This window comes from Sus scrofa, chromosome X (genome assembly GCF_000003025.6).
Source record: "Sus scrofa isolate TJ Tabasco breed Duroc chromosome X, Sscrofa11.1, whole genome shotgun sequence".
Taxonomy (NCBI): domain Eukaryota; kingdom Metazoa; phylum Chordata; class Mammalia; order Artiodactyla; family Suidae; genus Sus; species Sus scrofa.
In genome coordinates this window covers 635,039-778,248 of record NC_010461.5, presented here as the reverse complement: position 1 = coordinate 778,248, position 143,210 = coordinate 635,039, and the positions used below count along the sequence as shown (strand labels likewise).

The following is a 143,210-nucleotide window of genomic DNA, read 5'->3' as shown; positions in this document are numbered from 1 at the left end:
GCTCCCCAGCCTCTTCTCTTTTCTTTAAAAAAACATTTTTTTAATCAAGGTATCGTGGATGTACACTATCATATATGTTTCAGATATATAGGATAGGGATTCACAAGTTTTACAGATTATATTCCATTTATAGTTAGTATAAAATCCTGGCTGTATTCCCTCTGCTGGACACCATATCTTTGTTATTGATTTCCTTTTCTTTTCTTTTCTTTTAAAGGCCACCCCCCCGGGGCCTATGGAAGTTCGCAGGCCAGGGGGTTGACTCAGAGCTGCAGCAGCCAGCTTACACCACAGCCACAGCCATGCAGGATCTGAGCCACCACTGCGACCTACACCACAGCTCACGGCAACACCAGATCCTTAACCCACTGAGCGAGGCCAGGGATCGAACCCACAACCTCATGAATACGAGTTGGGTTCATAGCCTGCTGAGCCACAACTGGGACTCTTACTGATTTTATGCATAATAATTTGAACTTCCTAACCCCCTAACCTCTCTCTCTCCCCCCTCCCTTCCCTCTCCCCACTGGTCCCCATAGCTCGTTCTCTAGATCTGTGACTCTGCTTCGTTTTTTTTATATTCACTAGTTCATTGTCCTTTGGGGGTCTGGCATATAAATGATGACATACAGGATGTGGCTTTCTCTGACTCATTGCTCTTAGCATAATGCCCTCCAAGTCCATCCACGTTGCTGCCTCCTTTGCATGGTTTTCAAGGGCCTGTGAGAAGGCCAGTCTGTTTTGTTCCGAATACCTCAGCACTATTCCACCCAGAGACCCTCATGAGCTGTTTGTCCAGCTGGATTCGTTCTCCTGGTTTATGGTTTTGGAGACCCTCTGTGCGCTATAATAATTACCTTTTGATCAGTAGTTGACTAAACACTTTCACTTACATCGTTTAAGCCTCAAAACATTTCTGCCAAAGACATCTCATGCCTAATGCTTTTTTTTTTTTTTTTTTTTTTGCTTTTTAGGGCCACACCCCCAGCATATGGAAGTTCCCAGGCTAGAGGTTGAATGAATCAGTGCTGCAGCTGCCAGCCTAGGTCACAACCACAGCAACGCGGGATCCGAGCTGCGTCTGTGACCTACACCACAGCTCATAGCAACGTTGGATCCTTAACCCACGGAGCAAGCCCAGGGATCGAACCCACATCCTCCTGGATCCTAGTTGGATTCGTTTCTGCTGAGCCACGATGGGTGCTCCCCGCCTAAGCCTTTAAGCAGGAAGCAGTACACACTGGTGAGCTTGGATTATGTAATTCTGGGTTTTCCCACTGAGGATCTTCAGGATCCAACTGGACTCACAAGCAATAATATTTATTATTTAATCATGAAAGAAGATTGAACTGAGTCTTCCCTTCTCGTTGTGGCAAACACACCTCATCGGTCCCGTGTCACGGCTCTTCTTAGAGATTTAAACACACCGTGTAAAAAAAAAAGATTGTGTTTAGGACTCACGGAACAGAAAAAGACTCCAAGGTTTAGAAGCCAAACTCATGGCCACCAAAGGGGAAACGTGGGGTGGTGGAAGGGCAAATTAGCTGTTTGGGATGATCAATGGATACCACCACCGATCACATAGATACATAGCGAGGACCCACTGCAGAGCACAGGGGAATATTGTTATTCAATATATTGAATATTGTTATTGAATATTATATGTATATGTTCATGGATAACTTGTGTGGGAACAGAATCTGAAAAAAATGGATATATGTCTATGTATCACTGATTCACTGTGCTGCACCCCTGAAATAAACACAGCATGGTAGGTCGCTCTACGTCCATAAACTTCAAAAGAAAAGAAAGAGAATCTAATAAAGGGTACCTAAAGTAAAACAAAGTAAAACAAAACCTTCCTTTCTTTTTTTCAAACCACAGTAACAGCAGTATAGTTACAATGCCAACACACACCACACACACACACACACACTTTTCTGTGCAAAGACTGTGCTCCCATTAGCTGGAAAACTTCTGGTGATATATAATTATAGAGGAATTAGGCGTGTAATGGCGTTTTTATTGTGCACTGGATTAGATGGTTAGCCTAATTATAGCAATCGTTTCACTCTCTGTGAAGATCATGTAATTGCTGTGGGGCTGGGTGACACACAACAGAGCTGACAGTCCCCGGAAAACAGAGATGCTAAATCAATCCGCCCGCCCACCGAGAGCTATGTCAAACACGGTCGTTTCAGAAAAAGCAAGGTTTTAAAAAAGCAGCAAGGGCATTCCCATGTTGGCTCCATGGATCATGAACCCAACACAGTGTCCTTGAGGAGGCGGGTTCCATCCCTGGCCCTGCTCAGTGGGTTAAGGATCCAGCATTGCTGCACCTTGCCGTGCCAGTCGCAGACACATCTCAGATCTGATGTGGCCGTGACTGTGGTATAGGCTGGCAGCTGTAGCTCCAATCCCACCCCTAGCCTGGGAACTTCTATATGGCGCAGGTGTGGCCCTAAAAATAATAATAATATAATCATAATGCCGTGTGCAGCAACATGGATGGACCTAGAGAGTCTCATACTAAGTGAAGTGAGTCAGACAGAGAAAGTCAAACACCTTATGAGATCACTTCTGTGTGCAATCTAAAATATGGCACAAATGAATCTCTCTATAGAACAGAAACAGACTCACAGACAGAACAGACTGTGGTTGCCAAGGGGAGGAGGAGGGAGTGGGATGGACGGGGAGTTTGGGGTCCGTAGATGCCAACTAGGGCAGGGAGATCCTGCTGTCCATGAGGTCCTGCTGTCCAGCACAGGGAACTCGATCCAGTCTCTTGGGACAGAACATGATGGAAGATAAGGTGATAAAAAGAACTACACACACACACACACACACACACACACACACACACCGTGTATGCCCGTGTCACGTTGCTGTACAGCAGAAATTGGCCCGACACTGTAAATCAACTCTAATAATAAAAAGACTTGGTGTGGGGATCCCCCCGCGCCCCTCCCACACACCACGCACACGTCTTGGAAGCGGCGCTGGAATGATTTTCCCAGCAAAGGAGATGGTCTTACCCCACGGTGTGGGGTTTGACATGTTGCCAGCCGAGGGCAAAGCAGCGTAAACAGATGACCAGGGTTATCAATGCGCTGCCTTGTTGGCCTGGTCCTCCTTATGCCCATTCTCTGCCAGAAAAGCAGGACCCGCCAGGTGTCCACTGCCCCCTCTGGGCTCCAGCGTGAAGACGCAGGGAGGAAGGCAGGCGCCCACCAGAAATGGGGACTCCAAGCATCTCCGTTATGATCAAGGGTCTGATTTTTCCAGACCCTCTGGGGTTGTCCTCATTCTCTGGAGCAATGATTCACAACCAGGCTGATGTTGCCCCCCAGGGACACTCACCAACACCCAGACATTGTGGCTGTGACAGTCATGGGGGGGAGGAGGTGCCCCTGGCGGGTGGAGGGGTGGAGACCAGGGAGCTGCTCACCCTGCCCCTCAGTGCACAGGACGCCCCATTAGCGTCCTCCAGCCCCCACGTTACTGGTGCTGAGGTGGAGAGACTCTGACTTAGTGCGAGAGAGTCTTCTGTCTGTGTATCTGTCTATTATCTATGTATCTATGTATCTATCATCGTCTCTATCATCTATGTATCTATCATCTGTCTCTATCATCTATGTATCTATCATCTGTCTCTATCATCTATGTATCTATGTGTCTAGCATCTATCTCTATCATCTTTCTATCTATGTATCTATCATCCGTCTCTATCATCTTTGTATCTATGTATCTATCATCTGTCTCTATCATCTATGTATCTACCTACAGCTATCGTCTGCCTACCTATTATCTATCATTTATCTCTCAATCATCTATCACCTATCTTTTTATCTTTCTATAATCTCTCTCTCTCACTATCATTTGTCTATCATCTATCATCCATTTATCTATCATCTATCTACATCATCTGTCTATCATCTATGTCTATCTATCATCTATTTATCTATCATCTATGTCTGTCTGTCTGTCCGTATGTCTGTCTTTCCACCACTCGACCTATGGCACTTCTTTGCAACCCAGGACACTTTCACCACCCAGGACAATTTCATTTATCCATGTCTGGGGACATTATTTGCTGTCCCAACTTGGAGGAAGAGGGATACTGGCCCATGGGGGGTGGACACGACCACGGCGGCAGCTCAACCCTCACAGTGCCCAGGACACCCCCACCCCACCCTGTCTCCCCCTCCAGAGTCCTCCAGCCCCAGTGTCAGTCGTGCTGACGTTACAAGGCAGTGACTTTACACACAGTCGAGTGAGTGTCATTTGTGGGAGAACGACCCCGTGCAATTTCCTAGCACTCACTAAGCGCTCTGTTTTAGATCTTCCCGTCCAGACAGAAAATGTTGAGCCTTTTCTCTCTCATGTGCCAGATAACAAAGACCGAGTTGGACCTGTATGTAAAACGCCTTTCCAACGACCCTACAAATACACTTAAGTTTCATTCTTAAGGATGTACATGCAGACTTTTTTTTTTTTTTTTTTTTGCTTGATTGGTTTGAAGCATTTTATTCCACTCCAGTACCCAAAGTGTATTTTAGGAAATGCATTGGGGTTTGCAAATGTGTTTTTGTAATACAGGTTAGTGCATTTGGAGAGGAGCTCATGACTGTTTTCCTCTATAGGGGATACAAATTGAAGTTCCTAGTTCTTGGTAGAGTCAGAGGATGTTTCAGAAATGACAGAGTGACTGCACCAGCCCCAGAAATCTCGGGAAAATTGAGAGGACGCAGGCCCCACTTGGGGTGAAAATGATAAGTTTCAATCCCTCTTCTTAAATCAAGGAAGGTGTATGCATTTTAGCTGCTGATGCTACGTGTAGAAAAACGCCCACCACACCCGCCCGTGTCTTCATAAAAGTCACTTTAAACACTCCAGATGTAATGATACATTGTTTTTTATTTCAAACGCCTTCTATTGTCATAATCAGCGCAATAACTTCAAAGACATCTCCCCCCCCCTTCTTTGTCTTTTTAGGGCTGCACCTGCAGCACATGGAGGTTCCCAGGCTAGGGGACGAAACGGAGCTGTGGCTGCCTGCCTACGCCAGAGCCACAGCCACACCAGATCCAAGCTGCAGCTGTGACCTACACCACAGCTCACAGCAACGCCGGATCCTTAACCCACCAAGGCCTTGGATCGAACCCGCATCCTCATGGATCCTAGTCGGTGCGGTACCACTGAGCCATGACGGGAACTCCCTGTTTTATACGTTTAATGTCCTTTGTTACAAGTGTCACGATAATAACTTTGAAGACATCTTCTTCCTTTTAAAAACTATGTGTGAAGGAAGATTCAGTGAGTACAAGCAGCCACGTGTCTTTGTCACAGAGCTTGGGGATGCCTTTGCCTTTTTTTTTTTTTTTTTTTTTTTTGTCTGTGTGTTAAAAAGTCATCCAGGTCCATACAAGACGGATAGGTGGGACCCCTGACCCTGGATTTCCCCTCTGAGTCACTCTGAGATAAACAATGACATTAGGAACAGTGAGGGCTGCCGACAGAAACCCTGCCAGGAACTGCACAGGCTCCCCCTGGAAAGTCTCGTTGGACAGACACGATCGGAAGCCCATGGTTGGAGGTGATTGCTTCCCGTCTAAATCTCAGTTGCTCAATGCAAAACAAACACACCAGAACGAAAGAATATACACATCCACAGATGCCCTGAGGGCCATCAGCTCAAACGTTTAAAAGGTTAACCCTAGAAAGTTCCCGCCTTGGCTCAGTGGTAACGAGACTGACTAGTATCCATAAGGATGTGGGTTTGATCCCTGGCCGCTCTCAGTGGGTTAAGGATCCAGCGTTGCCATGAGCTGTGGGGTAGGTCACGCGGGGCTCGGATCCCACGTCGCTGTGGCTGTGGCATAGGCTGGCAGCTGCAGCTCCGATTCGACCCCTAACCTGGGAACCTCCATATGCCGTGGGTGTGCCCCCCCACACAAATAAATGAATAAGTAAAATAAAAATGTCAAGCCTAAAATTTCAGCATCAGAGTCTCAAGATTTTAAAGCATAATCATTCCCTGGCTTCTACCTAATGTGCAGCTGCTCATTTACCCAAAGTAATTTTACCACTGAGACAAAATTTATCTGGAGGGTGTCATTATGCTGCAAAGAGGGCTTTTGAGATTACGTCGCCGCCGAATCCAGAGAAAAGCTGCATTTGGCGATGGCTTCGCAACGATGCCTTCTCCCTTCTGCTCTGGACCGCTGATGTTCTAGGGCATTAATGAAATGAGCTCGAGAGAGCTTCAGAGACAGCAAGCTAATGCATCTTCGTCTTCTCTGAGAAAGCTTTGCAAATGCAAAGCACCTCTCCCATATGTGCGATGGGGGGACAGAGTGAAAGTCAGTGCAAACAAAAGTAGGTCTTAAAAAAACAGCAAAACTCGTTATGCTCATGGAGCCTTTACAACTTAAAACATACAAACACGGTCATTTATTTGTTTGTGTCTTTTTTTTTTTTTTTGCTGGGGGCCGCACCTGCGGCATATGGACGTTCCCAGGGGAGGGCTCAAATAGGAGCTTCAGCTGCCAGCCTACACCCCAGCTCATGGCAACACCTGATCCTTAACCCACTGAGCGAGGCCAGGGGTGGAACCCGAGGCCTCATGGATACTAGTTTGGTTCATGACTGCTGAGCCCCAATGGGATCTCCTGTTTTCCTTATTTATTGGGGTCACCATGATTTTTGCCTTGGATTTCTGACTGCATGATTTTTCGATACAAATAACATTTTGGCCTCTCTGCATGGAGTGTCTCTCCAAGGCGAGCATTTCACCGAGCATGCGGGTTTTAGCTTTCTCTCACACACTGTCACTATGAACTGCTGAGTTGCTTAATTGAGCATGACTGTCAGAGGCCGGGTACCCGGATGCTAGCTAAGTTTGTAGGATGACTATTTCTTTTAAGACTAAATGGAGACCTGGAGTTCTCGCTGTCTCGTGCCGTCGCTTAAGAATCCAGCTGTAGTGGTTCACATTGCTCTGGACGGGCGGGTTCGATCCCTGGCCAGGTGCAGTGGGTTAAAGGAGCCGGTGTTGCCACAGCTGTGGCTCAGTTTCCATCTCTGGCCTGGGAATTCCCATATGCCACGAGTGCCGTCATCCAAACAAAAGGGGATGGGGTCAGTAACATGTACCTGTTTCGGCAATCGTGGAGCACAAACGTTGGATGATTCGAAAGAATTTTCCAGCATTTCATAATCCTGCTTCCTACTCCTTACTGGACATCTAGCCCACGTTCTGAACCCCTGCTTTAGGGATTTTGGCCAGTTGTTCTTTCTGCTTACAATTTCCCTCCTCCGCAGAGCGGCTCATTAATCTTTGCTATTTTTTATTTTTACGGCTGCATGTGCAGCATGTGGACATTCTCAGGCTAGGGGTCAAATTGGAGCTGCCGTGGCCACACTGGATCTGTGACCTATGCCAAAGATTGAGGCAATGCTGGATCCTTACCCCACGGAGTGAGGCCAGGCATGGAACCCACATCTTCATAGATACGAGTTGGTCCTTAACCCACTGAGCCACAATGGGAACTCACTCCTTTTTTTTTTTTTTTAACAGCAGCGTAAAAACTGGAAACACCTCTCCTGAACCCCTCCAACCTCCGAGCATGTGTAGTTTACACACTGGGATTGACTGCAAGATTCTGATGGGTTTTGACGGCACCCTGAAGCAGGAAGTGTGAGGGCGGGGCTGGCCGGCAGAGGCCCCAGGGGTTTTAGACGTCAGGAAGGGTATTAAGAAAAGGCTATCCAGCGAACTTTCGTGCCTCCAGGAATATGCCTGGCGCATACTGGAAGTTCCCAGGCTAGAGATCGAATCGGAGCTGCACCTGCCAGCCTGCGCCACAGTCACAGCAATGCAGGATCCGAGACGCATCTGTAACCTACACTACAGCTCACGGCAATGCTAGATCCTGAACCCACTGAGCAAGGCCAGTCGGGTTGGTTACCGATGAGCCAAGACGGAACTCCACAGGCATTTTAAAGGGGGTACAGCTGAGGGCCATGCTCCAGAGGGGACCTGGCCTCTGCCACCCACATCTTGTCCTGCCAGTCCTCCAAGACCTGGAGGCTCAATGCCTCCCCTGGCCTTGAAGATAAACATCCTACATCCCACAGGACTTGATGCACTAAGGTTCTCAGAACAACGTGCCAGTGACTGATGCATTTCTTGTCTCTGGTCCCGGAGGCTGGAATTGGAGATCCAGGTCTCAGTCTGAGCCGCAGCAGGAACTCCGGGGTAGACAGGCTTTGACCCCGAGATGCTTGCTTGTGCTTCCTCAGGTCACTAAAAGGTTATGAAGGTGAAAGCCTGAACCCACACACAGCAACTGCCATTGCACTGGAGAACTTAAATCTGTGAGCCACTGGCCTTAGGGCTCTAGGACCTGGCTCTGAATTCCAGCTTCCACATGGGTTTCTGTTCCCTTGGGGCTGGAACAAAGGACCACAGATGAGGGTGGGGGAGCGGTGGGTGTTAAACAACAGACATGAATTTCTCCATCCTGGAGGCTGGCGCCTGAGCCCCAGGGCGGGCAGGGTGGGTCCCTCCCGAGGCCTCTCCCTGGGCATGTAGGCGGCTGTCTCCTCCCCGTGTCCTCACAGAGTCGTCCCTCTGTGTGTGTCTGTGTCCTGACGTCCTCTTTGTCTAAGGAGCCCCGTCCTGGGGGATCAGGACCCCCACCCCCTCGTGACCTCATGAATCTCCATCCCCTCTTGAAAGACCCCGTCTCCAAACCCAGCCCCATCCGGAGGTGCTGGGGGTCAGGGCTTCTACAAAAGAATTTTTTTTTTGAAGTTTTATTTTTTTTAATTTTATTGGAGGGTACTTGGTTGACAGTGTTGTATTAGCATCTGGTGTTCAGCAGAGCGAATCAGTTATACACATATCCATGCTTTTTTTTTCCCATATAGGTTATTATGGAACATTCAGTAGGTTTCCCTGTGCCGTAGAGCGCATCCTGGGTAGTTCCCTCTTTTATACAGGAGAGAGAGAGAGAGAGAGAGTGTGTGTGTGTGTGTGTGTGTGTGTGTTAATACCCTCCTCCTCCCTCCCCGCTCCCCTTTGTTAACTGTATCTTTGATTTCCAAACCGGTGACTTTGTTTCTGTTTTATAAATACGTTCTTTTGTATCCTTCTTTATTCGATGCCACACCTACCTGTTAACACCTGATATTTGTCTTCCTCTGTCTGACTTCACTGAGGAGAATCCTCTCTCTTTCCATCCATGTTGCTGCAAATGAATTTTTTTTTTTCCTTTTTAGGGCCACACCTGCGGCACATGGAGGTTCCCAGGTGAGGGGTCCAATCAGAGCTGTAGCCGCTGGCCTACACCACAGCCAGGGAAACACGCGATCCAAGCCACGTCTGTAACCTACACCACAGCTCACGGCAATGCCGGATTCTTAACCCACTGAGCGAGGCCAGGGATCGAACCTGTGTCCTCATGGAGCCTAGTCAGGTTTGTTACTGCTGAGCTATGGCGGGAACTCCAGGACTTCATTCCTCTAAATACAAGACCAACCTCATCATACTTCCTGCCACACATTAACCTGAAAACCAGGAAGATAGAGGGCAGATCCCTTTCCATTCCTTATGGGTGAGAAGAAACCCAGTTACAGTCCGGAATAACTGCATTCGACTCTCCTAGATTCAATGTTCCAGCAGCCTTTATTTTCATTTTCACAAGCTGGCACTGCACAGGGTATAGCCTGGAGACAGAGGCTCCCTCTGGCCCCACACAGCCCTGATGCAGGCGCTGCCTGCAAGCACCCCAGCAGACACCACGGAAGCTCAGAAGCATAAACACCCCACCAGGTAACCACAAAGCTGGGCAGCCTCCTAACACCCCCACCTCAGGAAGTAAGAACACGCCCCTATCAGTGAACACGAAACACCAGGACAAGGATGCTGCTTGTCACCTCTCCGTCTCATCTCAGGGCTCACTGCAGACACAATTCTAGGAAGCTCTTTTTCTCTCTTTTTATGGCTGCACCTGCGGTTATGGAAATTCCCAGGCTGGGGGTGGAATCAGAGCTGCAGCTGCCAGTCTACACCATAGCCACAGCAACGCCAGATCCAAGCTGCATCTGCCACCTACACCACAGCTCACGGCAACACCAGATCCTTAACCCATTGATCGAGGCCAGGGGTCAAACCTGCGTCTTCATGGATACTAGTCGGGGTCATTAACTGCTGAGCCATGATGGAAACTCCTAAATTTCAAAGTTTTAATTGAAGTACATTTGCTAAAATTAATGAGGTACATATAGTGATTCACAATTTTTAAGGGTTTTCCTCCGTGTATAGTTGTTATAAAATAGTGGCTATATTTCCTGTCTTGTACAGTATATCCATGTAGCTTACTTTATACCTAATAGCTTGTACCACTTAAAACCCCCTTCCCTGTCCCCACTGGTCACCAGTAGTTCGTTCTCTGTATCTATGAGTCTACTGATTTTTTTGTTCCATTCCCTAGTTTGTTGTCTTCCTTGATTCCATCAATGAGTGCGACCGTGCAGTATCTGTCTTTCTCTGTCTGACTTACTTCACTTAGTGTGAGAATCTCTAGGTCCATCCCTGTGGCTGCACATGGCATGCTTGCATTCTTTTTTATGGCTCAGTAATATTCCACTGTGCATATGGACCACATCTTCTTTATCCCTTCATCTGCTGATGGACCCTTTGTTGCTTCCATGTCTTGGCTACTGTGAACAGTGCTGCTATGAACATAGGGGTGCATGGATCGTTTCACCTGAGAGTTTTGTCTGGAGAGGTGCCCAGGAGCGGGATTGAGGGATCCTATGGTTATTCTCTATTTAGTTTTCCAAGAGCCTCCATCCTGTTCCCACAGTGATTGCATCAATCTCCATTCCTACCAACAGTGTAGGAGGGTTCCCTTTCCTCCACACCCGCTCCAGCTGAAGCCGTCCTTGTGTGGCAGGTGCATGCTTTATCTTAGGTAGGCAGGACCCTGGCCCATGCCTGCCCCATCAGTCTGAGCTGTGACCCTTTTGCAGATCCCCGGGGGCCCCAACCTTGTCCTGTTGCAAAGAGGAAAGCCCACTGCCTGCTGGCTGGAGGTAGACAGATTTGCATTGGTTTTTAGAGATTTTGTGGAAAAGATTTGTTCCATGCCCTTGGGGCGACAGCTAGGACTGTCTTCCCCCAAACCGCCCAGCTCTAGCCCTTGCACACTCTGCTGTGACTCTTTGGGGAAACAGAAACGCTTTCCCCTGTCTCTGGACAAGCCCACATCGACTTGTCATGGCTCCCGTTTAATAGCGAAAGCCCTGTGCCTGGTGTGCAGGGAACTCCGCTTCTGGGCATGTCTGCACATGTTGAAGAGCAGATGACATTCCTTTCTAAATTGTGGTTAGTCCTGGATCCTTCCCAGATGTCCCAACACAGAAGGTCACCACCACAAAGGTCTTTTCCCCCTCGTGTGCAACCTCAAGCATATCTGTAACCTCAGGTCATCTTGTCCTCATCTTTTTCCTAGCAGCCATGAATTCAGCAAGACCCCAAACAAGAGATACCAATCCCTCATTTCATCACAGCATTCCCCAGCTCATGAGGCAAACGCATTGTTTTATTGTTGGTGGTGGCGGCAGTAACAACCATGATGGCCCCAGAGACAGCAGGTGGGTGCCTGGCGAACACGTCCTCTTGTATGTCTTATCCTGCAGGCAGATCTTTGAGGAGAAGTCCAGGCGTGAGGGCGTGGTGGCAGGCTTATGCAACCTCTTCTCCTTCAAGATGTGGGATGGGACGATTCAGGGCTCCTTGTGGACACCCCAGTCTTGCCTGTTTTCATTCGCGTCTACCCACGCTTTCTAGGACCGTCCCGAATGGCCCTTGTGCCGAGTGGGCGAGCGAGCCCTTCCCCGATACTGAATCGCAGCATCTTCGTGGTCAGCCACCTGTTCGCAGGTTTCCCACAAAACAAACAAACCAAACCCTGTGCCCTTCTCTACTTGGTATCATCTCCCCCAAGAATACGCTGCCCCTTCAGAGGAGAGTGGCATTTTGTTTTTTTGTTTTTGTAAAATTTTATTACTATAGTTGATTTACACGGTTCTGTCAAATTCTACTGTACAGCAAAGGGACCCAGTCACACATGCATATACATTCTTTTTCTCACCTTCTCCCCCATCCTCTTGCCTCCCAAGTGACTAGGTAGAGCTCCCTGTGCTGTACACCAGGACCTCATGGCTCATCCACTCCAGATGCAGGAGTTTGCATCTCCTAATGCCAAACTCCTGGTCCAAGAGACTGATATTTTCGTCACAGGCATATCTTCCAGGATGCGTTTCAGTCTCACTCTTCCATGGGGTCTCTGTCTAGAGCCATAGGATGTGCTGCCACCTCACCCACGGGGGAGCTGTGCAGTGGGAAGGCTGCCCCACTGGGTCGGAGTTTTCCTGCTCTTCTGTATCATCTGTCTATTGGACTCAGAAACAGCTCCTACATTCGAAACACCTTGCAGGTGGCTCTTCACCTGCCCTCCTTCGGGGCTGTGCTTCCTTTTTTATGACACCAGGTTATTGAATAGAGTTCCCTGTGCTCTTCAGTAGGACCCTGTTGTTTATCCACCTGTAGGTTAGGATCTGCTAATCCCAAACTCCGCATCCATCCCACTCCCCCTTGGCAGCCACCAGTCTGTTCTCTGGGTCTGTGGGTCCGTTTCTGTTCTGTAGATCGGTGCATTTGTGCCCTATTTTAGATTCCACATAGAAGTGAGACCCTATGGTATTTGTCTTTCTCTTTCTGGCTGATTTCACTTAGTATGAATATCTCTAGTTGCATCCATATTGTTGCAAATGGTGTTACATATGCCATTCTTTTTTATGGCTGTGTAGTACTCCATTGCGTATATGTATCATGTCTTCTTTATCCGTTCATCTGTCAATGGACATTTAGGTTGCTTCCATGTCTTGGCTATGGTAAATAGTGTTGCAATGAACATGGGGTGCGTGCATCTTCTTCAATTATAGTTTTGTTTGGATAGATGCCCAGGAGTTGATTTACAATATGTTGTGTCAATTTCGGCTTTACAGCAAAGTGACTCAGTCATACATATATATCCATTCCCTTTCTTATTATTCTCTTCCATCCTGGTCTATCCTAAGAGACTGGATAGAGTTCCCTGTGCTGGACAGCAGGACCTCACGGCTGATCCATTCTCAATGTCACGGTTTCCATCTGCTAATTCCAACCTCCCCCTCTACCCCTCTCCTCCCTACTTTCTTTACCTCTCTCGCCCCAAATTCAGATCCCAGAAAAGCTCAGGCTAGATCCTGTGCTCTCTTTCCCAAGAGCAGAGCTGGGTATTATCTTAAAAACCAGCTAGTCTAGTCCTAAGGAAGATACTCACTTAAAAACCAGCTAGTCTAGTCCTAAGGAAGATACTCACTTAAAAACCAGCTAGTCTAGTCCTAAGGAAGATACTCACTGCATTGTTTATTTTTTTTCTCTGTGTGTATTTTCTTTCTCTCCCATATCTCAAGCCATCTTATAAAGACAACGGCGCTTATAAATTCAAAAATAAATACACCGTAATTAGTGGCTTGAGTTACACTCAGCCCATCATTTTGGGTCTCACGTGGGTTGGTTTAATCATATGTGAGAAGCCATAAAACATTAGAGCGGGGAGATGGTTAACTCCAACAAACACGGATGCTTTGGTGGTCTACTGTCTTTGAGTGTCTTTGGTTTGGTGTGGTTTGGTTTGGCCCCATCTTCTTCATGAATATTGGCTGACTTGTAGGAATGACCAAAATTCTCCTGGTGTGCATAGGTGTAATTAATCTGTACTCTCCATTTTTTTTTTTTTAATGAGGATGCTTGGTGAGCTCTGTTAGGCATTCAACATAATATTATCTCCCTGTGTGTAGGAAATAGACCTGCACCCATCATCAGTAAAGAACGCCCCTTGAATTGTTTTTCTGTGGACAGTGGCATGTCTCCTCTTGCGTCCCCTTGCTGGGGCCTTGCTAACTTTACGACCCTCAGCATGTCTTGGGCATTTCAGGAGAGTGGACTTTGAGGGCCCAACACAGAAGCCCCAACACAGAAGCCCCGCCCCTGGCAGCTCACCCAATTCACTGATGCTAAGACCTATGACCCAATAACATCTGGTAGGGAACAGAAACCACGTGAAGAGGGTGAGATGAAGAGGAAGGTGCCAGCTGCGCCATTGAATGCCCACCACCTCGAATCAACGTCCCTCTTCACGGGAAAGACGTGTTTGGGGGACTCAGGCAGGGTTTTATTTTTATGTTTCCTTTTTTAGGGCCTCACCTACCGCAGATGGTACTTCCCAGGCTGGGGGTCTAATTGGAGCTGCAGGTGCAGGTCTATACCACAGACAAGGCAACACTGGATCCAAGCCACCTCTGTGACCTACATGGCAGCTTGTGGCAACGGGGATCCTTGACCCACTGAGCGAGCTCAGAGATGGAACCCACCTCCTCACAGACACTGTGTGGGCTTCCTAACCCAGGGAGCCACAACTGGAGTGCCAGAATATTCCATGACTATAGAGACATCTGCTCTTTTACACGACACAGCTAGTTCTTATGATATAACTTGTCTCTTATTCATATTTGTTGGAGATTTTCCCAACAAATACGCCCATAGAGACCATTCTCATTTATTTTTTCAAATGAGTACAGCACAGTCTGGTGTAAAGCCATGCATTGGTTTATTTTTACTTTTTTTTTTTTTTTTTTTTTGGTTTACCATATCGTATTAGTTTCAGGTGTACTGCAAAGTGTTTGCTTATATGTATAGATACACGAACACATATATGTATGCATATATACACCGTTTTTAAAGATTCTTTTCCATCGTAGGTTATTATAGGATATTGACTTCAGTTCCGGTGCTGGACAGCACGGCCTTGTGGTCGATCTGCTTTGTGTATAGTAGGTGTCTGCTAATCCTAAATTCCCAATGTATCCCTCCCTTCTTTGCCCTTTGGTAACCGGTACCTTTGTGTGTGGGTGTTGGGTCCCACCCTGCTCATCTCTGCTTTATTCCAACACCCACATCTCGCGGTCGGCAAAGGCACTCCCCCAGCACCCGCGCAGCGACAGACTGCAGCCCGCTGGTGCAAAGCTGGAAGCGACCCTCTACCGCAGACAAGCTCGCCGCACCTGCTGCGCGCACCTGGGCGCGAGTCCCGAGCCCCGCCCCCGCCCGGAGCGAGCGCGCACCCGGGGAGGTTTTCACAGTCGTTTCCCAGGTGGTCCATGAAGCCGCAGCCCTGGATGCCTGGTTGGGTGGGGTCGCCAGTGCCTGCCGTCCCCCCAAGGCCAGGCCCTCAGGGTGCCCCTCCAGGGAGAACAGGTGAGGGGCGTCCCCGCCCTGGTGAGGGGCGGAGTCTTTCTCAGGTGTGTCCGCACAGATGCTGCAGGCTCGCGGCCACACCTGAGGACCTGCGGGGCCACACATCGAGGCCCTGGCGTCCCCTTTCTCAGCATCAGTGGTGACACCACCAGGTCCCGGCTGCTGTCCAGAGGGAGGGAGGCGAGGCAGAAATGGACCACAGCCCGCGAGAGACCCAGCAGGAGGTTTGCGGGCCTGGGGCGCCAAGGATTTTCCTTTTTACGCTTGCCTTTAAAATGAGCGTAAATGAAGCTTATGTCAGGGAATTATGCAGACAGAAGAACAAATATATATATGTATCTGTATATACATAGAGACATATACACACGTGTAACATGTACCCATATGCATTACATATACATAATACATATATATGCATATACACATGCTTATATACTCATGTATGAAAGTTTATATACATTTGTCTGCTATATATGCTCTATATACATGTATCTATGAGACATTATTAATTGCATTGTATATATTCTTTATATATCTGTATACACATGCATGTACAAGTCCACGTAAAAACATATGTATATTTTTCCTAGGCAATATAAGCACAGATATGTCTTTATTGTGGTTTGTTGGAAAACCATCCCTATTCCAACATTATATACTTATGTATAGATGGTAATGTTTCATATATCAATTTTGATATATAATATGTATAAATTATATAGTATATGTAGTATAAAGTACATAAATTATATTAAATTATATGTAGTATAAATTTTATACATATAATTATGTAGTATAATTGTATACATATATCACATCTATACATTTTATAAATTATTATACATATAAATATATTATTTTATTACACATATAAATTATTTTCTATACATTATAATAGAAATCACATATTATGTAATAGTATATTGTATATTATATATAATACTTATATAAATTATACATTATATAAATTACATATATTATAAGGCATATGATTATAACCATTATATAAAATAAATGACATATTTTATATTAATTACATCAAAGTTGTTATAAATTATGTATTTTACATATAAAACATGCATTACATGGGGTCTACAAATATTATTATCACTCTCGTACTGTAAAAGTCCGCATTCTCATCCAGGATGCCACGGTTTTGTTTTACATGTGCCTTTTGAAACCGGAAGATTTTATTTTGGCGTCAGTGTTCAGAGGCCGTCCTGCTGGGTTTCCATTTAAGTTGTCCTGCAGTTTTCCGAGTAGCACGTCCTGGGTGAGCCTGTTAAAAGGGCAGGTGCTTCTCCCAATGTCCTTCCTCTCCAGTCCCGAACTCTTTCCTTTTTTCTTTTTTTCTTTTTATTATTTTGCTTTTCAGGACCACACCTACGGCACATGGACGATCCCAGGATAGGGGTCTCATCAGAGCTACAGCTGCCGGTCTACACCATGGCCACAGCCACAGCCACACAAGATCCGAGCCGCATCTGTGACCTGCACCACGGCTCAGGGCAACGCCAGATCCTTAACCCACTGAGCAAGGCCAGGGATCAAACCCACGTCCTCAAGGATGTCATCAGGTTCATTTCCACTGCACCACCTCGGGAACTCCCTGAAAACTTTGGAAAAATCCTGGCTTTCTCCTGAGAACAGCTAGTGCCCACCCCATGACCAGTACGATTTGTCTGGATTTCAGAGCCCAGCTCTGCCCTGTGTCCTTCCAGATACACTGTAACGTGACACTGCCAGGTTCCAGCCGCCTTGGGGGGGGCGGTGGGAGAACGAATGGCCACATCATCGCTGGAGGAAGAGTAGACCCAGCAGACGCCACCTCCAAGGTCGAGGCACGTGTTGCATCATTGTCACAGCTTCTGTACGGCCTTCAGCGTCCTCAGACTTTCCTCCTGGTACCAGTCAGTACCGGTGACTAACGCCAAACATCTCTGTCTCGGATAAGAATTGATACATGTTTTCTCACGTCTGTCTTGGAAGTTAAGATTAACTACAGAACCGCAAGGTCTAAGATAACTCTAATCTAATCCATCACCTTCTACAAAACAAAACAAAACAAACCCCAAACCCCCAGATTTCCTCACTCAATCTCTGGTGAAATCTTTCTGTTTGTTTCTTTCTTTTTGTAAGAATGCTGTCCTCAGTGAAGAAATGAGTTTCTTTCTTTCTTTTTCTTTTCAGGGCTACACTGGCGGCATATGGAAATTCCCAGGCAAGGGGTCGAATGGGAGCTACAGCTGCCAGCCTACACCACAGCCACAGCCACACTGGATCTGAGTCACGTCTTCAGCCTCCACCACAGCTCACGGCAACGCTGGAGCCATAACCCACCGAGCGAGGCCAGGGATCGAACCCGCGTCCTCATGGACACTAACTAGTGGGGTTCGTTTCCACGGAGCCACAATGGGAACTCCCATTCCTATATTTTTGGATATTGAAAGCATCTCTGTTTATTTCTGCATAATTAAAACTGCCTTAAATCGTGGGTGTCATTGTCGGGCAGGGTCACTACCACACAGTATCACAGACTTGGGAACTTAAACAGTAGAAATTAATGTCCTCCAGGCCTGGAGCCTGGAGTCTGAGCCCCAGGGGCGGGCAGGGCGGGTCCCTCCCGAGGCCTCTCTCCTGAGCAGGTCAGTGGCCGTCTCCTTCCTGTGTGCTCACAGGGTCGATCCTCTGTCCATGTCTGTGTCCTGACCTCCTCTCCGTCAGAGGACCCCGTCTTGGGAGGGGTCAGGATCCCCCCTTGTGACTTCATTTACCTGCACCCCCTCTTGAAAGACCCGTCTCCTAAGACAGACCCATCCTGAGGTCCTGGGATTTGCACATGTGAATTTGGGGAGCCCAGAAACCCATTTCCGTTCATAACCATGGGCAACTCTGAACACAAAGCTTTTGATAGTCTCCCAAATTTATTCTTTTTTTTTTTCTTTTTTTGTCTTTTGTCTTTTGTTGTTGTTGTTGTTGTTGTTGTTGCTATTTCTTGGGCCGCTCCCGAGGCATATGGAGGTTCCCAGGCTAGGGGTCTTCAGAGCTGTAGCCACCGGCCTACGCCAGAGCCACAGCAAGGCGGGATCCGAGCCGCGTCTGCAACCTCCACCACAGCTCACGGCAACGCCGGATCGTTAACCCACTGAGCAAGGGCAGGGACCGAACCCGCAACCTCATGGTTCCTAGTCGGATTCGTTAACCACTGCGCCACTACGGGAACTCCCCAAATTTAATTCTGAAAAAGAAATTTCTACCTGTAGCGTTACAGGACACCCTGACGTGACAAGGAAAAGTCAGCTGATGGAAGTCTCTCCGCAGCAAGGAACACTGCATCTTTATGACGTCAAGGCGACTGAAAAAAACTGAAAAGCAGGAGGAGTTCCCATTGTGGCTCGGTTGTTAACGCACCCAACTAGGATCTGTGAGGATGGGGGTTCGATCCCTGGCCTCGCTCAGTGGGTTAAGGATCTGGTGCTGCTGTGGTTGTGGTGCAGGCCTGCATCTGCAGCTCCAATTCAGTCCCTGGCCCGGGAACTTCTATATGCTGCAGGCGTGACCTTAAAAAAGAAATGACATTTTTTAATACAATTTTTAAAGGCTACCTACGCTCCATTTATAGTTAGTCCAAAGTATTGGCTCAATTCCCCGTGTTGTGTGATACATCCTTGAGCCTCTCCTATGATTTCTCCCTCCTTCTTTATTTTTTATTTTATTTTATTTTGTCTTTTTGCTATTTCTTTGGGCCGCTCCCGCGGCATATGGAGGTTCCCACGCTAGGGGTCCCATCGGAGCTGCAGCCGCCAGCCTACGCCAGAGCCACAGCAACGTGGGATCCGAGCCGCATCTGCGACCTACACCACAGCTCACGGCAACGCCGGATCGTTAACCCACTGAGCAAGGGCAGGGACCGAACCCGCAACCTCATGGTTCCTAGTCGGATTCGTTAACTACTGCGCCACGGCGGGAACTCCCCCCCTCCTTCTTTAAATCCAGTCCTTGTGAAAGGCAGTTTTCTTTCATGGCAACGCCTTTGTGGTACGTTGTACTAACACTGAAGCCATCTGAACTAGGTCACTGCTGCTGGAAATTAAGATAACTCTGGCTCAGGTCGTCAGTGTTGGAAAGTGAGACACCTGGACAAGGACAAATCTCGACAAGGCTTTTGACTTCTGCAGAAGGGTGTGGGTGCTCCAAAAAGCTCTCGCCGGGAACAAAGGACCCTCCCGTATTTATCCCTAACGCAGGTGATGGACCTGTCCCCTTCCCATGGGTCAGGTCAGGGCGCACACTCTTCCCAGTTGGCTCATTTGAAACAAATTGTTACTGGGAGAAGAGCGGAAACAGGAAGGGGGCGGGGGTGGCAGGTGTGTTTCAGGCTGAAACCAGAGCAAAATGGAGTCACCAAGATTTCCTTTGAGAGAAGAGATATCATGTTGCTTTCCTCACAGTGGATATCTCCATGGCGAAAACTGCACTTCCCCCAGCACAGAGGGCCTCTCCAGGTCCGCCTTTGGCCGGGTGAACGTATATCTTGGGTCAAAGACTTGAACCGCGAGTGAACTTGAAGCTGTTTGACAATGTATGACTGGGTCTCTTTGCTGTGCAGCAGAAACTGACAAAACATCGTAAATCAACTCTAATTTAAAAATTTTTTTAAAAAGAAAAAAAAAAAAGAAGAGGGGTCTGTTTTGCAGGAAATACCTCTAGGGAGCCAGATGTGGGGTGGCCTGCAGCCAGCTTGTGCATGGCAGGGATCCAGCTGGGCACCGGCGGGGCAGCCCCCGGAGTCCTGTGGGTGTACGTATCATAATCATCAAACGAGTGGCACCATCGTTGATTCGTTGTGATGGGCCTGGCTCCACCTGGGGAGGCACAAGGACCCCGGGATTGGAATAGAACGTAGCCAACTCACTAAATTATTGTGATTTCCTCACCCAGCACGAATCCATCACAGGGCCAACCCGACAAGGAAGAAGGAAGCAGAGATGGCCCAGCCACCAACGGTAAGCGCCTCCAAGTACAAGAATCATTCCTGGCCAGGAAGACGGTCCCTGGTGATGAATGACAGCACCCAGGCTGCCACCTGTGGCCTTGCAACAGTGCATCTGAGAAATGGGAACAAAGGTACTGAGCCCAGGATATAATCTAGCACAGCCTCAGTACACAGTGACTTCATCTGAATGACGGTAAAATCAGAAACCGTGTCCTGTAACCAAAGACTGCTCTGTGTTAGACTCCATCCTAAAATACATCAGAATGCATGAGGGTCATGGAGAAATACAGCATCAAAGCATCGTTTTTTCTTAGGGACAGGTTCCACAAGAAGAGGAGTGAATGGGATTTGCCGTAGAGCCGACTTCAGCGCGCTACTGGAAATCAATGATATGTTAACCTAAAAAATAGGTTTAGGGAGTTCCCGTCGTGGCCCAGTGGTTAACGAATCTGACTAGGAACCATGAGGTGGCGGGTTCGGTCCCTGCCCTTGCTCAGTGGGTTAACGAACGATCCGGCGTTGCCGTGACCTGTGGTGTAGGTTGCAGACGCGGCTCGGATCCCGCGTTGCTTCGGTTCTGGCATAGGCCAGTGGCTACAGCTCTGATTGGACCCCTAGCCTGGGAACCTCCATATGCCGCAGGAGCGGCCCAAAGAAATAGCAAAAAGACAAAAAAAAAAAAGATTTATTTTAGGAGTTCTTGTTGTGGCGCAGTGGAAACGAATCTCACAAGCATCCATGAGGACGCATGTTCGATCCCTGGCCTCACTCAGTGGGTTAAAAATCCAATAGCTGTGGTGTGGTGTAGGTCGCAGAGGCGGCTTGGATCTGGTGTTGCTATGGCTCTGGCGTAGGCCAGCAGCTACAGCTCTGATTGGACCCCTGGCCTGGGAACCTCCATATGCTGCAGGTGCGGCCCTCAAAAAACAAAAGACAAAAAACAAACAAAAAACCAAAAAAAGCAAATGTACCTGCGAGAATACACTGGAATACAATGAATCATATAACATAGGTAATATCAAATGTAATCTATAAATTGTAGCATCTGAAGGCAGCTGAACATTTCTTTTGGAATATATATTGGAACACATAGTAAAACATACTAGAATATAGATCTGAGACTAGAATGTATGTGACATAAATAATATCTAATATATATAAAAATGTAGTCTGTGAAGGCAGTTGAACACTTGTTTTGGAATATATATAATAGAACATCCAATAAAACATTTTAGAATATATATCAAGGGATAAGTTGGAATATAATACATGATACATATTATCTAATATACATATATAAATTGTGGGAGTTCCCGTCGTGGTGCAGTGGTTAACGAGTCCGACTGGGAACCATGAGGTTGCGGGTTCGGTCCCTGCCCTTGCTCAGTGGGTTAACGATCCGGCGTTGCGTGAACCGTGGTGTAGGTGCAGACGCGGCTCGGATCCACGTGCTGTGGTCTGGCGTAGGCTGGTGGCTACGCTCCGATGGACCCTAGCTGGGAACTCATATGCGGGAGCGGCCCAAAGAAATAGCAAAAAGACAAAAAAAATAAATAAATAAAATAAAAAAAAATAAATTGTGAAGTCAGTGCAGGCAGGTAAACTCTTAGTTTAGAATGTATGTTAGAACATACTGGAGGAGTTCCTGTTGCGGCTCACTGGAAGTGAATCTGACTAGTATCCATGAGGACGCAGGCGTGCACTGAGCTGTGGTGTAGGTCACAGATGCAGCTGGGCTCTTGCTTTGCTGTGGCTGTGCCCTAGACCTGCAGCTCCGGTTCGACCCCTAGCCAGGGAACTTACAAAGGCTACAAGTACGGCGCAATAGGGAAAAAGAAAAAAGAAAAAAAAAGGGATTAGAGTTCATTATTACCTCACCTCCCCACAACCTCATCTGCATCATAAAGGCGCGGTAATGACCCTATCACGCCTCGCTGGCGGGAATTTTTCCCTTTTTGCCCTGCAAATAGTATGCTGTGGTTTCTCAAGCATTTTTATGATCCTTCCAGAGGAAAGCTGCTTTGTTCCTCTCGGGTTGCGAAACCGCCCGGGATATTTATAGGAACAGGTAGGTAGGTATGTGATGGAGCCCAGGGCGAGAGAGGGTCAGGTGGCCTGTGGAACCCAGAGCTTAACTCTGAAAGTTTCTCTGCTGCCTTTGCCTCGCTGTCTGCCTGCCATCGAAAAAGGCGTGCCTTTCATTGGGTGTGAAACCCCAGCCGTGACCACCGACCCGCGCGCCCGCAGTCACTAGGTCGAATCCCCGGGGAGAGGGCGCGCCCTCCTCCGGGGAGACACCCACTTGCCCCTGGGGACCGTCCTGTCGCCCCGAGCCCCTTGGCCAGGCAGGGCCTGGTGGCCTGATCGCACGGGACTAGCCCGTGTCTAATCAGCTGCTGGGGCGCACGCGGCCGGCTCTCTGAGCGCATTTTTCGCATTCCAACTCAAGATTTGGCGACCAGCAGCGAGCAGGCGTCACGCCCGGGGGAAAACACCACCCACAGCGTGCAGAGGGGGGCTGGGGCGAGGCTGGCAGCCGGGGGCCTGAAAGCCACACCCAGAACCACTTCTGATTTCCTGTCACCCCCTTCCAGTTGGCCAAGCGTGGCAGCCATGGCCTGGTCCCTGTAAAAGGCGTCCCTTCTAAAGTTGGTCCAAGCTGACCTCACGGGTTCTAGCCTCTGCGACAGACCCCCCCCTCCCACCCGGACCTGAGGACTCAGGGGCTGGACACTCCTATGCAAGGGCGGGATCGCTGGAATCTTGTTACACGAGAGGACAGGCAATGTGCCCTCTTGCTGCTCAAACTGTGGTCCGCGGCCCGGCGGCCCGGATGGCCCGGAGGCCCTGGGCACGGCTCAGAAAGGCCGCTTCCAGGCGTTCCTTGCCCGGCTGGCTCAGGTCCAAGGCGCATTTTAACCAGATCCCCGGAGAAACAGGGGCCGGATAAAATACAGGACATCTGCCTACATTTGAATTTCAGATACGCCCACGACACTCTGGTATAATTGTAATCAAATAGGGCCTGGGGCACACACTAGAGAAAAACCGAAACGACCGTGTGCCAGAAATTTCGACGTATCGGATCGTCCCGGGTTTCTTTGTCCACGTTGTCCCTGGCGTGTTTAAACCAGCGTTCCGTCATGCGGCAAGGCACTGCATGTGGTTGTTCTCTAATCATCTGGCTCTTAGTATTTTTTTTTTCTCAAATAGTTGTTTAGAAGTAATTGTAGATTTGTCGGAAGCTGCCCAGACACGCACCGGGAGGTCCCGCGCAGCGCCGCGCCTCGCTCGGTGCACATCTTACATCACTGTAGCCCAACAAGCCAGGGCTGGAAGCCGCCTTGGTCCGGGGGCTGATCGTGAGCGCAGCGCAGTCTGCTGAGCGCCGGGTCCCTACGGAACTCCTGTTTTATTTTTTTAACTTTACTTTTCTTTGAACCACGCCCTCTCGCTCCCCAGCCGTTCCCTCCTCCCCACCTTCCGGGCTGGGGCTCAGAGAGCGCCGGGGCACGCCCGCGCGTCCCCCGGAGGAGTTTGGCCGGGACCCTACTTTCGGGCGCTCCGAGGCGCGGAGGGCGCGTGGGTAACTCCACCGCCCCGCTGGGGCGGGAGCAGGCCCCGCGGGCCCCGAGCTGGGGCGCGGGCCACGCCCCAGCCGGGCCACGCCCCAGCCGGGCGGGCCACGCCCCCAGCCGGGCGGGCCGCCGCCGGGCGGCGCGGGGCGGCGGAGGGCGCGCGCGGCCCCGCCCAGGCCGCTTCCGCCCGGCCCCCCAGCAGCGCGCCCACAGCGCCGGCGCGGGTGGCGGCGGGCGCGGGACACGAGGAATGAACAAGCAGCCGGGCGCCCGCGGCCGGGACCCCACCTCGTCCCAGCCAGTCCGGGCCGCGCCCCCAGCCGAGGCCGCGCCGCCGCCCCAGCCGCCGCCCGCCCCGCCGCGCCCGCCCCCCGAGGCCGCCGGCTACTCCCATCAGCTGCTGCTGCTGCTGCTGCACTGAGCGCCGCCCCGCGCCCCGCCATTGTCCCCGCCGCGCCGCCAGCTGCGCCCGGCCGCCGAGCGGGAGGCGGGGGCCGCGCATGGGTGGGCGCCGCTGATGCCGCCGCCGCCGCCGCGCCGCCCTCCGAGGCTGCGTCCCGGGAAGCCCGGCCCTCCGCGCCCCCTGGCCCGGCCCGGCGCCCCGGCCCTGAGCGCGCCCCCATGGAGGCGCCCGGGCTGGCCAAGGCGGCCGCGGCGGACGCCGACCCGCGAGGGAGCCCGCAGGAGACCCCCGACGGAGCGCCCGCGCACGTCCCCGGCCCCGAGGCGCCGGAGCCGGAGCCTCCCGCCTACCGCCTGCAGGACTTCGACACGCTGGCCACAGTGGGTGAGTGCGACGCGCGGGGACCCGGCCCCCAGGGGCGCGCGGCGCCGCCCGGGACGCCGGCGTCAGACAAAGGGGTAGTGTGCAGCCGCCCGGCCGCCTGCGGGGGGGGCCCTGCCGGGTCCCGCCTGCTCGGGGTCCCCAGGCCGGGCTGCCCCTGCTCGCAGGGTCCCCCGGGCGCCCCGAGACTTGGACGGTTTCCCCTCGGCCCCCCTCGAGTCCCCCATCTACGGGCGCTCTGCCCTGCGTCTCCAGAGGCTCCGTGTCTAGATCTCCCTGCCCGCCCGCCCCCCACCACCGACCTGGGTGTCTGGGAACCCAGGGAGGGGTGAGGATCTCCCCTCAGATTGGAGACCTCGCGCCCCCTCCCAGGCAGGGACTTCCCGGGACAGAGGTGGTGGCCCTGAAGACACCTGCAGACACCATCTTGGCCAGCCTCCCCCTTGCCCAGCGGTACGATACTCCCTTTTTAGCCCCTTTCTGGAGTTTGGGGCGTCCGGTGTTCCGTGGCATTTTGGGGGTGCGGGATGCTCCCGCGGGGACTTTTAGACCCTCTCCGGGGTTTGAGGTGCCGGCGTCCCGTGGCAGTTTGGGGGTGTAGGGCGACGTTGGGGCGGATTACACGTTTCTCCACACCCCGGAGTTTTTGTCTGTGCATCTCAAACTTGGCATTTTTTTATCAGAGCTTGTTTCCTTTTATCATCCACCTTTGAACCTGGCTGCTCCTAAGTAGCTGGAAGTGTAAGTTTCCAGTTCCCTGGGCGCCTGGTTCCCGTGCTGGTTTATGGGGTTCTCCCCCCACCCCCCCAGAGCCGTTAGAATGTCAGGGGCCCCACCAGGACCTGCATTCACGCTGTGGGCTCCTCCAGCCTGTGGCTTCTTAGCAACTCTTTGTTGCTAAGGGGACTGTGCTGCCCTGCTGCTTGTCAGGAGGGAAAAATGAAGGGGGAAAGGGCTGTGCCCTCTGTGACTGTGGGGCAGGTGTCCAGGTACTTTCTGGGGTCCTCTCCCCCTCTTTTTTTTGGAAGCATTGGCCTCAAGGTCATGGCTTGGGCTCAGTAAGACCGAGGGGCACAGCGCTGAGACTTTCTCTTTTCCTTCAGGAACCTCTTCCCGTGTGCAGCGAGTTGTGAGGAAGGAAGGTCCCCAGGAAGCCTGGTTTGGGGGGAGGAAATCTGATTTGAGACTGAGAGGGTATAGAAGGCACCCTCTCTCTCTCCTGCTACTCTCCCTCCCTCGGAACCCTCGCCCCCTGCTCCTCCTCCATCTCTGTCCTGTCTCTCTCCATCTTCCATCTCTCTCCCTTTCTCTTTTTTCTCTAATCCCTCCCTCTGTCTCCCTCCCTCCCTCTGGGACCCCCTTCTGGGCTGATTTAAAAGCTAATAGCCCTGTTTTGCAAGGCCGCAGGATAGGACAGAAAGCCTGACCACTGCAGGCACACTGGGTAGGTGGAAACACAGGTCCACAGTGGAAAGTTGGTGCAGGACCCACTACTGGCCTTTGGCACACAGCTCCAGCCATCCTATCTGTTTGGGGCCCTTGCTCGAGTCTGTTGTGAAAGGTGCCTGTGCGACGGGCGGGGCACCAGGAGGTGGGTGGGCTGTAGACATGGTGACACCTGCTGTCTGCAGTCCTGTGGGGGCCCTGTGGGTGTTGCCAAGTCGGCATAGGGTGCCTGGCCTCATCGTGTCCTTAAACATAGAATGTCCCTTAAACATAGAATGTCACTGCCTCTGGGGACCGGGCAGTGCCGGGTGGGGGGAGGGGCGAAATGAACTCTCCAGTTGTCTTTTCTTAATGAAGATGATGCTTGTTTCTCAAGATAACTTCCTGTGGGCTCCAAGGGTGTGAAGGGAGAGCCAGGTGGCCCATGTTTAGGATTTTGGTCTGGGACCTGGGGGGGTGTGTGTGTGTGGTGTGTGTGGTGTGTGTTGCTTGGCAGCTTTGATGGCTTTTTTTTAAAGTCACCTTCCCCTCCCCCTGTCCAAAACCTCTTTCTTTAATATTAAAGCTTAATCTGAGATGATTTATCGAAGAGGCAGGATAAGATTTAAAAAACCCCAAAGCCTTCAGAGCTTACTGTCACAGTGTCCAGCAACTTGAGATGGTGATGGGTAAAGGACACAGGCGGGGGAATATCTTGAGCTCTTTACCGGCAGTGAGAGCCCCGTTGGGTCTGGCATGATGTCTTTTCATCCTCAGCTTCTGGCTCAGAAAGTCAGTTGCCTTTTCTCTGCCCTTGGTCCTTATTGCTAATGGCCCCCATCAGAGACAGGCGCCCTCAGGGGCTTGGAGTTGTGCGAGGGTGACTATACACAGTTTCCCAGCAGAGCAAGGCTATTTTCCGTGATGGGAAACTAACCCACGCACAAAACAGACAAGTAAACAAAAAACCTCCCAAGCGTCTCGACCTTTTTTGCCTTATCACAGTTCCATCCTTTGGAACCTTCCAGAGTGAGTCAGGGTTGGAATGACCATGTCGCTGGCTGGGCGTGTCCTCCACCCCGAAAGATGTTGGAAATCCTGGCCACACACACTTGTGTGTTTTCATCTGCTGTGGTCTCCACCCTTGTGGGGGAGCTCTGTTTTTTCTCACCAGCTTGTGTTTTTTTTTTGTTTCGTTTGTTTTCATCCTTTCCTTTTGCCCGTGAGCTGGGCCCCAGGGGGAGGTGCTCTGGGGACAGACGTGCTGACTCATAGTCCCCCAAGGACACTTCTGATGACGTAGACATCACAGCGCAGGTCGCATGCTGCAGGTGGACCCAGGTGTGCCTCTGCCTGATTTAGCAAAACCCACAGCGGCCCAGCCGGTGGTGGGTCCCCTGGGCGAGGTGTGTGGAGTTCAAAATCCAGCCAAGTTCATGGCCACGACCCCTAGGAGGTGGAATAAAGAGGAAAGGCAGTGACGGGTAAGGTTGTAGATGCCTTTATTCGGTGCTCCCGGAGAAACGTTCTCTGGGAAATTGTCAGTGTTACAGACTGACCGCTTCTACACACAGTCAGACAGCCTGGGAGAGAGAGCGCTCAGCTCTTGCTGAATGGGCATTTTTAAGAGTTCGGCAGGAACTTTGGGGCCGCTGTTGGCTAAACTGTGAAATGGTTTGCACCTCCCCGGCCTCATTCCCCATCTGTGGCTTGACGGACGGCTCGCCGTGAGCACGAACCGCAGCCCTGTTATTAAAAAGACGCTTTTGACAACGTGTTAGATGCACAGGGGATTCCTGAATCCTCGCTGACAGTCGTGTGCGCCCGTCACGAGGCTCTCAAACCACCATGTCAGCGTGGGTTCCGTCCTGCGACTTTTCCAAGAAAAGCCCTTTTGGGGTTTGTGAGTAGGGGGCAGGTGTGGTGTGTAGTGTGGTGCAGTTTTATCCCATGCGTCCATCTGGGCAGCCGCCACCGCTGAAATCAAGGTGCAAAACTCATTCGCTGGAGTTGCCTTTGTGGCTCAGTGGGTGAAGAACCCGACACAGTGTCCATGGAGATGAAGGTTCGATCCCTGGCCCCACTCAAGGGGTTAAGGATCTGGCGTGGCCACAACTGTGGCGTAGGTCAAAGATGCTGCTGAGATTTGGCGTGGCCGTGGCGTATGCAGGCTGGCAGCTGTAGCTCCATTTGACCCCAAGCCTGGGAATGTTCATATGCTGCAGGTGCAGCCTTAAAAAGAAAGAAAGAAACTCATTCCCTCACCCCAGACAGCAGACAGCATTCTCATGCCTGTCACTGTCTCTGTATTTACTACCCCAGGTCACGCTGCCAGGAAGTTGTGTTTTCTTGGATTCTAGGAGACCTTCCACAATGCAGAATGAAACCTCCTCGTTCTGTCTCACCCCCGGGTCCCTCCCTGCTGCAGGGCTCCCAGCATCAGCCCTAGTTGTGTGGTCCCCAGCTGCCCTGTCACGTTCTCTATCACACAGGCACGCCCTCCGGGGCAGCCGGAACCCGGGTGGGGAGCCTGTGCCAAGAATGAGCTTCCGTGGGGGCGGCACTGTCAGGACCAACGGGGGTGGAAGGTTGCTTCTTGCTTCACGATACTCAGAAAGTTGCGTGGCCGTCTCCTCTTAGTCACCTGGCGTGGGTGCCTTAGAGGACCTTGGTTGAACACCTGTGAATGGCAGGTGCTACTTCAGAGCATTTCGGTCGCTTTGAAAATGTGGTAAAATACTAGGAAAACACTGTCCCAAGCACAGAAGCCCTGCAGGCTGTTCCTCCTGGTGTGCAAAAATTGAAGTGAAATCTGCGTGATGTAAAAGGAAGCATTTAAAGCGACCATCCAGGGGCCTTCCGCACACGCACCAAGGAGCACCCCCAGCAGACTCTGTCTGGTTTCGGAGCATTTTCATCACCTGCACAGGAGACCCCCCCACCCCGACCTGTGAGCCGTCCCTCCGCGTGTCCTGCTCCTCCAGCCCCTGGGGAAGCTCCATCAGCTCTCTGTCTCCGTGCATCTGCCTGTTCTGTGTTTCTCTTCTTGTCACACCCTCTGCGTCCTCTCCATCACCAAGGGGCTGGAGGTTTGGGACGACAAACTGAGGAGATGCACAGCCAGTAGTTCCTGCTCCAGGAGAGAAAAGAAAAAGGGGCCTTGGGAGAGGAACTGGGGCTGGGAAACACCAGAGGAAGACAAAGCTGGGGTAGAAGGGTCCCGTCCCAGAGAGACAGGCTGTACAGACACGGCACAGGTGCAGGAGATCGGCTATCCTGGGCATGATAGAGACCCAGCCACCCCCAATCTGTGTCTCCCAGACCCTCAGAACCGGATCTTATCTGAAAACAGGGTCTTTGCAGATAGGATGAAGTGCAGGGTCTGAGAGGAGGTCCTCCTGGATGAGGGGGGCCCTCCCTCCAAGGACAGTGTCCTCCCAAGAGACAGAAGAGGAGACCCAGACACAGAGGAGAAGCCACGGGAAGACGGAGGCAGAGACGGGAGGGAGGCGGCCACCAGCACGGGGCCTCCTGGAGCCCCCAGAATGTGGAAGAGGCAGGAAGGACCCTGCCCTGGAGCCTCAGGAGGGAGCATGGCCCTGGGACCCCTTGACCTCAGACGTCTGGTCTCCAGAAAGGGGAGAGAACGTAGCTGTCTGTGGTTTTAAGCCACCACGTTGTGGGAGCTCTAGGAGAGTAATACACCTGCCACCGAGAATTGCAGAGTCCACTTCCGTGGCTTGAGAGCTTGGTCCACCAAGTGGTGTCTCCCAGATCCTTGGAGGTGAAGGACGTCACGTCACGTCACGTCACGTCGTCACGTCCCCTTACGTCACCACATCTGCCGGTGCGTCCCAGGTGCCCCCTCATCCACGCAGCCTGGGGTCTGGTGGCAGCAGAAAAGGCAGACGCCATTGCCGAGGACGAGGCATCCTAGGTCACTGCTGGACAGAGGGACCCCCCTCAACACGACACAGCAGAGTTAGAGCCAATTTCCCACAGGGCCGGGCCTTGTCTTGACTCGGTCCCCACTGGGGCGTCTTGGCGGGCGCGGGCTGCGGTAACAAAACACCGTCCACCGGGCGCCTTCTGCACAGCATGGGGTGGTTTCCCACGGTTCTGGGGGCTGGGAGTTCGAGGTCAGGGTGCCAGGGTGGTGGGCTTGGGGCGAGCGCTGCCCCAAGACACAACGTTGTCTTGTGGCTGCGTCCTCGGGTGGCGGAGAGCGCAAAGGCGAAGCCAGCCGGTAGAAAGATGCTCTCCCCGCACTGGAAACACCCCCCTCGTGATCTCATTTAATCCTAATCGCCTCCCAGAGACCCGCCCCCAAGCCCCGTCTCCCTGGGGGAGTGTGGGTCAGGGCTTCCACCGAGGATTTTTTTGGGGGGGGCAGACATCCCGTCGGGCACCCTCTCTTGCATGTTGTGCTGCCTGCCCTGTCCAGAAGGCCTGCCCGTCGGGGGGGACCCCAGAGCACCCTCACCTGGTCACACTCTGAAATTCCTACAGGAGGACACCTCAGTCCCGGGGGCTTGGGGGCCACCCTCCTTGGCCCGACTCGGGTGACCAAGGTGGATGGCGCCATGGTGCCCTGATGCTGGCATCTGACCTGCTTCTGGGATGGGTCCCTCCACATTTGAGGTCCTCCTGGGAGGCCCCCTCTGTCACTTGCAGAAAAAGGCACCAGCAGCACGGGACACAGACCAGAGCGTCCCCTCCCTGGGCTTGGTCGCAGCGTGTAGCCTCCGTGTTCTTCCTGGGGAAAAGCGTGATCGCTTTCTCGGTACGCCTTGATCGGTCCCTCTGGGAACGGCCCGTGGGGCTTTCTTGGTATTTTCCCCACTTTTTTTTCCCCCCCCAACATGCAAGCATCACCTCCTTCCCTGCCATTAAAAAGCATTTCCCTGGAGTTCCTGCTGTGGCTCAGTGGGTTCATAACTGGACTAGGATCATGAGGATGCAGGTGCCATCCCTGGCCTCGCTCTGTGGGTTAAAGATCCGGTGTTGCCGCCAGCTGCTGTGTAGGTTGCAAGGCGTGACTTGGATCTGGCATGGCCGTGGCTGTGGTGTAGACTGGCAGCTGCAGCTCTGCTTTGACCCCTAGCCTGGAGACTTCCATATGCTGCAGGTGCGGCCCTAAAAGGAAGCACACATGTCCTTTTTCCTCTTGTCTTGGAAGCTGTCCACATGCTCTTTCTTGCTGGAAGAACCGTGAAGTCCTGGGAAGCTTCCTTCACATTTGCTTCCTTCCCGGGTCACATTTGCAGCTCATACAACCTGTTCTGGGTGGAGCCCAGTCACCTCCCATGATTTTCAGGGGGTCTCTGGCGGGGAAGGGCTGACCCTTCCAAGGGGGTTTGCTCCCCACACGTGTGCTCAGGGTGCTGGCTGGGTGGGTTTCTGGTCACAGCGCCTGGCTCCTGGCGGGCGGGTGGCCGTCTTCTTCTGCGTCCTCGTGTGTCCTTCCTGGGGGGGGTGTGTTTGGGGACAGAGCTGGGCAAGGGATGGGGGATGGTCGTGGCTGCGAAGGAGGGGCCGCTCCCCTCTGCCCCCTCTTTGCCTCCTTAGGGGTTTGTCTCCAAAGGCAGTCACCCCGGGAGTGGGCGCTGCCCCCGGGCTTCGTGGGGAGACTCGCCCAGGGGTTCCTGACGGTGTTGGAGACAGAGTCAGGGCAAAGTCCCCGGTTTGGGGGCTGTCATCGGAAGGCCGGTGCTGCCGTTCGGGGACATGGGCGGAGGGCGTCCGGGATGGAACAGCCTTTGGGGGAAAAGACCAAGAGTCCTGTCCGGGGCGTGTGAAGTTTGCTGTGTCTGTGCGACAGCTCTGTGGTCCCAGCCTCATCACCACAGCCTTCATCAGCACCTCTCCTCGCCGGTGGCCACGTGCCCGCATCTCCCTGTCTTTATCCTCATGCCTCTGCCATCATCCCCATCTTCACTTCTTTTCTTTGTTGTTTTAGGGCAGCACCTGCGGCACATGGAGGTGCCCAGGCTAGGGGTCGAATCGACCTACAGCTGTGGGCCTGTGCCACAGCCGCAGCCACTCGGGATCTGACCCGCGTCTGCGACCTACACCACAGCGCACGGCAATGTTGGGTCCTTAACCCACTGAGCGAGGCCGGGGATCGAACCTGCATCCTCCTGGTTTCTAGTCGGATTTGTTTCCACTGTGATACAACAGGAACTCCCTGGATGGACTCTGTTGCAGGAGTTTGCTTGGAGAAGCCATGTACCACAGACCTGGGAGCTTAAACAACAGACATTCTTTCCCCATCCTAGAGGCTGGAGTCTCAGCCCCTGGGATGGGCAGGGCGGGTCCCTCCCGAGGCCTCTCTCCTTGGCGTGTCAATGGCTGTCTCCTCCCTGTGCCCTCACAGGGCCGTCCCTCTGTGCGTGTCTGTGTCCTGACCTCCTCTTCTTCTAAGGACCCCCGTCCTGGGGCATCAGGACCCCCCTCGTGACCTCATGTATCTCATCTCCACTTGAAAGACCCGTCTCCTATCATAGCCCCATCCTGAGGTCCTGGGGGTTAAGATTTCAACATGAAATTCTTTGGTGAGGGGTCACTGTCCAGCCCATAATCCCGTGAACCTGTTAATGCATCACATGGTACTGCAGTGCCTTTGGAGTTTCCCATGATGCATAGTTGGCCATCACTCCAGGTAGACTGGGCTGATCAGAAGCAAGACAAGCATCACCCTCCCCCCACCCGCACCCCCACCCCCATCATGGTCATCTTTTCCAATCACAGGCTCATCTCATCTTTAGGGCCGGATGGCGCTGGTCTTTGCATGGAGTTGGCGCTTGCTCCTTGCAGCCGACCTGGTGCGTCCACACCTCATGCACAGAGTGCCTCCTTGTGACGCCACCCAAACCGCCTGGAAGGAATTTGCATGGTGCCTGCGCACGAGACAGGCTCAGAACACGAGGCACACATTGCGAGGAGCTGGTGGAGGTCGTGCATTTGAGCAGGGACTCCCATTACACATTAGCCCACCCTCAGTGGCGTAAAACAGCGTGCATTCATCAGCCTGCAGTTCCCAGGGTTAGGAATCTGAAAAGCAGGTGTCACGCGGTGAAAACTCCAGGTGCGGGCAGGACCTTCCGCCTTTGGGAGGCTCCAGGACAGAATCTGTTTTCTGGCCTTTTCCAGCTTCTGGAAGCCGCCCGAATGCCTGGGCTTCTCAAGGAAGAGGGCACTGTTGAATCGTATCCTTCTTTTTTTTTTTTTTCCTTTTTTTCTCTTTCCTTCTTTTTTTTTTGGCCACTGCACAGCACATGGAAGTTCCTGGACCAGGGATCAGATCTGAGCTTCAGCTGCCACGGTGCTGGATCTTTACCCCACCATGCCAGGCGGGGGATCCAACCTGCATCTGACGCTGCCCCGACGCCACCCATCCCATGGAGGCACAGTGGGAACTCTGGGCCGTGTTGCTCTCATGCTGCTGTTTCTCCATCTCCTGTCTCTTTCTTACTCTTCTAAGGATCCTGGTGATTCCACTGGACTCCCAGAATCCTCTTGCACTTCCACCTGTTTAAGGATGAACTGATGAGCATCAGTAATGAGCCCCGGAAACCCAGCTTGCCCTGTGCCCTGTGAACAAAAGTGTCCCCACGTTCTGGGGAGGAGGACCAGGACATCTTATCCTGTGTGCCACCTGCTTCTTCTAGGGGACTGTGGATGCCTCTTCTGGGTCATGAAGGCTCTTGGGAGATCGTGCTGGCTGGACAGCTGCTCCCAGCCTGGCCTTGATGATGCGGCAGCATGGCTGTCTGTAAAGGGAGAAGCCACGGTGATGATAAAAAGCTTGTCTGTTGGTTTCTAGGAGAAGAGCTGGATCCAAGGACCAGCGGATGGATGGGGCTGGAGGGGTGTGTGTATCTATGTGTGTGTGTGCATGCACGCACGCTGGGGTGGACAGATGAGTTAATTGAGGCTTTCTTGGATGTGCCCTCTCCTGTGGGACTGGACCTGTGTCCCCCTCTCATGGTCCCTCCCCTGGTCCCTCCCCTGTGCTGGTCCAGCAGAACTGGTTCTGATGTCACAGCAGACAGGATTGCTCCGAGGTGAGGTGACAAAGCCTGACCTCAAGAGTGTCTGGAACCTTGAGGCACGCAGCTCTGACCCCAGGGGACAGCAGGCTGGGCAGGCATGTTGGGCGGGTGGCCATGCCCACATGGGATCCCAGAAGCCAACACGCAGGCGCGTGGAGGAGGGAGATGAAGGTGACAGAGGGAGGATTGTCCTCAAGGAGTCTTGAGCAAGTTGACTAACTTGACAACACAGGTATGTTCTTACGTAAACAGGCAGGTTCTTTTTGCCCAGGCGACCCTTGCCGGAATGATAAAACCGACACTCTGGAGGCTTCTGCCACACCAATCCCAGGAGCGTCCCCTTCCCCCCACTTCACAGGTGGGATCTCCGTTCTGTGCGGGGTTGGGGGGTCACGGTGCCACATGGGCTGCTCCATCCTTAAGGCACAGAGGCGGAAGTCCCTTGGGTACCTGGCTTACGTTCTTATAGGACAGAGGGCATGAACAGACACCTGGTGCTTTTGTTTTTGCTTTTTGGGTTTTTTCCCCTCATGCAGTCCCTTTATTTTTTAAATTACTTAATGCATTTTATTACATTTATTGGTGTACAGCAGTCATCACAACCACATTTTACAGCATTTCCATCAGACACCCCCAGTGCATCCCCCCACCCCCAACCTCTCTCCTTTGGAAACTATAAGTTTTTCAAAGTCTGTGAGTCCGTATCTGTTCTGCAAAGAAGTTCCCTGGGTCCTTTTTTCAGATTCTACATGTCAGTGATAGCATTTGGTTTTGGTGTCTCACTGTCTGACTGACTTTACTTAGCATGATAATTTCCAGGTCCATCCATGTGGCTACCAGTGCTGTTATTTCTTTCCTTTTCATGGCTGACTAATATTCCATTGTGTCTATGGACCACATCTTCTTGATCCACTCGTCTGTCGATGGACATTTATTTAGGTGGTTTCCATGTCTTGGCTATTGCAGATACTGCTGCAATGAACATCAGAGTACATGTGTCTTTGTGAGTCATGGTTTTCTCTGGATAGATGCCCAGGAGTGGGGTTGCTGGATCAAATGGGAGTTCTAGTTTTAGTTTTCTGAGGCATCTCCATACTGTTTTCCACAGTGGTCGCACCAATTTACAATCCTACCAACAGTGAAATAGGGTTCTTTTCTCTCCACACCCTCTCTAGCACTTATTGTTTGTGGACTTTTGGATGATGGCCATTCTGGCTGGTGTAAGGTGGTACCTCATCGTGGTTTTGATTTGCATTGTCCTAATCATGAGTGATGTTGAACATCTTTTCATGTGTTTTTTGGCCATCCGTATGTCTTCTTTGGAGAATCATCTCTTTAGATCTTCTGTCCGTTTTTTGATGGGGTTGTTTGTTTTTTTGGTATGGAGCGGGAGGAGGTGCTTATAAATTGTGGAGATGAATCCCTTGTCCAGTCGATTCCTTTGCAAAGATTTTCTCCCATTCTGTGGGTTGTCTTTTCGTGTTGTTTAGGGTTTCCTCTGCTGTGCAGCAACATTTAACGAAGTCCATTTGTTTATTTTTGTTTCTATTGTCATTACTCTTAAGAGGTGGATCTGAGAAGATGTTGCTGTCTTTATGTCGGAGAGTGTTTGGCCGGTGTTTCTCCTCTAAGAGTTTTATAGTATCTGGTCTTATATGTAGGTCTTATCCATTGGGAGTTTATTTTCGTGTCTGGTGTTAGGAAGGGTTCTCATTTCTTTCGTGGACAGTGGCCGTCCAGTTTTCCCGGCACCCTGTATGGAAGGGGCTGTCTTTTCTCCACTGTACATTCTTGCCTCTGGCACCTGGTGCTTTTGAAGTTGTCCCCCGGCTCCTGTGTTCAAGCCACCCCAGCGTCCCCAAGACTCGCCCCGTCGGATGCGCCTCATCCGCCATGACCGCGGATGGAGCGAAGGCGTGGGGGGGTGGACCGGGGCACGGGAGATTCTTCTTGTGGGCGGTTCCTGCCCGCCCTGTGCGTCAGCCTTGTCCCCACGTGGGAGCTCCCTGTCAGACACCGCTGGGTGCTCCTTCCAGCCTTTCATCTCCAGCCAGGCGCCTCCAGCACCCTCCCCAACCCCTGCTTGACCCGTCCCGTCGCAGTGAGTCCAGGAGGGCTGTCCAGGCTGGACCCTGGGCGTCGGAGGTGCCCGCCCACTGGTTCATTGCGCTTCTGAGCAGAAGCTCCACTTCTGGCACCTTGCACACTGCTTTATCCCACGTCCCCCGAGCAGAGTCCCACAGGGTTTTTGAGCAGGTAATAGAAAGCAGGCAAGCCGTCTGCCACCGTCCGGGTTCCCGTGCATGACTTCCTGCACACCCTCGCCTCCTGAGCCCGGCTCATGTGCAGGTGCCCCAGGTGGTTTGTTTTGGCGGATCGGTGATGACAGGCTGCGAGTCAGGGAGGTTTGGCAGGCAGAGCCCCCCAGGGGGCAGCCCGCCCCCCCCAGGGTTCTCGCAAGCGCTTGACCTTTAATTCGGTGGATGATTTTACCCGGCGGGATCCTTACCTCAGGAGCCCCTTCACCTCACAAAGGGCGGTGTAGATCTGAGGCTGGGTGAGGCTGGCGGGGCTCAGGCTCTGCTGAAAGAAAGCCTTTGTGAGGCCGAGGGCGCCTGGGATCGGCATCTTGGGGTGTGGGGGGGGGGCAGACACGTGGGGCTCTGTGTGCTGAGGCAGAGCCGGAGCTCACGCCCGGGGCTCGCAGGGAGGGGCGAGAGGTGGGTCCTCGGCCACCTTCTGTTTGGGGTCGATTCCAAAGATGACCATTCGGCAGAGGGCAGAGATGGAGAACGCTGGCCTTGGAAGGACCTCCCCAAATCGGAAAGGCCATCACCAAGGCAAACTCTCTCTAGAGTTTTCCTCTTTTGGAAATTCTGCCTGGGCAATAGGTGCCATTTATCTATCCTGACACCTTCAGAAAACAACTTACCTGGAAAAAAGAAAAGCAGTGAGTCAGAGACTCACCTGTCTCCTTGCACATGAGTAGTTCTTGTTGGGGGAGGTTTTACTGCCGAAGCCTGTGATCTAGCTCATCCTTGAACGGGTGAGTTCGCCTTTCATTTGGGTGACAGATTCTGCTGCCGCAGGGGTTGCCTTGCTTTTGGTCAGAGCCCTTGCTTCTGGTCACCGTGGTGATGACGGTATTGAGTTTGTCTTTCGAGGGCGGCACCTGCAGCAGATGGAGGTTCCCAGGCTAGGGGTCCAGTCGGAGCTGCAGCTGCAGGTCGACCCCACAGCCACAGCCCATGCCAGATCTGAGCCACGCCTGCAAGCTACACCACAGCTCACGGCAACGCCGGATCCTTAACCCACGGAGCAAGGCCAGGGATCGAACCCGCATCCTCAAGGTTCCTAGTTGGATTCGTTAACCACTGCGCCACGATGGGAATTCCATTGTTGTTACTATCTGTGTGGATTTCTGCTTTTCACCTTCATTGATTTCTGCTCAAATCTGTGTTAGGTCTTCTGCTTGCTTTGGGTTTGTGTTCCTCTTTTTTATGTAGTTTTCTTTTTCTTTTTTTTCCTTTCCTTTTCTCTTCTTCGCCCCCCTTTTATTTTCTTTCTTTCTTTCTTTTTCTTTTCTTTTCTTTTTTTTTTTGGTCTTTATTTGCTTTGGCTGGTATTAAAGTGCTTTATTTTGATGGAGCTTCTGGACTGCGGCCCTGAGTGTCTCAGACAACCATGGAAGAAATGGAACCTTCAGCGCTCCCATTGTGCCTCAGCGGGTTAAGGATCTGACATAGTGTCCGTGAGGTTTCAGGTTCGGCCCCTGGCCTCAAGCCCCGGATGAAGGACCCGGCATTGCCACAAGCTGTGGTGTAGGTCGAGGATGTGGCTCAGATCCCGCATTGCTGTGGCTGTGGTGTAGGCCGGCCGCTGCAGCTCTAATTTGACCCCTAGCCTGGGACCCTCCATATGCTGATGGTGCAGCCCTAAAAAAAAAAACAAACCTGTGACCCAGGAGACCTGCTAAGCCGGGGGCATCTTTGCCTGCCGCCGTCCTGGGCAGCCCAGCTCCTCCAGGTCACTGGCCAATCCGCTGTGCTCTGTGTGCTGGGGCTGGGTGACCCTCCTCGGCAGCTGTGCCTTCCTGTGGGTTGACGGGTCCCTCTTCCAGCCTGTGCTCGTTCCTCTCCCTCCTCCTTGTGTGAAAAGCCCCAGCTGCTTCCCCTGGGGACCAAGCTGCAGACATAAGCGCGGAGAAAATGAGGCATTGGCCACCTGCTCCAGAAGCCGGGCCCGCATGTGCAGGGCGTTTCAGGGCAGCTGCTTGTCTTCCTGAAAAGCCAGAGTCACGTGAGGGCACAGCCCGTCAGGTCGAACTGCTTGCAAGTGTGTGGTCTTGACGTCGAGAACTCCTGTCTAGTCTAGACCTTGGGATGCTCTTGACAGATGGCTCGGTGGGCAGGTCGGGTGCCTGCGGTATCAGCGGGCTCTGCCTTTGCAAAACGGAAAACCTGCATCTTTATGTAGTTGGCTGGTGATTTTGTGGTGTGCGTTCCTGTCTACGTTGAGCGGTACGTGTGCGCCCGCGATGGTTCCCGGAGCAGACATAGGTGCGCACACCCACGGGCACTGGTGGCTGATGGGGTGGCAGTCTGGCGCACTGTGGAAAACGCTATGGGTCTTTGGACTTGGACAATTACTCTGCTGAAACCAGAGCACCGCCGCCTCGTCCAAGCTCGCGGCCCCGGCTGTCCCCTTGGGTCAGCAGGGCAGGTAGTTCCCAGGTAGATAGACCCCAGTTCGGCCCCCAGAGGGGGCGTGTGAATTCTTCCTTTAGAAGGGAGCCACGGTACGTGGGACGGTAGGGTTCCAGGCTGCTTCCTTCTGCCCCCAGAAAAGACACCCAGGAATCGTGACACACATCGCATAGTGATCGGAACGTTCATAGCAGCATTATTATAAGGTGGGGGGGACCGAGTCCAGCCCAGGAATCACTCAGTTGCACAAAGAGCAGGACTCTTGGGTGTGGGTGCTTGAAAGAAGGCATTTAAAAAAATTTTGTTGTTGTTGGCGTCCAGTTAACTTTCACGTCGTGTTGGTTTCAGGTTCCTGCAAAGTCTGTCTTTTATATATATATATATATATATATACACACACACACATATCCATTTGTTTTTGGATTCTTTTCCCATAGAGGTTATTACGCAGTGTTGATTCATTATCCTGTGCTACACAGTAGGTCCTTGTTACCTATTTATTTTACTATAGTCGCACATGTGTGCCAATCCCAACCCCCTAATTTATTCCGTCCATGCCGTTTCGACTCTGGTCACCATGACTTTGGTTCAAAATCTTTGAGTCTGTTTCCGTTTTGGAAGTTCTTTTGTATCATTTTTCATTAGCGTCCACGTATTAGTGATCTCCTGTGACCCCTGTCTTTCTGTCTGATTTCACTTCGTATGATAATTTCTAAGTCCATCCGGGTTGCTGCAAAGGGCATGATTTCATTCTTTTTGATGGCTGACTAGTATTCCATTGTATTTCTGGGCCGCATCTTCCTCATCCATTTAGGCTGTTTCCATGTCTTGGCTCTTGCGAATAGGGCTGCTGTAAACATAGGGGTGATTGGATGTTTTTGATGATGGTTTTCTTTGAATAGATGCCTGGACAGGGGACGGCTGGATCCTATGGTGGTTCTATGACTAGTTTTCTGAGGAATCGCCCTGCTGGTTTCCATAGTGGTTGTGCCAGTTTGCATTCCCACCCACAGTGTAGGAGGGTTCCCTGTTTCTCCACACCCTCTCCAGCTTTTATTGTTTGTAGACTTTTGGATGATGGCCATTCTGATCAGAGTGAGGTGACACCTCATTGTAGTTTTGATTGGCTCATTTCACTTCGTAGCATAATTTCCAGATCCATCCGTGTGGCTGCAGATGGACATTATTTTATTACTTTTTTATGGCTGAGTAATATTCCATGGTGTATATACCACAATTTCTTTTTCTGTTTTTTTTTTTTAATTAAAGTATGGTGGATTTATAGTATTTGGCCTATTTCTGCTGTACAGTAAAGTGCCCCAGTCATGCATATACACACATTCCCTTTCTTATAGTATCTTCCATCAAGTTCTTTCCCAAGAGACTGGATAGAGTTCCCTGTTGTGTAGACAGGTTCATTCGTGTCATTTAAAAAAATTTTTTTTAAGATTTTTTTTTTTTAATTTTAGTTGAGTTACAGTGTTCCTTCGAGTTCTGCTGTACAGCAGCGTGGCCCATACATGGTCACACATAGATAGACATTTTTTTTCTCATATTGTCTTCCGTCATTTTCTAGGGAAGGCACAGTTTACTGGAGGGCCTTCAGGATGGGGTGAGTAGCTTTCATCAAGATTCTTGAGCAACTGAGACACTGCCTTTCGGTTGATTTTATTGGCTGCCGGTGTTGTGCCTCACCTCCCGAGTGGCTGGTGTGGCGTCGCCCTTTGGAGCAGGGCTGTGGCATGCCCGCCGTGCCCAGGGCTGTGGCATGCCCGCCGTGCCCAGGCTTGAAGGACAACATGCCTTGGGCTGGGAACGCGTCCCCTGGCTCCGGCCGGGCAGGAGTCAGGCACGGGCACTGGAAGACAGGCTCGCTTTTGTTTTCTAAGCAGACGTTAAGCTCCCCGTGCTTGCCCAGGACACGGTTCACCTGCAGCACACAGTGATGGGTGCTCACCCAGCGTAGGGCCGGGGGGCTTTTAAGACACCCTCAGGTCTCCCTCCCGAACCCCACTGGGGGACGATGTGGCTTCTTAGTCCTTGGTCTGGGAGACAGGGTTTTGTGGGTGGCATTGGATATGTGGGGAGCTCGAGGCAGTCCCAGAGGAAGACGGTTGATGGGAAGGAAGCATGTTTTTGTCTCAAATGACGCCTTTGATCTTGAACAGGTGCTGTTTTCTTTTTTGTTTTTGTTTTTTGTCTTTTTAGGGCCGCACCCGGTGCGTATGGAAGTTTCCAGGCTAGGAGTCCATCGGAGCAGCAGCTGCCAGTCTACACCACAGCCCCAGCAACGCGGGTTCCCAGACGCATCTGTGACCTACAGCGCAGCTCACAGCAGCACTGGATCCTTAACCACAGAGCGAGGCCAGGGATCGAACCCGCATCCTCATAGATCCTCGGGTTCGTTAACCTTGGAGCCATGACGAGAACTCCACGGATGGTGCGTTGAAGAGGGAACCTTCAGAAAGGCTTCGGAGACGTGGGTTCGATCCCCGGCTGGACAGAGTGGGTTAAGGATCTGGCGTTGCTGCTGTAGCAGCAGATCTCACAGACTCGACTTGGATTCCACCCCTGGCCTGGGAACTGCCACATGCCTTGTGAGTGTGGCCGTTACGAAAAAAGAGGCAGGATTGCACGTCACATTTTCAAGCAGCTTATACATAGAAATTCATATCAGGGAAGGGCAGACATTGTGAGGCGTGGAATCGGGGCCGACAAGCAGGCGAGGCGTTCACAGCGCAGGTGTGGCGGTGGCCGGGATCGGGGCAGGTGTGATTGGAGGGGAGACGCACGGAGCCCCGAGCTCGTGGGGGCGTTGGGGTTGAGCTGTGTGAGTAGGAGAAGGCTGGATCTCGACATAGGTAAGATGCAAATAATGGGCATCTTTACTGCCAGGCGAAAAGTTTGTAGGTGTTTCTAAATACAGGGGGACCATATCATCCAGCAGTCCCCCTCCTGGGACTTCAGTTCCAAAAGACACAGGCACCCCAATCAGTGTTCATAGCAGCACTCTTCACAAGAGCCGAGACATGGAAGCCAGTTACGTGTCCATTGACAGAGGCATGGATGAGGACGTGGCATGTGTGTGGGGTGTGTGTAGATACATAGATGCTTTTTAGGGCCTCACGTGGGGCATATGGAAGTTCCCAGGCCAGGGGCAGAATGGAAGCGACAGCTGCCGGCCTGCACCACAGCGACGTCAGATCTAAGCTGCATCTGTGACCTACACTGCAGCTCACGGCAACGCTGGGTCCTTCACCCACGGAGCGAGGCCAGGGATTGAACCTGCATCCTCACGGAGGCATGTTGGGTTCCTAACCTGCCGAGCCACCACGGGAACTCGGACCTTACACAGTTTTAGTACTACTGTCTGTGACCAAGAATGAGTTTTGAGCTGAATCCTGGCCTTCTCCTATCATGAATTATAAGGATCATTGTAGCTCTGGAGCCATCTGGTGGCCTCAGCCCTGACTGTTATGCAGACAAGACAGGCTCCTGAGTAGACTCAGCAGGACTAGTTGAGCCTGACCGGTTCACCAGGTTGGTATGACTAGTTCCAGACTCACCCGTCTCTCCTAGACGGTAGGGTAGCAGACTTCTTGGTTTCCTTCTAGCAGCGCGTCCGACACGCCTTGGTGCCCTGAAGATGGTGTGTGCGGAGTCAGTGTTGCTATGGCAACCCCCAGATACCCCCAACTTCTTTTTTTTTTAATTTATTTTATTGAAGTAGAGTTGACATACAGTGTTGAGTTGGTTTCAGGCATACAGCAAAGGGACTCATTTATACATAGGTATTCTTTTTCGTGTTCTTTTCCGTAATGCTTGATCACAGGTGAATAGGCTGCCCTGTGCTGTGCACTAGGACTTGGTTGCTGTCCTCTGTGTCCTCGGGTGCATCTACGAACCCCAAACTCCCCCTCCATCCCGCTCCCCCCCCCCCTGCCCTTGACAACCACACTCTGTTCTCCTGGTCTGAGTCTGTTTCTGTTCTATAGTTAGGCTCCTCCGTGCCGTAGTTTTGATGCCATGTGTAAGTGAGATCATACGCTTTTTGTCTTTTGCTATCTGACGGACTTCATGTTGTATAAGAATCTCTAGTTGAACCCGTGTGGCTGCACGTGGCATGATTCCATTCCTTTTTTATGGCTGAGTAATATTCCATGGTGTACATGCACCACATCTTCTTTATCCGTTCCTCTGTCTGTGGATGTTTAAGTTGCTTCTGTGTCTTGGCTGTGGTGAAGAGTGCTTCAGTGAACATAGGGGTGCGTGGATCTTTTCTAATTAGGTTATCTTTGGATAGACAGATGCCCAGGAGTGAGATGGCGGGATCATCCCTGTCTTCTTTCTTTGATTCAAGCTCACGTCTTTTGACTTTAAAGAGCCCTAGGGGTTTGCCTTCCATCTTTCAGAACCTTGACAATCACATACGTAAACAAAATCAGACATCAGAATTCTATCCTCCTGGGGGGGCCTGCACCTCAGGATCTTTTTAATTTTTTTTTTAGGGCCACACGCATGCCATATGGACGTTCCCAGACCAGGGGTGGAATCGGAGCTGCAGCTGCCGATCTACGGCACAGACACAGCGACGTGGGGTCCAGCCTTGTCTGCGACCCACACCATAGCTCACGGCAACGCCAGATCATTCACCCACTCCGTGAGACCAGGGATGGAACCCGCATTCTCATGGAGACAGTGTTGGGTTCTTAACCCACTGAGCCACACGGGGAACTCCCGAAACAGCTTTTGAATAATATTCTTGGCTCTCCCCCAATTCATTTGACACCTGAGATACACGACACACCCAAAAGACCTTTCCCTAATCGCACTGAAAGTCCAGAGATATAACGGGTGTTTTCTGAAAGCCATTAAAACCAGCTCCTATTTTCTAAGCATCGCTGGTGCCTGATCCTGCACGGAGCCCTCTTAGTGTCTCTGCTGTTTCTGTACGGTCCGAAGGAAAGGTGACGTGAGGATTTCAAAGCAAAACATCTTCCTCACCGAGGGGTCGATTGAGTTCGCCAAGGGACCAGCGGGCTTTCTTGAGAACTTGTCGGAGACTCATGGTTTACTCCCTAGAGAACAGGTATGCAGGTGGAGCATGCCTGCCTGCGCTTTGCTGCTAATTGCATTTTTCTGTGATGGAGGGTTTGTGGTAACCCTCCGTGAGCAAGCCTGTCGGGGCCGTTTTTCCAACAGCGTCTGTCCGCTGCGTGGCTCTGGGTCCCATTCCTGTAATTCTCGCCGTATTTCAAATGTGTCCGTATTTGTGATCCGGGAGCTTTCACGTAACTATGACAACAACACACTGAAGGCTCAGGATGGGTAGCATGTGTTATTTATTGATTCATTTGTTTTTCTTTTTACGGACGCCCCTGTGACATCTGGAAGTTCCCAGATGGAGTCCCAGCAGAGCAGCCGCTGCAAGTCTATACCACAGCCACAGCCACAGCGGATCTGAGATGCATCTGCAACCTCAACAGCATAGCTCGCAGCAATGTTGGGTGCTTAACCCATGGAACAAGGCCAGGGATTGAACCTGCATCCTCACAGACACTATGTCGGATTCTTAACCCACTGAGCCGCAGCGGGAGTTCCAGTTCACATATTTTAGCAAGACAGCCTTTTAAAATGAAGGTCTCTGCCTTGTCTTTTAGACATAAAGTGTTGTACACTTAGTAGACTACAGGGGAGAGTGGACATCAGTTTTTTTTTTTTTTTTTTGGCCACACTTGGAGTATGCAGAAGCTCCTAGCCAGAGATCAAACCTGAGCCACAGCAGTGACAATGCTGGGTCCTTAACCCCCTGAGCCAACAGGGACTCCCTCAGCATCACTTTCACAGGCACTGGGAAATCAAAAAAATCTCTCTGGCGCGTTTTATTGTGACGGTTGATTTATTGCAGTGGTCTGGAACTGAACCTGAAATATCTCCGAGATCTGTCACTGTGTGTGTGTGTGTGTGTGTGTGTGTGTGTGTGTGTGTATTATTCCTAGTCTCTCACCATCGTGAATACGGTCGGAGACTTTCATGTGTCAGTCTGCCTGCACACAGTTGTCTACCTGCACACCCTGCACACGGGAACACACAGAATTACACACACCCACAAACACAGAAACACACACAGAGAAATATACACTGCACAAACACAGAAGTACACAAGCACACAGAAATACACTTGCACACACAGAAACTCACATAGAGAAATACACATACACACAGAAATATACCTACACAAAGGCAGAAATAGAAATACACACAAAAACACACACAGAAACACAGACACACAAACACAGAAACTCACACAGAAATACACACACACACACAAACATACACACAGAGAAATACACACAAACACAGAAACACACACAGAAACAGAAAAGTATAAACACACACACACACACGCACACACACGCTCACAGTCTACCTTTTCCAAGGTTGCGTTAAACTGATACCACAGTGCATTTCCAGGGACACAGGAATAACGTAGGTGTAGACACCCAGCAAGAAGGAACTGCACGGGTTGAGGCTCAAAGGGAACTTCTCTGGCGACTACCACGTCCCCCTGTTGTGAACACAGTGCCCAGGGAACCATCCGCACCGTTGGAAGTTTTCTCTGTCCAGAAATGCAAGGCAGGAGTGCTTGCTGTGGCTCAGCAGAAACGAATCCAACTAGTACCCATGAGGATGCAGGTTCGATCCCTGGCCTCGTTCAGTGGGTGAAGGATCTGACGTTGCCGTGAGCTGTGATGTAGCTGGCAGACGAGGCTCGGATCCTGCATTGCTGTGGCTGTGGTGTAGACTGGCAGCTGCAGCTCCAGTTGGACCCCTAGCCTGGGAACCTCCCTATGCTGCAGGTGCAGCCCTAAGAAGACCAAAAACAAAACAAAACAAACAAACAAAAAAAGCAAGGCAGCAAGAACTGGCTGTTCTTTCAAAGCCAAGCATCCCAACCTCACTCACACACGAAAACTTGAGTGGTCCTCCAGAGACTCATTCTTTCTTTTTTTCTTCTCTTTAATGTCTTTTGTTGAAGTGGAGTTGACAGACAGCGCTGTTTTAATTTCTGCTGTACAGCTGCGTGACTCAGTTACACACATAGATATTTTGCCGTATTCTTTTCCATGATGGTTGATCACAGGATATTGAATATAATTCCCTGTGCTCTGCAGGAGGACTTGGTGGGTTATCCATCCAACAGACAATAGTTTGCATCTGTCAACCGCAAACTCCCAATGTATCCCTTCCCCTTCCCCCTCCCCCTTGGCAACCACATGTGTGTTCTCCATGTCTGTGAGTCTGTTTCTGTTCTGTAGATAGTGCCGTATTTTAGATGCCACATAGAAGTGATCTCGTATGCTCTTTGTCGTTCTCAGTTTGACTTACTTCACTTCGTGTGATCATCTCTAGGTCCATCCATGTTGCTGCAAGTGGCATTATTGTGTTCTTTTTCATGGCCGAGTAATATTCCACGGTATGCACAGACCACGTCTTCGTTATGCACTGTTCTGTCAATGGACATACAGGTTATTTCCATGTCTCGGCTGTTGTACCTAGTACTGCAAGGAGCATTGGGTGCATGGATCTTTTCAGAGGATTGTTTTCTCCAGAGAGATGCCCAGGCGTGGGGTTGTTGGATCCTACAGTCATTCTCTGTTTAGTTTTCTGAGCAGCCTCTCGACTGTCCTCCATCGTGGTGGAACCAATTTCCGTTCCCACCCTAACCCTCCTCTCCACACCCTCTCCAGCATTTACTGTTTATGGTCTTAATAGGAAAAGACCATCAGCCTTGTCTTGATCAGTAGGTTCCTCTGTCCGAGACATCAAGACGGCAAAAGACCCAAGATTCCAGAAAAAGCACATAATTCGTGGAACCCGAGAGACCATTAAAACAAAAAGGGAACATAAGGTTTTTTTTTTTTTTTTTAAGTTTTCCTTTGAGTCATAATTTCGGAGAAGTGTGACAAGATTCTGTCTCCATCAACAAAAATAGGATGTTCCGGTGAAGGAGCAACAGGAAGAGTTTCTCGCAGGACGGCTGGACGTTTCAAGGAGGGATTTTTCAAAGTCCAAAGGGGGAACTTGCCCATCCTTGTGACGTTAGCTGTCGTCCTGCAGCTGGTGGCTCCCAAAGGCGTGGCTCTCAGCTACACCTTTGTTTGGGTGCTGGCGGCCACTGCCTTTGGGGGTGTCTGTCTGCCCTGATATCGACGGGGTCCCTTGTGTTAACTTCCTGAGGCTGTTGTCACAAGCCGTGAGAAGCCAGGTGGCCTAAAACGACAGATCTCCACCCTCTGCCCAGCCCTGGAGACCACATGTTTTGAGGTCAAGGTGTCACAGGGCTGGGTTCCCTTGAGAAGCTCCAGGAGAGGGTCCTTCCTGCCTCTTCCAGCTCCTGGGGGCTCCAGGCGGCCCTGGGCTGGTGGCCGCCTCCCTCCCATCTCTGCCTCCATCTTCCCGTGGCTTCTCCTCTGTGTCTGGGTCTCCTCTTGTGTCTCTCAGGAGGCCCTGTCCTTGGAGGGAGGGACCCCTCATCCAGGAGGACCTCCTCTCAGACCCTTCCCTTCCTCACACCTGCAAAGACCCTGTTTCCAGATAAGATCTGGTTCTTCCCAGAACAGACTTCCATCCAGATAAGCAGACTAGGGGCTTAAACCCACAGGCACCCACGCTCCCCCATCCTGGAGACCAGGTGTCTGAGGTCAAGGGGTCCCATGGCTGAGCTCCCTCTAGAGGCTCCAGTGGAGGGTCCTTCCTACCTCTTCCAGCTTCTGGAGGCTCTGTCTCTTTGTCCGTCCGTCCGTCCGTCCGTCCATCCATCCATCCATCCATCCATCCATCCTCCTTTAGTTTTCTCTTTCCTTCCGTGTATGTGTCCGTCTCCTATCTGTGTAATCTGTCATCCATCTCATCCGTTTTTCTCTCTCTGTTTCTCTGTCATCTCTGTGTCATCTGTCATCTCTCTTCTCCGTTATGTATGTATCTATATCTGTCGTCTGTCTGTCTGTCATCTCACTACTGTATCTCTCTGTCGTCATTGTTACTTGTCTCCCACTGACCTATTATCTTTTATCCATCCATCCGTCCAGCCACCACCTGTTTATTCTCTCATCTGTCTCAATCATCTGTGTCATCCATTTACATCTGTCTGTATTTCTCTGTCATCTCTGTATCACTCTGTGTTTATTATGGATGTATGTGTGTATGCGTATAAAGCATCTTTGTATCTGTGCATGCATCTACCTAATATTATTTTTATTTCTTCCACCTGTCTCTCATCTGTCTTTTATCCATGCATCCATCCATCCTTTTCCCATGTTCTGGAGCAGTTGTTTTGCAGCCGAGGGCATTGCTGTTTTCTCTGGACACTTTGGAGACATCGTGATTGTCACACAGCAGAAAGGGGGCAGCTGCTGGCCTGCAGTGGGTCAACTCCCCCCCCCCTCCGCCCCAGTGCCCTGGACACCCCCAGCACACAGGATCCTCTAACCCAGACTGTCCATCATGCTGAGGTGGAGAAACCTGCTGATGCACGGTTGGTCATTGGAGCTGGGGGGCTGTTTCTGTGACTTAATCACCTCCCCCTGGGGGCAGTTTAGGGCTGCTGCTCTCACTTGGCCGGCTTTGCGCAGTGAACATACAAAGACCAAGCACATCTGCTGAGAGAAAGCGAAGGCGGGGCCGGGAATTCCAGGCATTTCCTGGTGTGGCCTTTGTCCGTGTTGGGGCTGGAGCTGGCACGGTTGGTATTCTGTGATTCTACATTTCGTATCCTTGCCATCAGGGAGTAGCACTCAGTAAGTCATCTGTCAGTGCAAGAATTGTGGTTCTATCAGCTCTGTTGTTATCTTTTAAAGCAGGACACGGTGAAATGGAATGTTGGCCTCAGCAGCATTTGGGAGCAGTTACTTGGTGGTTTTTTTCGCGCTGTCTAGACGCGTGATCTCACAAAGCCCACTCCTCCCCCCAGCGCTCAGCGGAACTGATCTTTGAAGTTCAGGCTCCAGGCTTAGTTAAAAAGCCTTCATAACTTTATCCAAAACAAACATCATTTGGGATAAATTTTGCTTATTACGATATGATACGCAAGCCATAAAATTCACTCTTTCAGAGTGTCTAGTTCTTGGTTTTAAGTTGAATCAGACTTAGCACACATTCTTTTTTTTTTTTTTTTTTTGTCTTTTTAGGGCTGCACCTGTGGCATATGGAAGTTCCCAGGCTAGGGGTCGAATTGGAGCTGTAGCCACTGGTCTACACCACAGCCGCAGCGACGCCAAATCCGAGCTGCGTCTGCAACCTACACTGCAGTTCACGGCAACATCAGATCCTTAACCCACTGAGCGAGGCCAGGGATCGAACCTGCATCCTCACGGATGCTAGTAGGGCTTCTAACTGCTGAGCTCTCACGGGAACTCCCAGCACAGTTCTTTAAAACACCTTCTAAAGGTTCCTCCCTACCCCCGATAAAACAGAAGTTTGTCTAAACTTGTTTGCAGCCGTAAATTCCAGAATCCAACTTTTGAAAGAAGTACCCACGTTACCCACTTACGATGTCCTGTAATGTAGTTTACAATCGTTTCTTTAAAAAAAATTTTTTTTGGGGTGCAATGATGTCATGTAATGTAGTTTATTATCTTTTCTTTCTTTCTGAGATTTTTATTTGGCTGCGTCTTTTGGCATGTGGAAGCTCCCAAGCCAGAGATGGAATGCACGCCACAGCAGTGACAGTGATGGATCCTTAACCCACTGCGCCACCAGGAAACTCCTATAATCCTTAAGGCAAAGAGATAGGTTTGACAGCAGTACATTCTTTCATCAAGGCATCGTAATTATTTTGGCATCCTTGTCTAATGTGTGCGTATTAAATTGATCAGGTAACATATATTTAGCTATTGTGTACGTAAGACATTTCTATAGTTCAGAAATAAAAAAATTTAAAAAAATTTGGAGTTCCCTTTGTGGCTCAGCAGGAACGAGCCCAACAGTAGTATCCGTGAGAATGAGGGTTTGATCCCTGGCTTTGCCCAGGGGGTTGAGGATCTGGCGTTGCCTGAGTGGTGGTGTAGGTTGCAGCTGTGGTTCAGATCTCATGTTGCTGTAGCTGTGGTGTAGACTGGCAACTGCAGCTCCAATTTGACAGCTGGCCTGGGAACTTCCATATGCTGCAGGTACGGCCCTAGGAAAAAAAGAAAATTGTTCAGGCAAAGGCACCCCTGTTTTTGGCCCCCATCTGCCCTCATCCCCTCACTCCAGGCCTGCAGCTCAGTGTCTTGTTCTTTTTGCAAACACCTTTTCAACAGACAGAAGCAAAAATCACCATCAAGAGGGGCATTTTATTAAGATGCGGCCTCCTTTCAGTCTCCTTAGAAGTTATATATCCTTTTTCTTTTTAAATTCTTTGAAACATTCCTGAACGAGTTTCACCAGTCTAAATGTTGAAAGAGATAAAACCTTAGCGTCCTGGAGTTCCCGTCATGGCACAGTGGTTAACGAACCCGACTAGGAACCATGAGGTTGCAGGTTCGATCCCTGCCCTTGCTCAGTGGGTTAACGATCCGGCGTTGCCGTGAGCTGTGGTGTAGGTTGCAGATGCGGCTTGGATCCTGCGTTGCTGTGGCTCTGGCATAGGCTGGCGGCTACAGCTTCGATTCGACCCCTAGCCTGGGAACCTCCATATGCCGCGGAAGCGGCCCAAGAAATGGCAAAAAAAAAAAAAAGACCAAACAAACAAACAAACAAAAACCTTAGCGTCCCTTGAATGGAGGGGAGCTTGCAGCCAGTGTTGCAGGTACAGGGAGGTGACGGCCGACACTGGGCCGTGTGGGTTCCACTGATGATGGGAGGGCTTTGGAAGGGACCCTCAGAGCCCACCCACCAGGGACCAGCCTCCCCTGAGGTGTCTGGGAATTTCTTCCTAGCTCCAGGAGCACCTGGCGAGTTAGGGGTGAATGAGACCTGCCCTGGAGTCCCCATCTTGCAGAATTGCTGCATCGGGGGGTGGCGGCGGGGGCAGGGGGGGGGCTCAGATCCTCAGGCACCCTTGGGGCTGAAGCGCAGTCAGGATCTGTCAGACGTGTCCCAGTGGTGATCTCAGCACAAACGTCCTGGGGTGACCTTGGTATCTTCATCCCTCCCGCGCAGGAGGAAGGGTGAGGACAAAGAGTGTTCCCTGGAAACCCAGGGGCTGGCCGGGTTGTAGAGTGGGGGAGGGGAGCCCTGCTCCCTGGGGGTGAGGGGGTGGAACCTGTGTTGAAATGCTCCCAGGCTCTCAGAGCCCCGTGGACAGGAGCCGCTGTCCCTGCTGGACTCTCTGCGCCTGTGGCGGTGTTCCGCCCTGGCTGGCCTGTTGCCTGAACTTCCGCCTGCCTTTCGGGCAAGGTTGGGCTTCTCCATCCCCACACTGAGCCCTTGACTGTGCCTGGCTCTGCTTTGGTAGCATCAGGGATGCTCGTGGGCAAGGCACAGGGGGCCTTGACGCTTCAAGTGAGAATGACGGAAGACGGAAGACAGTGGAGGAAGGATGGGGTGGCTGGGAGACAAGTTAGGGGGTTGCGTTTAACAGATACCCAGTCTCGTATGTAAAACAGACAGAGAACAAGGACCTACCGGGCAGCGCAGGGAACTATACTCAATGTATCGTCATCACCTAGGAGGGAAGAGAATCTGCAGAGGAATCGATATGTGTGTGTATAACGGAGTCGCTTTGTGCACGCCTGAAACAAGGGCAACGTGTAATTCAACTATCCTTCCATATAAAGGTCCAAAAATATCTTTTTTCCCCCTTCTGTTTATAGCTGCACCTGCAGCATATGGAAATTCCCAGGCGAGGGGTCAAATTGGAGTGGCCGCTGCCAGCCTACACCACAGCCACGGCGACCAGATCCGAGCTGCATCCGAGACCTACACCACAGCTCACGGCAACGCTGGATCCTTAACCCACGGAGTGAGGCCAGGCATCAAACCCTCATCGCCCGGTGGATACGGTGTCAGGGCCTTAACCTGCTGAGCCACAATGGGAACTCCTCCGCCAAATCTTTAACTTAGGGCAGCTGCTTTTCAAAGCCCGTCTTCGCCCCCCATGGAGTTTCGAATTTCCATAGTTGAGACGAGGAAGAGCAAAACCATACATCGTACTTTGTGCACATGTGTGGGTGTGGCCGCGTGTCATTTGGGGAGAGTATTTTCTAATGCAAAAGGACACACGCACTTAGCCTCTCATACTGAGTGACGTCAGTCAGACAGATACTGTAAGATATCACTTCCATGTGGATCTAAAATAGGGCACCAATGAACCTGTCTGCCGAACAGAAACAGACCCCCAGCCACAGAGATCAGACGTGGGGTTGCCGGGGGGGACGGGGAGTTTGGGGTCCGTAGGTGCAAATCCGGACCCTGAGAACGGAGAAGCCATGAGGTCCTGCTGTGCAGCGCAGGGAACTCTGTGCAGTGTCCTGGGATAGATGGAAGATCGCGTGAGAAAGGGCATGTGTGTCTGCAAATGCCTGGCTCCCTGTGCTGTGGGGCAGAAATGGACACAACATTGCAAATCAACTGTACATTCATTTCAAAAAGTATCAAGAAAAGTGTTACTTGCGGGACAGGGATGAGAGGCGAGGTGAGTTTAGTAGCGTCCAGATCCTGGGCATCTTCACCTGTGAGGGTGCGGATGCCAGAAGCCAGGTGATGGCTGTGTTTAATCTCTTTTTTTAGGGAGGGAGGATTGCCTATAGAGATTCAATTTATTTTTTTTAATGATTTTTATTTTTTTCCATCATAGCTGGTTTACAGTGTTCTGTCAATTTTCTCCTGTACAGCAAGGTGACCCAGTCACACATGCATATATATATATATATATATATATATATATACACACACGTTCTTTTTTCTCACATTATCCTCCATCGTGCATGACTAGATAGAGCACAGCAGGAAGCTTGACAGGTCTTAAGGAGGAGTTGGGGCCGTCCTGATGATGTGTGGGCTGTGATTAAGTCCAGGCAGGGATTCTGGGTTGTTGTCAGGTGGGTCGTGATGTGGTTTTAGCTCCTCTTTGGGAAATAGGCTGACGGAGCCGTCTGTGCTGATTGTGTCTCTCCATCCAGCGCTGCTTCTGTCTGTCTGTGTATCTGTCCATCCTTCCCTTCCTCCTTATGTATGGGGGCGGGGATACAGGTAAGAGAAGACAGGTGGAAGGGGGGTGTTTCCTGCCACTGGACTGCCAGGTAAACAGACGGGAGAGGTGGGTGAGCAGGAGGGGACCGTCTTTACGGATGCCCTTAGCAAATGTCTCCAGTCCAGTCTGGAATCTGGTGGTGTCCACGTGGCACAGCAGCTTAAGGATCCCTGGTTTCCGCAGGTTGCAGTGGCAGCGTGGGGTTCGATTCCTGGCCCCAGAACTTACACATGCCATGGGTGCAGCCAGTTTTTTTAAAAAAATGGGGACTCTGTGGATGTAAGAGACGGGGCGTCCTCAAAGATTATCCTGAGGTTCGTAGTACTCGTCAGGGTACCAGATAGAGTTGATTTGTTTTTTTTTTTTTTTTTTGGCTCCATATGGAGCCACAGGCCTGGGATCAGATCCAAGCTGCAGCTGCAGCAACGCTGGATCTTTAACCCACTGTCCCAGGCCAGGGGTCGAACCTACATCCCAGCACTTCCCAAGACCCATTGCTCCACAGTGGGAGCTCCAGAGTGTTTTTTTTTTTTTTTTTTTTTTTTTAAAAGAATCTTTTATAGGCATTCCTATGGTGGCTCAGTGGGTTAAGAACTCTGCTAGGATCCATGAGGACACGGGCTCGATCCCTGGCCTTGCTCAGTGGGTTAAGGATCCGACGTTGCTGTGAGCTCTGGTGTAAGTTGCAGATGCATCTCAGATCCGGCGTTGCTGTGGCTGTGGTGTAGACCTGCAGCTAGCTGCAGCTCCAGTTGGACCCCTAGCCTGGGAACTTCCATATGCCGCAGGTGCAGTCTTTAAAAAAAAAAAAAATTACTTTTATAAGCTCCTACCAGCCCCTCACTGTGAGGACGAGATCTCATCCGAGGTAGAGCAAACCCTTCACAGTGGGAGCTCAGGTCTTTTTAGGGAACCATGACTTATTTCTGAATCTCTGAAACGGGAAGAACATATCAGGTGATTTCTTGTTAGGTGCAATGAGCGGTTCAATTCCTTAATATTTAGGCGCATACGGGAAATAGTTTTTTTTTTTCTCCCCTCCCCCGCTGGGGCCAGGGATTGCATCCAGTTGCGGCTGCAACCTGTGCCACCGGTGTGGCAACACCAGATTCTTGAACCCCCTGTGCAGGGCTGGGACCCGAGCTGTTGTCGTCGGATTCTTAACCCCTGGAGGAACACGGGAACGCCTCTCTGAATGCTGATCCACACGTCGTGCCGGGGTGGTGGTATTTCAGGTTGCCCCGTCCGTGGTTGGGAAAGTCATGGATCTTAAACATGCCCTCAAATGGTGTGTTTCTACCCCTTTCATCCTCACAGCGTGGATACGTGCTTTGTTACGGGGCCTTTTCCCTTCGAACCCAAGAAGAAAGTGTGTCAGACACTGTTACTTGACGGTCTCGGCCGTATAAAGCAGTGAAAGTGCAGTGTTTCTGAGAAGTCCCCAGTGTTGGGGTATCTAGGAAAGATAAGGGGATAGGAGTTCCTTGTGGCTCAGTGGTTAATGAAGCTGACTAGGATCCATGAGGATATGGGTTTGACCTTGGTCTTGCTCCGTGGGTGAAGGATCTGGTGTTGCCGTGAGCTGTGGTGTAGGTCGCAGATGCGGCTCAGATCCTGTGTTGCTGTGGCTGTGGGGTAGACCGGCAGCTGCAGCTCCGATTCGACCCCTAGCCTGGGAACCTCCATATGCCGAGGGTGCGGCCCTAAAATAGCGAGGGATAAAGGGATATTGCATATCTTATTTGATATTTCTGCAATCCCAAGATTAAAAAAAAAAATAGGTCTTGGCAAAGAAGCAAGACTTTCATGTCATAACTGTTCATGTAATTACCTCCACGTTTAGGGCAGGACGTTATGCATGTATACACATTGACAAAGTGAAAATGCAGTTCCTAAAAGGGAATGTGGGAATTCCCATCATGGCTCAGCGGGAAATGAATCCAAATAGGATCCATGAGGACGTGGGTTCGATCCTTGGTCTCGCTCCTCAGGTGAAGGATCCAGCGTTGCTGTGAGTGGTGGTGTAGGTCGCAGATGTGGCTGGATCCCGTGTGACTGTGGCTGTGGTGTAGACTGGCAGCTGCAGCTCTGATTCGACCCAGGATCTAGAACCCTCCATCTGCTGCAGCCCTAACAAAACAAAAAAAAAAAAAAAAAAAAAAAAATCAAGGAATGTGGAATCAGGCTGCCTTCTCAGTGAAACTTCCTCTTGTCAAGTCGCCTGGAGAAATTCCCCTTTTCTGGCGGGGGCGTCTCCCGGCCAAGGACCGGGGGACTTACCCACCCACCGGGTGGAAACCCAGCACTGCTTCCTTTGCCCAGCAAATGTTGCTATTCTTAACCATCTCTTATCCTCTCTGGGAACAGACTCACAGTTTGCAGGCTTCTTTTGATAACGCTTTTGGAAAGTTCATCACTCTTCTAGAACAGATGGGCTTTTCTTTCTGGGAATGCTCCTGGTTTTTCTGGGAGTTTCTGCTCGTCAGCACCCTGCAGAATGACCGCGCATTGTTTGGGGGTGTCTTCCGCACTGGCCTGCAAATTTCCCCACATTTCCCAAACCGCATCAGTGTATCAAAGCCGGGAACGGAACCCTGGGGCTCTTGGAAACCTGTCAATTTTGATTTCCAAACGTGTCCTCAAAAAAGAAGGGGGATAGCAAGGAAAACGCCTGTTGGGTTCTGCCTGCAAAACCGTGAACAAATAACTGCCACACTGGGAAGCTTAAAACAGCAGGACTCCACCCCCCACCCTGGAGACCAGACATCTGAAGTCAAGGGGTCCCGGGGTCCTGCTCCCTCCAGAGGCTCCAGGGGAGGGTCCTTCCTGCCTCTTCCAGCTCCTGGGGGCTCCAGGCGGCCCTGGGCTGTGGCCGCCTCCCTCCCATCTCTGCCTTCGTCTTCCCGTGGCTTCTCCTCTGTGTCTGGGTCTCCTCTCTGTCTCTTAGGGGGACACTGTCCTTGGAGGGAGGGCCCCCCTCATCCAGGAGGACCTCTCTCAGACCCCTCACTTCCTCACACTGCAAAGACCTTTTGTCCAAACAAACTCCCTTTCCCAGGTACCGGGGTTAGGAATTGAACCATTGTCTTGGGGGACACACTTCGACCCTCCAGAGGGGGAGGATTAGAATGACCATGTGCAGGTGACCCAACAGGACCAGGCTCGCTGTGGGGTCCCCTCCCAGCACAGGGGCCGGGATGGGTGGTGGTGGCTTTCTGGTGTTTGGTTCCTTGATGGGTTTTCCTTAGAAGGTGCTGTGGGGGATGGGAGGAGAGCAGAGGGGGATGCAGGGTCCTGCCTGTTTGGCTGAAATCGGAGCAGGTGGCCTCCCTGTTAGGTCTGTCATCACCCCCTCTGACCCCCGGACCTGAAATGAAGACCAGAATTGTGTCTTTTGTCCTTGGCATGGCAGCCTACCCCTGCTGTTCTCATTCTCTGTGGATTTTTTCCCAAGTGATTTCAGTTCCAGGTAACTTAAAACAACCGTCTTCCCGCGGCTTCTCCACCAGCTTCAACCAATTTAAAGCAACGCACAGCAGGTTAAGCCAACTTAGAGCCACCCTTAGTGGCTTAAACCCACTTGGAACAACCCCCACCAACTTAAACCAACTTAAAGCAACCCATACCAGCTTAAACCAACTTAAAACAACCACCACCAACTTAAAGCAACTTAAAACAACCTGCACCAGCTTAAACCAACTCAAAACAGCCCCAACACTTAAACCCACTTAAAAAAGCCCCCACCAACCGGGACAAACTTTAAACAACCCCCACCAACGTAAACCAACTTAAAACAACCCACACCCACTTAAACCAATTGCAGACAATGCACGCTAGCTTAAGCCAGCTGAAAACAACCTGTGCCAACTTAAACCAACTGAAAGCGGTCCCCACCAACTTAAACCAACTTAAAACAGCCCCCACAAGTGAAAACAACCCTCAGCAGCTTAAACCAACTGAAAACAGCCCCCATCAGCTTAAACCAATTGAAAACAGCCCCCACCAGCCACAACAGGAGTTTGCTGTCACACGTGCTTCCCTTTGTGGGTTTTCAGAGATCAACTGGCGGTGGGGGGCGCTCTTCCACGTGGCGTCTGAAGGGCCCAGGCTTTGCCTGGGGTCCCTCTGTGACCTTCCTGCCCTTGGGACCGTTTGTGGGTTCGGGGCGGAGGGAGAGCAGAGGTCCTTCCCCACTGATGAGAGGAAGGCGTTTTTTTCCGCCTTTGCCACGCCTCCCCCGGGGCGGTTTCTTCCACCCTCTGCTGTGACCTCGGGGGCGGAGATGCCTTTTCATTCCCTGTGAGCACAAGGCCGTCCCTGTAAGAGGGGAGCTGTGCTTGGCTGTCGAAACCTCCAGGCGAAGGTGCCCGGTTTGTGCTGTCATGGGGTGTGTGTGTGTGAGTGTGAGAGAGACAGACAGACAGAGGGAGACGGAGGCTCGGCGTGCGCTGTTTGCAGGGACCTTGGAGCGCGCAAATGGGTTGTGTCGCCTGGGCTCCGCTTGCATCCCGCTGCTGACGTCGCCGTCCTCAGGTCTTATTTCTCCCGCTCCCCAGATGCAAGACCCACATGACGTGGGGTGTGTCGGAGTTTTCGGGGTGTGTGGGGCGGGGGACGGGAGGCGGGTGGGGTGGTGGAGAAATGCCAACAGCCTGGAGAAGGTGGCGGAGGCTTGGGAAGGATGGAGGATTCTCCAGAGAACTGGGAGCCCTTTCCCTGTTCTCTGCTGGCGCTGAAAGATGTGAACCGCGGGGAGGGGGAGGGAGTGGGCTGGACGCAGAGTTTGGGGGTCCGTAGATGCAAACTACGGACAAGCCATGAAGGCCTGCTGTGCAGCACAGGGAACTCTGTCCAGTCTCTTGGGACGGACCAGGATGGACAATAGTAAGAGAAAAAGAATGTAAATCTGTGTAGGACGGGGTCACTCTGCTGTATGGCAGACATGGACACAACACTGCACATAACTGGACTTTAATAAAGCACAGAGAAAGATGAGACAGGTGAGTATGTTGGGGAAGACGAGACAGACTTGGGCAGGCAGAGGTCCCCCTCGCATGCGTCATGCAGTGTCATCGCCTTGCCTGCAGACACGGGTACGAGCATCAGCCAGGCATCCCACAGAGGAATAAGAGGTATGACCCGCCGTCCATGTATGGCCACGCCGCCCTAGACCTGAAGCATTCGAGGGACCCCCTGCGGGAGTCATACTCCTCAGCCTGACCTTTTTGAAATCAGAATCACAGAGATGGAGCCAAAAGGGCCAAGGGGAAAAAAAGGACATCTTGAGAGAGACCATGAGATCAGAAAAGGGCTGTGTTTACAGGTACGACTGGGTCACCTGGCTGTACAGCAGACACTGGCACAACGTTGTGAATCAACTCTAATTTTTTAAAAAAAGACACAGAATGGCCCAAAAATCGAAGCCACCTGCCTTATCTGGAAACAAAAGCCTCTTTTTTTTCTTTTGTTTCTTTATTTTTAGTTTATGGATTGATTGGTTGATTTTGTCTTTTTAGGGCTGCTCCCTGTGGCATATGGAGGTTCCCAGGCTAGGGGCTGAATCGGAGCTACAGCCACAGCCACGCCAGATCCAAGCCGCGTCTGCGACCTACACCACAGCTCACAGCCATGCCGGATCCTTAACCCACTGAGCGGGATTAGGGCTTGAACTTGCGTCCTCCTGGATGCTCGTCAGATTCGTTTCAGCTGAGCCATGATGTGTTGTTGGAGGAAAAGCCGGTGCATTAGACCAACCAGGAAAAGGACCTTCCCCCTTCCGTGTGCTCCAGCCTTCCTAAGACAACGTAGTTCTGAGCCTCAGAAAGCCAAGGGCCAGCTGTGTCTTGGAGTTGGGCATTTTTCAGAATCTGGAAGGATCACCGTGGCCAGGTGCCGGTTATTTGATGAGCCCCTTGATGGCGGTTGGGCATTTCAGGCTGTTAGGAACACAGACACGTGATTTTAGGAACACGTAACTATTTCTCCAGCGAAATGAATGAATAGTCACCCAGAGATGGGAATCAAGACCCAAGAGCTTCCTGCATTTTATTTTATTGACATATAGTTGGCATACAAGGTTGTGTTAATTTCTGCTGTACAGCAAACAACTCAGTTTTGTGTGTGTGTGTGTGTGTTTTCCTTTTCACGCCTGCACCTGCGGCACATAGATTAGAATTTCCCAGGCTAGGGGTCTCAGCGGAGCTGTGGCTGCACGTCTACACCACAGCCACAGCCACACGGGATCCGAGCTACATGTGTGACCTACACCGCAGCTTGAGGGCACGCCGGATCCTTAACCCACTGAGTGAGACCAGGGATCCAGCCCGCGTCCGCACAAGACGCTGTGTCGCGTTCTTAACCTGCGGAGCCACCGTGAGGACGCTGGCCTTCTCCGTCACCCTCTTTTCTGTGATGCTCTGTCACAGGAGAGGAACGCAGCTCCCGGACCTCCTCCCTTGGACCTTGCTCATCCCTCATATAGACATAGCTTTGCATCTGCCCGAGCTCCCAAACCAGGCTTTTGTAGCTGGCGGAATCAATGAAGACACTTTCAGACGTAGGAGCTGTGTGTGTAAAGGGCTGAGGACCCTGTGGTTGGTTTTCCCCTGAGAGTTTTAAGGGTAGGAAGAGCCACTGAGTGTAGTTTGTCCCCGCGTGAATCTCTTTTGCTTTATTCCATGGTGAGCCAGAGCGGAAGAGACGAAATGTTTTCCTGAAAGCTCTCTCTCATCAGGGAGGAAAACCTTGGCCTCGAAACACTTCAAAGACTTCTTTAAAAGTGCTGCCCCGTTAGATGGAGACGCATTGGACAGAGAGCGTTGGCTATATGCGTTGCAGGTGTGGGAGACCACAGAGGAATCTTTGCATAGAGGGCGGAAGGATCCCCATTGGCCTCGGTGACACCCGTCGCCTCCCCTAGTTACGGATTTTTTTCTTGTGCTGAGAACTGTTCTCTGAGCCACTTTCAAGCGTCTCATGCAGTCTGATGCATTGTAGTCTCTCTGAGGTGCACTGTATCCCCATGACTTTATTTCGTAACTTTGTTATTAACTTCTTTATTATTTATGGTTGTATTTATTTATTTTGTAACCTTGTAACCCCTCACTCCATACCCCCCACCTCTGGGGACCACAGAGTCCTCTGTATGTATGAATTGGCCTGTGTTTTGAGATTCCTCATGTATGTTTGTCTTTCTCCGTCTGATTTATGTCACTGAGCATAAGATCCCCACGTCTCTCCATGTCATCCCAGATGACAGAATTTCCTTTTTTTTTTTTTTTTAATGGCTGAGTAATATTCCATTGTGGTGATGTGGTACAAATACATGGTGGAATATTACTCACCCATAAAAAATAATGAAAGCATGCCATTTGCAGCCACCTGGGTGGACCTAGAGATGACCATACTAAGGGAAGTAAGTCAGACAGAGAAAGACAAACATCACACGAGATCACTCAGATGTGGACTCTAATAAAAGATACACAAGAACGTCATTTGCAAAAACAGACTTGAAGATTTTTGAAACCAAACTTATGGTTACCAGAGGAGAGATGCTGGGGGAGGGACACATGGGTTGGGATTGGCATATATACACTACTGTATACAAAATATAGTGTGTATACACCATTGTATGAAAATCGATGGGACCTACTTCTAGCTGGGGGGAAATCTCATCAATAGTCCCTGAGAGCCTCTGTGGGAAAGAATCTGATAAGCTGTGGATGTGAGGATATGTACAGCTCATTCACTCTGCTGCACACCTGAACTGACACAATACCGAAAGCTACCTATACGCCAGTAAAATTTATTCTTAAAAAACAGACCCTGTGGAGCACCCCCAAGCCCTGGAAAAAATACATATACCCCTGTATCATTTATTGGAAGCCTTAACAACAGAACATGAATTCTATTTTCTGTCTTTTTTTGCAGAGGTAGGTCCCATGGCCACCCTTACATGCAGCAAAGCTAAAAGATGGACGCTTCCACTTTTTTTGTTTTGTTTTTTTTCTTTCTAGGGTTCGATCCCTGGCCTCGCTCAGTGGGTTAAGGATCCAACGTTGCCGTGAGCTGTGATGTTGGTCGCAGATGCAGTTCGGTTCCTGCTGCCTTGCTGTGGCTGGGGCTGTGGTGTAGGCTGGCAGCTACAGCTCTGATGGGACCCCTTGCCTGGGAACTTCCCTGTGTTGCAGGTGCAGCTCTAAAAAGATAAAAAAAACCCAAAACCCCGAAAACGCTCTCCCTCCATGCCTCTCTGTGTTGATCTAATTCCACAGACTTTTGTCAACATGATGTTGCCGAAGTGTCATAAAATTCTATTTTTACTTCCGAATTATCTTTTGATGAGACTATACTTAAAATATTTATTAGGGCTCTTCATTCCTGGCTTCTGACAGAGCAGTTTCTTTTCTTCGTGTTTGTACATCACTTTCTACTTCTGCATTGATAAAATATTCATGATTGGAAACTTCCTTCCAAAGCCAAGGTGACTTGTTGGCGTTCCTCTCCCCGGCTGCATTGGCAGGGAGGTGTATTTATTTATGTTACAGCTTGGGAATTTTAATGTATAGAACATGCTCCCCTTCCCCCCAAGGTATGGCTTAACGTTAACTGTGTTTTCTTTTTCATGTTAGCATGTGCCAGAAGGGGCATTCGCACCTCTCTAATAAAAGAAGCAGAGGTGGTTGTGTCATTGTGTTGGAGGTCCCTCTCCTCGAGCCACCCTTGAATTCCGCTTTCCTGGTTTGTCATCAGATCGACCCCTATTTTTCCAGCCAGGGAGCCCAGTGCCTCCCCAGTTTCCCACGCCTTCTTCCTCAGGGAGACGCCTTCCTTGACAGTATTTCTTTCATGAACAGGGGCGGAAAAGACAGCCCACCTGTCTTATATAAGCGTGCAGAGCATCAGGCACCCAGAGGCTCCCACATACAGATTTGAGTGTTTTTGTCCCTGACTTTACCTCTTCGCTGGGTGTCGATAAAATTCCTTTGGATCTTTGATCTCTTTGATTGCCAGGTGGATGAGGAGTAGAAGGCGGATCTGATCCCCTCACCGTGAGGCTCAGAGGATACGGAGGGGCTGGAGGGAGAGAGAGGAAGAGGAAAAGGGGAAGGAGCAGGAGTGGGAGGGAAGGGGTTGGAAATGTCACACCAGGAGTTCCCGTCGTGGCGCAGTGGTTAACGAATCCGACTACGAACCATGAGGTGGCGGGTTCGGTCCCTGCCCTTGCTCAGTGGGTTAAGGATCCGGCGTTGCCGTGAGCTGTGGTGTAGGTCGCAGACACGGCTCGGATCCCGCGTTGCTGTGGCTCTGGCGTAGGCTGGCGGCTGCAGCTCCGATTCGACCCCTGGCCTGGGGACCTCCATATGCCGCAGGAGTGGCCCAAGAAATGGCAAAAAGACAAAAAAAAAAAAAAGAAAAAAAAAAGAAAATGTCACACCAGGGTACAAAAGAGGGTGTGACTTCCCCTTGTGTGTATTTGACTGATGTCCTTTTGTATTTATAGGGGTGGCAGTTTTTTATTGAGTCTTAGCCGTGGCAGTTTTTCAGATGGACGTACGTGCGTTTAGCTGGCATAAATGTATAAAAGAAAGAACCTTGCGAGGAGGGCAGTGTGATCCTTGTCTGTCTTTTTCTGAACAGGACCGTGACAGTTACCGACATGTAGCAATAAACTTTATTATTTATTTATTAGCACTCTCCTGTAGTGGGATATGTAGGAACTGGGCAGGAATGTGCCACATTTTTCATGGGAAGAATTATCTTACTGATACTATGTTTTCCAGTTCATTTTTTTTTTTATTGACGTCGTGTTGAGTTTGCCGTGTGTTAGTTTCAGGTGTGTGGCTGAGTGATTCCGTTATGTACACACATATATAGATGCTTTTTCTCCTTCTTTTCCATGATAGGTTATTACAAGATAAGGAGCAGAGTCCCCTCTGCGATGTAACAGGTCCTTGTTGTTTATCTCTTTTATATACAGTAGTGTGTCTCTTTTAATCCCCGACTCTTCATGAATCCCTCCACCACCCCCGTTTCCCCTTTAGGAACTGTAAGTTTGCTTTCTAGGTCTTGGGTTGCTCCTGTCTTGAGGTGGAAAACCTGAAGAGATAAGGATGCAAGGAGAGGGTGCATTTACCAGGCTTTTCGAGGCTCCCTCTCTCCCTGTGAGTGTGTGTTTTCTGGGATGGCTCCCTTGCAGAAATGATGGCCCGTCACAATTGGGGGTTGTGTGATCTGCGAGTGGGGGATTTCCATCGTCCAGCCCTGGCACCCGACATATCACACGGGATTCAGCTGTTCGAGCCGCCAGGCCCTCTTGCGGTTGGGATGCGGGTCTCGGGTCCCGGGTACCCGCGAGCGCTGACTTCGCCTCTCCCTCTGCAGGCACAGGGACGTTCGGCCGCGTGCAGCTGGTCCGGGAGAAGAAGGCCAAGCATTTCTTCGCCCTGAAGGTGATGAGCATCCCGGAGGTCATCCGCCTGAAGCAGGAGCAGCACGTGCACAACGAGAAGTCCGTGCTGAAGGAAGTCAGCCACCCCTTCCTGGTCAAGCTGTGAGTCCTCTCCCCCGGCCCCCACCCTCCCGGGCCGAGGCGGGATGGAGAAGCCCTGGTGTGGGACTCGCCTGCAGGGGGGTCAGGCTTCGTAGACGTCTCAGCTCCTGATCTCACAGATGTGAAGCTGCGAGGACCACTGACCCTCCCGCGGGCTGCGTCTGCAGAGGCGGGTGCTGTTTCCAGGGTTGCCTGCCCCTAGTGCCACCCTGCCCTCCGTAGCCCCCATCCCCAGCTCTCTGGAGAACCCCTCTGGTCGGCTTTTCTGGAACCTCCGTCCCCCGCTCAGCTTTACCCACGCTGATCCTTTCTCGGGCTCCTGGTTGACTTTTATTTTTCGATGCAGCGCAGAACCTTCCTCCAGTTCCCGGAGCTCCCCCCGGACCAGATCGGTCCCTCTCTCTCCCACACTGTTTCCTAGCCGAGGCGAAGGCTGTTTCCCACCCGGGGGCCAGAGACGTGGGTCCACAGAGGGCTCCCTCCCCCTCCCCGGGGTCTTCCACCCGGTTCCCAGCTCTCTGCTCAGGCCCCTTCCCAGCCCGCGCCCCTCCCGCAGCCCAGCCTGACCTGGGTGCCCCCCGCCCCCTGCTCCCTCCCCGACTAGGCTTCTGCAGGCTCCTTCCCTCTCCTCGCTCACCCCTCTGGCGATCTGCTTACAAATCCCGAGGGGCTTAGTGGCCCCAGCGACTTGGCTTCCTAGAAAGGGTCGTCACGGGCTCTCGGGCTATGTCTCTCTTCCAGTGTTCTTCCCTCCACGGTCCCGTCTCGGAAAGTGACCAGCAGTCGAAGGCCATCCCCGTTGTCACCCCAGGGCCACCCGTCCCCCACAGCGCCGCCTCCTTCCTCTGCCTCCCCTCCCCTCGCCCCCCGCCCACCTCCTCAGCACCTGTCTTTCCTGTGCGATGCACCTGCCTTGCGCCAAGCCAGCTGCCCCCCGCCATGATCTTGATGCACCTTGCCTGTCCCCCAGGGCAGGGAGATACACCTGTCCCCCGAACGCCACCAGAGCCATGTCCCCAGGGCCCGAAACTGCGTCTTCCTTGGAGTAGGGACGTGTGACATGTTGAATGAGTGACAGAAGGTGGGCAGCTGACTTCTGGTCTGACTCTCCTTTGACGGAGCTAAAAGGCAGTCTTGAGCGGACGTGGAGGGGTCAGTAGAGTCTCATGCTGCTTGAGTCATGAAAACAAAAGGCGCTGGGACATCAGCGTCAGCACTCCTCACTGGTTGGGTCTGAGCGTCCGCTCGGCTGGTGGTCAGAAAACTCAATCCACATAGACCCTCTTCTGGGATGAAGCAAAGCTTTTACGGATGGTGTCTCTTCTGTGAGCTGAAAGAAGTGATTCTGAGAAAGGATTGCTGTCAGTTCGCCAGGGTTTTCAATTAATGTTTTGTAAAGGGGAGGAGGCTCCTTTGCTGCCAAGTCATCCTCACCTGCTTAGGACATGACAGTGGTCTCGGGCTTCTACCAAATACAGGAAGTCTTAGACCACAACCCCAGGGTGTGTCCCAGAGGGTGCTCGGTGGTTGACTTCTCCCAGGAAAATGGTGCACCCTGTGGCTGGATTCTGGTTTGTTCTGGAAACCAAGTAGTGTGATCTGTTACGTGTCTGCCGTGAAATGAGGAGAGCACAGAAGAGAAGCAGACGGAGTGGACGGGGAGAAGAAAAAGGCTCAGACGTTATTGAGGAGGCACGAGTTTGGAGAAGAGGGAAGAAGCCAGTGGGCGACGTGCTTTCCAGGGCTGAGAGTGGGCGCGGGGATGCTTCGGAGCGGCTGGCGGGGGTCTTGCTGCGTGGCTGGTGGGACTGCTGAGTTCACCTTGTTGCATCTTTTCTGGGGTCGGGCTCACCCCCCTGGAAGCATAACGGTCATGCTACAGGAAATCTAGGGTGAGGCTTCCATTTCTGAAAATTCCACCTTGTTGTGAGTTGAATTCTGTCCCCCCCCTACCCCCACAAAAAAAATTTGTGTTGAAGTCCTGCCCCCACTCTCTGTGAACGTGTCCTTATTGGGGAATTGGATCTTGGCAGGCGTAATGAAGATGTAAGTTGAGGTCTTTCGGGAATAAGCCCCAAGAAACTAACACCCCATCCCCTCCTGGAGTGGGTGGGGACCAGCCTGGGTGATGCGTTTCCAGGAGAGAATCCTTGAGCTTTGGGTGGTTACAAAGGAGCAGGGAGATAGAGGAACTTGCAAAACAGAGCTTGCGTCAGATGCCTGTGCTTTCTTTACCAAGGGCAGCTGAACCGAGGGTTTCATTCTCCTGTGTGGTAACTTCTCGCATCCAGAGGGACACCGATTCTGTATTCGGATGTTCCCCGCTTTCAGAAAAGTACCCAACTGGTTTCTGTCACAAACTAGGCTGCTTTCAGTGGGATGGAGTTTGACCCTAGGTTATCTTCTGCTCTGTAAGGTGTGTGATTGCTCTGGACTGTGCTGGCTCCGTAATCTGACAGCTTCTATGCAGCATCGCTGTTCCTGCGGCTCATGCAGCTCATGCAGCTCACTGGGGGCAGGACGCACTTGAATGCAGCCTTTTCCTACGTCAGGTCCAGTTAGGAGCGTGGCCGAGAGGCAGGAATTTTTCCTGGTCAGGTAGTTGACAGGGTTGTCCCTCTGGGTCCTTGTGTCCTGATCTGTTCTTCTAAGGACCCCAGTCAGCTTGGATCGGGACTCACCCTAATGACCTCATTGCATCCTCGTCCCCTCTTTAAAGACCCCATCTTCACACACCCCATGCTGAGGTCCTGGGGTTAATTCAAGATTTGGGGGGAACACAGCTCCGCCCGGAACACCTGCTTGGCCACTTAAAAGTAGACTTTTGAACGCATGAGGGTCTCAGGATAAGGGACGGGTAGCATCTGGATATGTTCTGTATGTTACACTCGGTGCTTGAAAACTGAATTAAAATTCATCTAGTGGGAGTTCCTGTTGTGGCTCAGCAGGTTAAGAACCTGAATACTATCCATGAGGCTGCGGGTTCGATCCTTGGCCTCGCTCAGTGGGTTAAGGATCTGGTGTTGCCTTGCAGACGTGGCTGGGATTTGGCGTTGCCGTGGCTGTGGTGTAGGCTGGCAGATAGAGCTCTGATTCACCCCCTCGCCTGGGAACCTCCATATGCTGCAGGTGCAGCTGTAAAAAGAAAAAAAAATTTTTTTGATCTAGTGTAAGGAGGCTCCTGAAACGCCCCATACGTGGCACGGGAGAGTGTGCTTTATCTGTCCAGCCCTGCGTACCAGGGAAGGGGGGTGCCCGTGGCCATGGGGAGATGCTCACAATTTAGGGGGAGGGGACCATGGGTGAGGCAGGTAGTCCATCCACCCCGCTGTGCCCTTTCTCTTGATGCGAATTGGGTCACCCAGCGTCTGTGTCCCACGCTGTCCACAGATGTTGACCGGCTTTTGCTTGCGTTTCAGTGAAGCCGTGTTGAAATACTCATGACCCTGAGCAAAGACTTGGAAGTTCCCCTCGGATGAGTTGGCACGTCTGCCCCCGGTGTTATCAGTGCTCGGTATGTGAAGTGCTCCTGGTTGTATTGTTGAAAGGGAGCCAGGGCATTCGTCACATACCCGCGGAAGGTGGCATTCTGCTCTGCGATAAAGCCGTTCCCAACGCCAGCTCAGCCAGCGTAGAGATAATTTCAGAAGCCCGGAGTCAGTCCCCGTCCAGGGTGCAGAGGAAGCGTGAGACAGTCAGGACTGCCCAGGGAGCCGTCTGGCTTTGTGTCCTGCCCCGAGACCATGACCCCAAGGTCTGCTCCTTGCCCTTTCGGTGTGTCGACATTGCTGGCATCTTAGAGCTGTTGGGATCTGGGACAGTGTTCACAGCTTCGTAGCGCTGACCCCGGGGACTGGAGATTCTTTGTGGTGGGGGCTCTTCTGTGTCCCATAGAATGGATAACAGCATCCCTGGTCTCTGCCCACTCAGTGCCGGTAGTGCTGCCCCGACACAATGGCAAAAAAAAAATGTCTCTAGACCTTGACAGAAAGTGTCCTAGGGAGGCAAATGGTCCTGATTACAGAGCACTCCCGGAGATGAGATAGATGATAGCTAGCTGGCTAGTTGGATGACAAATACATTGGATGGTTGAGTACATGGATAGGTAGATGATGGATGGATAGATAGATATAAATAATAGATGATAGACATATACACACACACATAAGATAGATATATGGATAGATAGGTAGATGTAGATAGATAAATAGATGGATGGATACATAAGTAGATGGATAGATGGATGGATAGATAGATGATAAATAGATGTGTGGATGGATGGATAGAGAGATACAGAAATAGATAAATACATTGGTGGGTAGATAGAGTGTTATTAGGATGGATGGATGGATGGAAGAAAGGAAAGCGGGATGGATAGATAGGTTGATGATGTAAAAATAACATAGATGATATAGATAGATAGATGCTATAGAAAAAGGTAGATAAATAGATTGATGGATAGGTATTTGGATGGGGGGATGGATGGATGGATACCTGAGCTAGGGAAGTGACACAGCCTGCAGGGTAGTCATCTCGTGCCAGCGTCCGGCTTCCTCCTGCCCCACCGTCACAGCTCCCCACGCTCGCCCATGCTGCTCCGCCTGACCCTTTTCCTGGCCCATCCCAATGCTTCCTTCTAGACCTTGCTACGTCTAGATGCCAAACCAATCCCAGAGCTTCCATGTAGCTCAGCTGTTTGCTCTGCAGAGAAACGAGAAACTACCAGCCAGACAGGGGCTGAGGCAAGCACCCGCCCTACTGGATGCCTCTCATTCCCCCACTCGGTACCCGCAGAAGCAATAATCTGGAACGTAGAATTCTAATGAAATCATTAATTCAGAGAAGTCATGCTGAGCCAGGGAATAGCTTGAAAAAGATTTTAACTTGATGGCAGTCACAGATCATGTGAGAAATACATATTGCCTCGTTGTTACATGTTGCTGTTGGGTGGCAGGCTAACTCCTTTCATACATATGTGATCAAGAAGGAACTGACTCATGTGATTTTAGGGGTCAGTGAGTCTGCAATCTGTGGCTAGTAATTCAAGTTAAGAGTTGATGTTGCAATCTTGAGTCTGAATTCTGCAGAAAAGCCCAGGAAGCTGAATTTCTATAAGACAGTTTAATCTAGATGCCAGATTCCTTCTTCCTTGGGAACCCTTGCTTCCTGGCTCTTGAGGCCTTCACCTGATTGGATGAGGCCCACCCTTATGATGGCAGGTCATCTGCTTCCCTTAAAGTCACCTAACGGTAGGATGCTAATCACATCAAGATGTGTAGAATTCTGCCAAAAAGTCCAGGAAGCTGGGCACTGGGGCAGAATTTCTCCATCACAGTTCCCTCTAGATGCCGAATTCCTTCTTCCTTGGGAAGCTGTGCGTCTTGTCTCTCGAGGCCTTCAACTGATTGGATGCGGCCCACCCATGTGGCAGAGGGTTCTCATCTGCTTCTCTTGAAGTCAACGAATGGTAGCTCTTGACATCAGCACAGGTTTCTTCCCAGTGCCATCTAGATGTATGTTTGACTGCATGTGGCCTAATCAAGGTGAGGCCGAAGATAATGAGCCATCACAGTGGGCCGTAGCCATCGAGCTTGAGAAAGAGACCAGAGCCGTTCTGTCCCTGTGACAGTGGAAGTGCCCGGTGCGGTGGTCTCTGTCGCCAGGCGAGTTGATGAAGCAGTTGTCTCGAGGGGAACCTGAGAGTCCAAAATCTGAGCCACGGCTAGAAATGCCATTGGGCTCCTGGCTACAGGCTTCGAGAAAAGCTTTCCTAGGCGTGTTCTGGCGGTAGTGTCCCATGCCGGGTGCATTTTCTTCTCCTTGCTTCTCTGGGGTGTTCCTGTTTCCTTCCTCTGGGTGCCACCTTTCACGCTCTCTTCAATTTCCCTTTGATGGACAAGAGGTAATCCCTTTGTCACCTTCTAATTGGTAACATGTTCTCGGTTTCGGGTTTTGCCTGAGTTGGCTGTTGCCTTTTTTTTTTTTTAGGGCTGCACCTATGGCACGTGGAATTCCCAGGCTAAGGGTTGATTTGGAGCTGCAGTTGCTGGCTTACACCACAGCGACACTAGATCCTTTCACCCGCTGGTGACGCCAGGGATCGAACCCGCATCCTCGTGGATAGCAGTCGAATTCTTAACCTGCCGAGCCACAACGGGACCTCTGCTGCTGTTCTTATAAAGGAAACTTCTGAGCTGCGGGCTGGCTAGGTCCCAGTGACCTTGAATGTGGCCGCAGAAGGTAACAGACAAGAGAGCAGAGGTGAAGGCTTCTGAATGAGACTAGGCTCATCCGTCCTGAGAACGTTCCTGTTACGGATGAAGCATGTCACCTGCCACAGCGGTGAACAAAGGATGTCGCAACTCTTGCCCTCAGCCGCTGCCGCTGCCCTGGACTGTGTGTGCCGAGGACTCAGGATGGGAAAGGGCAGGACCACCCCGGCCCTTGATGGCCAAGGCGCGTATCACGGCAGCGACGGCCACGAGCCCAGACGCGTCCATCGTCCCACCCAGAGAAAAATGCTCAGTGTTTTCACGTGAGAACTCTGGTTTTCTTTACGAGGAATCTTGGATGTTTTGACTACCTGGTTTTTGTTGGTTGGTTGTTTTTTTTTTTTTTTTTTGCAAAAATGCATATATTCTGGCTGGTCCCTCGCCTCTGTGGAACAGACCCTCAGAACTGTCTGAGAGGCTGCCTCCTGGGCTTACGTCCTGGGCAAGGCTGCCGACTAACACCTCATTCTCTGCTTTTCAGGTGGGGTATTTTTTTTCTCTTGACGCTCTGTCTTCTTCCACTTTCCCTGCCGCCTCCTGTATCATCCGACTCCGCTTCTGCTTCTCACTCCCCCCATTCCTCTTTCATTTCTGATTTGGGCTCATGATGCCGGGTGTTTGTTTGTTTGTTTTTCCCTCGGTAGGAGAACGTGCCTAATCGCTTGATCATCCTTGTGGATGGTAGCCCTTGTAAATGATCGAGCGTCACTTTGCTTTATCAGTGACATCGTGTCTTAAATGTAGGAGTTTGTGTTGATGAACTTTGGAGACCGAGCTGGGAGACCTTTGTCCAACCCGTGCTTTGGGGAGCAGGTGAGAGGGCTTCCTTCATGGAGACGTTGCTTCCAACCAGGGGTCCCCACGTGGTCGCCATTCTCGGGGGAGCGCGTTGAAAATATTCAGTTTTGCTTCCCTCGTGTCATCCACAGGGCCGCCCGCGGTGTGACCCGTTAATGAGACTGTGTCTTGGCCAGATCGGGGGTGGGGTGGGGAGGAGAAGGGAGCAGGGTCGAGGGATGAAGTCGGACTGCTGAAACCGGTCGCCTTGGGGCCATTGCTGGACGTGCTTCTCTGGAAAGGTCACAGTTCTGCCTTCCTTGGGGTGGAGTCGCCTTTCCGACACAGACCTCAACCATCACGGTGCGGGATTTTCTCTCGCAGGGCGGAGGGCAGACCCACAGTCTCGGTTCCTCACTGGACATCTCCATCCGTCTCTGCCTCTTCCTGCCCTCGCGGCTCTTGGCCTTTGACTCTGCAGAAGGTACACCTTCAGGCTTCCTCAGCCTCTCGACCCTGGGGTTTGGATGCCTGTCTGGAGGGGGGCGTCCTGTGCACTGGTCTCATGGTGAACCTGACTCCTGGCCCCTCCGTCCACCAGAGGCCAGTCGCCGTGACCCTTTCCCAGTGTCACCAGGCCGAGCGTCGTCTGTGGGAGCAGAACGACCCCGGTTGATAACGGCTGCGATGGGGGCGCAGGCAGAGGCACGTGGGCGGGGGCTCCGTCCGCCCTCACTTGTCTTGCTCCCGTGCCGGGAGCTCCGTCCTCAGTCTTGATGATGAGTCCGGGCCTTCCCCGCGCTCCCAAGAGCCATCGCGCCCCGAGTCCCGTGAAGCCCCCGCTGGCGGGCTGGGTTGCTGCCCGTGTCCTGCCCACATCTGGGAAGCAAGATCTCAGAAGCCTGTCACCCACGGCACCCATCGGTCCCATACCCGGTGCGGTGAGCGCTTGATCTGCGCTTGGAGGAACTCGGGAGCAGACGAGCACCGAGCCTGAAGGAGCCGCTTCATCCCTGCCCCAGCCTTGCGTCTGCTCTGCGTCTCGTTGGCCCGTGGCGTGGGGCCAGGGCGCTTTGCTTTTCTGAGTGTGAGGGAGGGAAGAAAGCCCAGTCTGACTTCCTCTGCCCGCTCTGCGCTTGAATGCGAAAAGCAACAGTGTAAAAATAGCTCTCCTTCTGCTCTTCCTCACTGCCTGCAAGGGGCCCACGTGACACAAGGAACACAGCCGCCTCCCCATGCCTTGTTCCTGGGCTTTATCCCCAAACACTGGGAGGTATGGGGGGCATGGTGGATGCCAAGAAAAGGGAGCTTTGAATTCCCCGGGTGTCGAGTGAACCGGGAACTTCCCTGTGGGGCTCTGGTCCATACGGGCGGCCTGGGCCCCGAGGGAACCACCAGACCCCGGGGCCGGCTGTGCGGGGGCAGGGCCATGTGGCTGCTTCAGCAGAATCTCGCAGAAGGAGAAGGGGGGGACCCACGGGGACAGCAGCAGCAGAGAGACCGTAGGAAGGAGGGCAGTGAAACCAACAGTCCAGGTGCCCTTGAGGCTGGGGACTGTGGAGCCGGCTGGGAAACGGCAATGAACTTTCTAGAACTTCATATTGCACAGGGCAGTGGGGCGCAAGGGGATACGATGACGCAGTTGGGTTTTCGTTTTTCTTCTTTTAATGGCAGGAGTTTGACTTTCCTGCTGCATCTGGAGAGATGAGGACAGTTTGAAGTTAGGTGTCTCCAAATGAATGGGGTTGACTTTGAGTTTGTTAGGACGCCGGAGGGTGGGTGCTGGCTGCGTGTAGGTTGCAGATGCGGCTCGGATCCTGCGTTGGCTGTGGCTGTGGTGTAGGCTGGCAGCTGCAGCTCCAGTTCAACTCCTAGCCTGGGAACTTCATATGCCGCGGGTGTGGCCCTAAAAAGAAAAGAAAGCGAAAGAGAGAAAGTCCTTCTTGGAGCTCAGAGCTTAGGTTTGTGCCGGTGTGTGTGCTCCTAGCTGTTGTAAATAACAGCCGTGTTTGGCTGTTCGAAACATCGTAGGTGAATACCTACGCTTGCCTACAAACATTTTTCAGTTTCAGTTTTTGATTGTGGTGAAACCTCCCACGATTGACCATCGTTGCCGTTTTTTAAGTGTGTAGCCCAGTGGCCTGAAGTACATCCACGCTGTTGTGCAACCACCACCATCACCACCACCGTCTCCAGAACCTTTTCATCTTGCAAAAGTGAAACTCTGTCCCCATGAAACACTGACTCGTCACTTCCCCTCCTCAGCCCCTGGCCCCACCGTCTACTTTCTGTTTCTGTGGATGTGACAATTCTAGGGACCTCCTCTAAGTGGAATCCCACACTGTGTGTCCTTCTGGGTCTAGCTTCTCTCCCTGAGCATCATGTGGTCAAGGTTCATCCGTGTGGTAGCCTGTGTCAGAGTCTCACTCCTTTTCATGGCTGTGTAATATTCCATCACATGGATGGACTCCATGCTGTGTATCCATCTGTCCATCCGTTCATCTGCCCACCCACTCATTCATCATCCATCTGTTCTTCCATCGTCTACCCATCCATCCATCATCCATCCATCTATTCTTCTATCATCTACCCATCCATCTGGCCATCCGTTCATCATCCATCTATTCTTCCATCGCCTACCCATCCATCCGTCATCCATCCGTCATCCATTCATCATCCATCCATCTATCCATCATCCATCCATCCATCCCTTATCCATCCATCCTCCATCTGTTCATCCATCATCTACCCATCCATCATCATCCATCCATCCATGGACATTAAGGTTGCCTCTCCTTCTTGGGTGCTATAATGAAATACCTGTGTTCACATGGGTGTACAAAGTCTGACTACTTTCGAGTCTGAGTAGGGCATTTTCAATGTCTAACTCTCTTTCCTGCTTGTGGAGATACTTAAGCAGTTTCTCTTGTTTGTGTTTCTTCTTCTTCTTTTCCAATTTGCCTCTTTGCCTTCTTTTCTTCTTTCTGTCCTCCATCCTCATCAGGCCATCATGTGGGCAGCCTCTGTCCTTTTTTCTGTGCTCAAAGAGCTCTGCATGCGTGCACGCGACAGTCAGGCATCCTGCAGCATGTTATACAGGCTTTTTTGCCTCTCGCAGTTGTTAACTCAGCTTCATGATGGTCCTCCCTGGATGTTCTTGGGTGGACTTGTTCCAGGATACAGGGTGGGGGTGAGAGAGCACTCTCAGGCTTTCCGCGGAGAGCACCTGGGCAGGCAGGCTGGAGGCGAGAGGACCAGAGAGTGGACATGGATGTCGGGGACGGATGGGTGTGCATTTGGGCACGTGCTCCCCACCCCCAAACCATGCACCCTGATCACGCTCACTCTGTATCTGAGTCTCCTCCAAGCTCTGCTCCCTCTCCGCTTGGCTTGCCCATCCAGCTGGCTCCTGGTCCTTCTGCCCCAGTGCCCCACAGGTGCATCAGATCCCCAAGTCCAAATGTGAATTCTTGACCTTTCTGCGTGCCCCCTCCTTCCAACCAGCTCCTGGGGCCCAGCAGGTGCCGTTTTTCATTCCCTTTTTCCTCTGTATTCACTCTAACCAAGGCTCCTGCCCTTTTCTTTCTTTTCTTCCATTCTTTGAACTGTAGTTGATGTGTAAGGTTGTGTCAGTTTCAGGTGTGCAGCAAAGCAAATCAGGTATAATATACCTTTATTCTCATCCATCCTGGTCTGTCCCAGGAGACCGGATAGAGTTCCCTGTGCTGGACAGCAGGACCGCATGGCTTATCCATTCTCAGTGTCATAGTTTGCATCTACGAACCCCAGACTCCCCGTCCGTCTCATTCCCTCCCCCTCCCCCTTGGCAACCGCAGGTCTGCTCTCCATGTCCACGAGTCTTCTTCTGTTCTGTAGAGAGGTTCATTTGTGCCAGATTTTAGATTAAGCCAGAGAAGAGCATGGCATCACGCCATTTGCAGCCACAGGGATGGACCAAGAGAGTCTCATGCGAAGCGAAGTCAGTCAGACAGAGACAGACGATACCATAGGCTGTCATTTCTACATAAAGGTGTCTTTTCTTAGGTTCATGAGGTGACTTTTGGAAAGCCCCCCGGTCCCCTCAGGATGGGGCTGATGGCCAGGGGAACCAGCCCCTGGAGGGTTGACACTGTCAGCCCAGCCCTGACCTTGGGAAGGGGACAGGGGCCGCAGGTTGAGTTTAGTCCCCAAGGACCCAGGCGGTCATCAGGTCTATGTAATGCAGCCTCTCGCAAAATCCCAAAAAGCTAGGGTCCAGAGCTTCCGGGTTGGTGAACGCGCGGAGAGAGGGGGAGCGTGGCCCCCAGAGTGGGTGTGGGAGCGCCCCCCTTCTTCATAGCTTGCCGTCCGCACCTCTCCCGTCTGGCCCTCCCTGAGCTGTATCCTTTTATAATAAACAGGTGATCTAGTGCATGAATGGCTGCCGAGTTGTGTGAGCCGTGCCAGCCAGTTCATTGAAACACCCGGTGAGGGGGTCGTTACCTTCCACCTGGAGCCCGTCGGTCCCAGGACTTGCCGTGGCGTCTGACGCGGGGGACAGTCCTAAGAGGCCGGCCCTTACCCCGTGGGGTCTGATGCAAACTCCGGGTGGGTGGCGTCAGCGCCGAGGTAGTGCTGTGGCAGGAAACCCAGCTGGTGGCCGAGCGTGGCGGGTCAGGCGTGGGAGGGACCATCCCACCCCCTGCAGTTGAGCGCTGATTACACATGCTCAAGCCTGCCTCTTTCCTCCGTGGGTCAGCCTGCCCGGGGATGGCATTGCAGTCCCGCCGGCAGCCAGGTGACCGAAACAGACTCTGACCCAAGGCTCTCCTGCCCGCATCACCTGGTCTCCACCCGCGCTGTGTTTAGGGACGCACATTCCACGTGCTTGCTTAACCCTGGTTTCTCTCACTCCTCGGTGGTGCCCTAATGTCCCTCGTGGTGAATTATCTGATGCCCCTGAGGGGTGAAGGGACTGGCTTTGCGGGCTTGCGATGCCTTGTTCCTTGGAGCTGAGAACCGATTCCTTGGAGCTGAGAACCAATCCAGGTAGATGCTTGTCCTGGTGCTGGAGTAGGTCTGGGAGCTGTGCGGACAGCGGCTTGACCGGCCAGGGAGCTGTAGCAGAGGGACCCGATCCTGAAAGACGTAAATCGTAACGCATGATGCTTATATGTGCACATGTCTGAACGCGTGTCTGTTTGCCGTCTCCATAGCATTGGTCTCTAGCAGATCTTAACATCAGCCGAGACACAGGTGCTGGCATCTTTCTACCGCTAGCCCGTCTTCGCATGTGTCTGTACACGCATCTCGGCGTCTGTCCATCGGCAGAGGCGTCCTCACCTCACCTAGGGGTGAGTCTTGTCCTAGAGTAATCTGTTTCATAGGTAGCTTTGCTTTCCTAATACGTATAGATGTATCTTTTTAAAAAAATGTATTTTGCATATATTATTTATCTATTTATGTATTGCTTTTTAGGGCCGCACCTGCGATATATGGACGGTCCAAGCCTAGGGGTCGAATGGGAGCTACAGCTGCTGACCTGCACCACAGCCACAGTAACGTGGGGTCCAAGCTGCATCTGTGACCTACACCCCCACTCACGGCAATGCTGGATCCTTAACCCACTGAGCGATGCCAGGGATTGAACCCGCAACCCCATGGTTTCTAGTCGGATTCGTTTCCACTGAGCCACAATAGGAAGTCCTGCATATGCTTTTAAGTTATAGTGGATTTCCAAAGGGACCCAGTCATACGTTTACGTACATTCCCTGTCTTATATTATCTTCTATCATGGTCTATCCCAGTAGACCTATAGAGGTGCCGTAACCTGCAGCTGTATCCAGAGCATGGGTGTCCACCAAACCTTAGCATCGGTCTGTGCACCCATGCTGGCATCTGTCCATCTTTTTGAGTATCCCAGCATCTACTCAGGGCTGTATCTTTTTAAAAGAATGATACTCTGTTTCTCTCTTCTAATCCCGGTAGGCGTATCTTAAGCTGTCCACGAAATTTTAACATCGGTCCATACCCAGATGCTGGCATCTGTCCATCTACGTGAGCATCTAAACATCTCTCTGGGGGTGTATCTTCTTTAACCATAATATTCTGTTTATAGGTTTATTTTTCCTCTCCTAATACCTATAGATGTATCTTTTTTAAATTTTTTTTATTTTTATTTTTTGTCTTTTTGCCTTTCCTTGAGGCGCTCCCACCGCATACAGAGGTGCCCAGGCGAGGGGTTGTATTGGAGCTGTAGCCACCGGCCTATGCCAGAGCCACAGCAATGCGGGATCCGAGCCGCCTCTGTGACCCACACCACAGCTCAAGGCAACACCGGATCCTTAACCCACTGAGCAAGGGCAGGGATCGAACCCGCAACCTCATGGTTCCTAGTCGGATTCGTTAACCACTGAGCCACGACAGGAACTCCAAGATGTATCATTTTTTTAAAAAAACCCCTCTACATGTATTTTTAAAGTACAGTTGATGGACCACATTGTGCCCGTTTCTGCAGCATAGCGAAGCGTCTCAGCCATACATATATACACATTCCCTGCTCTATCATCTTCCATCCTCTTCTATCCCACTATGTGCATAGCTGCATCTGCACAGGCATCTGCGCCGTACCATTGACCTCTGGCAAATCTTAACATCAGTCCGGAGCTAGATCTTGGCACCTGTCCGTCTCTGTGAGTATCTTCCCATCTTCCTAGGGCTGTAACTTGTTTTAAAATAATAGTGTGTTTAAAGGTTGTTTTTCTCCTCATACCTGTAGATGTATCTTAACACACACCTGTCCCAATTCATTCCTGCCTGCGAAATCCTAACATCCGTCCATGCATAGATGCTGGCGTCTGTCCATCTATACGAGCATGTGAACCTCCAGCAAGGGGTGTATCTTTTTTTAAAGTAAGAATCTGCTTATAGGTTGAGTTTTCTAAGAGCTATAGATATGTCTGTCTTAACGTGCACCTGTCCCATGCCCTTCGTGCTTGCGAAACCTTCGCATCGGTCCACACCCAGTTCTCAGCCTCTGTCCGTGCATATACCCCAGTGTCCACCTGTAGACACATCCTAACCTGTCTGAACAGGTAACCCCGCCTCCATCTCCAGCACACGGATCTGTGCAGGTGTCTCACCACCCCTGAACACGTCGGGGTCCGTGTCTGCCCGCAGGTTCTGGACGGGCCACGACGACCGCTTCCTGTACATGCTGATGGAGTTCGTGCCGGGCGGCGAGCTCTTCAGCTACCTGCGCAACCGGGGCCGCTTCTCCGCCACCACCGGGCTCTTCTACTCGGCGGAGATCGTGTGTGCCATCGAGTACCTGCACTCCAAAGAGATTGTCTACAGGGACCTCAAGCCGGAGAACATCCTGCTGGATAGGGACGGGCACATCAAGCTCACCGACTTCGGGTTCGCCAAGAAGCTGGTGGACAAGTAAGTGACCGTCCCCAGCGCCGTTTTCCCCTCCCGCCCCTGCCCTGCCTCTGGCCGCCACCACTCTGTCCTATTCTGGGCGTTCTGTTGGTGCCAGAGTCTGTGTAGACGTGATAGCATCGTGTCTTTCACCCTCTGACGTCTCGGAGTATGAGCATCTCTGGGTCCATGCTCGTGGCTGCAGGTGGCGTGATTTCTTCTTTATGGCTGCGTCCTATTCCCTCATGGATCGGTAGCACCGTTGTTTTTTTTTTTTTTTTTTTCCTTTTTGCCGCTGCATCTGTGATAGAGGGACGTTCCCAGGCTAAGGGTTGAATTGGAGCTGCAGCTGCCGGTCTACACCACAGCCACAGCCACGCCAGATCTGCGCCACATCTGGGACCTACAGCACAACTCATGGCAGTGCCAGATCCTTAACCCACTGAGTACAACCAGAGATCGAACCTGTATCCTCACAGACTCTACGTTGGGTTCTTAACCTGTGGAGCCACACCGGGAACTCCTGTACCATGTCTTCTTGGTCCATTGCTCTGGTGAGGGATGCTTAGGTTGCTTCCATGTTTCAGCTATTGCGAATAGGGCTACTGTGAACATTGGGGTGCACGTATTTTCTGGAATGGTCTTTTTTTTTTTGTCTTTTTGCTATTTCTTGGGCCGCTCCCACAGCATATGGAGGTTCCCAGGCTAGGGGTCCAATAGGAGCTGTAGCCGCTGGTCTACCCCGCAGCCACAGCAACTCGGGATCCAAGCCACATCTGCAACCTACACCACAGCTCATGGCAACGCCGGATCGTTAACCCACTGAGCGAGGCCAGGGACTGAACCCGCAACCTCATGGTTCCTAGTTGGATACGTTAACCACTGCGCCACGACGGGCACTCCAGTCTTTTTTTTTTTTTTTTTTAACGTGGGAGGAAGTATGCCTAGGAGTGGGATTCCAGCATCATAGGATAGTTCTATTTTTAGTTTTTTTTTTTTTTTTCTCCTGTTTTCCTTTTTTTCACAGCTGCATCTGTGGTCGAGGATGCAGCTCGGCTCTGGTGTTGCCGTGGCTGTGGTGTGAGCCTGCAGCTGCAGCTCCGATTTGACCCCCATCCTGGACCTTCCTTTTGCCACAGGTGCAGCCATAAAAGGGAAAAAAAAAATCTTACATCGCTTATTATAAAATACTTCTTGGATTTTTCTCCCTGAGAAGCCTGAATGCTGTGTTTAACTGAGAAACAGCGTTTATAGCAAATGTCTATCCTTATATGATACAAAGCTTAGAAACGGACAGTATTCAGCATAAGTGAGGCTGATATATTTCAAAGCTGTATGTGTTGAATTTTTACGAGTGTTTTAGTCTCTAAAGAGCATACTCTTTCCTTTAGGATCGTTGCTGCCTTTAATATATAGGATAAAAGAATAATTGGTGACATTTTAAATCCTGTGCCCTTAAGCCAGGAGGACCTGTTACTTGAAGCGCTCGAGGCTTCTTCCGAGTCTAAAAGTCTGGTGAGAATGCAGTTCTAGATTTATTTTATTTTATTTATGGTCACATCTGCAGCATATGCAAGGACCTGGGCCAGGGATTGAATCGGAGCTGCAACTGCCATGTATGCCACAGCACTGGCAATGCAGGATCCTTCATTTTATTTATTTATTTATTATTATTATTTTTATGTTTATTTTTTTAATTTTATTTTTTTATTACTCAATGAATTTATCACACCTGTAGTTGTACAATGATCATCACAATCCAATTTTATAGGATTTCCATCCCACAACCCAAGCAACATCCCCTCACCCTCCCCAAACTGTCTCCTCCGGAGACCGTAAGTTTTTCAAAGTCTGTGAGTCAGCATCTGTTCTGCAAAGAAGTTGTCTGTCCTTTGTTCAGATTCCACATGTCAGTGAAAGCATTTGATGTTGGTGTCTCATTGTCTGGCTGACTTCACTTAGCATGATAGTTTCTAGGTCCATCCATGTTGCTAAAAATGCTGGTATTTCGTTCTTTTTAATGGCTGAGTAATATTCCATTGTCTATATGGAGCATGTCTTCTTGACATTTAGGTTGTTTCCATGTCTTGGCTGTTGCAAATAGTGCAATGCAGGATCCTTTCATGCACTGCACCAGGCTGGGGATTGAACCCACATGTCACAGCAATCTAAGGTGCTGTGCTCGGATTCTTAACCCACGGTGCCACAGTGGGAGCTCCTCAATTCTAGATTTTAAAAAAATTTATGTAAGGATTTTAATTTTTTCCATTGTAGCTGGTTTACAGTGTTCTGTCAGTTTTCTGCTGCACAGCAAAGGGACCCTATCACACACACGTATGTACATTCTTTTTCTCACGTTATCCTCCGTCAGGCTCCATCACAGGGTGACTCGGTAGAGTTCCCTCAAATCTACCTTTTTATTCCAAAGAAACGAGTCACATCAAAGTGATTAAAGGCAGGAGATAAAACTGCCTTATTTTCCACGTGGGCAGTTTCTCTTCCTTCACATCAGACGTTCGTTTTCTAGGTTTTTGGTTTGTGGGGTTTTTTTTTTTTTTTTGTGTGTGTGTGTGGCAGGGGGTTTGTTTTGCTGTGGTTTTGTTGTTGTTGTTTTGAACCCCTGATAAAATGGAAGCTTTTTCCCCCAGCATCCCCCACGGGCCACCCAACCAGGTGGTACACCTAGGCATTAAACAGAGACAGCGAAACAGAGCAGGAGACACAGGGGCCTCTTGTTTTTCTTTTTTTCGTGTTTGCTGGACGCGTCGTTCATTTATCACGTGTTCGTTGCTGCCTGAAGTAGCATCTTGTCGTTTTTCCGTCCCACGTATGAGACTTTGCATCCGCGAATCCCAAACTCTTGCACCATCCCCTCAAGCTCTCATGCATTTAAAAAAAAAATACTGTATCAAAGGAGAAGAAACATAACAATGTCGTGTTAGTTTCTGCTGCACAGCAGGGATGCAGGGATCCATATGGATACATGCGCTTTCGTCTCCGCCCGCCTCTGCATCTCTCCTCGGATGCGGCGTGTATCTCTCTGGGCCGGACAGTGGGACCGTCTTATTTATCCGTCCTATACATGACCGTTTGTATCTGCTCACCCCAGGCTCCTCTGCCTCCCCTCTTCATGCGTGTTTTTTTTTTTTTAATTATTTTATTGACGGATGGTTGATTTACCATGTAGTAGTTTCTGCTGCACAGCTGAGTGATTCAGTCACACAGACGCACATATGTACATAATATATGTGTGTGTATAAATATATACATTGTAGCATCTTGTTGCTGATTCATTCATTCACTAGTTTGCATCTACTCACCCCAAACTCCCCGTCCCTCCCCTCTCCCCTCCCCCTTGGCAACCCCACGTCTTTTCTCCTGGCTCGTGTGGACTCTCCCTTTTCTGATGTCATCACAGCTTCTGAGGATAACTCGCAGCCCTACCGTCTTCTGTTTCCAGGGACAAAGATGTGTGTTTTGTTCCTCTGGACAGTTTTTGCCAGCGACCTTTTGCACGTTGCTGCCCCTCTCGAGTGGTGCGGTCCAGCACACACCCAAGGCAGACCCCACGAAGTATTGCACATTACCAAGTGGCCGTGCTCGCAGCAGAAAAACAGGGGTAGCTTATGTGTTGAAGAGAGTGGATTTAATTCATTATATCCCACAGAGGGTCATTGCCGCGTATACTCAGCATCGGCCTTGAGACGGCACATGCCTTTTTGCTGCTGAAGTTTGGATATTCCAGGCGCCTTGCATTTTTAGGACACGTCTCAAATCAGGGCACGGAGTGTTTATCAGCAACCCTTGGTCTGTACTTAGGGTCCTTAATCCTTAGAGCTGGGCAAAAATTCGCTTCGTGTGCCGAGATCTCCAGAAATAGTTTTTTTCTGGCACAGCATCGAGTATAGGTTCCAGCACGGCATCCGGTACAGGTTGTTAGATTTAAATTCACATCCATTAAAATTGATCTAATTCATTGCAGGTAGATCAGCTTCAGCTCCTCTGTGCCTTTAAACTACTCAGATGCTCCATGTAGCTAGTGGTTCCCATATGGGACGTCGAAAACTCACCCGTGGTGTCCTGTTCCATGATGAGACGGGGCTGGGTCAGGTGATAGCTGTATCCTCTGCTGTAGAAACACCTGTGTTGCTGGAAATGATTTGGAGACAGTTTTACATTCAATGACTCCTCTCTGTTGGTTTTTAGAAAGGGACCGTGCTAGGATCAGGTTTATGATGCAGTTAAATTCACCTCATTTTTCCCTATAAATTTTCACCCATTGCACGGCTCAGAATAAAACTCCTAGAGGAGAGAAAACTACATAATTTTAAAGATTGGTTTTATAACGTTGGTGCTGCCCCCTATTGGCAGCACGTGGTATATGGTCCGCCTGGTTTTTTTGTGTGTTTTTTCTGTTTTGGGTTGTTTTCATGGCGGCACCTTTGGCATATGGAAGTTCCCAGGCCAAGCAAAGGTTGATTCGGAGCTGCAGCTGCAAGCCTATGGCACAACCACATTCATAGCAACATCGGATCCAAGGCACATCTGCGACCTATGCTGTAGCTTGTGGCCACACCTGATTTGTAACCTCCTGAGCAAGGCCAGGGATGGAACTCGCATCCTCATGGACACTATGTAGGGATCTTAACCCACTGAGCCACAACAGGATTCTTTTTTTTTTTTTTGTCTTTTTTGGGCTATACCTGTGGCATATGGAGGTTCCTAGGCTAGGGGTCAAATTGGAGCTGTAGCTGCCCGCCTACACCACAGCCACAGCAACATGGGATCTGACCTGCATCCGTGACCTACACCACAGCTCACGGCAATCCCGGATCCTTAACCCGCCGAGCAAGGCCAGGGATCGAACCTCCGTCCTCATGGATGCTCGTCAGATTGATTTCCGCTGAGCCACGATGGGAGCTCGGGGACTGATTTTGTTTGTTTGTTTGGAAGTTGTTTCTTTATCAACACCACCTCCATCATCTCAGCAGCAGCACCACCACCACCACCGGCAGCATCACCATTGCTGGGGATGGACTTTGTGTTCCTTCAAACGTCCCGTGTTGAAGCTCTAACCCCCACTGGGGCTGTATGTGCAGAGGGTGTTGTTTGGAGGTAACTAAGGTGACATGAGGTCGTGAGAGCAGAGTCCTAACCCCATAGGACTGGGGACCTTCTAAGACATTTATTTCTCAGAGTTCTGGAAGTCCACGGTCTGCGTGTTGGCGGATTGGGCTCCTGCGGAGGCTTTCTTCCTGGCTCGCAGGTGCTCTCCCGCTCGCTGTGGCCTTCCTTACGGGGTAGAGAAGGCTCTTCCTCTTCTTCCTTCCTCCGTTCTTTTTTTCTTTCTTCTCTCTTTCTCTTTTTTTTTTCCTTTCTTTATCTCTTTTCCTTCCTTCTTTCCTCCCTTCCTCTCTCTTTTTCCCTTTCTTTCTCTGTCTTTCTTTTCTCTTGATCTCTTTTCCTTCCTCCCTCCCTCCCTCCCTTGGCGTGTGGAAGTTCCCAGCCCAGGGTTTGAACCTGTGCCTCAGCAGTGAACTGAGCTGCTGCCGTGCCAGTGCCAGATCCTTAACCCCTCACGCCGTGAAAGAACCCCTCTTCCTCTTCTTAAACAAGGACATGCGTCATCGGACCTGTCCCCGCCGTAACTTGATTGTGTCTACAAGACCCTGTTGCCAAATAAGATGACATTCATTCACAGGTACCAGGATTTGGGACGCGGGGGGGACCACAGCCCAGGATGGGTGCCGTGCAAGGCGGCGGGCCGTAGGAGCACGTGAGCAGCGTGACCTCGCTTTGACAGAGAGCCCTGTCTTTCCTCGGAGGACGGCCTCCAAACCCCGGGTATCATAGATATGGAAACCGCGAGAAATCGGAGAAGAGCGAGTGTCACCTTGCCCTTCGCTCCAGGAGCCAACCGAGCAAAAAAAGAGATAGACCAGGGGCATGGAAAATTCACAGCCCAGACCTGCAGTCTCCCAGCAGCATCCGGGGCTGTCTGCTGTGTCTTAACGTCTTTATTGCAGTCGGAAGCTCTTTCTGGCTATCTGTGCCTGTGTGTCCAGGAAGCATGGGAGCTTTTCCTGGAACGAGGGAGCAGGTCCCCGAGTTTCCGTAGAAACTGGCAAGTCATCCAGCCTTCGAGCTGTGCCCCTGACCCTGGCAAGAGGCTCACCTTTCTAGCTGTAAGTGGAGACACTGTGCCCGAGGCAGGTACAGTTACCTGCCACCACCTCCACCTGGTCTTGGCATCCCCAAAGAGCCAGGCTTCCAGCTGGGGTCAGGCCACCTTGGATGCGCCACCCATCTGGGAATGCAGTATGAAGGGGCCAATAACTCGATTGTTCGACTGAATTAAAGACGTTTGTGAGTCTAGGCAGCTGGGGTTGACTTTGGGTTGATTCAGTTGGAGGGATGCTTCTGGGGTGGGGTGCGTGGAAGCTCAGGTCCTAGACGCAACTTTGGGGGACGAGAAACTCTTCATGGGTGCCTCCGGGCACCCAGATCAGATCCGCCTTGCCCAGCCCAGCAGGTAGAGCGCGCCCCTTCTGCTCTTCTCCACGTGGCGGGTCCCCCGTCCTGCGTCTCCTTCCGTTTCTGGCATTCCTGCTTTCCTCTGAATCGTACTTCCTGGCTGGCTTCCAGGCTGCACCATCTCCCCCTGAGCCGAGGGCCTGTAACCCCGTTCCTTCCATAGGATTTGAAATCTGAATGGGACTTGGTGTCACAAGGGGCTGTGGGGAAAGAGGGGAGAGTGTTGTGTGACCACAGGGAGCTGGGGGGCGGGGGGGTGTCCTGGGGGAGGGAAGCAAAGAGAGACTCAAGTGCACCTTCGGGTGGGTTCCCAGAAGGAGCCAAAGTCCCCCCGCCGACCCCCAGACCTTGGGGGGCAGGGACGGCACGGCTGGATGCTGCTTTTGTAACAGCATCAGCGTGGGCTTGGTGACGGGCACCGAGACACAGAGCAGACAGGCACACCTGTGAGCCGACGCTCTTGTTCTCTTTACATTAAACCTGCAAGATAGGGTCTCTTGGGAGCTCCCTGGTGGCTTCGTGGCTTAAGGATCCGGCATTGTCACTGCAGCAGCTTGGGTCACTGCTGTGGCTCGGGTTCCATCTCTGGCCTGGGGACATCTGCATCCCTGGGCCTGGCTGACAAAGAAAAAGCTCAGACACAGGTGTGTCTCCAGTTACTGGTTCCAGATTCCTTCCAAACCCACCCTTTGTCCAGCTTCTGCCAAGGTCCTGATCCCCTTACCTTGATTTTGGGGATCAGACACTTCTTCCTGGGCCTCCCATCCATGGGGACACCCTGCTTCCTTAGCCTCTTCTGTCGCTGCACTTTTTTGTTCTCTTTAGGGCTGCACCTGCAGCACAGGGAAGTTCCGGGGTATACCACAGCCGCGGCAACTTCGGATCTGAGATGCACTTGCAGCCCGCGCCACAGCTTGTGGCAGCCTCGGATCCTGAACCCGCTGAGATCCCGCCCAGCCTTGGCGGGCGAAGGGTTTAGAGAGATGCATGCGGACACCTACGAGGACCGCATTCTTGACATTGATCATGAGCTTTTCATCGTCACACAGCTCAAGGCAGGATCCAGGGTTCGAACCCACACCCTCACGCACCCTGTGAGGGTCCTTCACCCACAGAGCCACCACGGGAACTCCTGTCTCTGCCCGTGCAGACGTTTGAAGTGTGGCCAACATAGACCGTTCTTCACCAAGTTCAAGGCTAAGATTCAGCGGGTTTACCGCTATCCCTAACATGTGGTGTGACCGTCCCCGCCATCCTTCTCCAGAACATTCCTCATCTTGCACAGCGGAACCTGTCCCCATTAAAATGTGCTGACTCCCCACTGCCCCAGCCCTCAGCCCCAGCAGCTACTCTTCTGTCTGAATCTGACTCTCTAAGGACCGCATGGAAGGAGAAGCCTGCAGGATGTTCCTTTGGCGACTGTGTCTTCAGGGTCCGATGCAGCCCCGATCCGAGTTCCTTTCTTTGGTGGACTGGAGATGATTCCGCTGTGTGGATGTGTTACGTTTTGTGTATCTCCTCATTCACGGGGGCACTTGTGTTGCTTCCGCCTTTTGGCTGTGGTGAGGAGTCCTGCTTTGAATGCGGGGGTTTAACCATCTCTTCCAGACCCTGCTTTCATTTCTTTGGGATAAACGCGCCGGACCAGGGTGGCTGCATCCTATGCCAGTTGTCTGTTTCCTTTTCTGAGCAACCGCCATGCGGTGCTCCATCGTGGCGGCACCAGTTGACATGCCTGCCAGCCGCGCAGGAGGGTTCCCTTTTCTCCACACCCCCTCCAGCGTGTGTCATTTGCAGACTTACTATTCATAATGGCCACTCTGACAGGTGTGAGGTGCTCCTGCGTTGTGGTTTCGATTTGCATTTCTCTAATAATCTGCCACATTGAGTATCTTTTCATGCACCTGCTGGTCATCCGTATGTCTTCTTTGGACAAATGTCTATTTATGCCTTCAGGCTTTTTTTCTTTTTTGGTCTTTTGTCTTTTGAGGGCCGCACCCGTGGCATATGGAGGTTCCCAGGCTAGGGGTCAAATCGGAGCTACAGCTGCTGGCCTGCACCACAGCCACAGCAACGCAGGATCCGAGCCGCGTCTGCAGCCTACACCACAGCTCACGGCAACGCCGGATCCTCAACCCACGGAGCAAGGCCAGGGATCGAATCCACAACCTCGTGGTTCCTAGTCGGATTCGTTAACCACTGAGCTTTGACGGGAACTCCCGCTCCCCCATTTTTTGATTGACTTCTTTTTTTCCCTTGATAGTGAACTGCATGAGCGGTTTGTATATTTTGGATTATTCATCTCTTGTCGGTTGCATCATTTGCAAATGTTTTCTCCCCCTCGGTGGGCTGGCTTTTTGCTTTGTTGATGGTTTCCTTTGCCTGCAACTCTTTTAGGGTTCCTGTGGTCATGCCTTGGTGTACGTTTGCTTTTATTTTCGTTGCTCTCGGGGGTGACTCCCAAAAGCTCTCCCCATCCTGTCAACACGGGTCTCTGTTGTTTTCATCATTGCCCTCCTCCGTGGGGGACATGCTCGCCTCTGCACTTTTGCCTCTTTTTCTTCCTGCTGCTCGGGGGACCGTCCCAAGGAGGATGTGAAGGTCTTTGTCACGGGAGACTCAGCGCATCCTTTTTCTGAGCTGTCGCTTCCCGCCTTGATGACAGGCTGTCGTCTCTCCAAGCCTTGGCCAGGTGTTTAAAGAGCTGAGCATGGTCTTGACGTCAGAGGCTGCGTTTGCAAATGCCTTGGCTCCCTGCTCATCAGGTGGCTTTTCATCCCTCACTAGCACAAGTGGGGATCCACATTCTGCAGCAAGACACCCTCACGTGCTCTAGGCGCGGAGGTGAACTGTGTAAGCGGTGAGAGCTGTGGCCAACAGGGGGGTGGCTGTTCAATTCCTGGGGCTGCCGTGACAAAGTGCCACAAGGTAAGGGGCTGAACACCACAGAAGGTTATAGCACCCTGGTTCTAAAGGCCATGGGAGGACTCACATATACGCAGAATCTAAGATAGGATGCACGTGGAGCGTTCCCGTCGTAGATCAGCAGTAATGGACCTGATGGCATCCATGAGGTTGCAGGTTCGATCCCTGGCCTCGCTCTGTGGGTTACGCATGCTGCGTTGCCGTGAGCTATGGTGTGGGTCGCAGATGTGGCTCGGATCCCACATTCCCATGGGATGTGGTCTAGGCCAGCAGCTGCAGCTCGGATTCGAGCCCTAGCCTGGACCCTTCCATATGCCATGGCTGCAACCCCCCCTCCCCAAATAAGGACACACATGAACATATTGACAAGACAGAAACAGACCCACAGACATAGAAAACAAACTTACTGTTACCAAAGGGGACCCCAAGAGGGGAGATGGATAAATTAGGAGTTTGAGCAGGTGCACACTACAGTGAAGAAGATAAACAGCAAGGACCTACTGTACAGCACAGGGAGCTCGATTCAATATCTTGTAATAACCGGTGTAGGAAATGAAGGTTTTAGCAGAGCCATGGTCTCTCGAAAGGCTCTAGAAAACCGTGTGTTCTGTGCCTCTCTTCTAGCTTCTGGTAGCCTCACATGTTTTCTGGCTTGTAGACACAGAAGATAGGAGCTAGAATATTATTCAGCCATAGAAAGAAGGAAATCTGGCCATTTGGGACAACATGATATAGATCTGGAGGGTTTTATACTGAATGAAATAAGTCAGACAGAAGGACACAGCCCGTAGGATCTTGCTTGTATGTGGAGTCTAAAAAAGCTTCCTTGGGAGTTCCCGTTATGGCTCAGCAGGTTAAGGACGCTGTGGGGATGCAGGTTTGATCCCTGGCCTTGCTCAGTAGGTTAAGGAACCGGCGTGGCCCCAAGCTGCAGTGTAGGTTGCGGGCATGGCTCAGGTCTGGTGCGACTGTGGCTGTGGCATAGACCTGCAACTGTAGCTCTGATACAACCCTTAGCCTGGAATTTCTGTATGTCACAGGTGTGGCCTTAAAAAGAATAAGAAATAGAATGAAAAATGAAAAAGCTCAATTTGAGATCCTGCTCTTGGGTATGTATCTGGCAAAGGTGAAAACTCTTAATTAAAAAGATACACGCACCCCAATGTTCACTGCAGCACTGTTCACAGTAGCCGAGACATGGAAGCCGCCTAAATGTCCATTAGCAGAGGAAGGGATAAAGAGGATGTGGTCCATAGACACAGTGGAATATTACTCAGCCATGAAAAAGAACGAAAGCATGCCATTCGCAGCAACACGGATGGACCGAGAGATTCTCATACTAAGTGAAGGAAGCTGGACAGAGAAAGACAAATACTACATTGTATCGCTTAGATGTGGAATCTCAAATATGACACAAATGAATTTATGAAAGAGAAACAGACTCATAGACATGGAAAACAAACTTAGGGTTACCAAAGGAGAAAGGAGAGGAGGGAGAAGGGAGGAGTTTGGCGTTAACAGATTCCCACTGCTCTGTAGAAACGAGATAAACAAGGACCGACTCCATAGCACAGGGAACCATATTCAGTGTCTTGTGATAACGCGTAATGGAAAATAATTCGAAAACCTGAAACTCACACAACTTTGTCAATCTAAACAAACAAACAAAGAAATAAAAGTAAAAGCAGACGTCCCTGAGCTGGAGAGCAGCAAGTGGCTGCCAGGGGTGTGGGAGGAGGCAGGGGCCAGCGGTGCAGGTACCAGTGAAATGATGTAATGTCTCTGATAGTGACAGACACGTGAACAGAAACCAGATGAAACAGGCAGAGGCCCTTGATGGCCTTGGGCTTTGATCCTAGATGAGACGATAGGATAGAAAGAGCCAGGTGAATTGCACACCTTGCTTGCTCTGGAACAGCCCCGCAAACAAGGAAACAAACAGTCCCACTTACAGGAGAATTGCTCTTGTAGGAAAAGAGAGTCACCTCTCCTGACAAAGGTGTTATCTAAAAAATGTGTTTTCCTAAAAAAGGAGTTTTGCTAAAGGATTGTGGCCCTTACAGCAACAGTGTCAGGGAGTGATTCTCCTCTGCTTTGGACACGGGGGTTGAAAATTTTAATTTTCCTTCTTTCTTGCTGACGGGCTGCAGCATCCAGGGACTCAAAAGGGTGCCGTCCTGAAGCAGAATCTGTTCAGAGCTGCGTTAATGCAGTGGGATTTTTCGGGGACCAGGTTAAACCATCATCCTTGGGGTGTGGCACAGAAACAACGTAGCTTTTCCGACATTGTGTGAAGACGCCTCTGACATAAAGCTCACCATTTTAAAGTGAAGAATTCACTGGCATTGACTTTGGCACATTCTCTGTGCTGTGCAACCCTCATCTCTGTTTAGTTCTAGAAGTTGTCACCCCCCCCCCCAAAGAAACCCCAAACCCATTATCCTGTTTCCCCTCCCCCAGCCCGTGCCAACCGCAAATGCACTTCCTGTCTCTCTGGACTGCCCTATTCTGGATGTTTCCTGTCTGTGGAATCACACACTGTGTGTCCTCATGGGCCTGGCTTCTCTCACTGAGCATTGTGTGTTCAAGGTCCACCTGTGTGGCGGCCTGCCTCAGAGCTTCACTCCTTTTCATGGCTGCATGATATTCCACCATGTGGGTGGATCACATGCTGTGTATTCATCCACCCATCCATCCATCTATTTATCCATCTACCATCCACCCATCCATCCATTGTCCACCTATACATTGTCCCCCCCACCCACCCACCCATCATCCATCATCTACCCATCCATCCATCCATTTTCTCTTCACCCATCATTCATCCACCCACCCGTCCATCTGTCATCCACCCATCCATTATCTATATCCTTCCATCCATCCATCATCCATCTGTCCACCTGCCAATCCATCCATCATCCATCCACCTGCCCATCCATCCATCATCCATCCTTCATCCATCCATCCATCCATTTTCTCTTCACCCATCATCCATCCACCCACCCGTCCATCTGTCATCCACCCATCCATTATCTATCTATCCTTCCATCCATCCATCATCCATCTGTCCACCTGCCAATCCATCCATCATCCACCCATCCATCATCCATCCATCCATCTATCCATCTACCATCCACCCATCCATCCATTGTCCACCTGTACATTGTCCACCTACCCACCCATCCATCATCCATCCACCCATCCATCATCTACGCATCCATCCATCCACCCACCCATCCATCTTCTATTCATCCATCATCCATCCATCCACCTACCCATCCATTATCCATCCATCCATCATCCATCCGTCCACCTGCCCATCCATCCTTCATCCATCCATCCGTGACACTCGGGGTGTTTCCCCCTTTGCTGCTCTTGTGAATAATGCTGCAGTGATGACTCTAGTGACCTCTGTGGATGGACCCCAGTCCGTTTATCCATCTTCCACTGGTGGCTCTTTATCTTTTTTGTTTCTTTGTTTTTTTAAGTGAGGGAAGAGTGCCGTATGACATTGTATTGGTTTCAGGTGTACACTGTCATGATTCAGTATGTGTATATGTTACAAAGCGATCTTTCCGGGAAATCTAATTAACATGCATCACAGGTACACATTTTTTCCCTCCTCTTGATGAGAACTTTTAAGGTCCACTTCCTTACCACCTTTCCACTATGCAGTGGTATATGCTGAGCCAGAGTCCCCATGCTGGGCATGGCATCCCCAGGACTTACCTTCTACCTGGAAGTTTGTTTGTACCTTTTTCACCTTTTCACAGGTGAATTGTTGTGAGCAAAATCCTCCAGACTGACATATACCAACGAGGAGAAAATTAAGAAAAGCGGTGTGTTATTTCCCACAGGGCATAGACATTTAGTTATTTTAGCAGAAACATTAGAAATCTCAAGGTTTTGAAGTTCCTGTTATGACTCGGTGGTTAGCAAACCCAACTAGGATCCATGAGGATGCGGGTTTGATCCCTGGCCTCGCTCAGTGGGTTATGGATTCGGCATTGCCGTGAGCTGTGGTGTAGGTCGCAGACGCAGCTCGGATCCCATGTTGCTGTGGCTGTGGTGTAGGCTGGCAGCTACAGCTCCGATTGGATGCCTAGTCTGGGAACCTCCATGTGCCGTGGGTGTGGCTTCAAAAAGACACACACACACACAAATCTCAAGTTGATACATTAAAACTTTAGGGTATAAAAAAAATTAAAAAATTTAATACTTTAGGCTTTTTTTAAGTACAAAGAGGAGACAGTGAATGTTTCTCTCTTGTTTGTTGTGAAAAACACATATCCTACAAGGACCTATTGTAGAGCATAGGGAACTATATTCCATATGGTATTAACATAAAGGAAAACAATCTGAAAAAGAAAAAAATATATATATATACACATACACAGTTTTATATATATATTCAGTTTTATATCTATATAAACTGAATCACATATACTTATATATAAATATATACTTTTATAGGTATTTCTATTTTCTATAAAATATATATTATAGCTATAATTATATATATATATTTGTATAACTGAGTCACTCTGCCGTACTGCAGAAAGTAACACAACATTGAAAATCAACTCAACATCAATTAAAAAAAAAAATGAAAAACACATCTAAGGAGGAGATGCATCCGAGCAATCAGAAATTTCCAGCTTCTCCGCTGGTCGCCGTGCTTGCTTTCAGCCAGCTGCCCTCTAGGTGGCGCTAAAAGCTAAGGTTTGTTTTGTTTTGTTTTGTTTGTTTTGTTTTTTGGGGGCAAGTCTCAACGCACCTTTCTGAAGCTCTCTTCCCTGTTTAAGCCCCACACATCCCAGAGGTCCTCAACCTGAGGAATTCCGAAAGCTGCCACTGATGCTAAAATGACCTGAACACACAGAAGCATGGAAAACACTTCAGACCTTTTGCAGAGCAGGTGGCAGAAACACGCACTCTGCATGTCCTCCGGGGCGACCGAACCAGCTGGCGTGTGGGTTCCTGAGGGTTCCTCCCAGGCGGGGGGTTCATGCATCCATCCTTGAATCTTCCTTTTGCACCTCATTTTATGGGAAAGCGAGGACTGAGTGGCACAAGCAGGCACCAAGAGCAACGCAGCGCCGGGAAAACAGGACCGTTCTGTTTGGGTCACTGAGTGTTTGTAAGGGAATCAAGTCAGCTGAGACAGTGTTACCGCATCTCTCTTTTTGTGTCTTTTTTAGGGCTGCACCTGTGGCACAAAGTTCCCGGGCCAGGGGTTGAATCAGAGCTGCAGCTGCCAGCCTGCACCACAGCCCCAGCAACGCGGGATCCAAACCACATCTCTGACCTGCGTCACAGTTCACAGCAACGCCAGATCCTTAGCCCACTGCGCGCAACCAGGGATCTAGCCTGCATCCTCATGGACGCTACTGGGTTCTTAACCCACGGAGCCACAGCGGGAGCTCCGGTGTGACTGTCTGGAGCCACCGGGTGGTGGTGATCCATTCCGATACCGACCGTGACATTCAGGGCTTGGAAGATGCATGCATTCTCCAGGCACAGCTGACGTTTGTGGACCCCCTCACCCCTTTTTCTCTGTCCACAGGACGTGGACGCTTTGCGGGACCCCCGAGTACCTGGCCCCGGAAGTCATCCAGAGCAAGGGCCACGGTAGAGCTGTGGACTGGTGGGCGCTTGGCATCCTGATATTTGAGATGCTCTCGGGGTGAGTAGGGCTTCCTGGGGACCTGCCGGTACATTCTTCCCCTGATGGCTTGTCCGCGGATGCTCGGTCTCTACACCTGGGCGGGGCAGACACTTGGGGTGGCGATGGGGGTGGACCATTGGGTTTGTTTTCGGAAGAATAAGATGCAGGCTTGAAGGACCAGCAATGCATGGCATCTTAATCCTGCTTCTCCACTGTCCCTGAGTCCTGAGAACATACCATTCATCTTGGAGGATAAATGTCCTAGAAGGTCCCCAGTCCTATGGGGTTAGGACTCTGCTCTCATGACGTCATGTCACCTTAGTTACCTCCAAACAACACCCTCTGCACACACAGCCCCAGTGGGGGTTAGAGCTTCAACACGGGACGTTTGGAGGAACACAGATTCCATCCCCAGCAGCGGTGCTGATGCTGGTGGTGATGGGCTGGTGATGAGGACAGTGTGGGGCGTGAAGGTAACGAGAGGCAGTTCGGGACTTGATGAACCAACAGCAGGCTGGGCGGCGGGGGCGGGGAGAGACTGTTCTTCCCTGAAGCCTCCAACCTGCCTTGGAGATTGGGAGTCAGGTCCCCTGGTCCAGGTATCTGAGAGGCGGACCGTTGGTCAGGGGGTGGGCGGTGTGTGAACTCAAGTGTGGCTTCTGTGAGAGACGGGTTTGCTGCTTCTCTGGCAGAAACGCAGTGCCAGCCTCCCTGTTCTTGGTGGTTGTGGACCTGGGGTTCCTTGTCCTGTGACCTCAAGGCTGTGCGGTCTGAAGGTGTGGCCGGCAGGCAGGAGGTGCCCAGGACCCTCGCATGGGGCCCTTGGACGTGGCCCCTGCTCTCCCTCCCCTCCCTTTGTCCTGCCTTCATTGGCATCTGTGCCCTTTGCTGGGTTAGGGTTAGGGTTAGGGTTAGGGTTAGGGTTCGGGTTCGGGTTCGGGTTAGGGTTAGGGTTTGTCTGTCTGTCCATCTTTCTATCATCTGTACATTTCACTTGTACAGTGTCTTGCAGGCACTCTTGAGTTTGCTCCCCAGTGGAGCAGCAGCTGGAGCCTGTGCCAGACGCCCTTCCAGCTGAGGGCGTCTGGAAGGGTGTCGGTTGCTGCCCTGAGTGTGTGGCCAGCCCGGGGGGATCTGTGCAAACCTCTGTCTGTCTATCAGTCATCTGTCTCTTAGTCGCCCATCATCTGTATCTCTCTATCATCTGCTTGTCTTTCTTCTCTCTGCCTATTTATCTGTCACCTGTATCACCCCTATCTGTCTGTCTGTCTGTCTCTCTGTTTATCTGTTGTATATGATGTGAGCTCTGCAATCTCTTGTCGTCTTGTCAACCGTATCACCTAGTTATCCTATTGTATTTACCTATCGTCTCTATCATTTGTGTTTATCCGTCTTTCACTCTTAGCATCTTTCATCTACCTGTTAACTCTCTGTATCTCTATCTGTTGTCTGTAGACATATTCTACAGACAGTCTATTCTGTGTATCTAACAGCTGTTATCTATTAGGTATTCTGTCTGTATTGATCTCTATTGATATCTGTCATCTGTCCATTTTTCATCTATATCTGTTTATCTATCATTGATAGCTACCTCTCCATGTGTTTGTCTGTCTGTCCATCTTTCTATCATCTGTACATTTCTCTCTCTCTCTCTTTCTCTCTGGTCTTTTGAACTTTCCACACATTTAGCAAATCACATAGACAGAAACTTCTTGACAGACACCCCAGTGCATAGATGGAAATGTCTTGACAGACAGCCCTGCCCATAGATGGAAATTTCTTGACAGACACCCCAGCCCAGAACGTCGCAAGCAAGGCAGAGGGTGGAAATAAGTTCCCTATACAGCCAGCCCACCACCAAGATAGAAAAACTGCCAGTATTTGTGCTCCCTGTGTGGTCAGCGTCCACACGCACGCTGGCCGCCGGTTTTCCGTTCTTACCATCCCTCCCTGACCACTGGAGGGCAGCATTGCCCGCGGAGCGCCGAAGCCCGGTGCTCAGTGATTTTTACAGAATGGGGCTCTTGCGTCCCCTGTGCGGTCTGTGTTATTAGGATGGAATATGATAGGATTCTATTCCCGTTGCGCCTCAGGAGTTCCCGTTGTGGCTCAGAGCTAATGAGCCTGACTAGTATCCATGAGGATGCAGCTTCCATCCCTGGCCTTGCTCAGTGGGTTTAGGTTCCGGCGTGGCCCTGAGCTGTGGTGTAGGTCACGGACATAGCTTGGATCCCGTGTTGCTGTGGCTGTAGTGTCAGCCAGCAGCTCCTGCTCCGATTCGACTCATAGCCTGGGATCCTCCATATGCTGCAGGTGCGGCCCTAAAAAAAAAGAATAAAATAGTGCAGAGTATAATGATAGGGAATATCATTGGTAAATAATGTTAGAATCTAATAAACTCTCAGAACATAACTTTAATAGACTATAATAGAAAATTATTTGAATACAGTAGGGTAGAGTTGAATTAGACTATAGTATTAGGATGTATTAGAATCATTATTAGACTTATTAAGAAACATAATTATTAGGATTCCAATATTTTAATATAACCTAGTTGTCATCTGTTTACCATTAGGATGTACTTTTCTAAAATAGTATATAATCTATTAAAATAGTATTCTTTTTTTTTTTTTTTTTTTTTGGTCTTTTTGTCTTTTGTTGTTGTTGTTGTTGCTATTTCTTGGGCCGCTCCTGCGGCATATGGAGGTTCCCAGGCTAGGGGTTGAATCGGAGCTGCAGCCACCAGCCTACGCCAGAGCCACAGCCACGCGGGATCCGAGCCGCGTCTGCAACCTACACCACAGCTCACGGCAACGCCGGATCGTTAACCCACTGAGCAAGGCCAGGGACCGAACCCGCAACCATGGTTCCTAGTCAGATTCGTTAACCACTGCGCCACGACGGGAACTCCCTAAAATAGTATTCTAATTTCTATCAGGATGCAGTCTCTTAAAATAGGTTCTAATTACTATCAGACTATAAGATAGTAAAACAGCATTCTAATTACTGTCGGTATAAGATATTAAAATAGTATTCTAATTTATATGAGGATATAATCTGTTAAAATAGTATTTCTCATGACTGTTGGGATAAAATATAGTAAAGTAGTATTTTCATTACTCTTGGGATAAAACATGTTAAAACAGCATTCTCATTACTATGGAGATAAAACATGTTTAAAATAGTATTCTCTTTACTATCGGGGTAAAACGTTAAAATAATAATAATATTCTTATCGAGATAAAACATATTAGCATTCTCGGAGTTCCCATCGTGGCGCAGTGGTTAACGAATCCGACTAGGAACCATGAGGTTGCGGGTTCGATCCCTGCCCTTGCTCATTGGGTTAAGGATCCAGCATTGCTGTGAGCTGGTGTAGGTTGCAGACCTGGCTCAGATCTTGCGTTGCTGTGGCTCTGGCGTAGGCTGGTGGCTACAGCTCCGATTAGACCCCTAGCCTGGGAACCTCCACATGCCGCGGGAGCGGCCCAAGAAATGGCAAAAAGACAAAAAGACCAAAAAAAAAAAAAATAGCATTCTCATTACTATAGAGAAAAAACATGTTTAAAATAGTATTCTCTTTACTATTGGAGTAAAACGTTAAAATAATATTCCTATTGGGATAAAACATGTTAAAATAGCATTCTCATTTCTATCGTAATGTAATCTATTAAAATTGTATTCTCATTTCTATCAGGATAAAATATAGTAAAATAGTGTTTTCATTACTATCTGGATAAAACATTAAACTAATACTGTCGTTTCTATTGGGATAAAGTCTATTAAAATCGTGTTCTCATTACCATCTAGATGTAATAAATTAAACTAGCACTTCAATTTCTATCAGGATATAATTTATTTAAATAGTATTCTTATTTCTGTCAGGATATAACATTCAAACAGTAATCTCAGTATTAGGATAAGTCATATTAAAATAATACTCTCATTTCTGTCAGGATATAATCTATTATGATGATATGCTCATTTCTATCAAGATAAAATATAAAATAGTATTTTCATTTACAATTGGGATAAAACCTTAAAATAAGATTCTCATTTCTATTGGATATGCTCTATTACCATAGTGTTCTCATTACTATTGAGATATAATTTCTATCAGGTTATAATCCATTAAAGTAGTACTCTGATTACAATTGGGATATAATCTATTAAAATAGTATTCTCATTACTGTCAGGGTAGACACTATTAAGGCAGTGTTCTAATTACTGTTGGGATCGAATATACTAATAATAGAACATTAAAAAGTAGGAAGTTTCTAATAGAAAGTTAGACGATATTTCTAATACTCTAGTAGAATGTTAGGAATTCAAAAGCAGTGAAATCCTGCTGTAACAGCACAGGGAACTATATCTAGTCACTTAGGATGGAGCAGGATGCAGGATAACGTGAGATAAAAGTATGTCTATAGGTATGTGTGACTGGGTCACTTTGGTGTACAGCAGAAAATGGACAGAACACTGTAAACCAGCTATAATGGAAAAGATAGAAATCATTAAAAACAAAGCATGTTAGGAATTTAATAGAAAATAATGTAATTAGAATCTAACCTGTTATTGGGTTCTATTATGAGAGTAAGTGGAGATTAATAATAAAACCATCTCCCCACCCAAAACTCCATACGCCTCCCTGAACCTTGCATTTTGCAGAAGGGAACTCTGTTCATGGCATATTTTTGTTGGCTGCATTTTCAGTTAGAAGCTAGGTTTTCTGGGTGGATATTTGCAGAGCCATCAGTCTGCCCACACTGCACGCCTGTCTGACTCTCAAGTCTGGCCAGCCTCCGCCCTCGCCTGGACCAGCCCCGAGGGTCCTCACGTCTCCTCCAGCTGCACCTGCTCCTGCTGGGGCCACCTTTCCCTGGCAGCTGCTGGAGGGGTCCGGAACGGGCACCATCCAGCCCATGTCCCCCCCCCCGCTCCAGCAGCCCTTGAGTGGAAAGACTCAGAGCTGCTTCTTATTCGAGGCTCTCAAGTGGTCGGTACAAGATCTGCCCACATAGACAGTGACCTGGCTCCTCTCCTGGAATCGTGGTCCTTCCTGCTGACCCTTTGATGTGCCCCTCGCTGCTGGGGTCCCTCTGCCTGCCCGTCTCCTGACAGCATCCTAGGCTGGTCCCTTCTCGTCTGTTGCTCACAGTTCAGAGTCACCTGTACCTTGTCCTAAGAGCCTGCCCCCCCCATTCCCCCTGCTGTCCCCCTGTGCGCATCCGTGCATGCACACACGCACACACACACACACACACACACACACACAAACACTCTCTCTCTCTCTCTCTCTCTTTCTCTCTGCCCAGCATCCCTTTCTGTTCTGTCTCTAGCACTTACTGGATGTGAAACCATCAGGTTACATGCTTTGATTGCCCACAGGATCACTGGCTGGGCTCACAGCTGCTCTTCTTGCCCCTTTGAACCCAGAAACTTTTGGTGGCTGGTGGGAGGGCGTTACCGTAAGGGACGTGGAAGATGGCTCTTTCTTCAGTGTCTCCCGCTTTCCAACCTAGTCCTTCGATTTCCATTTTCTGTTTTTGCAACTGTCTTGTCAAGCTAGACAGGCTAGCCGGTCTTATCTGTTTGTTCATTGCTTCAGTGGGTCGTTTAACTCTTTCATGAGAACAAGAGCAGCCGTTTAGTGGGTTCGACCTGGGATGAGGTAGGAAAGCCTGTCACAACTGGGCTGTATTTTCGTTGAATGAGAAATGCGTAGGTTGGGTTGAAAATGCATGGCCCATTCCAGAACAAAATGACTCCTGGGCTTGCCCCGGGGTCCCGCAGCTCAGCCTGGGACCTCCACCTGTGTGGGGGAATTGAACCCTCCTTTTAGGGAAGATGGAGCATTTGTCTGCATTCAGAGCCACATCCAGGTGGAATATTAGCTACAGGGCAGGACGTTCTCAAACATTTTGGCCACAGGACCCTTACATTTTTCAGCAGCCATCTATTCTGAAAGTTATTACCATGCTAACAGCTACAAACACTCCTCCGTGTTCGTACGGACGTCAGATTCCTTTCGTCGACGAGGGTTCTATCTGTCAGTGTTTATTACTGCATGTGAAAATCAAAATGAAAATATATATCACCTTACCACAAATAGTAAACTTACAAATGGGGAACGTAAACCAAGTTTTTAATGAAAAAAAGTAAGTATTTCCTGAAATTGGAACGTAAACCAAGTTTTTAATGAAAAAAAGTAAGTATTTCCTGAAATTGAAACGCTTCTAGAAGAGCAGTCTTGTTTCACGTTGTCTTTAATCGCTTTCACGTCCAGCTTCATCGAGGGCCACCTAGTTCTCTTCTTTCAGGCTCTGTCTGGCATGATTTGTTGTTTGAGTTGAGGAAGAAAACATTTCGAGGAAGAAAATGCATCTGCTTTCAGATGCATCGTCGGAAGAATGGCATCACTAAGCTCCCCAAAAGGCCTCCAGGGACCCCAGGCTTCCGTGAGACCCCCCTACTTTGAGCATCTCGGCTGCCACACCCGAGGTGCGGTGCCCCCGGGACTCTTGGTCGCAGTACTTTCTGCCCCAACCACCACTTTGTTCTGGTCGCTTTTTCCGAGGATCCCAGAGTGTTGGTTTTATAGGCGTGTCCGAGGATGGGGCTGTTGGAGGGAAACCTCAACACGGAGTGAAATTGGAGCAGCTTCTCCCTTCCTTCTCGTCTCCCTCCCCCAAACCTCTTTCTGCCTTCCCTAGAACCCACTTCCAGCGTACCTGCCTTCCCAGGTCCATCCCCTGATAGGACTGGCTGATAGTTTAGAACCTCATAACGCAAGGACACAAGCACTTTGGCACCTGTTTGGGGACAGTCCAGTTTTTACTGGACGATTTAGGTAGGTCTGAGGTGTATATGAGAGTAGATCATGGAGGACTTCCCAGGGTGGCACAGCAGGTTAAGAATTTCATCCCTGGCCTGGGAACTTCCATTTGCCATGGATGCGGCCCAAAAGAAAAAAAAAAAAAAAATCATGGGTAGATGATGGAGCCAAGGGCAAAGCTGGCATGAAGTTTTAGGATGAAATTCTTTTTTTTTTTTTTTTTTTTTAAAGATCTTTGTTTTTTTCTTTTTTCTTTTTACAGCCACCCTGTGGCATAGGGAAGCTCCCAGGCTTGGGATCGAACTGGAGCTGCAGCTGCAGGTCTACACCCCAGCTACAGCAGTGTGGGATCCAAGTCACATCTGTGACCTGTGCCACAGCTTGCGCAACACCGGATCCTTAACGCACTGAGCGGGGCCAGGGATCAAACCCACATCCTCATGGTCACGGTGTGAGGTTGTTAACCTGCTGAGCCACAGCGGGAGCTCCAGGATGAAATCCTCGAACGTGCCTTCGTGTAGATACACAGATAGCTTGTCTTTCCTTTGAGTCCAGCTCCCCGTGAGTGTCGCAGGGTTCCCGTGGCACCTGCTTCTGTGGAGCGGACGCTCCTGGCCGGTCGGCGGAGGCGGAAGGATTCTGTTGGGTGGGAGACAGAGATATAAGCGTTTCCGGGAGCCCTTTGCACACCCCGGGGTCTCAGAAGCGCCTTCTCTGGGCTCCTTCCTTCAGGCAGGACCGCTTCGTGCTCACCGATGCGTGTTTTCCCCCCTCTCCCCGCTCCTTAACCCGCCGCTGACACGCCTTTCCCGCCACGGGGTTCCGTCACGCCAGCCCGCCAGCAGCACGGCGTGTCCTCTTGCGCCTAAATAGGGGGACAGCCAAACGACACGCTCTTCTCCCCGCCCCACTGCTGAATGCGGGTTCGTGCCCGCCGATGAAATCCTCCCACTGCCTGTGCCCGGACGGGGCCGCAGCCAGGGCAGGAGGACAGCTGGCTCTTCCGCCCTCCTACCCAGGGCTTCCGTGACCTCGCCGATGCTCTCACCGGTCCTGTGTCTGTGCTCGGGCCCCCGCGGGCAGCCCGGGAACCGAGGGATCCTTTAGGGAAAAAGGCTGCTTGACGCCGCGCGGGCACAGCTGCTCCTGCCTGTCCCGAGAGGCTTCCGTTTGTCCAGGGGGCCAGCCTCGTCTCCCTGCACGCGCTCAAGTCCTTTCGATTTTTAGGCCTCGTGGTGCTCTTCTTCTGCCTTTTTTTTTTCTCTCTCTCTCTTCCTGCTCTCTCTTCTCTGGAGTATACTTGTGTATTGGTTTCCTGGGGTGGCAGTAACAGGACCACAAGTGGAGGGCCTTAAAACGACGGGCACCCACCCTCCCCCATCCTGGAGAACAGGTGTCTGAGGTCAAGGGGTCCCAGGGCCGCGCTCCCTCCAGAGGCTCCAGGGGAGGGTCCTTCCTGCCTCTTCCAGCTTCTGGGGGCTCCAGGCGGCCCTGGGCTGGTGGCTGCCTCCCTCCCGTCTCTGCCTCCATCTTCCTGTGGTTTCTCCTCTGTGTCTGGGTCTCCTCTTGTGTCTCTTAGGAGGATACTGTCCTTGGAGGGAGGGCCCCCCCGCATCCAGGAGGACCCCCCTCTCAGACCCCTCACTTCCTCACACCTGCATTGAGTCTGTTTCCAGATAAGGTCCATTCAAGGTAGTTGAGGCGAGAACATGGCTCCAGCTTTGTGGAATTCCCACCATTCCACTGGCTCGTCTCCCTTTCCCTTAAAAAACCCTCAGGAATTGATTTGGCATCATCATCACTCTCATTGTCACCATCCACGCCTGCAGCCTGCAGACCTTCCTGGGACAGGGAGCAAACCCAAGCCACGGCGGTGACAACTCCAGACCCTTAACCTCTGGGCCATCGGGGAACTTCCCAGGCATTCGATTTGGTCACCGAGGTTGCCCCTCGTCCATCTGAGTGTCATTGGAAAACTCCGTAGGGTGTTCCCATTGCTTATTCCACTGAGGTAGCAGGTCTGGTTCTGAAGAAACTGATGGAGGTTGTGATTTTGAGTCGAAGGTCTCTCTGTCTCGGGCACGATGAGGAAAGTATACCTTTGTATCCAGGGACGCATATTTAGTGTGTATTTAGTGGTTAACTTCTAGAGCTTCTTGCATTGGTCTTTGCAGTTTAAGTATATTTCTTCTTTAGCTTATGTCACTTTTTTTCCCCTTCCCCGCAGATATTAAAAGAGATAGTTCTGTTGGGTTGGGAAGTTTGCATTGCGGCTCAGCAGGTTAAGAACCTGACGTAGTGGCTCTGAGGATGCGGGTTCGATCTCTGGCCTTCCTCAGTGGCTTAAGGATCCAGCTTTGATGCAGATGCAGCATAGATCACAGATGTGGTTTGGATCCAGTGTTGCTGTGGCTGTGGTGTAGACTTGCGGCTGCAGCATTGATTCAACCCTTCACCTGGGAACTTTCATCTGCCGCAGGCGTGGCCCTAAAAAGACAAAAATGAAAAAGACAGGTCTCTAGGTTTCCATACCTGAACTACAGCCTTCGCCGTGGTAACCACGCTGCAGATGCTACATAAGTGGATGGCGTGGCCGTGTGCCAATAAAACTTTATTGACACAAACAGGCTAAGGGCCGTCCTTTGCCCAGCCTCTAGGCTAGGTCTTTGGGCCCAAAGCTGCAAGCTAGGCACCAGCCACCACATGTAGGACATAAATAGGTGCATTGACTTCCTGTGGAGATTCAGATGTTGCCTTCTTTAACGTTAGAGACTTCTTGAGCCATAAAATATGGGCCAGAGTAAGCCAGCCTCTTCCTGTTAGCCTGTGTGTATATTTAGGGAGCATCTATTGGTTGACACGCAGTCCTTAAAGCAGGAAGCCTGCAAAGATGTCCACTCATGTTCTGCTGGCGGGGGGGAGGGGGGACGTTTCCTGTGGCCCCCAAGTGACCACCCCCTTGGTCCCGTGGTCTCATGGTCATTGCTTTTTCTTGGCGGGCTCATCCTCCTCGTGGGGCGACCGTGCCTGACGTTCCGCCTCTTGGAATCAAGCCCTTGCCGCCGGTCCCCAGCGAGCCAGGACCCCGGGGCCCAAGGCAACGCCTCCCGTGCAGCACATGCTGCTCGCCCGCCTCCAGCCGCCAGAACCTTCGTGACGACGCGGGATTTTGTGCCCTTGCCACTAAAAATAGCTGTTTGTGCTTCTCATAGGTTCCCTCCGTTTTTTGACGACAACGCGTTTGGCATTTATCAAAAAATTCTTGCGGGCAAGATCGATTTCCCCAGACATTTGGATTTCAGTGTCAAGTAAGTAAACCCTTGGCCTCGTTCCGCATGTTTCTTTGGAAAGCGGCTCGGGGAAGCCCAGGCAAGGCACCTGCCGGGCCGGGTACCATCCTGGGCTGGGCTGCAGCTTCTCGGCACTGTCGTTTTATGCCATCACGGACTCTGCGGGCGTGGGACGTCACCTCTGCATGGCTCTCGGCCCTGCGTTCTACCTCAGGAGGTAAATGGGATGTATAGCCAGCAAATAAGAGCATGTGTTATCATATTTAATGAGACAGCCGTTTGATTTTTTTGGACACAACGGCTCCCCTCTCCTTTCCCGGCGAGGGTTGAGGTTGGCACCCCCAGTGTGGATGGCTGGAGGAGCGTTGGTCTTTCCTCTCGGGCCGAAATGATGGTCACCCCTGAAAACGTTGAGTTCCGACCTTCTTGCTTCCCGAACGTCCACGGTGCTTCAGTCTTAGTTGGGGAGGCGTTTGTGTGGCCATGCGGGGGAAAACACCTTCATTTTTTAAAACATCGGCATGCTTTCGGAGTTCTTGCTGTGCTACAGTGGATGAAGCAGCCGACTGCAGCAGCTCAGGGCACTGCGGAGCCACGGGTTCGATCCCCAGCCCGGGCGTGGTGGATGAAAGGATCCAGCATTGCTGCAGCGGCAGCTCAGATTCAGTCCTTGGTCTGGGAACGTCCATGTGCTGCTGGTGTGGCCATAAAATGAAAACGAAAAGCAAAACGACCTGGCTCAGTGGGGCCAACTTTTAGCCGATAAAATGAGCCCTACGTTCTAGTTGTCTTACTTTATCTCCCAGGTAAATAAGTGTGTTTTTTTTTTTTTTTTTTTAAATCTCAGGTGGACTGATGGAGACCCTCAGATGATCACAATCCACTGATCGTCAGAGGGACCTAATTGTGTTGGGTTGAAAACTCAACTGTGCTCTCTTTTTCTGGCTACATTTTTTTTTTTTTTTTAAATCGGCTGCCCCTGTAGCATAAAGACGTTCCCAGGCTAGGAGTCGCATCAGAACTGCAGCTGCAGGTCTACACCACAGCCACAGCAGTGCAGGATCCCAGGTGCACCTGTGACCTAGGCTGCAGCTTGTGGCAACATTGGATCCTTAACCCTGTGAGGGAGGCCAGGGATCGAACCCATATCCTCATGGATGCTATGTTGGCTTCTTAACCTGTTGAGCCACAATGCGAACTCCATGGCTACATTTTTTTTAACACACCCGTGGAAATTGCATTCAGAAAACCACTTGTTCAGCTCCTGGGCCCCCTGGCTGCATCCAGGTTTTGTTTTGTTGCGGTCAGTGTGTTGACCCGCCGTAGACTGGAGCTGGCGTTGTGATGCCTCCTCCAGGCGGGTTTGGAAAGATTTTGGCAAAACGTGGAGGCTCCAGGGAGACATGTGCCATCCCGAAGGGACCGTCTGTCCCATGAGTGGTCGGACAGTCAGCTGACGAGGGGAGTACAGCCTCACAGGAACTCTCCCCGATAGCGTGGAAGAACCTAGATGGGAAAAGGGTCTGGAAAGGAGCAGACGGACGTCCATGAGTCACTGACGCATTTTGCTGCAGACCTGAAACGAACGCAACGTTCTATGTCAGGGCTACACCCGTAAAATTGATTTCTTTCTTTTTCAAAATGTCTATTCGCAAAGAACAGACTGGTGGTTGTTGAGGGGGAGGGGGAGGGCGTGGGCTGGACGCGGAGTTAGAGGTCCGTAGATGCCAACTGGGACGTTGAGAATGGATCAGCCGTGAGGTCCTGCTGTCCCGCACAGGGAACTCTGTCCAGTCTCTTGGGATGGACCAGGATGGACGAGAGTGTGAGAAAGGGAATCTATATATATATATATATGTATGCCTGGGTCACTCTGCTGTATAGCAGGAAAGGACACAACACGGGACAGCAACTGTAACAGAAAATATTTTTAAAAATAAAAATAAAAAAATATTTTTTAAAAAGTCTGTTGCTCTAGAAGGAAACGAAGACCACTGGCTTTTTCTCCCAGGCCCCTGATCCCATCATTGTTGGCTGGTAATTATTATTATTTGGCCAAGTCTGCAGAATGTGGAAGTTCCTGGGCCAGGGATCAAACCCGAGCCTCAGCAGTGACAACACTGGTCCTTAACCATTAAGCCACAGGGGAACTCCTTAAGCATTATTCATTTATTTATTTATTTTTGTTCTTTTTTTTTTTTTCTTTCTTTCCCCTTAGGGCCGCACCCACAGCATATGGAGTTTCCCAGGCTAGGGATCCAATCGGAGCTACAGCTGCTGGCCTACCCCACAGCCACAGCAACGCAAGATCCGAGCCACATCTGTGACCTATACCACAGCTCACGGCAACACTGGATCCCCAACCCATGGAGCGAGGCCAGGGATCGAACCTGCATCCGTATGAATCCTAGTTGGGTTTGTTTCCACTGTGCCACAATGGGAACTCCTCAGAAAGAAAAAATAAATAAATAAAATTGAATTGTAGATGTGTTAGCGATTTACCAATGATTGGATCCAATTAATTTTCTTGTCCATATGCACCTCCTTGTTGTAGGCAACACAGCAGGTGGTCAGATTGAATCCACTTTCTCTTCCGAAGAAGGGCTTAAATTTTTCCGGGAGCCACTTCCCCAAGTCAAGAGGGCACCTACAGATCCTAGGTTATGTATTTGCTCGTGTTAATATCTATTTTTTAATGGCTAAAATAGTAAATTTTACTTATAGTGTAGCATCATTTTTAAAATCCATTTCATTTTGGAGTTCCTGGAGAACCTGACTTGTATCCATGAGGATGCGGGTTCAATCCCTGGCCTCTCGCAGTGGCTTAAGGATGAAGCGTTGCCATGAGCCGTGGTATAGGTCGCAGAGTTGGCTTGGATCCCGTGTTGCTGTGGCGGTGGTGTAGGCTGGCTGCTGCAGCTCCAATTGGATCTCTAGCCTGGGAACTTCCATATGCTGTAGATGCAGCCCTAAGAAGACCAAAAAAAAAAAAAAAATCTATTTTGTTTTACTGAAGTATAGTTGATTCACGCTGTAGGCGAGTCTCAGCTGTACAGCTCAGTGACTCAGTTATACACAGATTTGTTCTTGTCCATATGCAGTCGAGGTCCCTGTGCTGGACAGTGAGTCCTTGTTTAGTTTATAGATAGTGGTGTGTCTCTCTGAATCTCCCGTAATTCCTGATGTATCCTGTCTCCCACCTTTCCCCGTTGGTAACCCTGAGTTAGTTCTCTCTGTCTGTGCATGCGATGCTGCATGTATTTTTTTTTTTTTTTAATGTTTGAATTTATTTTCTTGAGGTAGAGTTGATGTCCAGTGTTGTCTCAGTTTCAGGTGTACAGCAAAGGGACTCGGTGATCCACAAACATAGTCTTGCTCGTGATGGGGTAACACAGGAAACCGAATAGAAATTCCCGGTGCGGGGCAGCAGGACCTCACAGCTCATCCATCCTAAATGTCCTAGTTTGCATCTACCAACCCCACCTTCCCCATCCATCCCACTCCCCCTGCCCTCGACAGCCACACGTCTGTTCTCCATGAATGCTCATTTTTAAAAAAAAAATAGATACATTTTACTGGTGTACTGTGGACTCAGAAGGTTGTGTTAGTTTCAGGTGTAGAGCAAGATGAACCCGTGATATGTGGACGGCTGTCTGTGCCTTTCCAGCGCCTTTTCCCATCTGGGTTATGACACGCTTAGGGGAAGGCGAGCACGGCCACGCAAGGATCCCAGAACTCACTAGACCCCCCAGGGCAAACCATCACCGTCGCTTTGGGTGAAAGCACATGTCTTATGTTTTATCATCGAGCTGGGTGGCCCGATGGGTGTGTTTGAAACGAGCCTCCCGGCCCCCAGGGCGGGCCTGTTTCCTCCTGTTCCTGTTCCAAGGCTGTGCTTCTCCGCCGTGATGTCATCACCCTCTCACCCTTAGCTGGGTCCCTGGGTGCTGGCTGCTCCAAGTCACATCAATTATCGCAGAAGGGACGTGCTCGAACACGTCCAGCCATTGGGAAGTCTGAACCCACGAGCCAGTGTCCCGGGCGCCCTGTGGACTCTCTCGCTGCCGTGTTTGTGTGGGTCCATCTCAACGCGTCTGTGTATCTGTCTCCCCCCCAAACAGAGACCTCATTAGGAAGCTGCTTGTCGTCGACAGAACCAGGCGGCTGGGGAACATGAAGGTGAGTGTGTCTGTGTGTCCTACGCTGTGCTCGTGATGAGGGCCCATCGTCTGAGTTCAGACGTGACAGCAAAGGCAGAACCTTTGTCGTCGATCATCGGCCACGTTTCAAATCCACATTTCCACAGAAGGAGCCTGGGGCCGAGGAGCCAGCGACTCAACAGTGATCGATAGGGGACTCATCCTTCTTTAATTTACTTTTGTGTTTTGAAAGAGTCTTACTGAGGTAGAATTCCCACACCATCCAAATGACCCATTTAATGTGGACAGTTCGATGGCTGGTAATGGATTTGCCGAACTGTGCGGCTCTCAGCCATGGTTCGTTTGAAGAACACGTTCATTCTCTTCCAAAGAAACACGCATTTTGTAACTGTCACCTCCTTGTCCTTCTTGCTCTTCTGGCACTAGGCCAGAGAAAGTAGCCTGCGTTCTATCAGTGATCCTATTCTTTGCTTCCATAAAACATGGAATCATGTAAAACACGTTCTCTTTGGCTTCTCCCCCTGAGCATCGTGGATTCAAGGTTCGTCCACATGGCAGCCTGTGTCAGAGCTTCACTCCTTTTCTTGGCTGGGTCATAGGCCATGGTGTGCATGGACCCCATGCTCTTTATCCATCCATTATCCATCCTTCCATTCATCTACCTGTCCATCCATCCATCATCCATCCATCATCCACCCATCCATCCATCATCCATCCATCCATCCCTCCATCCATCTCCCCATCATCCATCTATCATCCATCCATCCATCATCCATCCATCCATCCATCCATCCATCTCCCCATCATCCATCCATCATCCATCCATCCACCCACCCATCCATCCATCATCCATCCATCATCCATCCATCCATCATCCATCCATCCATCCATCCATCCATCCATCCATCCATCCATCATCCATCTATCCATCCTTCCATCCATCCATCATCCATCCATCTATCCATCCATCCTTCCATCCATCTCCCCATCATCCATCCATCCATCCATCATCCATTCACCATCCATCCATCATCCATCCATCCATCCATCCACCATCCATCCATCCATCTATCCATCCATCCACCATCCATCCATCATCCATCCATCTATCCATCCATCCACCATCCATCCATCATCCATCCATCTATCCATCCATCCATCATCCATCCATCCATCCATCCATCATCCATCCATCCATCCTTCCATCCATCTCCCCATCATCCATCCATCATCCATCCATCCATCCATCCATCCTTCCATCCATCTCCCCATCATCCATCCATCCATCCATCCATCATCCATCCATCATCCATCCATCCATCCATCCATCATCCATCCATCCATCCATCATCCATCCATCCATCCATCCATCCATCTCCCCATCATCCATCCATCATCCATCCATCCACCCACCCATCCATCCATCATCCATCCATCATCCATCCATCCATCATCCATCCATCATCCATCCATCCATCCATCCATCCATCCATCATCCATCTATCCATCCTTCCATCCATCCACCATCCATCCATCATCCATCCATCTAGCCATCCATCCTTCCATCCATCTCCCCATCATCCATCCATCCATCCATCATCCATTCACCATCCATCCATCATCCATCCATCCATCCATCCACCATCCACCATCCATCCATCCATCTATCCATCCATCCACCATCCATCCATCATCCATCCATCTATCCATCCATCCACCATCCATCCATCATCCATCCATCTATCCATCCATCCATCATCCATCCATCCATCCATCCATCATCCATCCATCCATCCTTCCATCCATCTCCCCATCATCCATCCATCATCCATCCATCCATCCATCCATCCTTCCATCCATCTCCCCATCATCCATCCATCCATCCATCCATCATCCATCCATCATCCATCCATCCATCCATCCATCATCCATCCATCTATCCATCATCCATCCATCCATCATCCATCCATCCTTCCATCCATCTCCCCATCATCCATCCATCCATCATCCATCCATCCATCATCCATCCATCTATCCATCCATCCACCATCCATCCATCATCCATCCATCTATCCATCCATCCATCATCCATCCATCCATCCATCCATCATCCATCCATCCATCCTTCCATCCATCTCCCCATCATCCATCCATCATCCATCCATCCATCCATCCATCCTTCCATCCATCTCCCCATCATCCATCCATCCATCCATCCATCATCCATCCATCATCCATCCATCCATCCATCCATCATCCATCCATCTATCCATCATCCATCCATCCATCATCCATCCATCCTTCCATCCATCTCCCCATCATCCATCCATCCACCATCCATCCATCCATCATCCATCCATCTATCCATCATCCATCCATCCATTATCCATCCATCCATCCATCCATCTATCCATCATCCGTCCATTCACCATCCATCCATCCATGGACATCTGGATTGTTTCCACCTTTTGGGCTATTGTGAATTGTGCTGCTGTGAATATGCAGGTGCAGGTTTGTATGTGAATTAATCAGAATTTTAGAAGATGAACTTCGTGTGTGATTTTTCTCCATCTTACCATCTGGAGGGAACTACAGGTCAGGGATTCAGCTGTGTAAATGGTGTGATGTCCTAGATTCAGTTTTGGCTCCACTGAATTTGAGACAATCCAGCAACATCTTCTCAGCTGTTTCCAGCTCTGAATGTCCTTGGGTAAACTTAAGATGTGCACCAGTGCCTTGACCCTTCGGTGGCCGTCTTAAGGGACCAAGTAGACCTGCATGTGAGACTTGAACCCCACACATCTCTCAGGGCCCACTGTTTATGTGGTGTGTTCATCTCCTGGGGCAGCTGTGACAAAGGAGCACAAAGTGGAGGCTAAAAACCACAGAAACCCGCCTTCCCCCGTCCCAGACGTCTGAGGTCAAGGGGTCCCAGGGCCGCGCTCCCTGCAGAGGCTCCAGGGGAAGGTCTTTCCTGCCTCTTGCAGCTTCTGGGGGCTCTAGGCGGCCCTGGGCTGGTGGCCGCCTCCCTCCCATCTCTGCCTCTGTCTTCCTGTGGCTTCTCCTCTGTGTCTGTGTCTCCTCTTGTGTCTCTTAGGAGGACACTGTCCTTGGAGGGAGGGCCCCCCTCATCCAGGAGGACCTCCTCTCAGACCCTTCCCATGGCTTTTTCTCTGTGTCAGTGTCTCCTCTTCTGTCTCTTAGGAGGACACTTGCTGGTGGATTAAGAGTCCACTTCCAATGACTGCATCTTGTTTACATCTACAGAAACCCTGTTTTCCAAACAAAGTCACATTCACACGTCTGGCGGGGGTTAGGGTCAGGACTTCTTCAGGACCTGTCGGGCAGGGGGGAGTCTGCCCGCCGGCTGTCGGTGCCCCAGCTGGAGATGAACTCGATAGACCTTCACACACCGGGTTAATTGGGAGGCAGTGAGGGGTAGTTGTTACCGTCTCTGAAAGCTGAACATCCTGGGTTTGAGCTGTAGTCACATGACTTGCTTGCCAGGCCATACTGAGCAGGTGACATCACTTCATGAACCTCCATTTATATGTTTATAAAATGAGCATAATTTTTTTTTTTTTGGTCTTTTTGTCTTTTCTAGAGCCGTTCCCACGGCATATGGATGTTCCCAGGCTAGGGGTCGAATCAGAGCTGTAGCTGCCAGCCTACACCACAGCCACAGCAATGTGGGATCCAAGCCGTGTCTATGACCTACACCTCAGCTCATGGCAACGCCGGATCCTTCACCCCCTGAGCAAGGACGGAGATCGAACCCGCAACCTCATGGTTCCTAGTCGGATTTGTTAACCCCTGAGCCACGACGGGAACTCCCCAAAATGAGCATAATTTTATCAGAAGAAAATTGTCAGGACGAAAGCAGGTGACAGACTCAGACCTTACCCGTAAGTCCGTCTGATTTTCTGTCCAGCGGCTGAACCGTCGTTAAACGTTGGTCTCTGTGGTCCAGAGAGCTGTGCCCGTGGACGTCATGGCTGCATTTCTTGCTGTGACGAAGGAAAGCAAGCAAAACCCGCATGCGTTCGTGCACGGTTTTCCCGCATAGCCTCCTCTCCAGGGCCACAGACGCCCCGTGTTGCCCGCTCTTGCGCGTTTGCTGCGCTCTGGGTGGCATATCCTGTAGACTTTCTTGGGCGGCTTTTCTCTCCTGTCCTGTGGGTGTTCTCGTCACTGACGGTGTCACGTGCTTCTGTTGAAGAACGGGGCCGAGGACGTCAAGCGGCACCGGTGGTTCCGGACGGTGGACTGGCAGACTGTGCCGGAGCGGAAGCTGAAGGTACAACCCGCGTGCGTGCGTCTCCTTTCTCCCTGGGCCCTGGGAGCAAGAGGCGGGTTCCGCCGCGTGCCCTGCCTCCTTGGGATGCAGAAGAGGGTTGGTTCCGTCCAACCCGCCACCCCACGTCGTCCCTAAGCCAGGTTCCCTGTTCACGGGGCACCTTAGCCAGAGACTCTCCTAAGTCCCCTGGCTCGTGCCGTGCTCTGCGGCTTCGATGGGGCTTCGGCTTTGCTTTTGTCACAGGGGGGGAACACAGCTAGGACGCGCGCCTCCTGGTCTCTCTTGGGGACCCCGCCTAAGGTGCGTTCATCCGTGGACTGGCCCCGTTTGGTGATGGGAGTTGTCTGCTGGGCGTGTCAGGTGGGAATCCCACGGATCAGGCTTCCTGGCGTGGTTATTGCCGGGTCACCTTGGGAACGTGGCATCTCGGCCCTGCGCTTCCCCGGGGTTTCTGAGACGCTGACCATTCAGTGCCGTTTACATTTTGATGGACAGGATTCTCACATCACTGGGCCCCCCAGAGTCTTGTCGTGAAGCATCCAGGGACAGGAGCCATCCTGCAGGGCAGGGAGGGAAGTGGTACTGGCCACATGCATTGAAGGTTCTTGACAAAGCATGGCAGTTTTATAGGATTAGAGAAAACTGGCCGGGAGTTCCCTGGTGGCTCAGTGGGTTAAGGACCTGGCATTGTCACTGTTGTGGCTCGGGTTCTGTCCCTGGCCTGGGAACTCATGCATGCCAAGAGCATGGCCAAAAAAAGAGAGAGGAGGGGAAAAAAAGGTTGGTATCTATGTGCATTACAGAATCAGAATCGGCTGCAAGAATCAGCAAACTGCAACCCTTGGGCCACATCTGGCCCCTTGCTTGTTTTTATAAATAAAGTTTTATCGAGACATGGCCACATCCATTTATTTACTGATGGTTGATGACTGCTCTCCCCCTGCAGCAGTGAATAGGCACAACAGAAGCTGTATGGCCTGAAAAGCAGTATTTTACCCCCTGGCCTTTTGTAGGAAAATTTTGCTGACCCCTCTTCTCAATTCCAGCAGCTTCCTTTTCTCCACGTAGGATTGAGGCTTGGCATCGGAGCTATGAAAACCTGAGTGGGGGGGCTCTATTCTGTCTTTCTGGAATTGTCCAGCGTGTGGTCAGAGAACCAGCCACATCAGCGTTGCCCAGACCGGGCAGGCCTGGGGGTCTGCATGGACCAAGCAGCCGGGGTGCTTCTTTAGAACTGAGGAAGCAAGTGCTGGGCCGCAGGTCCCTTCTCTTCTCCCCTAATTCTTCCCACGGCCTCCCAAGCCCTCAGCGGCCTGAGGGTGGGCACCCCATTCGCAGTATCTTCACTCCAGGCGCTTCCTGTTCATAAGCAAGGGAAAAAACGGCTCTGCTGTTTCCCCGATTGTTTCCCTCGTTGTAGACGTGGATACATGGGTAGACCTCAGACATGCGGAGGGTTCGGTTTCAGACCACCCGCTAGAGCCAGTCTCACACATTCTCTGGGGCTTCCCGGGGTGTCTGCAAGTGATTTGAACCACCCGTGAGTGTGCTGAGCATGCAGGCACCTTATATCTGAAGCAACAACGTCCAAACTGAAAATCCAGGATGGGGGTGTGCGTTGTGGCGGAGTGGATGAAGAACCCTACTGGTATCTGTGAGGATGCGAGTTCGAGCCCTGGCCCCGCCCAGTGGGTTACGGATCTGGTGTTGCTGTGGCTGTGGTGTAGACCAGCATCTGTAGCTCTGATTCGATTCTTAGCCTGGGAACTTATACGTATACATCAGCCGCAGCCCTAAAAAGCACATACACACATAGATATGTGTATACGTGTACACACACACACACACACACACACACACAGACAAAAAAGGCGTTCCCTGGGGGCTCTGTGAGTTAAGGATCTGGCATGGTCTCTGCTGTGGCTCTGGGTACTGCTATGGCTCGGGTTTGATCCTTGAACTTGAAAACTTCCACCTGCTGCAGGTGTGTCAAAAGAAACCAAACCAAACCCAAAAAATGCAGTTAGATCATTTTAATGGTAGTGTCAGGGAGCACAGGTCACTGATCAACATAACAGATAAAATCATCCTGAAACCGCTGGAAATAACGGCGAGCAGGATCAAAATGTGACCTGGAGAGACGAGGCGCGCCCAGGCCTTTGGAAAAATGACGCCGGGAGGCTTGATGGCTGGAGGGTCGCGGCAAGGCTGAAAAATATGGTATCTGCCAATTGGGAAGAAGGAGACAGGCTTGCTTATGTGTAACCTGGTGTGCACTGTCCCCTCTAACGGTGGCCTTGTGTCTTGGTGACCCCGAAGCCCCCCATCGTGCCTAAAGTCTGCGGTGAGGGCGACACCTCCAACTTTGAAGCGTATCCTGAAAACGACTGGAACACAGCCCCTCCAGCGGCACAGAAAGACCTGGAAGCCTTCAAGAATTTCTGAGGACGGGAGCCCACCTCTGGAAGGTACGTGTTGACTGTGGTTAAGGCCGGCGAGGTGGACAGGAGCTCTTGGGAAGGGGACCTTGTAGTGGCCGAGTGGGGACCCCGCATTGACTGAGTGGGGCTTCTCTCAGCCATGGGGCGATGGAGCAGGGCCAGCCCAGCTCCTCCGAGGAGCAGCCCGTGCATGCGGGGGGCGTGGCTGGATCCCCAGCGTCACCACCAGCATCTCACTCCTTACACCTGTCTCTGCATCCTCAGGGGACCCCTGGGAGGTGGGTCTGTGCCTGCACATTTGAGGAGCGAGCTCTGGTGGCTCCCGTTCTGGAATCCCTGACTTCCAAACCAAAATCTTTTTTCCCCCTTTTTTAGGGCCTCACTTGCAGCATATGGAAGTTCCCAGGCTAGGGTTCGAATTGGAGCGGCATCCGCCGGCCTACGCCACGGCCACAGCAGCGCCGGGTCCGAGCTGCACCTGCGACCTACCGCACAGCCACAGAAACGCAACATCCTTAGTGGCCTGACCAGGGCCAGCGATCAGACCTGCGTCCTCATGGATACTAATCAGGTTTGCTACTGCTGAGCCGCGATGGGAACGCTGGAGGCTTTTTTATTTTTGAATTTCTATTTTTTGGCTCTTTAGGGCTGCACCTGCGGCAAATGGAAGTTTCCAGGCCAGGGGTCAAATCAGAGCTGCAGCTACCCACCTGCAGCACAGCCACAGCAGTTGTGGGATCTGAGCCGCCTCTGTGACCTGTGTCACAGCTCACACGATGCCAGATCTTTAACCCACTGAGCGAGGCCAGGGATCGAACCTGCATCCTCATGGATACTAGTCGGGTTCTTAACCTGCTGAGCCACAATGGGAACTCCTGGAACAGACCCCAGTCCTTAACCAAACATTTTCAGCACAGCCGTTGGCTCCCTTTTTATTCAAAAGTAAGCATCTTAGCATTACCTCATTGGCTAAGCTTAATTTAAGGTTTCAAAGAGATGATTTTTAGGAGTCCCCTCAGCGGGGTAACAACCTGACAGAGTGTCTGTGAGGATTCAGGTTCAATCCCTGGCCTTGCTCAGGGGGTTAAGGATCCTGCATTGCCATGAGCTACAGTGCAGTTTGCAAACGGGGCTCAGATCTGGTGTGGCTGTGGTGTAGGCCGGCAGCTGCTGCTCTGATTCGACCCCTAGCCAGGGAACTTCGATAAGCTACAGGTGTGGCCCTAAAAAGAAAAAAACAGAAACAAAACCCACTTTTAAGACCCTGTTCAGTTTCTCTTGTCGGCATCTTCTCTCCTGAGAATTCAAGCTTGTGGTCTTGGCAATAGGCATTTCAGGGAAAAGTTTGGTTTCTTTTGTGCTCTTATTATGTAAATTTTTTTTTGAATTAAAATATTGTCCGTTTCCAATGGTGTGTTAATTTCTGCCGCGGGGCAGAGAGATTCCAATATAGGTCCATACACCCTCTTTTTTAAAAGAGTTTTTTAAAAGCAATGCATAGATTTTGTTGTTTGGTTTTTGCTTTTCAGGTCCACACTTGCGGCCTATGGAAGTTCCCGGGCCAGGGGTCAGATCGGAGCTGCAGTTGCTGGCCTACACCACAGCCATGCGAGATGCATCTGAGCCACACCTGCGACCTACAGCACGGTTCATGGCGGATCCTGAACCCACGTAGTGAGGCCGCATCCTCATGGATGCTCGTCGGGGTTCGTGAGCCACAGCGGGAGCTCCTAGTAAAGTGTCGTTGATTTACGAGGTTGTGCCGATTCCTGCCGTACAGCAGCAAGACCTGGTCACGCATATCTGTCTGTCTGTTTACAGTCTTTTTTCGTGTTCTTTCCAGAGGGTTTATCACTGGATATTGAATATCGTTCCCTGTTCTACACTGGGAGCTCTCTCTGTTTGTCCTTTCTGTGTATAATAATTTCATTTCTTTTGTGCTATTTACTTTTTTGTTGTTTTTTTTTTGGCCACCCTGTGGCATAGGCCGTTCCCAAGTCAGGGAGTCAGATCTGAGCCACCGTTGTGACCTGTGCTGTAGCCTCAGCCGCGCTGGGTCCTTGAACCCCCCTCCCTGTGCTGGACCAGGGATCGAACCTGCATCCTGGGGCTGCAGAGACACCCCCAGTGTCCTTGTGCCACAGTGGGAACTCCCTTTGGGGTTGTTGTTGTTGCTCTTGTTCTCGGATTGCAGACATTCCCCCGGGTCTTTAAAAACTAACAGCGTGCGTTGTCTTACCTCGTGCCAGAAAGGGAGGAGGCTCAGAGGCTGCCTGGAACCAGGTGGCTGGCCCAGGGCGCAGCGATCGGAGCATCTTGTTCATCGGATACGGACATTCCCCCGCGGCGAGACGCCCCGGATGCCGATAGAGAGATGGCAGAGCCGTTCACGTTCCCGGACGCGGCACGATTTAAAGCACCTGGAAATCGACGGCACAGTAGGACGATTTGAAAAATGCGTTGTAGATTTTGTCTTCTTTTAGCTTTGGGTTCCTACTGTGATACCTTGATTTTTTTTTTTTCCCCCCATAGACAGGACTTTATACGTGTGAGCGGACCTGCTCCGATAGAACCAGAAAGCGTGTGTGCGTGAGTGTGCGTGTGAGCGCGGGCGCCTGTGTGTCTAAAACAAGGACGGTGTTCCTAGAGCATGGAAATCAGGCATCCATGTGTCTGGTGGTCCTTTTTCCTGAGCCTGTGATGTTTATGCTTCAGATTTTCTTTTCTTTCTTTTTTTTTTTTTTTCCAAGCATCTATGCTCTTGGGGACAACATGTCGAAAGTACGATATGGGCATTTTTTTCATTCATCTTAAGTCCATTTGATGGTTGTCCGTGACGAAGATAATATCCACGCAGCATCTTTTTAATGCTTTCTGTCCAGTAGCCTTCGGGCTTGAACGCAGAAGGGTTTCCCCGGAAGGATATGTGAGCTGGAACATGAGGGCAGGACTAGCCATTGGTCGGGAGTGTTAGTCCAGCATCTTCTCTGTCCCTGAAAAAGATTTCGTACGCTGGAGAGAACTGGCTCCAAGTTAAGAAGGCAGCCTGGATGCCTTGACCAAAGGGCATCCCCCAGAGCAGACGGGCCGCCATCCCCCAGCTCAGTTCATGCCAAGGTGCTCCCTTGCCCTTGGTTTGGGGGAAACGCCTCCAGGCTGGACACGCTGGACCCTTGCTCACTGCTGCTTCGTCTCGTGGCTCCGTGCTGACCTTCAGCCTGAGTTCCTCGGTTCCCCTCTGACTGAACAGACCCGGGGGGCTGGCTCGTGCAGAATTCGCGTTCTCTTGGAATCCTGAAGGGTTTCCTCGGCTCTGTCCTTCGTGGAGTCTGGACTTCACCAAAGCTGGGCGTCGGGGGAGAGGGGTGGTGTGGCGGGTGTCGCGGGTTCCATGTGCATCTTCCTGGGGGCAGGGGGGTGGGGGGGCGGGAAAGGACCTCAGGGTCCCTGCTGTGTCTGTCTTTCCTTTCCTGCTCTCCGCTCGGGCTTCTGCTTCCTGATGCTGAACTTGGCTGGGCCGCCTCGAGGGGCCGCAGCTCACCTGGGAGGACAGGGTTGCTCGAGCCTGTTGTGTGTCTCTGTGGCCCTGGGGCTCCACTGTGCCCTTCCCTGTGGAGCTCTGCACACCAGTTCCAGAACCTTCCCTGCCCGACGCCCCGGCTGTGCCGAGTAGACCTCTGCAACCCTTTCTGCATTCTTCTTCTTCCTGTCAGGAGAGCTCCGTGGGCAGCTGGTGGGGGCTGTGTCTCCCTGGGGGGGTATGAGTCAAGGTGAGGGGACCCCCGGCCCCTTCGGCTCCGGTGGTGTTGAGTCACGTGGCAGTTTCTTTGCCATCAATTTTGTCTTTCCTTGGCCGGGCCAGGAAGGCGCTCGTTCACCTGTCTCTCCTGCAGGTGCATCTAGGGCTCTGGGTCCCTGCTGCTCAGAAAACACATGTTTGTGTTTGAAAAGGAGCACACGTCTCAAGGGAAAGGCAGGCCCCTGTCCGACTCGGCCAGATGGCACTCTCTAATCAGAAAGCCAGGGCTGTGTGCACCCCGAGGCCACATAGACAGAAACAACACCTGTCACTGCTTTCCGCCCCGGGCAGCCGTCCGTCAGGCGCCTTGGCCTCAAGGAGCCCTTCTGCAAAGAGCAATCCCCTCGTCGCGGAGAGCGAGTCCAGGATGGAGTGAGCAGCTCAAGAAAAGATGGTTTGCCAAGGCTGCACTTGGGTGAATCTTGCCACAGACCCGTGTTCCAATCTGTGCCTTTTGGGTCAAGCCCAGGTGTGGCGTTGGGGTAACAGTTTATGCTGCAGTTTCTGAACGGAAGGTGAGAAGGTTTGATCGGCAAAGGGAGCGAGCACGGAGTCCCGAGGAGAAGCACGTCTGGGGCCCTCGGACTGTAAAAACACACCGTTCTTTGTATTTTGGAGTCTTCCGCTTGAAGACAATAAAAAAGAAATGAAACGCCCTTCTTGAACCCAAGACCCAATTGTACATACACATGGCGAGCCCTGTGCATATTTCTTGGCCTCCTTCTTCCTGGCCAGGCTGGACTCTAGGAGGTGAAAATAGCCCCAGGATGCCCGAAAATGCACGGCCTTTCATGTCCACAGACGGGTGGGAAGAACAGAAATTCGGAGGCCTTGGCGACTTGGTCGTTAAAAAAAGGCATGGTCATTGGCCGTCCGCCATGCAAAACAGATCGAAGATTCAAAGGAATTCCAAGAATCCCTGCTGGGATTCTCTCGCCTTAGAGCCGTTCTTCCCAGTTTCATCATCCCAAGCGTTATCTGCCTGGGGCTGGGCTGTAATTTTCATGGTCTGATGTAATGCAGGGATGATGGCATCGAGATGTGCTGTGAACACACGGCGGGCTCACGACAAACGAGCAAAACCCAATCACCCTGTGGGCGGGTTCTGAACGGTTCCCGCGTCCGCTCAAAAATAATCAGGGTGCAAAGGTTTGGAAGAAAATGCCCGGCACTCCCCACAACATTCCGAGCCAGAATAGGACAGATTGTCTTGTCTTAGGCAGTTTGACAGGTTGGCGGCGTTGCCCTGGATGAGAACGCGATTTGAAACGTCTTTCAGGAAACAGCAGAGATGGCAAGAGGCGGCCCGAGGTGGGTCTCCTTTCGCTAAGGGGATGGATGGCATCTCTACAGCCACAAGGAGGTAGACCCACAGCTGGTCGGCCGGGTGTGGCACCATGGTCACGGGCCGATGTCCAGCTCCTTCGCTGCCCACCTCAGAATCCCCTGCTCAGCAGGAGCAGATAGGTCTCCAGCAGTGGCAAAAGCGTGACGTCTGCTGCGGACACGTGAGAATGTGCAAAGGAACCCCCAGCGACCAGATCCCGAGGGTTCATGTCACACCCTCCTGCTGCTTTGACACCGCCCCCTGTCCCATCCTGCTCCTGGAGCAGATGCGCCATCTGCTGTGTGGCAGCGCCTGCTGCCGTGGTTTTGTTTCCTTCGGTCCGTCTGGGCATCGGGACTAACCTGCGGCCGGTCCCAGGGGCCCCCAGAGCGCTGAGCACGTGAGGGCTGTGACGGGCATGTGCTGGTTCTGTGGACCACCCAGGATGCCTCTCCATCCGGAATCACTTTCACCAGGAGCCGTAGCCCCATCCCGTTCAGGAAACTCCTGGGCAACCGCTCAGGAGGCCCTGCATGCAGGCTGCCCACAATCTCATCAAAATCTTTGCTCTGGTTTTGGGTACAGGGAAGGTGGGATTTTTTTTTTGTTTTTCTTCCAGCCCTTCAGGAAACTGACTCCATCCTAGAAGCCCTTGGTGGCTCCCCATGGAGATTTGAAATGGAACGCCTGCATGGCCCTTTCTTCCAGAGGTCCATGTCCCCACCGTGCAATTTTGCAGCCCTTGGGCGCATCCTAGATACTGGATCCTGACGCCTGGTTTCTGAGCAATGAGTTCAATGCCAGTGAATGTTGTTGACCTACCAAAAACAGAGAGAAAAGCACATACACAGTTGTCTTCATAATTTTTTGGTGTGTGTGTGTGTGTGTGCGTGTGTGTGTGTGTGTGTGTGTGTGTGTGTGTCTTGGTGGAGGTCGAGGGCAGGGGGATGCCTTCACCAAGCATCCCGTGTACACAGCAGGCTGGCTTTTGCTGACCCCGGGGCGTTGCCTCCCAGGGCGCCGTCCCTCCGCATCCAAAGGAGATGCTCTGTCCTGGTTGCCTCCAAACGGTGGTGTTTTGGGACTTTTCTGTTGATCTTCTGTTGGGTCTTCCGAGGTGGACGCCTCTGTGATTGAAGTCAGAGTCGTGACAGGTGTGGTTTTGCACGTGGGATGTGAAGTTTTTCCACTTGCAGCCTGTCGTTCCCGGCGGCCGGTCACTCTGGGAACCCCGCCAGGTCAATAGCTTTTGTGGATGGGCAAAAAGAAAAAGGAAAAAAAAACACAAAAAAACCCGAAAAACAAAAAGCCTGTTTCTAACCCTGTCAATTCCTTGCACAATGAAAATCACTGTGATTTGTATATATACTCTAGGAAAATTTTACTGCTGTCTAATTTATGGAATAATGCTATTGATTCTAGGTTTGTTTAATAAAACTTTGTATCTTTTACGATAAAGTCTGAGTCGGGTCTGCTTTTTCTGTCGCGGGAGGAGCGGGTATCTTTTCCGCTCACATCTCGTTGAGGTGTCGGCAGTGTTTCTTATTCTTTTCAGTTTCTTATATTTTAGTGAGATGTAATTGACAAAAACTTGATGTTTGTTTCGGGTTGACAACATGACGATTGGATAGATAATGATTGATATGTAGATTGATAAATGATTGATACATATGATGGGCGAATGATAGATGATAGTTATGAGTGACTGATAGGTAGGTAGGTTGTAGCTAGTTATAGCTAGATGACTAGATAGCAAAAAACACTCCCATACAGTCTCGGTACCACCCATCTCCCAACCTTGTTACAAAGTGTTTTTCTTGGGCTGAGAACTTTTAAATTTTACTCTCTTAAGATAACTTACAAATATATGATACAGTATTCTTGTAGCTTCTTCTGCAAGGGGCCAGATGGTTACTAATTTTGTTACCACAGGATACGCACATGTGCAAAAGCATCCCTAAGCATCGTGTGACTGAAGGAGTGTGGCTGTGTTCCAGTAGAGTTGTTTATTTACAAAAAGAGGCTGGGGGGGCCAGATGGGACCCCCTGGCCGTGCTTTCCCAAGCTCGCCTCTCAGGCCTGAGGGTGACGTTGCAGCTCGTGCTCTATCCCGGGTCCTCCCTAACTGAAATATTTGCTCGTTCTCATCACGCACTTAGCCGGGTACCAGCTTTCCGAGTTGCGGTTGCAGGTGGCGAAAAGCAGCCTGCCTTTCTCGTTGTGACGTACGACACTGCTGTCACTTTGTCACAGCCGGGTACCGGCTATCGCATCCAGGAGAGGGTCGCACAGGAGCGCTGGCGAGCACACTGGTCACCCCTGCGGGGGGAATGCCAACTTTGGGATCCTGTCTGCAAACGGGCCTGCATGGCAGCTTTAGGGTCTGGCCCCGAATCTCCAGGGAGTGACAGTGCCAGAATTTCCTTAGAGCAGATGCTTAGGAGGTGATGTTCTGGTTTGCGAGTGTGTGTGTGTGTGTGTGTGTGTGTGTGTGTGTACATGTGTCCATGCATGTTTTGGGAGAAAGTGGGAAGAGCGTTTTGAAGGACCAGTGGAGGTTATTTGTGGAGTGTGTGCTGCAGAGGAGTGAAGTTCTTTTCTCGCCTCTGTCATTTTGGATGCTCTCATTGAGTGCCTTTTTTTTTTTTTTTTTTTTTTTCCTGGTTCTGTTCATTTGTTTTTTCTTCTTCTTTTTTTTTTAAACTGTGCTGTCTGTTCATGGACGCCTGGAAGCCCGTCTCGTTTGGCGTTCTCGCTCAAGGACCCCGTGACCTTGTCTCAGAGAGTTCAGGAAAAACAGGGGTACCCCTGTGGTCTCAACCAGAGGCTGCACAGGTCTTAACCTGAAGAGAAAAAACAAACCAAAACAATTCCTGTCTTCGGAGCACCCCGCCCCACGCAGGACAAGGGTCATTGTTTTTAAGTATTTTTAAGTTATTTTACTGTTTCATTATTATTTTACGAAACGGTAGTCATACGATGGCCAGAGTGAGAAGGACAAACCGTGGAGTGCTTTGCATCCGACTGGCTTGCCAGCTGGGTGTTGTGGTCTCTCGGATCAGTTCAGCGCTGTCGGAATCCTGATGCTTCAGCCGAGGCTCCAAAGCTTGGCTTGGATTACGTGGGGCTCTTCATGCCTAGGTCTTCCTCGCTTCAAAGTGGAGGTCAGGTCACGTGTACCTACTTCCGAAATCTCGGACCGTGAAGCTTAGATGATGTACAAGGCTTTTCTGGCATTATTTCATAATCTGGGTTTGGGGTGCATACCTCGGGCATCTAGAAGCCCTGAACCCCTGCTTTAGTGCTTTCTGCAGCTCTCATTCTCTGTGCCTAGAATTCCTCTCCTCCATGGAGCTGCTTATTCATTTTTATGTCTGTGCCTGAGGCACGCGGAAGTTCCCAGGCTAGGGGTCGAATTGGAGCCGCAGCCGCTGGCGCCATCCACAGCCGCACCAGATCTGAGCAGCATCCGTGACCTACGCTGCGGCTTGTGGCAACGCTGGACCCTTAATCCGCTGAGCGAGGCCAGGGGTCCCATGTGCATCCTCACGGAGACTGTATTGTGGTCTTAACCCACTGAGACACAGCGGGAACTCTAAGCTGCTCATAAAGAGCTCATCTCTTTTGAAACTGTCATATGTTCAGCATAAAGCATGCTTGTAATTTGTTCCATAGGATGTTTTGGTGGATTTGTGTATTGCAGTAGCTCACATCTCCATCAAGTCTCAGAACGAGCATTTCTTTCTCGGGATGGGATCATGAAGATTGAGTCTCAGAGTTCCCTGGCGGCTCAGCAGGTTAAGGACCCAGCATCGTCACTGCAGTGGCTCTGGTTACTGATCACTGGTCTGGGAGCTTCTGTGTGCCAAAAAAAAAAAAAAAGGACAAATCTCATAGCAAGTGTGATGGCGGTTATAATACAGAAGTTTGTTTATAATCACTGCTGTGCTTGGATCTCCAGGCCCTATTTACATGCTAGTTCCAACTCTAACCATCTAACCAACATTCCTTCTATGCCCCCAGCCCCCAGCCCGTCGTAACCACCTTTTAACTCTGTTTCTGTGCATTGGGCGTTCTCAGAGGCCACGTATAAATGAGATCATACAGGATTTGTCTTTCTCTGTCTGACTTCTTTCACGGAGCATAATGCCCTCAAAAGCCGTCCATGTTGTTGAAAATGGCAGGATCGACTTCCTTTTTGCTGGCTGAGTAATATTCCACTGCAGGCCTGTACCATGTGTTCTGTATCCATTCATCTGTGGATGGACGCTGAGACTGTTTCCTATCTTGTCTGCTGTGAAGAGTGCTGCCATAACCCAGCGCAGGTACCTCTTTGACATGCAAATCAAAATCGCAATGAGGGAGTTCCTGCTGTGTCGCAATGGAACTGGGGGCATCGCTGGAGCGCTGGGACACGGGGAGGTTAAGGATTCCAGTATTGCTGCAGCTACAGCGGTGGCTCAGATCTGATCCCTGGCCCGGGAACTCCATATGCTGTGGGGTGGCCCCAAAAGGAAAAACAAGCAAACAGACAATGAGGTACCACCCCACACCAGGCAGACTGGCCATCATTAATAAGCCTACACATAACAAATGCTGGAGGGGGTGCGGGGAAAAGGGAGCCTTCTTACAGTGTTGGCGGGAATGTCACTTGGTGCAGCCACTGTGGAGAACAGAATGGAGATTCCTCAGAAAACAAGATAGAACCACCCCAGGATCTCGCAGTCCTACTCCTGGGCACATTTGATGTTTAAAAATCCTGCGAGGTGGGGTATCCGCCCCCCTTTAAAGCTAATGCACGCGAGGGTGAGAAAAACTCAATAACTCACACGAGGTCTCACAGTTGATCGATCATGGAGCTGAGATCTAAACTCCATCTGATTCTTGCTCATGCCAGCTCAGCCCGTGACTCTGCCCCGATACGTGTATTGGGGCAATGATTGCCGCAGGAGCAAAGAAGCCAGTGTTCTGTATTCTGGTGAAAACACCAGATGCTGGACCAGCTCCCGAGCTGCAGACCCTCAGTGCGGGGGCTCCAGGAGCACAGAGGACCTGATGCTTTGCTGTGTCTTACGGCGGAGAACTGTAATCTTTTTTTTTTTTTTTTTTTTTAAGGGCTGCCCCTGCCGCATATGGAGGTTCCCAGGCTAGGGGGTCAAATCCGAGTTGTAGCCGACAGCCTATACCACGGCCACAGCCACACCAGATCCGAGCCGCGTCTGTGACCTATATCACAGCTCACAGCAACGCCGGATCCTTCACCCACTGAGTGAGGCCAGGGATCGAACCTGCACCCTCACGGTTCCCAGTCGGATTCGTTTCCCCTGCACCATGACGGAAACTCCCGGAGAGACTTTTAACAAGAATTTTCATTGATGGGTAGTTGATGTACTATGTTGTGCTAATTTGTGCTGGGCGGTGGTTCGGGTATACATAGAGATACATTCTGTTTCCTATTCTTTTCTGTTAGGGTTTGTCACAGGTTGAATATAGAGAGCTCCCTGGGCTGGGCAGTGGGACCTTGTTGAACTTTTTTGTTGTTGTTGTTGTCGTTTTTTAAAGTTTCATTGCGGTGGACTTCATGTGCAGCGTTGGGATCCTTTCTGCTGTGTAGCAAAGTGACTCAGGCATCCGTGTTCACATATCCGCTCTCGCTCAGATTCTTTTCCCACAGAGATGATCAGAGAATATTGGGCGGAGTTCTCTGTGCCAACAGCAGTTCCCCGTTAGCCCGTCATTCCATAGACCTGAGGGTGCACGTGCCAACCCCGCACCCCCCATCCATCCCTGCCCCCACCTGTCCCCTTTGGTCACCGAAAGATTGTTTTCAAAGTCTGTGAGTCTTTCTGTCCTGCCAATAAGGTCATTGCTGTCCTTTTTTCTAGATTCCACGTGTAAGTGATATCATGTGATGTTTACCTTTCTCTTTCTGACTTACGTAGTGTGACAATCTCTAGGTCCATCCATACTGCTGCTGATGGCATGATTTTGTTCTTTTTCATGGCTGCATTGTATTCCGTTGTATGTATGTACCATGCCTACACGTCCATCAGCAGAGGACTGGATAAAGATGTGGCACATATACTTTATGGAATACATCTCAGCTGTAAAAAAGAATGATGGAAGGTAACATAAGAAAGGGAATGTGTGTGTGTGTATCTGACTGTTACTTTGCAATGTAGCAGAAATTAGCATATTGTAAATCAACTCTAATAAAATTTTTTTTAAAATAAAATTCTTCTACCACCACCACCAACAAAGAATGAAATCATGCCATTTGCAGCAACATGTATAGACCTGGAAATAAACTATTTGTTTTTTTTTGAGCCACATCTGCTGTGTATGGGAGTTCCCAGGCTAGGAGTCAAATTGAGCTCCAGCTGCCAGCCTACACCACAGCCACAGCACCACCAGATCCGAGCCACATCTGCGACCTCCACCACAGCTCACAGCAGTGCCGGATCCTTAACCCACTGAGCGAGGCCAGGGATTGCACATGCAACTTCATGGGTGCAAGTCGGGTTCTTACCCTGCTGAGCCACCATGAGAACCCCCACCACTCGACACAGTTTGAGGTGCCAAGGACAGGAGTGTTTACTGTGGGTGTCACAGATGTATCAGCCTCACAGAACCGAAACCATACACCTGCTGAACAGTGAGTGACACCCCCCTCCCGCACCCCCACCCCCACCCCCGGCTTCCACATCAGAGCTGCCTTTGGAATTTTACCCAGAACCGTTGTCAGTTCTCAGGACATCCTGTATCTGGTTGTAGAGGTCTGGCTTGGAGTTCCCGTTGTGGCTCAGCAGGTGTCAAACCCAACTAGCATCCACGAGGATGCAGGTTCGATCCCTGACCTTGCTCCGTGGATGAAGGATCCAGCATTGCCATGAGCTGTGATGTAGGTCGCAGATATGGTCGGATCTGGCGTGGCTGTGGCTGTGGTGTAGACCGGCAGCTGCAGCTCAGATTCTACCCCTAGCCTGGGAACTTCCATATGCTGCAGGTGCGGCTCTAAAAAAAAAAAATTAATAAAAAATAAGGGCGTGGCTTGAGCCCAGTGCCAGCTCAGCTTTTCTGTCTCCCTGGGGGGCACTTGTGGGAAAGCCACTGGCTCCCTTCTTCCTCCTGAGTCAGAATTTGTGTGCGGGCTCTTTAAAGCCACTGCCTCAGAGAAAGCAGTGGAAAAAAAAAAAGACTCCACAAAAGGCAGAATTTTTACAGTGATGTCATTTCAGTAGTGGGAAGGACCAGAGGTTAATTTGGCCCTCGGAGACCTGAATTTTGGCTCTTCTGGTCAACTGCACATATTTCTGTGGGGCTGGAAAATCATGACCCAGATGCCCAAAGGCCGGAGACAGGGCACCGGCCTCGTTCCTGAGCCCTGTCACCCCCACCCCCGTCCCCGGAACACACGCTCACGGCCTGTCTTCTGGGACCTGTGCTCTTTCTCTCCCGACCCTAACGGGGTCGCCCTGTGACCCATTAGGGGGAGCGATGCGGCTTTCAGAATATCACCTGGGAAAGACTTGGGGCTGCAGCCGAGACCCCCTAATTCTGACTTTGCAAACCTTTGCTGGGGTCCTGGTGAGAAGTCCGGCTGGTGTATTTGGCAGAAAACATCCAGAACTCACTATCTGTCTTTCTGTCTGTCTCTCTTCTTCCTTCCCTCCTTCCTTCTCTCTTTCTCTCTCCCTCCCCCACAGCCCTGGGTCCTGCTTAGCCATTGAAACCCCCCGAAGTCCCCAGGGTGTCTGTCTGTCTCACATCGAATCCCATTCTTCCCCCACGTGCACCTGGACTCGGGTTACTGACCTCACGAGCCAGGCCGGGCTCAGAAGGAAGCTGTAGCTCTCTGTCCCTTGACGTCTGAATTTAAAGCTTGACACCTCCCCCCCCCTTTGGGAGGCTTTATCTGCATGTGTGCCCCATACACCCTGGGGTCCTGCAGGCCATGAGGGCAGGCAAGCGCTCTGCTCTCCAGCCCTGTCCCCCAGTCCCTGCGAATCTGTACTCTGACCAAAGTCGCTCCAGCATGTTTTAGTTTTGGTTTGGTTTGGGGGTGTTTTTTCCCCCCCCCTTTTTTTTTTTTACAACTGCTGGGTCCACATTGCCCGGGCCGCTGCCTGCGGCGGGGACTGTTTGGCGACCTGCTCAGGGATGCGGTTGCGTGGATGTGCCTTCCTGACGGTGGTGGAAGGTCCTTGTCAGCGGTCGGCCGCGGGGGGCAGGCAGCCGGCCCGCGGGAGCCTTGCCCAGGTCCCACTGCCCCCTGGAGGGACGGATGGACAGATGGGCGCCGCCCTGGATGCAGGGAGCATCCTCTCGTCAGAGGGAGAGGAGATGCTGCTGGGGTTCCGCACGCCTCCTCCCCCGCCCCCGAGCACAGCTGGAGGTGTTGGGGCTCCAGACCTGAGTGTGGCCTGGGCGCTGGGGGGGCCCTGGCGTGCTTAGCCCTCTCCCTGTGCCTCCGTCCCCCGCTTTCGATGCCCTGTGACTCCTCCCTGGCATTTTTCTCTTGGTTGTCACGGAAAAGTGCCGCGTGTTCTGCACCCCTAAAAATATCCGTTCAGCAAGGACACACCGCCCCCGTTCGGAGGGCTGCATAGATGGGCCGTTGCTCCGAGTCTGATGACCTGCTTGAAAAGGCCTTTCGGTGCGTTTCGAGGGGCCCCTTGACCCCTCCGAACGGCGATGTTGAAGCTGGAAGGCCGTTGTTTAAAACAGTGGATGTACCGGGGAGGTTAAGTCTGTGGCTCTTTCATGGACAGTGGAAGCAGAAGCCAGAAAGGCCTGCTGGTAGCTCCGGGGACGCGGAGGGTCCTGCCGACAAGGGCGGGGAGGAGGAGACCCCGCACCAGGCACAGGACACCCCACCACACCCCGTCAGAGTCCTGCAGCCCCAGTGGCAGTGGGGCTGAGGCTGAGGAATGAACGCCCTCTAGCGAGGGCCGCTTTCCGTCACCTGTCTCTCTGCCTGGCCGCCAGCTCTCCATCTTTCTTGCGGTTTCTCCATCAGTTCATCCATCCACCCATCCACCCACCCGTCTTTCGCTATATCTCTGCCTCTCCATCCATCCTCTGTCCCTTGATCTTCTGTCATCTGTCAGTCAGTCTATCCATCCATCCAACCCACCGTCTTTCTATCTCTATCCACCTGTCCGTCCATCTTTCTTTCCTTCTAGTATCTGTTTATGTCTGTTGACCTCTGACGTCTATCTTCATCCTTCTGTCTATCCATCATTTCTGTTTCTTTCTTTCTACCTGTTATATATATATATCTATCTCTATGACCGATCTATTGATTATCGATCTATTACCTATAAATCTGTTTCTTTGACCTCTCTATTGATCTGTCTCTCCCATCTGCCTATTACCTATCTCTCCATCCTGGGAGGTACAGCCTCCTATTAAACTCTGTCAGGGTGACTCCCTGTCACTGTGCACGGACGCTGCACTGTCCTTTGCGGTGCTGGGGTGCGGTTCTAACTGATGGGTGAGGTGCCCTGTAATTGAGAGGATGTCTCTGCATTTTGCACAACACAAACCATGCTTTATATCAAATAGCATGCATGGGTATACAGGTGTGGGTGCATCTGTGCACATATGAGGATGTGTGTTTGCAGTCTGGGGTGTGTCTCTGGGGTGTGTGTGTGTCTCTGTGCTGTAGGTTTTCATGTCTTGTGAGCTTGTACATTTCTTTGCTTTTTTGGTTTTGTTTCTGAATCACCTATGCTTTGCTTCATTTTTAGCGACTGGGGTTCTAGAAAAAGCCTTACTGCTTATGCAGGGTTTTTTGTTTTGTTTTTTCCTTTTTTTTTTTTTTTTTTGGTGCTCATTTAAGATTCCCAAGAAGTTGCAAACGGGAGTTCCAGGAGTTCCCTGGTGGCTCAGTGGGTTAAGGATCTGATGTTGTCACTACTGTGCCATGGGTTCAATCCCTGTCCCCAGAACTTTTGCTTGCCTCAAATACAGTCCGAAGAAGAAGAAATTGCAAACATAATGAATCCAACCTCCCCAGGTAACAGCGTTTTACACCATAGCACAGTGTCCAAACTAGAAATTTACTGCCCTATCAATTGCAAATATCTTTGAGTTCATTTCATTTCAAAAACTGATAGAAGTAATACAGACACATATATTTTACTCAAAATGTTGCTGTGCTTTTATGTAGTGCTGCCTGGATGGAATAACATACACAACATCTTGCAAAATTTTTAATGTAACTGAATTTACATTTTCTGGCACTTGGGTATCACTTAGGGTTTCATCCCAGTTATAGTATGATGCTGAACCTGGTTTCTGGTTTTATTTATTTTTAATTCAAGACATGAAACCCGTTGTCAGTTATTGGTATATGGTGCATCGTAGAGATTGTTTTTTTTTAATGGAGTGCTTTTCTGGAACTGTTGATGGAATAGCCTATCTTTTCCCTGCTGTATGAGGTCTCAACTCTCCCACATTCTCGTTGCCCAATGTATTTCCCTTTTTGTTTCCATCGGTCTTATCTTTCACCTGCACCCAAAACAAATCAGGGAGTTCCTGTCTCTTTGCTGGAAACACTGACACTCCATGGGAGTCATATTTTGGAGCAAAAGCTGGCAAGAAGTCCTTAGAAACCCCCCTTTGCGATTCTGTCCACGTCTGAACCTAGCCAGTAATCCCCTTGCAGAGGGTGTGCTTGCGCTCGTAGGCTGTTGATGTCATATAAAACTTGCATTAACGTTATTGTTTATTAGCACCCAGTCCCGATTTTGTTTTACAGTCCATGTGTAATGTTGGAACACACACCAGCAGATGTCGATCTGCAGTATTTCTGTCACCTCTGAAAGCTGACAAGCAGATGCTTGGAAGCACGTTCTTGTTCTTGTTCCCAGTTGTTCTCAACAGTAGGGGGTTGCCGTGTATTCTGTTTCTATGCTGAGATGTAGAATAGTCACATTCTCAGATTGTCTTTTCTGCTGTTTAACTGAAAGGTGTCAGTGGAAGTCAATGAGCTCCTAAAAGTCCACATAAGCCTCCTGGGTCTTCGCCTTTGTTTTCAGAACCTTTTGGTAGACAAGACTATTTCCTTGAGACCTCCTGGGTTTTCTCTCCATATTTATTTTTCCGTGGCTCCCCACCATCACCAGCATCCTGATCTCACGGGGAAAACTATTTCACATCTTGCCAAGCATGAAAAACCCCATAAATACTGGGCTGCCATAATCTTCTCAAGACCCAGCATACAGAACTCTGCTGTAGGGGTGTGACCACACGCAGGTCCAGCTAGCTGCTTGCTGCTCAAAAGCTGGTACACACAAGGCAGGTGTTGGTAAAAAGGAAAGTTTGCTTTATTCCAGAGGCCAGCACCCTGATGAGAAGGTGGACTCATGTCCAAAAGCCAACTCCCCATTACTGACCATGGGGCAAGAACTTTGAAAGGAGAATTTCACGTAGGCTACAGATGCAGCTTGGATCCAGTGCTCCTGTGGCTCTGGTGTAGGCTGGCAGCTGCAGCTCCAATTCAGCCCCTAGCCTGGGGTACCATGGGTACAGCCCTAAAAAGAAAAAAAATGGAGAGGGAGTTAGAGGAGTTCCCGTTGTGGCTTGATGGGTTAAGAACCCAACATAGTGTCCTTGAGGATGCAGGTTTGATCCCTGGCCTCGCTCAGTGGGTTAAGGATCCAGTGTTGCCACAAGCTGCTGTGTAGGTCACAGATGAAGCTCAGATCCGGTGTTGTTGTGGCTGTGACATGTGCCAGCAGTGGGAGCTCCAGTTCAACCCCTAATCTGGCAACTTCCATATGCCACAGGTATAGCCCTTAAAAAAAAGGTTGGGGGCTGTTTCAGCAGAGGGAAGTGGCTACGTGCAGAGCAGCACAGACAGCTCTGACCGTCCTCTTGAAATTGGTCATGGGGTCATCTAACCAGCGTCATCTTGATTGTTTTAAGTACCATTCATCTTCAGTTCCAGGCTAATGTTTTCCCATTTCCTTGAGGCCAGTTCTCAGAATTGTGGCAGCTGATGTCACAGCTACAGTCTGGTTATCATGCAGTGAACTATTCCACCTGCTGGGGGGTTTCAGTCTCTGGAAAACAGCTCACAGCGCATGGCTCAGAGGATGGTCTGTGCCCCTGGAGGAGGACCCAAAACTCCTTGACTTTATTGAATGACTCACCTGTTATTATGGGGTCTGGCCTGACGGCTTTCCTTTGCTTCTGCACTTTCTCATGTCTCTGATTAAATGTATCCTTTGGCTAAAGTTTTTCTACAGGCAAGAGGCAGGCAGAGGACATTGGGGTTGGGGGGGAGGAGAGGGGAAGCCCTAGGAAGGACATAGGGTCCTGCCTTGTTTCAGTGGTACAGAGGTTTCGAAGGTCTTACTGAGGTGGGGGTGGTAGACCAGTTGTCTGGGCTGAAATAAGGCCCTGATGTGTAGCTCTTGCCCATGACAATGGTGTAAATACTTGATTCTGACTGGACTGATTTCAGGCTGTGGATCTTTGAGCCGCTGGGGTGCAGAATTCTTTAGAATTTTCCAGTCCCCTTTGAAGAGCTGGAGGAGGCACCACCCGCCCCTTCGTGATGCAGGAAGCCTGGGGGTGGGGCAGAAATGTGACTCCCCCACCAGTTCTTTATCTGTCCACCACCAGGGGTTTAACGTGGACCGTGGACGCATGACTGGGAAACTAGAAAAATGCCTCACTCTCCCCTTTCCTCCCCTACACTTCCTGCTTATCGACATCTTAAAAATTATTATTATTTTTTATTTTATGGCTGCACCCACAGCGCGTGGAAGTTCCCAGGCCACAGATTGAATCTGAGCCACAGACGCAGAAACAACCGATCCTTTAACCATTGCACCAGGCTGAAGATGAAACGTGCACCTTGGGTCACTGCAGTCAGATTCTTTTTTTTTTTTTATAATTTTTTTTTTTTTCCAACTGTACAGCAAGGGGGTCAGGTTATCCTTACATGTATGCATTACAATTACATTTTTTCCCCCACCCTTTCTTCTGTTGCAACATGAGTATCTAGACAAAGTTCTCAATGCTATTCAGCAGGATCTTCTTGTAAATCTATTCTAAGTTGTGTCTGATAAGCCCGAGCTTCCGATCCCTCCCACTCCCTCCCCCTCCCATCGGGCAGCCACAGGTCTCTTTTCCAAGTCCATGATTTTCTTTTCTGAGGAGATGTTCATTTGTGCTAGATATTAGATTCCAGTTATAAGTGATATCATATGGTATTTGTCTTTGTCTTTCTGGCTCATTTCACTCAGTATGAGATTCTCTAGTTCCATCCATGTTGCTGCAAATGGCATTATGTCATTCTTTTTTATGGCTGAGTAGTATTCCATTGTGTATATCTACCACATCTTCCGAATCCAATCATGCAGTCAGATTCTGAACCCACTTGGCCACAGTGGGAACTCTGAGTATTCATCTTTTAAATTTTGATAGAGTTTGAGAAATTCACAGAGAATATCCCTCCTGTTCTACTCATGTGATGGTTTAAGGGAATGCCTTTCTGCAGATCTTAGCTGCTGTACATGCTAATTTTTTTTTCCTTTTTCTTTTTTTCCTGTTTTTTTGCTAATCAGGAGAATAAAATCTACTATTTCCCATTGATGTGCATTAAAAAAAAATTCTGGAATTCCCTTTGTGGCTCAGCGGGCTAGGGACTCAGTGTTGTGTCTGTGAGGATGTTGGTTCGATCCCTGGCCTTGCTCAGTGGGTTAAGGATCCGGGGTTGCTGGAAGCTGTGGTGTAGGTTGCACGTGGGGCTCGGATCTGGCATGGCTGTGGCTGTGGTGTAGCTTCAGCTGCAAATCCAATTTGACCCTTAGCCTGGGAGCTTCCATAGTGCCGAAGGTATGGCTGTAAAAAGAAGAAAAAACATTTCTTAGGTGAATTCTTTGCTTTTCTTTTTAATTTTTTTAATTTTTCTACAGATTTTAAAGGTTATACTTCATTTACAGTTATTACCAAACATTGGCTCTATTCCTTGTGTTGTATCCTTGCAGCCTCTTAACCCCCAAAACTTTGTATCTCTTCCTCCCTCCCACCTGCTACTCCTCCTTCCCTCTCCCCGCTGGGAACCACTCGTTTGTTCTTTAGATCCCGTGAGCCTGCTGCTTTTTTTCTTATATTCACCAGTTCGTTGTAGTGTTTAGATTCCATGTGGGATATCACAGAGTCTTTGTCTTTGGTTTATTTCATGGAGCGTAATACCGTTCGACTCATTGATGTGCTTTTTTTTTTTCCTTTTTATAGCTGCACCTGCAGCATATGGAAGCTGCCAGGCTAGGGGTCAAAGTGGAGCTGCATCTGCTAGTCTACACCACAGCCGCAGCTGCACAGGTTCCGAGTCACATCTGTGACCTATGTCCACAGCTTGGGGCCACGGTGCATCTTTCCCCTGCTGATCAAGACCACGGATAGAACCCGCGTCCTCATGGAGACTATGTCAGGTCCTTAACTCACGGAGCTACAATGGGAACTCCTGATGTGCATTTTTAAACGAACCACGTTGACCCCCTGTTCTGTGCATTTAAAGGGGTGAACTAATTTATATTCTCGGCCCCTTCTCTTACTTTTCTTTCTTTTTTTTAAACTTTCTTTTTTTTCTATCTTGTTTTTAAACCATTTTTTTCATTGAAATCGAATTATCTTAGTAATTTCGGTTTGCAAAACACATGCTAAAGAGAAAATCCCATACTGTTCGGTTTTTGTTTTTTGGTTTTTGTTTTTCTCTGTTTTCTTTCCTCCTTTCTTTCCTTTTTCCCGTATGGCTTGTGTTACCAAATGTTAATGAAAACTTCTCTGTAGTGGAATCAGCACATAGCTTGGTTTTTTTTCCTTCCTTTGTATGAAAAGCGTAAGAAATAAAATAACCACCCACCCAAGGGAAAAAAACAAAAAAGGTCTGAGAAATAGTCATAAAATGAGGGTGAGATGTGACTAGAAACCAGAGTGCCCCCAGGAGACAGAATTAAGTGGCCGGACTTTAAAAAAAAAAACAAAAAAAAACTGTGGACAACCTGAATTTGGGGTTAAGGGTTGAGGTCTGTGACATGCTGGCTTGTGGAGAAGCGGCTTGCGAGATACCGTCCACCGCAGGATGCGTCTTGGGGTGAAAGGGATGCACCGGGGCGCACGCCCCACGTGTCCGCACGTCCGAACACAGAGGGTTCACATCCATGGAAAAGATGCAGGAAGCTGCACGTCAAACAGATGACACCTGGGGGAGGCCGAGGGAGATTTGCACAGAGAAACCGTGCCTTTCTCCCCTTTGTTCCTGTCGGGTTTGAGTGTTGGAAGCCAACCCGGCCCATGACATAGGGCCTCCAGCATTTTTTCCAGGACTGCGACGGTCTCAGGCCCCTTGCACGCATCTGTGTTTATCGGGTGGCTTCCTCTCTCGTGGCGTTAGGATGCTCACCTGCAGTCCTGCCCACGCGCCCATCTGGGGAGACCACGGGAGTGTTGCTTGGTTGTGCTTCTCCGTGAGTCTCTTCTTGCCTTGAACCTGGCCTCCTGCCCGCCGCTTGCTCGCCTCCTGCATCCTGCCCGGTGGCCGGTCTCTGTCTTAGCTTGAAAACCTTTTGCCAGGAGAGAGGATCACATCCTTTTCAGCGGTGTGGTCCCTGCCTGGGGCCCCCGAGCCCCTTGTGTGGTCCAGAAACATCCCAGGCACTGGCTTGCACTCTGCCGATGCGCTCGGAGCCGACCTTGATGGAATACAACCTTGTCGCGGTCTGTCATCTTCACGGGCCGAGATGCAAACATGTGGTAGGTATTAGCATCACGCGTGCTCGGGGAAATTACCGGGGCTCAAAAAGGGGTGAATTACAGTTCTTAAAAATAGGCATGGGGCTCCTCTTAAATCAGAATGATTGGAAAATTACTGGTGCTTAAAAAGTCAGTCCGAATGATTACACATGCCAAGAAGAAGAGGGGCGGTTGCAACAGTTTGTTCTGTGACCAGATAATCAGAGAGGATCAGGAGGTCACCAAACTTCCATTCCGAGGCTGGCTCATGAAAGGGAGAATGGGTATTAGGATTATAGGGTTTCGTGATGTCTTTTTTTATAGGTGGGGCCATCAGATCTTCAGTCTGCTCATTATTGCATAAATGCCTCGCGCCAGATTGTGGTAGGGTCTGTTTTTGGGCTGAGAATGTGGTGTCTGTGGCCTCTGACAGACTCATGTGTTTTCATTTATTGCAGAAAGTTCTGGGAGCGGCAGGCCACGTGTGTTTCTAAAATACATGTTGACTCCGTCCCAACCTTCCCTCGTGTGTTTCAAAGTGGCAGGGGTGGGGGGTCTCGTTTTCACAGCAGTTGGGCTGCCCAACCAAGATGTGGGTTAAAAATGGACATTGGTTTGGGCTTCTGTATATTCTGAAGTTCATATTTCCTGCAGTTCAGGATAACATCTTGTTTAGGTGTTAAAAAAAGAAAGAAAGAAAGAAACATGAGGTCCCATTCTAAGTGATTGGAATCTAAAGAACTTGAGTGAAAGGCAAGGCAATCAGTATTTAATCTGGGCGCACTGTCTCTCATGACGGAAGTATAAGTAAGCCTTTCTTTCTGTGCCAAGTGCAACTGAACCATTGAACAGTTAATAGACAATTAATACAGCTTCAAAAGAATATTTTCCAGCCTAAAGGATATATACTAAGCGCCTTTCAAAACATGCCAGGGTGCTGTTTGTCATCTCTCATTAAGGAAAACGCATTCCTTCCTGAAAGGGTCTTCTTTATTTATTGAAAAACAATGCATGCAGGAGTTCCCCGTTGTGGCTCAGAGAGTTACAAATCTGACGAGCATCCATGAGGACTCCGGTTTGATCCCTAGCCTTGCTCAGTGGGTTAAGGATCCAGCGCTGCTTGGAGCTGTGGTGTAGGTTGCAGGTGTGACTTGGATCCTGTGTTGCTGTGGCTTCGGTGTAAGCCTTCTCCCAGCCAGGGAACTAACACATGCTGCAGGTGTGGCCCTAAAAAGCAAAAAACAAACGAAAGAAAGAAAGAAGGAAGGAAGGAAGAAAAGCAATGGATACGAAAGAATAAGAGCAAACATCCACGTGCCTTGGTGCCACCAGAACAAAAACAAACCAACCAAAAACACCCAAAACCACACAAACAGAATAAAGACCGAACATCTGGCACAGCGACCAAAGCTATAATTATTATTGTTTAAAAAAAAAAACAAAACCCCGAAACACCATTGTATCGTATGTGTAGGTCACAGTCAGGACTGGTTGGGAGAGGTCTTTGTCGTCGTTTGAAAAGCATTCGCCTTAAGCAGGAACAGATTGCCAGGCGGCTAAGACAACCTGGAAATAGTAGTTGCAACATCCCCAAGCCTCCTTTAATTTGTAGGTTGTCTGCTGAAGGGGATGCGTGGAGGCAAGGCTCGAGGTTCTTGCATCAGTGATGACCAGTCCCTTCAGTGACAGGCAGGGCGCACACAAACCCACGTCCTCGCCCGTGTTGTCACTGGAGAGCATGAAGCAGGACCTGAGGGTTCCCTTCTCTTGTATTATCCGAGACGTTGCATCTTCTCATCGGATCCAGTTCTACGAAACTTGCCCTTCTCATGCACCAGATCCCTTTGCACCCTTTGGGCTGTGGACCTTCTTGGAAGGAAGTCGTCCATTTCACCGGAGGTCCTGCAGAAGGAAACAAAGTAATGTTTGAATAATGACTTTGAACCCAAGAACCCTCACAATGTAACTCCTCACTCTTGTCCTGCATCAGGCTCCACCCCCCACCCCCCGCGTTGCAAAGGTAGCCATGGCAACCAAACTCACAGGGGCTCTTATTCCTGCATCACCGCCCCCCTACCTAGGAACATCTCAGATGGGGCTTTCTATCCAGCTCTGATCCAGCTGGATTCTGGAATGTCTTGCACCCTCCACAACCTCAGCAGTACCCATATTCCAGGCACAGCTTTTTGCCTGTTTGCACCATCCCCCAGAACCAGCCCCCACTGCTCTGGAATAGATGTGAGCCCTCAGCACCCATTCAGTGCCCGCTACTGTCACCCTCCCTGGAAATGGCTCCATCTTCGTCACGGTGCTGTGAGCTGGACGGTTCCCTTTATCCCACGGCAAAGAGAGAGAGTGACTCGCCCCATTTCAAAGGGACCCAATCGGCTCTGAAACTGGGGTCTGAGACTCTTAATCTTTTTTTCTCCTCTTTTTACAGCCGCACCTGTGGGATAGTGCCCGGGCTAGGGGTCGAATCGGAGCTGCAGCTGAAGCCTATGCCACAGCCATGGCTATGCCAGATCCCTACCCCACTGAGCGAGGGCAGGGATTGAACTCACATCCTCACAAACATCATGTCAGACTCTTTACCCGCTGAGCCACAAGAGGAACTCCTGCATCTCTGATTTTTCTTTGCCCCATAGGATGCTGTGATGCTCTGAGCCCGCCCTTGTCCAGGGCTCATCTAGACAAGCTTGAAGAGAAGTTGCTGGCAGGACGGGGACGGGGGCTGGGTGCTGGATGTGCTGGGAAGGAGGCGCATGATTTTAGCACAGACCGGGTCCAGCCCGCGGCTGTCTCGAAAGATTGTTTTTTATTCCTGGTCTCCACTCTCTGGGAATTGAAACGGCTGCTGGTTGTCCTCCACAAGGGCTTGGTTCTGAGTGGAGTTACCAGGGGTTGGCATGTATATTCAAGGTGGCAGGAACGCCCCCTTAGCGAATTATCCCTGGTACAGACTTAAGTTACGTAAGGCACATCCTGGCTGAGTTCCAGAAGTTGCTTCAGAGCCACAACGGCAAATGCTTTCCCCGAACCAAAGTGAGTCTTATTAGAGTGCCGTCTGCTACTTCCACCCACCTCCCCCCCAAAAAGATATCATTTCAGCTCGTGCAGGTAAGATTGCCCAATAAAATACAAGAAGCTGAGTGAAATTTGCATTTTGCGTAAATGATGAAAAAAATTTTTTTAAGCATAAGTACGTCCTAAGTTCAATGGGATATACTTCTCCCTCTAAAAATGATTCATTATTCACCCTCAAATGCAAATTTAATAGGTACCCAACATTGTTTTGGGTCTTTTCTTAGGGCAGCATCCATGGCCTATGGAAGTTCCCAGGCTAGGGGTCGAATCGGAGCTGCCGCCAGCTCACGGCAATGCTGGATCCTTAACCCACTGCGCAGGGGCCAGGGATCGAACCCTCATCCTTATGGATACTAGACAGGTTCGTTGCTGCTGGGATGGATGGGAACTCCTCCTTGTGCTCACCATTGCACATCAATTCCAGTTCAGTGGATGTTCTAACGGTAGGCGTCAGTCCCTCCACCGCGATCCCAGGCTCAGCCATCCTGGGATTTTGTTTGCTAAACCAGCAGCCGTCCGTCAAGGGCACTGGTGCAAACCGTTTGTGACAGATGGCTCGTCCTCAAGGGGTCTCCATGTGCTTTTCCTCAGCAAGAAATCTAAATAGGATTGACTTAAAGAAAACAAACCGTAACCACTGAGAGAACAAGCCTCTTATTCATGCAAGAGCAGGGGGTTGGCAGAAAAAGAAATTCTACTTTCCAAGAGCTGGACGAATGTCCAGACCCGCGAATCCCAGCCTAGGTGCCCTCGTGGCTCGTTGCAGACAATGTCGTTCTCTGCTCCGGACTGGCCTTCATCCCAGACTGGGAGGCAGGCGCTCTTCCCGCGGGAGACAAAAAGTCTGTCGCACTTGAGTTTGTGGCAGGGCTGGCCGTCCCCCCAGCCCAGGGTCTGCAAGGATCCCGTCCCGCCCGTGAGAAACCCTAAACGGTTTCAGCATGAGAGAGAGCCACCCCTGGACCCCACGTCTGTGTGAGTTTGGCCAAGTTTATAGCTGTTCCTCTCAGGTTAGCTTCTCACATCTTGTCCTGCCGTTTCAGGGGACTGAAATATATGGCGAGTTAACAGTTCCACACAACACTCTTCTTCCTCTTCCTCCTGTCCTAAGGCTTCTTAGTAATAATTTTGGCCATTGAATATTGATACACGTGGGGCTTATTCCTCTGGGCAGAAGAAAACATTTTCAGTCAATAAATGCAATGGGGAGTTGCTGCTGTGGCTCAGCACGGTAAGGACTTGACCTAGTGTCTGTGAGGATGTGGGTTCAATCCCTGGCCTGGCTCAGGGGGTTAAGGATCCGGCATTGCCACAGGCTGCAGCGTACATGGCAGATGTGGCTCAGATCCTGTGTTGCTGTGGCTGTGGTGTAGACTGGCAGCTGCAGCTCCGATTTGACCCCTGCTCTGGGAACCTCCCTATGCTGCAGGTGCAGCCGTGAATAGAAAACAAACGAGAGAGAGAGGCTGCTGAACATGGGTTCATGTATTGGTGGAAGAAATGGTATCGTTTTGAAACGATTTATGCAACTCAAAGTTTATTCCCCATGTTTGTTACTATGCCTGTGCTGTATGTTTCACAGCGTGTGTTTGTGTGTGGGGTTTCACAGTCCAGTAACAGGCCTTCTGCTGTGTGAGAACAGAAGCATCATGGTCCAGCATCATTTCCATCCGAGAAAGTCGGATAGGAGTGCCTGTTGTGGCTCGGTGGGTGAAGAACCCCATGGGTATGCATGAGGATGCGGGTTCTATCCCTGGCCTCGCTCAGTAGGTTAAGGATTTGGCGTTGGCACACGGTGCAACGGTGGTCACACATGTGGTCATATCGGGCGTGCTGTGGCTGTGGTGTAGACCTGCAGCTGCAGCTCGGATTCGACCCTAGCCCGGGAATGTCCATATGCCGCAGGTGTGGCCATAAAAAGAAAAAACTAAAAACATTTTTAAAAAGAAAGAAGTCAGTCTTCCCAGAGGCGTCTCAGAAGAAAGGGAGTGAGGATTGAGCCTTGCATGCCCTTAGGTGGTGCCTGGGGCTGTGCCTTCGGTGGAGACAGAAGGTGCCAGATTAGGGAAGGAGCACGTGATTCGCTGGAGAGGAAGGGGACCTGGGGGTGTACATCAGAACCCCGCTGGCACGAGCCATGCTGGGTGATGTCGTGCCCACAAGTGGAGGCGTTCCGACCACCCAGCTCCCGCGCCTGGGTGGGGTTGTGTGGGTCCTGAACGCAGAGCCTTAGCTAGAGACCAGACAGGGTCCGGTGGACGCCAGGAAGGCTTGAAAAAGATGTAAAAGAGATAGGACAGTCGGTGGCAGACACTCAGAGGTCCTGCTGGATGTCTCACCCCACGGAGACCCCACGGTGGCCGCCAGACAGGTCCCTGTGTTCCTTGCCGGGCTGCATCTCTGCCCCCTGGGACCCCACTGGGACTCCACCCACCCATCCCTTACCTGCTTTTGCCTCAGGCTCCCCTTTGGTTCCCTCCCAGGCTGTGACGATGAACTGTGTTCTCTCTCACATGACTGCCCCCTCAATTACGTACTCATTCCAATCCTCATTTCTGTGCAATGGTTACACCCGTTTGAAAGGACCTCCGAGAGAAATACATGTGAAAGAAAAACAAAACTCCCAAGTCTGTCACGGGGGAAAAAAGTCACAGACTGGAAAGGAGTCCCATACACATTATGCTTAGATGCCCAAGCAGCAAGAAAACGGATGGCTCTTGGAGTTCTCATCATGGCTCCGTGGGAAAAGCACCTGTCTAGTGTCCATGAGGTTGTGGGTTCCATCCCTGGCCTCGCTCAGAGGGTTAAGGATCTGGCGTTGCTGTGAGCTATGGTGTAAGTTGCAGATTGGGCTTGAATCCTGCATGGTTGTGGCTGTGGTGTAGACCTTCAGCTGCAGCTCTCACTCACCCCTAGCCTGGGAATGTCCCTCCCAGGCTGTGCCTTGGGTGCAGCCCTAAAAAAAAGAAGATAAAGATAAATGGGAGTCCTGCACGTAAAGAAGGGGGAAAAAAAGCAGTGGAAACATTATAGAAAAAAAAGCAGTGGCCAGAGGAATAGACAGTGTAACGCCTATTAATGAGTAATTAGCTAATGATCAGAGAAGTGCACCTAAAGGCAACAGTGAGACACATCAGTGCACGTGGCTGTCACAAGCTCTGTAAAGTGGGGACAGACGCGGTCTTCTCAAGGGCAGCAGAAGACACGAGTGTCCCTGCCCAGATGGTGACCGTCAGCATGGTGGCCGCCTTTCCGAAGGGCGTTCTGGCCACGCTTTGAGTTGCACTAAAGAAGCAGACATCTCACCCCAGTCCTGCCTCTTGTAGGGATAAATCCCAGAGAAGTTCTTGCAGAAGCGGGTCCCGGGACGCCCCTGGGAGACTTACCATGACTTAGGGAGTTCAAAGCTGTCCTAGTGGCCAAGACTACAATGAGGGACCACCTCACGCCTCTCAGAAGGGCCACATGAACAAGTCTCACGAATCCCACATGCTGGAGGGGGTGTGGAGAAAAGGGGAACCCTCCTGCCCTGTTGGTGGGAATGGAAACGGGTACGACCACTGCGGAGAACAGTCTGGAGGTTCCTCAGAAAACTAAATACAGAACTACCTTGAGATCCAGCAGCCCCACGCCTGGGCATCTCTCCAGTTGCCCAGTCTGCAACTCCTGGGCATCTCGTCATTCAAAAAGATCCATACACCCCTGTGTTCATTGCAGCACAACCTGCAAGAGCCAAGCCATGGAAGCCACCTAAGTGTCCATTGACAGAGGAGTGGGTTAAGACGTTGTGGTCCATATGCACAATGGAATACTACTCAGCCATAAAAAAGAACAGCATCATGCCATGTGCAGCAACATGGCTGGACCTAGAGAGTCTCATACGAAGTGAAGTCATTCGGAAAGAGGAAGAGAGATACCACACGAGACGCCTTATGCGGGCAATCTAAACCATGGCACAAATGAACCTGTCTACAAAACAGAAACAGACTCGCCCATGTGGAGAGCAGCCGTATGGTTGCCAAGGGGGATGGGAGAGGGAGAGGGATGGACAGGGAGTTTGGGGTTGGTGGACGCAAATGATAACTTTGGGAATAGGTAGGCAGTGGGTCCTGCTGTGCAGCACGGGGAGCTCTGTGGGATGGGGTCACTTTGCTGTACAACAGAAATGGAGGAGAGATTGCAAATCAGCTCCACTTCAATCAAAAAAATATATTTAAAAAGAACTAAAAAAAGCTGCCCTGCCTGGTCATCGCCACTAAAGCCTGGAAATCGTGGTGGGTGCATGAGACAGACGGCTCCCGGGCCCCGCCGTTGCAGATGCAGCTCCTTGATGAGGTCTGAACGGCATTCTGTTGAGAGAAAGACTTAGAGGAAAGGCAGATGTCCAGGGCAAACCTCCTTCTATCCGTGAGAAACCCTCTCGAGGCAGTGTGGTAGAGGCAGCAAGGCACTGGCGCCCTCAGTGTCTGACATCAAGCAGATTGCGGTGGGGGTGGGGGTGCAGGTGGGGTTTCAGGGATGCCCCCGGGGACCGGGTGCAAGGGAGAGACCCCCACTAGCGGGCGAGGGTCTTGCTGTGGGTGACGGCAGTGGGAGGGACGGTCAGCTCAGCCCTTGGTACCCACGTCCAAGGGAAAGCCACTGCTGTCTGAATAAGCAGCATTTGGCCAGATATAGCTATACACAGGAATAGCTATACATAGGAATAGCTCAAAAGAGGGAAGTTAAAACAGTTCCCTTTGTGGCTCAGCTGTCACAAACCCGACTAGGATCCACGAGGGTGCAGGTTCAATCCCTGGCTTCGCTCGGTAGGCAAACAGTCTGGCGTTGCTGTGAGCTGTGGGGTAGGTTGCAGATATGGCTCAGATCCGGTGTTGCCCTGTGGCTGTGGTGTAGACCAGCGGCTGTAGCTCTGACTCGAGCCCTGCCTAGCCCGGGAACTTCCATATGCTAAAAGTAGAGGCCTTAAAAGAAAAAAAAATTGTTTTTGGATGATAGAAATT

The 143,210-nt window shown here is 50.8% G+C and overlaps 1 protein-coding gene and 1 long non-coding RNA gene across 3 annotated transcripts; one reads left to right on the top strand and one right to left on the bottom strand.

Moving 5' to 3' along the window:
• Window positions 24,510–120,828, top strand: PRKX (protein kinase, X-linked). Of its 2 annotated transcripts, none has more exons than XM_021079693.1 (9): window positions 24,510–24,734; window positions 63,476–63,644; window positions 77,852–78,115; window positions 93,120–93,239; window positions 103,269–103,364; window positions 107,468–107,525; window positions 111,726–111,803; window positions 114,123–114,271; window positions 116,498–120,828. In XM_021079693.1, exons 1-8 carry the CDS (start codon window positions 24,569–24,571, stop codon window positions 114,246–114,248), a joined length of 1,077 nt encoding a protein of 358 aa, XP_020935352.1. In that variant the 5' UTR covers window positions 24,510–24,568; the 3' UTR covers window positions 114,249–114,271; window positions 116,498–120,828. The 2 variants fall into 2 exon arrangements, with proteins under 2 accessions (XP_020935352.1, XP_020935351.1); XM_021079692.1 differs by having other exon boundaries at window positions 116,494–120,828.
• LOC106508248 lies at window positions 54,805–57,450 on the bottom strand. Its single transcript, XR_002340562.1, has 3 exons — window positions 56,460–57,450; window positions 55,466–55,582; window positions 54,805–55,222 (listed from the first exon to the last, which is right to left on the bottom strand). It is a non-coding gene; the product is annotated as an uncharacterized LOC106508248 (long non-coding RNA).

Coding starts and splice junctions, on each gene's coding strand:
- PRKX (XM_021079693.1), top strand. CDS start 24,569: ATGGAGGCGCCCGGGCTGGCCAAGGCGGCCGCGGCGGACGCCGACCCG. Junction 93,240..103,268: donor ATATTTGAGATGCTCTCGGG/GTGAGTAGGGCT, acceptor TGCTTCTCATAG/GTTCCCTCCGTTTTTTGACG. Junction 103,365..107,467: donor CATTTGGATTTCAGTGTCAA/GTAAGTAAACCC, acceptor CCCCCCAAACAG/AGACCTCATTAGGAAGCTGC.